At 45.6% G+C, this 144,179-nt stretch overlaps 1 protein-coding gene across 2 annotated transcripts; it reads left to right on the forward strand.

Annotated features, from left to right (window-relative positions):
* Window positions 1-8,978: 8,978 nt before the first annotated feature.
* LOC147733036 (interferon alpha-inducible protein 27-like protein 1) lies at window positions 8,979-75,242 on the forward strand. Of its 2 annotated transcripts, none has more exons than XM_086957596.1 (8): window positions 8,979-9,156; window positions 18,766-18,855; window positions 21,939-22,004; window positions 23,914-24,075; window positions 46,537-46,662; window positions 63,407-67,651; window positions 73,635-74,536; window positions 75,030-75,242. In XM_086957596.1, exons 2-5 carry the CDS (start codon window positions 18,792-18,794, stop codon window positions 46,650-46,652), a joined length of 408 nt encoding a protein of 135 aa, XP_086813722.1. In that variant the 5' UTR covers window positions 8,979-9,156; window positions 18,766-18,791; the 3' UTR covers window positions 46,653-46,662; window positions 63,407-67,651; window positions 73,635-74,536; window positions 75,030-75,242. The 2 variants fall into 2 exon arrangements, with proteins under 2 accessions (XP_086813722.1, XP_086813721.1); XM_086957595.1 differs by having other exon boundaries at window positions 8,988-9,247.
* The last annotated feature ends 68,937 nt before the right edge of the window (window positions 75,243-144,179 follow it).

Consider the following 144,179-nt stretch of genomic DNA (forward strand, 5'->3'; position numbering starts at 1 on the left):
GTTCACAACCCTGCAAAACTCGGCAGAGGGGTTGTTATGACCAGATTCTCAGACCAGATAGAACCAGCTCACCAGAGCACCACCAACCTGGCCAAAACGTAACCACCTCCCTCCTCAGGACCCATCTATCCAGGCACCTAGGTACCAACCTGAGGATGGGGAACTCGCAATATACAAGCTCATATCAATAGAAACACCACTAAATCTATAGGGATTACTAGGAATACTCACTAATTACTAAGGACGTCCATGCCCTACACCACACTCATACCTCATAGTCTCGCGACCACATGGGTCCAGACTAATCTACCCTGGGGCAGTTCTGATTATTTACCATTACACACTGATCACCATCAGTGCTCACTCGACACGCAATCCGGCGTGCCTATACACTAGGCTGCAGCCCTAGTGCTCTCTTCCTCACAATCCGGTCCGCAATCTGGCGGACCTACACACTGGTATCCTCCCCAGTGTTCTCTCACTCACAGCCCGGTCCACAATCCGGCGGACCTACACATCAGGCTTCCACCTGATGCTCTCTTTAACGCCGCTTACCAACGACGATCACTTTCCTATGAATACCTTCAGCTCTCTCTCTCTCTCTATGTTGGAAAGTTTCTCTCACTATTCACTAGAGGTTCATTACTACAATAACATTATGGAATGGCCGAATTACTTAGTGTGTAACTGTTTCCCTAGCTTAAGGGCTCCTCTCTCTCCCTAATTATTCAGTGGCTACTTACCTGATCAGGGGCAGCATCTGTTCTGGCTGTAACACCTGACTAGAAGGAAAGGTTACCTGTGCTTTAAGAACAAGAGACACACACTGTATGCAAGAGTTATTCCCTGATTTAAACGCTCACTATCATAAGAACAACACATGCACACTGGTTCACTAAGAACTGGGGTATCTTTATTACAATAACAATAGAATGGGAATAGACACATACACAGATCTGCGGGTCTCTGTAACTAACAGGAACTGTAACACACCGCTGAAAGAAAAGGGATTAGACATACAGTATAAGGACAAGGTTATCTGCGGGGTCTCTGTAACTAACAGAAACTGTAACACACCGCTGAAAGAAAAAGGATTAGACATACAATAGCCTAGGGAATAAAGACAAGATTAAGGTGTAAGTGTAAAGCAGACTAATTCAGACTACCTCACCTATTAGAAGGAATGTTTCTCTCTCTCTCTGGTGGGATCAGGGCTCTCTCTCTCTCTCCCTCCGTCACCACAGCTTCACTCCTCTGGCTCAACTGCTCCAGCTGGCAGCTTCAACTCCTCCATCTGCTTTAATGCATTCTGATAAACTGGCAGCCCCAGCTGATAGTTCCAACTTTGTTCATATGACTGCTCTCTCCAGCTTCAGCAATCATCTGCCTTCTTTCTCCATTCCAGAAAACCAATTGAACTGAACTATACTCTTCAGCTCCAGCAAACATCCTACTCTTCACTCTTCAAGAGCCAAACTGACCACTCCTCCTCTCCTGCAATTTGCTAATATGGAATCCTCTCCTCTAGTGGAAAGCTCCAGCCAGTAGCCTCCTCCCACCAGGTCCATGCACCGGGCTCCTTGCTCTAGACGCTCCCACAGTGATCAGCTGCTTGTTTCGTCTAGAGACCTGAGCCCAGGGACACTTCTTGATTAGATTCAGCTCTGGCCGGTTCTCTCCGGTTCGCTTAGGACGAACAACAGCTCAAAACTAAAATATTACCTTTACCCTACAAGCATCTCAGCTCTGCAGGGATAGAAAGCAAAATGGAGTCTCTCTAGTTCTGGGCCTTGTAGGCCTGAGAAGGATGAAATAACCCTTAGCTCTGTCAGAGTACCTACACAAACCATACCAATATGTAATATAAAGTCAGGACCACAGGATCCACCCTCTACTATAGGCAGGATAATGAAAGGACACATAATTATGTCAAAGCCAATAGGCAATAGATGGATTAGAGTCAAGAATAAGGGATCTATCATCATATAAAGCAGCTATCCTCTTCTAGGTCTGGAAAAAAGGGCTTAAAAGGGCCAACACAAGGTAAGAATACAGAGTATGGATGTGAGCATGATTAAAGTCTTCATCACTCCGAAATAGAGCCAAAAACCATGTCAGAACAGGGGTGCAGAGCAGAAGCTCCCAACAAGTTATTCCAGAGCTCCCTTTTTTAAAGACTTCTTCCTCGCACAACAAGCCACACAATAGTTAGCTGGGGCCCTCCTAATTTCCACCCGATCGCGAGGCTGCCTGTGCAGAGCGACCATTAATTCCTCTATGGGCCTTGATACAAGCCTTTTCAAACCATCTACTAGGTGGTGCTGGCTGGACTGCTCGAGGGGCGGTAAGGGCGGACTTAATAAAGCCCGCTATATTAGCAAAAGCAATCAGAATGTTAGAATCAGAGGCCCCATCATCAAAACAGGTGCGAAAATCGTGATAGCAGGTGGAGAGTAAGGAAAGACAGAAATCCGCTTGTACCACCTTGGCCCACTTCAGCCTTCATCCCTGCACAACAGAAAGGACCGTTTCTAAAAAAGAGCATCGCCCAGGCCTCAGTCGCAAACCATCTGAACAAGGTCAACAGGGGGTTAGGATCGCTCAAAGGATGAAAAACTACCACACAGGACACTGGAGGTCATAATCCATACTCCACCGTGTCCGTCTGCCTTTTAATGTGCCAACAGATACCCAGTTTTATTAAAATATTTTTTACCCTCGGGTGCTGGGATTTTTGTATGGCTTTTTAAATCTTCACCTTCACACTCACCACACTGCACACTCAGTAATTATACCAGCTCCGCAGTAATCTGGCGTCGAAGCACACCCGGGGTACGTTAGGTGCCACTGTGGTGGGCCCGATGATGAAGCATGCCACCAACTAGGTTGGTGGGTGAGGGCTTTCTAAAAAACCTACTGGTTTTCCTTGACATACGTACTCCATTGAGTCTTATCTGTAAAAAACCTAGCTAGTCTTTCTTGATTTTTGATATATAAAAGCGGGGATTCAGACTAGCTTACCTAGTCCTCCCTCTCTCCTTTGATTCAGTGAAAAACTACCTTGACATCAATTAAAGAAGCAAAAGACAAGAAGAAAGAAAAATATAATCAATAAAAGAAGAGACTGTCCTAACTCCCTTTAAAGTGGGGCTCTGCGATGCATTGCAGGGAACCCGCCAATTTAAAAGATTCTTTAGACAGTGGTCCACAAACAGTGAGTTAAACCTATCACCCAGGGAAGTGTGTTTCAGATGTGCATTGGTCCCCAGTCACCGGGCCATCGTCTTGCGACAAGTCTCCATTCAAAAATCATTCTCCACAAGGGTGTCAATTAAAATCCCTTAACAAAAGGAGTATTGTAAAACCCGAAGAACTGGTGATGAAATTGGTAAGGAGCTGACTGAGCTCTCTTACACCACCCTGCTCCCCGCGAGGTGAATGATAGACATTGACTACAAGAACACTCAGTTGGTGGGAAAAGTCAGAAGCGAGTTTAAAATGGAGTAAATGGATAAGTTAGCTTTCTCCATTTTCCATTTGAGGCTAACTCTAATAAAGGTTACAAGCCCTCCTTTCTCTCTACCATATGGGGAGGGCAAGAGAGGAGAAATAAACAATACAAAATCATCTAGAACGAGGGAGTCTTCCATGTGCTACGTCTCTTGTAGATATATGATGTCCTTCTGGTGTAAAAGGTTGGTGCACTCCTTATCCCCCAACTTCCCTCTAATGCCAGCAATGTTCCAACTCAGAACCTTAAGTATGTTTGACTCGGTGGAGGTAAATTTAAATAAAACAGGGGGGAAATGTGGCAAAGGCTCGGACAGTATGACACCCAGTCAGTCCAGGGAGTCCAGCTCGGTCAAGAGCTCATAGCGGTTGCTCAAGATAAGATTGCGGACCTAGATGGCAGGGGAGTACACGGAGCCCAAGGTCACCATCACATCAGACTACGCAACACTGTCCTGCAGTGCCGCCGTTCCAAAGTGAGGGAAGGAGGTTTGTAAAAATAGCCCAGGGGCAGCAAGAGAATGTTTCCGTCCTGCTCTTTCCCCGTCGGAATTGATCTAAGATGACATCTGCCTGCCAGTTGCTAGAAAAATTAATTACCACACAGGCACCTGCAAAAGATTTAGGGGGGTCCCAGCCAACCCAATCTCTGCACCATGATAATATCTCTTACACAAAGATGGTCAAGTTTGATCTTCAAAGAGAGCCAGTGTGAAACTTTGTTTTTTAACTGTGGATTACTCTCTGTGCTCATTTCCTTTAAGGGTGGACAGTGGCCATAACGACAACGTAATGAGCTGCAGCTGGGGGAAGTTGGATAGAAACCTTACTAGGGGTATAAACCTTGAGTGGAGCAAAAGAGTTCGACTCGCCCTTCCCCTGCCGCGAATCGCAAATCTTGGTGTCAGGAATGAGAGCTGGGCGGGGGAGAGAGGAGAGTGGGGATAAGAGGGAGGGAATGTTAGCAGTCACAATACAGGGCTGTCCAACACTGACCAGGCAGGGAGGATCCAGCTTAGCAAGGCTGGCAACGCAAGCGAGGCCAGTCGTGCCCACCCTCTCCCCCGGAATACTGCATGGGGTGGTCCGTGTTAGTCAGGGATGAGCGGATCTCTGACATAGAGTTCTCCATCTGACTAGAGAGATTTTCCACCTTTCCCATACTGGTAATCAAATCATCAAATGCCCTCGTGAATAACCCTTTCAGCTGGTCAAGAAGGGGTGTGGATGGGAGTCCAGGAGGATCTGGCTGTGCTCCCGCATTTGCTACAGAGATATTCTTCTTAGCTGCTCCCACTCGCCTCTTATGCTTATTTCTCGGACTAACTACAGTGCTGAGCTATAATGCATCCCATTCCAGATCCCTAGCCAAGTCGCCCCCCTCCGCATTGAGGAATCAGTAATGGGGGAATCTGCCTGGTCACACTCCTGAACACATGCTTGTGGGAGAATGTGGGACCACATAGGGGAAGTAGGGTCCAACTGAATACTATTGATAACTGTAGGGGGGAACATGGCAATACCTACATAGGGACAGTCTTCTTTTTCCCAGCTCGATTTCTTTAGACACCATGCTCACTCCGCGAGTCAGGAACCTCTCCATATTCAGCCTGCGGGGTATCCTGGGGAGTCCTTGGAGTGGGTCCAGTTGTCTTCTTTTTCCCCATGTCTGCAAAGAGCGGGTGGTTTTGACAAAACTAGCTTCCCCCCTGCAACAAAAGATAAGCCCTGAAGAGATGAGACAAATCTAAACAACAAAGAACATATAAGGCGTGATAGAAAAAAAGAAATATGCGCACCCCCTTTGAGCCAATGAGTCAATGTAAGCAAGAAATAGAGAACAAATAGCCTTATGACTATGAGGCGGGTAAATAGCACCCAACAATTTGAACAAAATGGCGCTCCAAGAACCAGCACATCCCTGCAGAAACCGGTGGACAAAGACAAAGTCACAAGTCCAAAGGTGTCTGAAAAAATAGAAGACAAACCTCAAGCCGGGCTCACTACAATGGAGAGTCTTGCTCGTCTCATGAAGGAATCCAGATCACATGGTAGGACTCACAACTATCACAGGGACAACCATCCACCAAGGCGACAATGTGGACAAACGATCAACATCAGGACCAAGGGTGGTGGCTCTGCCGCTTGCTGGCTCTGACCCGTGCAGGACGAGCCCGCCCTTGGCCTGAGCTTCGGGGTTTGTCACCAAGCTATATGCACGTCGCACTGGCCACAGGTGAGCGAGCTGAGAGCCTGCCTCCTGGCCCCGTTACTGGTGGGACTTATAGTCCTGGAGATACCTCCAAATGTCTCCCGTGCTACGGGCTTGTCACTGCGGTATATGCACGTCTCACTGGCCAAAGGTTTGGTAGGTGGGAGCCCGCAATATCCTGGCCCCATTGCTCTTTGGACTAATAGTCCTGCAGATGGCTCCAAATATCTCCCCCACTGTAGTATTTTGTGAATGTATGGATGGATGAACAAGTAGCCGCAATACTTTTGTTGGTTATCTGAACATTGTCCAAAAAGCAATTGTAGTTCCTTTCTTTGTTATGGAGCGTGCTCTGAAACTTGACTCCAGTTACACATCTGCTTTTTGTATCATATCTGATTTGTTTGGACTATCCATCATGTATTGCTGCCTTTTGTTACCGGCGCCCCATTGTTTTGTATTTGTTAAGGATACAAAGGATTTGCTTCCTTTCCTGACCTTTGTCCTTTCTAAGTAGTACGTCACTGCCCTATGTCTATCCATGGTGTGCAGAACCTTTTCTGCTTGCGTTTTTTAGTTGCTGGAAGAACCATGGCACCTCAATTGCCTGATTGATGTGAATATCTGACATGAACTTTGTTAAGAAGGCTGGTTTGCCTCACCACCCTGCATTGTTTATCAATAGGTAAGGCAGGTTACAGCTTCCAGTTAACTCACCCTGTGTAGAGATATGATGGCAATTAAAAAGATGGTCCTCATGGTTAAAAAGACTTCTGTTTTGTTGAGTGGTTTAAAGGATTCCTTCATTAGTTATGTTAGATTCCATGTGGGAGATGGTACCCATTCGGATGGCACTATTCTCTTTCCTCCCACTAAGAATATTTTAATCACTGCTGCAGAGAAGAAGCTTCTCCCTAAATGCTCCCTTTTATAAGCCATAACTGCTGCCAAGTGGACGTTTAATGAAGTGTAGGTTAAGCTATTCTCTAGTGGAAGCGTTAGGTATCTGATCACTGTGGTGTTGTGTGTTCTGCTGCAGATCAGTTCCTTCTCTCTGCACCACAGGGCATATATCTTCCATTTTGCCATGTATCTTCTAGCTGGTCTCAGAATGTCTATTGATCTCTTGGGAAGATCTAGATATCCAAACTCTATGTCCACAGGAGCCACACTGCTAGACTCAGGATGCTCGGCGTCGTATGGTGAACCCTGCCTCTCTGCACGGAGACCAGGCTGTGAGTCACAGGCAGACTTTTTACTATCTCATGCGCCCTTTCTCCACAGGAACCAAGATCACCACAAGAGAGAAGTATCACTTCAAGCCATTACTCTACCACATACATGCTTAGCTAGGCTTTGACCAGCAATATCCTAATCTGGAATCAGCATAGCATACATAGCCTTGTGAACAGAATAAATACCACTATTCCACTCTTAATTAGTACTCACAACTAGGATTTCAAGTAATTCAGGGAATCATAAATGTCAATAACCTTGGTGCCACCTTTAAACTTCCACAAACACTACACCTAACTTCAGTTCTCCAAAAACATCCAATATCTTCACATAAAATACACAGCACAGAGTCAAGACAATCAAATCATCATCAATATTTAATAATCATCAGCTGACCATAATATGTCACATAGGGCGCTTGACACAATACCCAAAACCAAATACCATAATTCAGTACAGGCGCTATCACCAAAACACACAAACACCTGGGAGGTCATTAGGATGGCGGGCGGACTTAGCCCGCCCCCATCCTCACGGGGATTGGGACCGCCCACCATAAGGGCGGGGGTCCCGTGGTGGGTATTATGGTGCGCCCGCCACAGTGGCGGGCGCATCCCTCATTTTTAACATTGTGGCAGGCGGTGCTCTCTGCACCGCCCGCCACAGTGCTAAAAATGCATGTATGCATTTGCATACACGAAGCGGCAGGCACCGCGCGGTGCCTGCTGCTTCGTGTATGCAAATGCTGGGGGGGTACCACAGGTACCCCCTGTGTGCACCCTCCCCACCTCTCCTTCACTCTGGGGACCCGCAGGGGCCCTCCAGAGTGAAGACCTGCCGCCACGGAAAGGCATCTAACCAAGCCCATTGTAATATAGCTGGCGGTGTCTAATAGACACCGCCACCATATTAATCCTTTTCTGCCCTGTCCGCAAGGCGACCGTGGCGGAAAAGCGGCGGACGGTCTTTCCGTCAGCCGTGGTCCCCCCCGCCATACTAATATGGCAGGGGGAATTTAGGTGCGGATGGCGGGCGGATTGCCGCCGCCAGGCCGGCGGTGGCTACTGCCAGCCTGGCGGGGCAATCCGCCCGCCATCCTAATGGGCCCCCTTGTCTCAAGATAGGTGCTAGACACACCACAAAACTATCAACTCACCTCACAAGACATAGCACCCTTTATAATACTCACCAAAACCAACTTTCTGAGCTGCACCGTCAGTTACCGTTAAACCCTGCTTCACTAAGTAGGATTTTGCAACTTGGAGGTCTAATTATCTACTTATTACTTTAGGAAAGTGACAAAAATCTGCCTCTTCCACAAAAGCATATCTTTTTCATAATGTTCTACAAAAAGAGAACACACAATTGTCATAGCACCACGTTTCAGAAAAGCAGCAGTAAAATGTGAACTAATCTGCTACTGGTTTTCTAAATAAATCCGACTTGTACATTATTTTCATTGACTAACGTGCCCATAATTTGTCCACAAAAAAAATTGTACATTTTTTCAATGCAAAAACGCAGGAGAAACAATGAACTGCTTTTGAACTAAAATAACATAGACTGTTAACCGAGGCTCTGTTTCAAGATCAAAACATCCTGACCCAGGGATGCTAGTGAAACGTTATTTTATTACATAAGCCCATGGTTTGCAGCTGAATTTAAAATTCAGCTTTGTTTTTCTGAAAGCAAAATAAAACATGAACGAGCACAGCTTGGTCACAGAAAAATAAACATGCACTCTTTTATTATGTGGCCTAGAGCTAACAGAAGCGAACCAATACTACAACACCACTCATCTATGTCAGTGAGGGGTAGCCGGGCCTGGCAGCTGATTTACCATTGTTGCGTCTAGCACTAGCCTTGCTCCTCCTCGCCTCAGGTGGAGGTCCAAGGAACAGAGGTAAACAAGGCTCCACCAAATGAAACGAAACAGACGGTGCGCAGCGCAGCGGAGAAACGAAACTTATTGCTGGGCGCGGTAGATTAATGAGGGAATCCTGAGTGTGCTTCTGCCGCCGGTGGGTGGGGCGGTGGCGAGGAGGAACCACACATAAAAAGACATCCACCCTCTCGCTCTCGCAACATCCACTGCTTTGCCCGCTGTGACCGGATCTACTTCAGCACTCTGCCTACGACCCCTCTCCTGACTGTCCTGCCTCGAGTCAGACACGTCACGCAGCGGGTTCATTTCTGAGGTGGGTGCAGGGGCAGTGTGTGCAGGCTGGGAGTGGGCGCTTGTCCGCCGGGCGCCTACCTCTCTCAGCGGATATTTCCACTGAAGGCCAGGTGAGGCATTTGTTTGTTTGGTGTGTGAATATGAGTGAAAGGAGGGTAGCACCGTACAGATGATGATGGTTTGCGAGGTAAGCAGTCTTTTTTCACAGGTACCTGTGATAACAAGAAAAAAGATTGCATAACTATTTTGGTGACATTTCTCCTACAGGTAACTGTATTATAAATTGTAATGCACATGCCACAAATTAAAAAACGCAAGTTAAATTATTCTGTGTATAAAAATTACTCCGAGGTCCTGGAGATCAGGACAGACCCTCAGATATGGAAGGAGGCAGTTGTTATCCCTCTAAAGAAGAAGCTGGATGGAGACCGCCTCGGACTTGAAAAATCAGCATCCAATTTCTCTGTTGCCTTCACCTCTGAAAATTTTGAATAAACAAATAAACCAAGAACTTGCCAAATATCTCCACGAGCATGAGCTCCTGGGCCCTTCGCAGAACGGGGGTCAGGAAGAATTATAGCACTGAATAGGCACTTATTGCTATGACAGATTCAATCCCTAGGCACGTTGGTCAAGGAGGAACAGTCATCCTTGTTTTACTTGACCTGTCAGCAGCCTTTGACACCATGGGGCATATGTATTAGAAAATGTTGGAACGCACAGCTGCGCCAAATCTGTTAGTGTCGCTGTTAGATTTGGCTTTTTCAGGCGTTTTGCTTTTTGTCCTCCTGTTTTTGACCTTGTTTTTGTCGGTATTAGGACTCTGGGCACTCTACCACTGCTATTCAGTGCTAAAGTGCACATGCTCTCCATGCAAATTGTGTCCATGTTTGGCTTATTTGATTCACTACTAAGTCCATAGTACAGTGACCTGTGTGTGCCCAGGGTCTCTACATTAAATGCTGCTAGTGGGCCTGCAGCACTGATTGTGCCACCCACACAGGCAGCCTTTTAAAGGTGTCTCAGACCTGCCACTGCAGTGTCTACGCACAGTTTTTACTGCCATATTGACCTGGCAAGCGCACCTACTTCAAAGCCCCAAACCTTCCCTTTTTTACCTGTATGACACCCCTCGGGTAGGCCCAAGGTACCTCCATGGGCAGGGGGCAGGCTATGTGAAAGGTAGGACATGTACTGGTGTGATAAACATGTCCTGATAGAAAAAGACTGTGTATTTTGTTGTTCACTACAGGAAGGCTATCTGTCTCATAGGCTTACATGGGAGTTGCTTTGTAAGATCTTACAAGCATAACTTTCCATTGGGACAAGATAGAGAAATGGAGTTTAGGCTTCCTGAACTCAGGATTTAAAAATACATATTTTAGTAAATATGATTTTGATATTGTGTGTTTAGAAAGTGGATATTTTCTTGTCTAACCGTCTATGTGCCTCTGCCTGTTGTGCATTCACTGTCTGGGTTTTAGATTGACAGGGGCTAGTTTGTTCATTCACACTTGACAGACACCAGGGAGGGGAAGCGGGGTTTGAGGTGTGTCCTGCCTTTCCTGGCTGACTCAGAGCTAGGCTGAATAGACCTGGCTGCATTTAGAGTAGTGGGAGAAGTTGTTGCTTGCACCTGAATGGACTGTGTCTGTCCTCCACAATGCTTTCTCCAATCCCTGGAGTGGGTCTGGCCTGAGCTTGGCAGAATTGGATTATGTATGCCAGTGAAACTTTGTTTGTGACAACTTCAAAGGGAAATGTGGTATAAATATTGGGGGCCTGATCCCAGAACTTTAGATTACTGCTGGACTAAGGAACCTGCCAGGAAGAAGTAATGAAAGAGCTGTGAGGAGAGAGTACCATTTTGATGTGTGCTCTGCTGGGCTGGCCCACAGTTGCTGCCCCTGTCTTGGGCAGGGAATGGACTGGACTGTTCTTTCTGCATTCTAAGTATCTCTTGATGCAGAGCTCCTATTGGAAGTCTCAGGGAAATCAAAGAATTCTACATCTTCTGGGTACCTGCTTCTGGAACTGGATGTTTCAGCTGCAACAGAGGAAAAAGGTAACCTGATGCCATCAACAACGCTATTGCCGGCTCTGTGACCTGAAGGCAGCGCAGAGGGCACCACTACATTTCGCACCACAACCCTGGTCTCCCCGACGACACTGTTTGATGCCCGCACTGAGCCGCTGCTTGCACCGTGACCTGTGGGCACTGCTTGTGGAGAACACAGAGCTTCGACCTGCTTCGCATCGCAGCCCTGGTCTCACCAATGTTGCCGCTTCAAGCTGACATCGAAGCTGCTGCCTGCATCTTGGTTTGGGGGAACTGCCTGTAGGTTACTCGACGCACTGCCCCATCCCACACCACAGCCTTGGCCCACCAATGCCAGAGCCAGCGCCATCAACTCCAGATCGTCAAATCGATGCAGCTGCCTGCACCACAACCTGTGCGCCCTAGTACACTGCATTGCCCCGTCTCACAGCGCAGACTTGGGCCTACCGTCGATAACGCTTCAGCAACGACGCCGTCGCTACTTGAACCATGACCTGTCAGGAGCGCAATGTGCACTGCCCGATTTGCACCCGACTATCTCTGAACCGCTGCCTGCACCGCAACCTGAGGGCAACGCACATCGCACCACTCCGCTTCACACCGCAGCCCTGACACCAGTGCTTTTGACTTCAAACTCACGGAGTTCGACCTGCAACGCGTATGACTTCAAGGGCCTAATGACTCCTGCACCGACATCCAGTAACCCACTCTGCTCCTCCCGAGCTCATTGCATGGTCCGACGCCTTGCATCTCCAAAGGTACTGTTTTACGGATTTCCCGGACATTAATGCTGGCCTTCGACTCCGTGGTTGGCCAGAACTGTTGTGTTTGTTGTTCACGACACTGTGGTTGCCCCGGAAGGAGCAATCACCTTCAAGGAACTGTAGGTAACATCTATATTTGCTTTATTGGTATTGTGAATTGCTGTATGGTGTATTTTTATCACTTTAGTTTTGTTTTACTCAGATAAATATTGGATATTTTTCTAAAACTAGTGTGGTGTCATTTAGTATTTTTTTCACTGTATGTTATATGCAAATGCTTTACACATTGCCTCTGAGATAAGCCTGACTGCTAGTGCCAAACTACTAAAGGGGTGAGCAGGGGTTATTTTAGACATGTAAACCCTTATGCTGACTAGAGTGGTGGATTCTGTCTGGCTTAAGTGCATACCCTAGCCAACCAGAAAACCTATTTCTAACAGTTGCTCTCCAACATTCTCAAAATGCAAATATGAGCTGTATTTACTACAATACGACACCCCTTTTTTCGCTGGCGCTAAAGTTAGCTGCCTAGTGCCAATGCAGGTGGCCCCTCCTGCACATAAAAAATAATTAATAGTTTTTTGCTCTTTCTGTGTGCGCTGAAGAATGAAGCACACATAGAAAAATCAAAATCGAGGAGAAATAAAAGCATTTCTCCTCGAGCGCCATTCTAATGCCTGCTCTTGCATGGCGTTAGTTTTTGGCACAGCCACAGATTTACACTTCCTTGTAAATCTGCTGCAGCGTTGAAAAGCAAAGGGTGTTCCGGTGGAACGCCCACTGTACCACCCATTGCACTCCCCTTTCACGCAGATACCTGCTTGAAAGGGTAGCATAAATGCAAAGTGGTGTTAAGCTTCAAAAAGTGACATAACAACACTTGGTAAAGATGGAGCAGGGCATTGTGCCACAGGAGTGTCATTAAAAGTGACGTTCCTGTGGTGCAATGCCCTTTTAAATATGCCCCCATATCTCAATACTAGTTGGTGCAAAGGTTACAACAGGTCAGGCTGAAGGATGTGGCTGCTGAGTTGCTCTTTTCTGTGCAAATACTGTAAGTTGTGGCGATTTTAGAGCAGCCCCTTTTCAGCTTTCATGTGGTTTTCCTAGAGGGTGGTTGCTAAGCCCTACCCTGTTTAACCTGTACGTTGATACTGAATTTTGAATTCCAAATGTCATCCAATGCGGATAACACACAGATAATTATTTCCATCCGGGATGACTGGGAAGAGGTAGGGGACAGGTTTAGGGTATTTATACAGGAAAACAGTAGATGGATGAGGGACAACTGGTTAAAACTGAATGGGAAAAAATTAGATTACGGTGTTTGGAGCAGAGAGCTTCATCTAGACATATTGTTGGGGGCCCGATAACTGTGCTACTCATCACATTCCGGTGACGATGGCCAAAAGCCTCGGGGTTGGGTCCAATAACAAATTGACCTTTGATTTCCAGGTGAATAAAACGGTGAGCTCTCGGTTTTGAATGATTATGATCTAAAAGAAGATCCTACCTTTGCTTCCGATGCATCAGTGGTCATCGCACTCATCACCTCATGTTTAGGCTACTGCAATGCCCTGCACTTGAACATTAATCAATTTTCTTTTAATATGCTCCAAGTCATCCAGAATGCAGAAGCTCGCCTGGTCCTTGGAGTACCCAAACATGCCTAAGTCAGAGAAGGATTGAGATGTCTGCATTGGCTGGCAATAAAGAAACAAGTGGCGTTTTAAGCGTTGTGCTTAACCCTTCATCCTATGGGTTCAAATTATTTGAAGACCACCCTAAATTTGTATGTTCCCAGGAGATCGTTGATATCTGTGAAACAGTATAAGGTAGCGGTTCCACACCGCAAAAAAGTTAGATGGGTTGAATGTGCCTTTACTGTAGCGGCTGTGGAATTGCTGCTCAGCCCATTCCTTCTACTGACACTCATCCAACCACAAACACTCTCAACTGTCTAGGGACCTCACACACTGGCTGAGTAGCAGGGACCAGGACCACTGGGAAGGGTGTATTAAGATGCTGCGCATTATTCAAAATGTAGTCCATGGTCATGCTTCACCAGCCCTCTCTTGTTACATCAAGCTGCGGACACACATAGATTCAGCCGCAGCCGGCATGGCTAGCGGGTGGGTGCTCGTGCGGGAATGCGGTTTCAGGGGTTGGAGGGGGGTAATTAAAAAAATTTAAAACGTACCTTACCTGGTCACGCGCTGCATCAGCTCCTGGCCCCGCGTTTTCCCAACAGGAAGCAACCACAGGCAGCCTCCCTCCCCTAAGTCATTCACAACTCTGCAATGGCAGCGTTGTAATTGGTGGGGACTGCGCCCAGCCGGGCACCTATGGGAAGGACATTTTCTCAATGTAGGCTGCATGCAGCCTACATACAGAAAAGACAGAGTGCTGGGCTGACCAAACAGTCAGGGCCCACAGCATTGGGCAAGCCACTCTTCCCCGACTCACCCGCCCCCAACCAGACATACTCTTCTGCTTTCTCACAGTGCGAGAAAGGAGTGGGGCGACGCTCCTCCGCCCTAATGGAGGAGCTGCCCCTGCGTAGATTACTTTAACCAGGGTGGCCGCTCTGCGACGTCAGTATAAGGACACAATGGCCCGTGCGAGGTCAGACTGGGACTGGGATAGATGGCAGGATCTTTCAGCAGCCCTATTAACAAAGGACTTAAGAAGATTCTGGTCCTTAGTTTCTACTGGCTCAGGGGAACCCAAAGCTGTAGTTGAGCCCAATATAGCAGCACACATATGGGAAGAACACTTCAGTAAACTCTATGCAGATACCTTAGAGAATACTGATGCTGTTGTTGCAACACTCCTTTCCCTTCCTGGAGACACCTTGGAGTTTACGCTAGGGGAAGTGGTCACCGCAATAGATGGTCTAGCGTTGTTCAAGGCCCCCGGCCTTGATAAATTACCAGGTGACCTTTTTAGGTCCCACCCTGAGATCTGGGCGCCTTATCTTCACATTCTTTTCAATTCACTGACAGGTGGAATGGCGATCCCCTGTACTTGGCTGGGGGCAGAGATAGTCCCTATCTTCAAGAAGGGCTGCCCTCTGCTCCCATCCAACTACAGGCCGATCAGCCTGATAGATGTCCCCCAAAAGATTTATTCCCGTCTCTTATTGGACCAACTCTTGGACTGGATGGAGGAAAATGACATCTTAAGTCCCCTCCAGGCTGGCTTCAGGAAAAATACATCCACCATGGATCAAATCTTCCGCCTCGTCCTCCTTTTCTGGAAATCGGTGACCATCGAGGGCGGGAGATTGTTCATGGTGTTCGTAGACCTGAAGTCAGCATTTGATTTGGTACCACGGAAAAAACTCTGGGAGGTTCTGAAGGAGATGGGAGTGCCCACCAATTTACTCCAGGCCATAATAAGACTCCATCAGGGCAACTTTGCCCAGGTACGATGTGGGCGGGGTGGAGCTTTGTCAAAAAGGTTTCCTGTTTCCCGGGGGGTCAGGCAGGGATGCGTCCTTGCCCCTACTCTTTTTTGTCTTTACGTGAACAGTGTCATTTCACACTTAGTTAACGTTAGGGACAATGACGCCCTGGTTTTGGCAGGCAGGAGGGTGCCGGCAATTATGTTTGCTGATGACATCCTCCTGCTTTCCAAATCACCCATGGGAATTCAGAGAATCCTTGATGGTTTCGGTCTTTTCTGCAGCCAGTATGGACTTGAGATCAACGCTGGGAAGACCAAGTATATGATCTTTAACCCCTCCTCCACAACCAGACCTAATCGATCCCTAAATTCCACGGTTCTAGAGAGGGTTAAAATATTTCAGTACCTGGGCGTAACCCTCCAAGAGAACCTTTCCTGGGGACCACAGATCTCAAGTTCACGAATAAGGCTTTCTCAACTTTCTGGGGCTATTTTAAAGGTTACAAACACCTCATCATACAAGCCTATAGCTCCTGCAGTTGAGATATATAAAACACAAGCATATTCTGCCGCACTTTACGGCAGTGAACTATGGGGACACCTAGCTGCAACTGAGTTGGTACGTGTAGAAAATAACTTCATGAGGCGTCTCCTAGCCCTCCCAACTGCAACTCCTCTGTTTCCCTTACGTCTAGATTTGGGTTTACCGTCCATTAGGGAGGACCTTGAATCCAAACCTATAAGATTTTGGCACAGACTTTGGTCAACAAAGGAGCTTAGTCACTATAGGCAAGATCTTGTGCATGTTATGAACTTAAACCACAATGACAAAATCCCTTGGCTTGCCTTTGTTAAAAAAGAATTGTTCCGGCTTGGTTTCAAAGAGCTATGGGTGGCCCCAGAAATAGGCTGTAACAAGGTCCCTCGGAAAAGACTTGTGGAAGCATACAAGGAGCAAAATCTTGTCTCTCACACGACTGCTCCCAGCATCGGCACCCTAACCCACTGTTTTATCGAATCCAAAAATTCTTATAAGTTTGAAACTTTTATGGACTTCATCTACCCGATCATGGCAAGGAAGCTTTTCATACAGTGGCGGTTTGGCACCCTACCTATCAAATCCTTCACCAGCAAATGGACCATTGGAGGGGATAAATTATGCCCCGGCTGTAACTCGTGTGATGAGGAGGATATCCATGTTCTGTTTTTTTGCCCCACCTACAAGTCACCAAGGAAATACTGGCTGGTGCCCCTATGTAGGAACATGGCAATAAGGAACTGTGTAACATCTTACAGAATACTTAAATCTGATTCCTCCCCCCACATCATTTTTGCAGTCTCAAAATATGTCTTCGCCATGTGGCGCATTAGGTCCAAGTTGATTAAGGCTAAATCATCATAGGATAAATGCCTTTGCCACTGTCTTACTGTAACCTTTGGTTTTTGTCGATAATGCATTCCATTACATTGCCCATTTTATTTTTAATGACATGTATTGTTGCTGCTTCTCTTTCTATGCACTTTACAAACTTGATTTTAAAAGTTAAGAAATGTTGTCATTTGTTCATGAATGTATACCAATGTTGATTTTAATATGTTGTATGTTTTCTTATGCATCTTTTATGGCCTTAATGGCCGAAATAAAGATTTTTGGATTGGATTGGATTGGATTACTTTAACCCCTCCCCAGCTGTGCTGCCTCGCCACATTCAGGCAGCACAGCAGAATTTAAAGAGGGGAGATCCGAGTCTGAAGAGACCCTTAGCCAAGGCCCACAATCGTCAACATGTGTTCTGGCCTCAACATAGCATGGAGAATAGGAAATGGATAATTTGCTTAAACATTGATTATTAGTAAGTTAGTCTCAGGGTTGAGGTTTGTACGATTCTAAAAAGCACATTAAGTATAAAGAGGGGCCCTGGAATATTATCTTTTTGGTTTGGAATGCAGAGAATGCAAATATTTCTCATTACAGATCAATATGCATCTCTACCACCTTCTCCCTTGCCATAAAGAAACACCTCAAAACTCAACCACTTCTTGTCTTATCCTTTGCTTTCTGGTGTTTGTAGTTTTACCATTTTAAAGGCAGGATCACAAGTCCCAGAATGCAAAGAAAGCCAGAGTGAATCAGCTACTGATGTGCAGCATGGGCAGCTTGAGAGATCTGTCTTCTCTTCATTGGGCTGGTCAATGCTTTCTGAAATACAACACAGTGTACAACTTCTCAAGCTCTTGTTTGTCTTTCTTAGATTTCATCTGTTTTATAGGTCTGGCGAATGCACCCTTGCAGTCCTCTTTGTATGATTATGGATGTTGTCCTTTAAGTTCTTCTGCATTAATGGGCAGTGCTAACATTTAGCCGTATATAGCTTGGATTTGAAAATCTCGTCATCTGTGTATGTAAAACCCCAGATCCCAAGAGGAGGGTCAGGTCAAATGTTCTAACCCGCCGAGTCACTATAAAACGCTAGAATCAGAGTGAGATTATACTGTGGGATATTTCTTTAACTTTTTGGGGAATCTAAAACTGCATAACATCTTTTAGCACCCAGATCTCTTAACACACAGCACTCACAAAGCTGACAGGTGTTGGGTTTTGAAACATCTGCATGAAACATATGATTCTACCACCTTGAGGAAGTACTGTAAAGAAGGCTAGTGTTCGCAGCTTGGTGATCTGATGGGAGGATACGTTTTGCCTGAAAGCCACTCCGTACTTTTTCCCAAGAGTAAAAGGCTAAAGTTGGCTGTTCCTTAAAGATGGGGCTAAAGGAGGCAGCTTTCTGTTGCAGAAGGAAGCAAATAACGAGTTACCTTTTCATTGTACATGGGATAAATTGGGTGATAGTCTGTACTTTTGCTGTAGGAGAGAGATGGGAATGAGCAGTTCTATGGCACTATATCAAAGTTGATGTTGTTGACTAAAAGGTATTACATCCACTACATCACCTACAACTCAGTAGTCATGGTAAGTGTGTATTTATTCTCCTTAACTCTGCATCTATTTACACTACACTTGCCTTGCAATATGGTAGTTAGTAAATATCATGGTTTTGTCACGTGACATATCGTATGTGATACAGCATGAGAGTACCGAATGAACAGTTCTCCTTTGAGTGTCTGACTTCCCCCTCAAGGGCCCTAGTTACACTTGCTGCTCCTCCATCACTCACCTAGGGAGGAGCTGCCCCCGGGGTGCGAGAGAGTGAAGAACCACAGGCTTTGTGCTTCCAGGGTGCCGAAGCCCTCCGAAGTCTATTGTTCCTTCAAGAAAAACACTGCTTGTTCCTTTGTAGGGCTACTTTATAGTACATTGTGGTCAGACGGCAGATTGTAAAGCTTTGTTAGGTTCATCTGGAGATAGATCCTGAGGGCTCTTCCTTTTTCTGCACAGGTTGTGGAGCGCAGTCAACACTCGCCATGTGGAACCAGTGGAAGGCCATTGTGACACTGCTTCTTGTCTCTTCCAGCTCCCTTGTGGTCGGTAGGTCCACACACACACACTTACATAATTGGTCCAATTGTTAGTGGGCGAGATCATTTTTACTGCAATTACCAGAGAACATCCCCTTTTCCCTACGCATATTTGCTGGTGTATTACATGTATCTCATTTGTCATTCAGGTCTAAAGTAGAGTGGATATTTTATAAATGGTTTGATAGATATTTTGAAAATTATTTGACAGAGAGAAATAACAAAACAATGTCAGAAAGCTACACATTAACTGGCAAATACTTTGCCCTAAAATGTTCTTCAATAGATTGCTATTTGGAGGAAAAATCTTGTTGTTGTGTCTATGCCACTTCAAAAGACCCTTGATATCTCTGGGATCCTCTTTCCCCTGTGTGCTGATGGTACGCAGGTGTGCCTGTAGGTCTCATCCCTTGACGAGATTATGCCTGGTGCAGGACCTTGCCAAGAATTCAAACATGGATGCCAACTCAAAATCTTAAACTTAACCCTGAGAAAACAGAATTCCTTCTTATTTCTCCAAAGAAATCCTACCTATGTGCACACGAATGGATAGAATCTCTATAGTCTCTGGAGTGCCAACCCACCATTGTGTAGAATACCAAGGACCTAATTCATGAACAGTGACGCATTGCTGCAAGAAAACAGTAATGCATCACTTTTCATTGCGCCCCCCTTGCGACACCAAGGTTGCATCATATTTACAGTATAACACATCATGTCGCACGGAGTTACAGTTAATCTGTCGGCACAAAAATGACGCTTGCTGGAGTGTGTCACAAAAGTAACGCCACTCCAGCTATGGGTCATTACACGTCGGCACGACCCTTGTTAAATGTGCTTGCGTCAGCCTTACGCATGCCATGAGGCAGGCGTAAGATATTGATGCATTTATGTCCTAGAAGTGGTGCAGTGAAATCTAATAGATTTCACTACGTCACTTCTACGACCCTTTCTTGCGTTGGAACGCCCCCCTACACGCATTATACCTGGCGCAGGGATAATGTGGCGCAGGGGTTTACAAAGTGACTCATCTACCTAGTTGCACCACTTTGTAACTATGGCGCAGCATGCACCAGAGGCGTAAAAGTGACGCAAGGCCTTATAAATAAGGCCCCAAGTGTCTTGGCTTCATCCTCAACAATAAGCTCAATCTACAGTCAAATCACAGCCATGGCCAAGAGCACAGGGTTCCACCTAAGGCTGTTCTGAGGGATCAGGCAGTTCCGTAACATAACTTAAAATATGCTGTTCAGACATTGGTTCTCTACAGACAAGACAGTGGGAAATCCCTCCTTTCATGAGCTCCAAAGCACACACTACTCCACTCTGAAAAGTTCTACATTCTGCAGCCTGATTTTTTCTGGTCACAAGAAATTTAACCACATCACACCTATCCTAATGTCCTTCCAATGGCTTCCTATTGAGAGGAGAGCTCAAATTCAAACTGCATGCACCACACATAAGGATCTGAATTTCTCTTCGCGATCTACTTAGCTGGAAATGTTTTGATTTCAGGCGCAAAACGCAGTGGAAGAAATGCACAATACCTCCCCTTCGACCTTTCCACTTCGACCTTCCTACTTTAAAACACAAATAATACATGAAGCAGTCATTCTTGGGAACCACCACACGAAGGTAGAACGCCCTTCCTCTGGCCCTCTGTATGACCACATTCTGTCCTACCTTTAAAAAGGAACGTAAGACTCTTCTCTTTGAAAGGCACTTGGGATAAATCTGTGAACTCCCACACTCTTGAATACCTGTTCTTTCAATTTTCCTGTGCTGTGTCTCAAATATATTCTAGCGAAGATTGTTGATAACTGTACTCTTGAATTAGTGCTATGATGCCACTGGGCCATATCCACACTATATAAAATTACAAACATTAACAAATAAACATGCAAGTTTAGCTGCGGCATGCGGTCTAGCTCTGGAATGTAAATTTGCATGTGTTCAGCAATGTGGGCCACTCAGAACAGCAGGAGAACATGTGCAGTGCCGTGTAGTTTTGAGGTACTAGGCCCTGTGCTGTAGAGTCAGCCTAGACCCCCAGCTGAGATGAGACAATAGACACTACTTCCGGTCTGAGGAGACTGTACAGGAAGTGGGAGGAGCAGAAGGGCATTCTACTGAACAGTGGCGTAGAAGCAGCATGGTGTGAGATTACTATAACCAGGAATAGAGGAGCAAATTACCAAAGAGAATTCTGCTCATGATTAAAAATAGTAGACTAGCGCTATACCTGTGTCCGTGGCATTTGTTTGCATGCCTTTTGAACTCAGCAAAAAACTATCCATGGTGTGTGGTCGATAAGAGGAGATTATGCATTCCAATCTAGATACAAACTCAGCATAAGCAAACTAGAGATATTATTATCATTATTAATATTCAGCATTTGTTAAGCGCATAGCTACCCGATGGCATCCTAGCGCTAGTAGCATCAGGCAATGCACAGGTCAATAGTTATCAGGCCGGTGTTCAATAGCATCCGGAAGAAGAGGTGATAAGTCGCTCAGCCCCCTCAGGAGACAAGACCGAAGACCTGATCCCCCATAGTGGCTTTAGGTAGCAGAATCCAAGTGTCTGTCATCTGGGACTCAACTTGACTTTGCCATAACACCATTAAAAAGTGTTATGTTGAAGTTAATGGGGAAGATTCAAAGTCAATAATCCTTAAGGCCCTGAACACAACAGATCTCATATTATTGTTTTGGGAACAAATGTCCATTTGCTTCCAAAAGGAGATTTAAGTGGGGGACCGCTAACTGTAGCTAATGGAGAGGTGAAAACTGGCATAAACCGCAAAGGCACATTGTTCACATGTGCTGTTTTACCCACATTGGTATGTGAAGTAACATACGCTGTTACCATGTTATTTTCCATTACAAGTTGGGCAACGTGAAATTAGGCACAAAAAGTCTGCACTCACCTATTTGCAAACCTGGACTATTCTGAAAGGAGCAGGTGCGTGCAATTTTCTCCCGCTTTTAGTGGGATTTTAGCAGGTCAACTGTGATCAGGTCCTGAGTCGACTGTGATGATAAAAGTGTAGTTTTCATTCATTATCAACTCTTTTCTGTGTTTCGTTTTTAGCGTCGGAGGAGAAAGAGGAAAGCAGTTGTTTTTACTCTACGCTTACGTACATCGCTGTGGGTGCAGGTAGGGTATTACGCCTTTCCTCTTTCTGCAAGTATCCTTTCATGGCGTTCTTGTCCATCAAGGCGTGATAGAGGCACCAAAGAGCAATAGGTTGGTGTTTTTGCAGAATTTTAAGATTATTATTATGGTTATACAAATTTTGAGAGGCACAGGTGCTCCTTTTACTCTGGCCATGTCTATGGGTGCAAGGCCAAGAAGGAGTTAGGTTACCGCAAAGTAAGACCAGTGGGGGTGGGGGTAATTGCCTAAAGAGGATTCATTTGTAAGGAAGACTCACCTACTGAAGGATTAGATGGTAAAGCCTTCTGCAGTGGTTGAAATGACACAAGGCAGAGGAGCAGCAAAAGACTAGGTAGCTCCAAAGTCCACAAGGCGCCATGGGCCTCATTTACAAACATTTGACACATTGCAGCGCTGCAGGCCTTCCTGCAGCACTGCTGTGCATCAAAAGATAAGGGAAGGAATGCGCTGCATCAACAAGATACTGCGCTTTCCTATCCTTCCCACGACCACAGGCGCACAAACAGCAGCTGTGCGCCAATTCAGATAGACTTGTGTCATTTTGCAAGAGCACGTGCATTCCTGGGATGATTGTTTTTGTGTAGGAAGGGACACCTTCCTGCACAAAAACAATAATTGATGGCATTTTCTTCTTTGATTCGTGCTGCCGAGTGCCGCACACATAGAAAGAGGATAAAACAAAGAGAAATAAAAGTATTTCTCCCCGTTGTTCCACTTCTATGCCTCCCCTGGGGAGGTGTAGGATTCTGACGCCTTCCCAGGTTTTCGATTTTTTGTAAATCTGGGGATGCTTCAGATTCCATAAGTGTTGCACTGGAACACCCACAGCAACACCCATGGAACGTCCCTTTCACTCAGTGTTCTGTGTGAAAGGGGCACATATTTACACGGCCATGAAAAGCCACGTAAAGTGGCTTTGAGTGGACTGGTAAATATGCTGCGGCACATTGTGCCACTGGAGCATCAAAAAAGTGACGCTGCAACGGCACAAAAAGTGCCACTAGGGCCTCATAAATGAGGCCACATATTTTTACTTTGCAAATAGTGATTCGAGCACCAGGGATCACAGATGACAAGGAAAAACATTCAAATGGTGGCACTTTGAGACAAATATGACAGTGTGGGGCAACTTCTGTATAATCTGCTGAAGATTTATACTGAAAACAAAGCTAATGAAGACTGCACTGTTCCCATGAGGCACAGGGTCAGATTGATTTGCATATAGCCATGTCTGAACTGGGGTGGCAGAGTGGGCTAAAGAACGGTGATGGATTAAACCCAGATCTCTTGACTGGGTGTGAGTGTCTGATTGATTCAGAAGCTCCGTCCATCACCAACCCCTTTTGTACCACACATGCCCTAAGGGCATGTGTGTGCACAACATGAAACTTTGAAAATGCACAAAAGTGCATTTTTCGAAGTTTTCGCAAATTACCATGAGGTTCAACCTCATGGTAATTTGCTCCACCTAATTGCGAAATCGCTATTTCTAAAACTTTCATGCATTGCATTTAAGGAATCGCAAAATGCGATTCGTTAAATGCAATTATAATTTGAGAATTCGCAAATATTTGCGAATTATCAAATTGCGAGGGCCTTCACCCTAGATGCATCCCAAAAGCTGATTTTGCGATCGCAAATGGCTGTTTTTTGCGATTCGCACCGTTTGCGATCGCAAAAAGCTTTGATGCATGTGCCTGTAAGTTTGCTGGTATAATTAGTAGAATGAATGTGCAGAGGCGCTGTAGGTCAGTGGTCAGCTAGAGTAACAGCTAGTTATGTGTTTATACTGGAATAATGGGGAATTTAGGCGTTTTGGCACAGTTCATTGTAAAGGGGAGTGACGTTGATTGCTCGTATAACATTGGCCCATGTCTCTTTTGCACAGGGATTGCTGCTGTTGCTGCCCCTGCTGCATTGGCTGCAGCTGGTTTCACAGGAGCTGGTATTACAGCTGGGTCCTTAGCAGCTACAATGATGAAGGTGACAGCCGTGGCCAATAGTGGTACAGTGCCGGCTGGATCGGTAGTTGCCTTCCTGCAGAGTGTGGGTAAGAGAAGGACGTGTGAACTGGTGGAATCTCCAAGTTTATAAGGCACCCTCAGTCAGATTTGATGAGTTTTAAGGCAACTAGATTCAAGATGAAATTACTCACTCCATTGAGCAATTTGCCATGGAAGCAGGTTTAGCACAGCATTTATGTTTTTAGGTCTCGGCTAGATAGCCTATGTGCTGTCTCAAAGAGACATGTTGTTTTCAATCTGTGGGCTTCAGCTGCCCTTAGGCCTACCGTTTGTTTGCTCTATCGTCACCAGCCTCGGATTGGTAACGCGGGCACTCGGGCAATGCCCAAGGGGCCGGTGTCTGAGTTCCTGCTGTGGGCTGGTTTATTGAGCACTCTGGGGCCGATTTGGGCAGTGTCTCTATTTTCGGAATACAGCCAGCGGCCCAGTGGGTGGCTGAGTGGCCTTTCTGCAGGCAGATGGGCGCTCATTACCACCCCCCCTGCCACCAACACCGCCGGTCCCCCACCCCCGGTTTAGCAACAGGCAGAGGTGTCACTCCCTTTGTCTCGCTGGCTGGCCCCTTAATTTAGTATGCACATACTGAGCGGGGCAGGGGACCTGAGCAGAAGTAGCCTCAATTGTTTTCAGGTGTGTTTCACTAGTGTAAACTAATGCGTGCATTTTTTAGGCCCACCCCCCCCCTACTTCTTTTCAATGCATTTACGCTGAAGCAGTGATTTGAGGAAAGGCATTATGCAAATGGGGGTTGATTTTTTTTTGTGTGCCCGAGCAGATTTTCAATCCCAATCCGACCCTGATCGTCACTCTCATATCCTTTGTCCCCATTTGTCCATGGCATGCAAACGTCATGCCATTTCTTGTGTTTAGCCCTTCCCCAAAGCATGGACCAAGTACTTGTGTCCATCCACTCCTCCAGTTTTAGGAGCTACTTTTTTCTTTGTGTTTGAGCACGCTACACGAGTGCTCGTGTTTTCACTCGCTCTGTCCTCCGTCTCTTGATGCCTCTTTCCCCCTCCCACCCAGCCATCTCAAACCCAGCCATATCACCCTAATAGCCAAACACTGCTTTATCTGTGCCGGAGGTACATGCTGGAAAACTCAGAATTTATTGAATGCATCGTCAGGTGTTATCATTATATAAATTCATTTACATTATATTCATTTATAGTGCTCTTTTCCAACTATTACATGTACAATTGCAGTTCTGTGTTTCACATAATCAGAAGATATTTTCTTTGTGCTTATTCTAGAGGCAGTTGAGTCCAAAGTGCCATCTTGTGGCCAAATACCAGAAAGTGTGATACCTCAGCATAAAGAATATCGTTGCTGCCTCCTCCTCAAAGGCTTCAGTTTATATGATTTTAAAAATTGCTTTATTCCTTTTCCCTGGCTCAAAGTAGTGGTAACTAGAAAAGCTAGCAGTTCAGCACACTCTCTAAGTAACTTAAATAAATATACGTTTTTCAACAGCACGCTTCTCCTTAGGCACAGACAGACTATATTGTTTGGCACGCTTTAGCGAAAGATCGCCTCACAAATGTTTATTCACGTTTGCCTCAAGTCATTAGTATCTGTAGCTTTTAAGATCATATCCCTCTGACAAAATGAGAGGGAAGCCTTTTTTCAAAGATATTATTAAGGGCTACTTCTTGATGACCCACACGGTTGCATAATTTGATATTTATTTGCCACGTTTCATAATACTCATAATGCAAAAAATATTAAAATACCCTAATATGCATGGCTTAAAAACATTAACATTGACAAAGCCCTTAGCTCTCGCATCCCGTGGTAGCTAGTGACATTTGAAAGTGGTGAGGCGAATCATCAGCATGAGGTCTAGAGACTCACGGTTAACTCACAAATGCCAATAGGCTTGATTCCGGAGGGATACTCACGAATTTTCAACCCATAAAACGGCTTTATGTTAGGAACCAAGACAATATCAGCTGCTGGGCAGTGGCATAACGAGCGTTGAGGGGGGGGCCCCCTGCAAAGTACATTGAGGCCCCCCTCTGAACTCACTCAGGAGCTCTCAGGCCAGGGGACTGTGGTGAGGGGCCCCCTGGAGCTCGGGGTACAAGATCGGATGGTGCCTCAGCAGAGATCTTTCCTAAAGCACCATGCGGGGTTACTTAAGAGACAAGTGAAGCTACCAGGAAGGGATAGGGAACAAGGGCGGGAAAATCTTAATATAGTGATAAATAATTCAGACCTAGTGGAGTCTTGGAAAAATTGGAGCAATATTGAAAGTCCGGCAGGCCCCTCACAAAGTTATAGGGAAGAATCTGTAATCTATGACCACCTAAGTGATGTAGAATAGGTTAAGGGGCAGCCACGGAGCACATGCATGGTCTCTTGGAACATAAATGGGATGGGTACCCAAGTAAAACGGGAAGCTTTGAATGATCTCGCAAAAAAGTGTGAAATTATTTGTATACAAGAGACCTGGCTCTGTGGTGAACCCCCGGTTGTGGAAGGGTTTAAACAAATTTATCGCCCATCAGAAAAATCTACTTCGGGCCGCCCAGCCGGTGGCTTGTTGACTTTGATCTCAACTTGTTTACTACGTACGGCCCATCAGATACCTGTGACATCTAAGTGGCTCTTGGCTTGTAGAATTCAAACATCAAGTATTGATAAAAAATATGAAAACATGTTGATTCTAAATGTATATATACAGTGGAGTTCACGAAAGGAATATGGAGTCGAATTGTTAAATTTTAAGAATGATATGGATACACTATGTGATAAGTATGGAAATGACTTGTTATTGTTATTGGGAGATTTTAATCACAAACTAAACCCAAAATTGTCAGATCTGTTGTATACAGAAATCCTAGAGGCATGTGAAGTAAAAAAAGCCGTATTTCTGGAAAATAAAATACCACCTAACGCGGCCAACTTGGGCAATTTTTTGGCAACAAAAAGTTTATTTTGTCTAAATGGAAGGACAACTCAGGATTGCCCGGCGAAGAAAACGTTTAAATATGGATCTCAAAATTGCCCGATAGATTAAATTTTTATGTTGGCTTGGAATTTTGAGTTGGTAAAACTTTTCAGGATTGACCCTGCGGATTGCAGCAATCACAAAATGTTAAAACTAGAGCTTGTAAGTGCCCAACATACAGTATGCGATAGAGTTATGCCCCAAGAGATGGATTATCCTAAGCAGATAACCACTAGGTTAACAGAAAAATATATCGAGAGGCTAACTAGTCTACAACATAAGGTGCAACTAGGTCTCTTGTGCGGCCAAAATTTATGTTGGTACATTGAGAAAATAACTCAAGTAGTGAAAAGCATAAGTGTAGAATTAAGGCATGGCGAAAGCACCAATAAGAACAATGGAAGGGCACAAGCAAAGCAAGGATCTTGGTTTAACCAGGACTGCTTACTAAAGAAAAGAGAAGTTAGGAGAGAAGAACGTAGCCTACGGAATAAATCTGAGAAATCGAGGGCGGATAACCTAGTAAAAATAAAAAGAGATTATATCGCCCTAATCCACAATGCTAAAAGATCCCATAAAGAAATGTGTTGGAGCAAGTTATTAGAAGCAATCGAAACCAAGAATACACGGCAGTTCAGGAAGCTAATTCAGTCAGCAACGGGAACTTTGGTTGCTCCTATGTCTTGCGTAGTGGAAGAAGAGGCGTGGGCAGAGTACATAGAGCAATTATACGCCCCTGGGAGGGGGACTGGAAATGAGGTACCAGGGGATTGGAAAGGCCTAGTAGAGGACCTAAAACAAGAATGCTCAATAATTAATGTCCATAAGATAATAAGGACACTAAATTTAAGTAGAGCTGCCGGCCCAGACAATTTCCCAGCCCTGATACTAAACCTAAACCAGACCTGGTGGACGGAATTCTTTGCGAAAATGTTTACCTTAATTTTAGATCAAGGGATTATGCCTCCAAACTGGAAGGGAGCAATAATAAGACCACTACATAAGAAGGGGGATGTATATGCTGTGAAGAATTATAGACTAATAAACCTATTGGATATAGGTGAAAACATTTTTTCTAAAATAATCCTTGGAAAGCTAAAAGTTTGGGTGGAACATAGGTCTATCGTCCCCATTGAACAAGGTGGCTTCAAAGAAGGCCACTCGACGATAGATCATTGTTTTGCACTGTGGGCATTGGCTAGGAAATCGATGGAACAAAATGGCAAATTATTTTGCTGTTTCGTCGATTTCCGGGCGGCGTTCGACACGGTGGACCGAAATAGCCTCTGGGAAGTATTAGAAAACTATGGAATGCCACAGGGTATATTAAACATCTTAAAAGATTTACATAGTGGCAATTGGGCCCAGGTCATTAAAGACAAAAAGGGCTCATTAACACATAAAATCCCAGTAAGGAACGGTTTGAGACAAGGGTACGTTTTGGCACCCTTGCTTTTTAAAAATGTTCTTGGCAGATCTCCCCGCCGCCCTGGAAGTTGAAAGAAGTGCGAGTCCACGTATGAATTGCAATAAAGTGTCATGCCTTTTATATGCCGATGACCTTGTGATCTTGGATCAAACCGAAATGGGCCTCCAAAGGAAATTAAATGTTTTTAAAGAATATTGTGATAAAAAGTTTTTAACTGTAAATATGGAAAAAACTAAGATCCTATGCTTTGGAAAGAGGGTAAATAATTTTAATTGGTTTTTAGGACAGGAAAAACTAGACGTAGTAGGTGAATACAAATATTTAGGCCTCTGGTTTAATAGCTCACTAAAGTGGAATACCCAAGTGGAGGCACAAACGGCTAAGGCTTATTCCTCGGTCTGTGGTCTGAAAAAATTCAATAAAGATTACGGTGACATGTCACACAGACCGCTTTTAAAGGCATTTGAAGTGATGATCCCCCCACAAGTGCTTTATGGTGCAGAGGTGCTTTACCTGAGTGGTAAAAGAGGGTGGGACCGGGAAGAAGGTAACATTTTGAACATGTTGTTGGCCTTACCAAATAGCTCCATGATCCAAGCTATCAGAATGGAGGTGGGATTGACATCATGGGATGTAAAGACTCAAACGTCCTTAATAAGATTTTGGAACCGACAGGAGTCTGGTGGTGAAGAGAAGGTATCGATTTGGTGTAGAGAGGAAATTCAAGAGAGCAGCTTACGCTGGGCGCGAGATGTGAAGAAAACTCTCCAGACGGTAGCTGCGCGCTTTAAATTGAGCCTCTCTCCACCATTGTGGAATATAGTCTGCACTAAAAAAATGCTAAGAGACAAAGGGCTTGAATTTTCAAGATCACAAGACATGGATTATCTGAGGTAAAAAAATCAGTGAATTGGGTAAGGAATGAATGGGAAAAGGATGTCCGGTTCCCATATTTGGATTTACTGCCCAATAGATGGCTAAGACACGAAATCTTAAAGGCTCGGGTGGGCCTAAACCCATGGAAGATTGAAAGAAAAATAAGAATGGCCCTGATCCACCCGGATGGAACCTGTAAATGTGGCCTAGGAGTAAGAAATGATATTTTACATATATTGTTTGATTGTACATGGATTTTAGCAATTCGGAAAACCTTTTTACGTCCATTTTTTTTAAAATATCAGGTGACCTCCCGTGCAGATGCCATTGACCTCCTTACAGAAATGTCTTTCTTGGATATTACAATTGCATTGGGGAAATTTCTGAAAGCAACAAGAGAATATATAACGGAGGTAGCAAAGGAGGGCGGGGGAGATTATAAAGTACAGTGTTTCCCAATTTTATGCTATGGTTTTACAAGTGTTGTAAATGTGTAAAATGAATTGTAGTTTTAAAGATCTTTTATCACTATGTGTAATCCATTGTCTATGTATGGTTTATAGACTATTGTCTAAATAAACTTTGTTATCAACTTCAACTTCAACTTCCGCACTGCAGCGGCCTTTGTTACGCCACTGCTGCTGGGTTACAGTAGGCCAGACAATTGTCTTTGACAATTGCCCTGATATTAACACCTACATACATATGCGCACTCTCTGGATGTTGTCAGTAGTCCAGGGTGCTCTTGTCTATGAAACTCTAGGTGTGCAGAAGTTTTGCACTTTCTAGACATGCCTCTCTGCCTACAATAAAAAAGAGGCCCCAGCAGGTGCTGTGAGTGCATAGGAGTGCCCCCAGGTGCCTGCCTTTGTTTTATGTGTAAGCAGTTGGTGTGTACGAGATTGGCATGGCATGTTGCTATGCATGCCGGGAAACGAAGTCCCCGGCCTGTGCATGCTCCAAATAAGGCCTTATTATCAGCATTGGTGGATTGTGTGTCTTTGTTTCTCTCAGAAGTAGAAAACCCTGGCAGACGGGCAGTCTTCCTGGACAGAGTCTGATGCAGCCGGGGTGTGACACCAGTAGGTCCGCCACTGAGCATCACAAAAACAAAGCAACTTGCATAAATACAGAGAAATGTCAGCAGGGGAGTCCTAAAATCATGACAATATAAAACAATTCAAACCCAAGAGAAATGTTGAGGCAACTGGGAAAGCAAATTTTAAGTAAAAAAACTCGAGTGTGTTTAAGTCGGAGATTTCAAGATTCCAGGTATTAGACTTTCCGTATCTTTTCTAGTCCTGCTTATTTATTTTCATTTTTGGATATGCAGTGTTGAGTGTGAAAATGAAGATTAAAGGTCTCAGAATGCAAAGAACAAAGCCAGAAGTGGAACTTGAGAACCCTTCTGATCAGCAGTGGACCCTCCATTAGGGTGGAGGAGCGCCCCCCCAGTCATCACTCTCAAATAAAACAGGTTTTATGGGTTTATTTTAACCCCTTGAAACTGCCCTAGGACTATGACGAGTCTTGGGGTGGGTCCAGGGGATGACACTTCTAGTGGGGGAGTAGTAATGCACTCTCTTCACTGCGCAAGAGGGTTTGGCCGGCAGTCTCAGACTGGCCAAACCTTCATGCGCAGTGAAGCTCTCTCCAGTCCCAGCTGCGTTGCTGCGATGGAGAAAGCAGCCACAGGCTCCCAATCTGCCTGGGAGCGCAATTTGACAGTGCTCAGGTCAATCCTAACACTGCTTTCATGAAGTGTCAGGACTGAACGCAGTGCAATCTGGGAGCCTGTTCCCAGAAGCGCAAAGAACCCGATGTGGCAGGAGATGGCAGCATTGTTGGCGGTGTTGAGGTAAGTTTATAAATGTTTATTTTCTTATCCCCGAAACCCCCTCCATTCCCCACCTCCCTCACTTCTCCTGCGCGCCCTGCCACTTTGGCAGGGTACGGGCCACTACTGCTTCTGGTCCTAGCTTTCCCACTTTACCACCTTGTGTCGTTGTGCATAAGACACTTTTGTGTGTCCCCTTTCCCACAGTTTGAGAGTGTTACCACGCCCCTTGCTCTAACTAGGGGTGGAGAGAGCCGGACTAGTAGTGCACAGGTACTGATGATATCCAGTGACGATGGCATGGAATCACTATACACAGGTGCAGATAATACTACAACTAGGTCCAATCATGGGATGGGGGCACCCCCGAGGAGTGAGGCGTTTTCAGGTGCAGGGAGTTTTCCATTGGTCGGTTATAACAACTGTGGAGCGAGCGAGATCTACTTTTTTTATGCAGATCTGATGGAGCGCTGTAACCACATCATCTTTGACATAATCCAAGCTTCATAACCCTTGCTCTATCTGAAGTTCTTTTTAAATATTACATGTGATAAATAGGTGCCCATTGAGCTGCAGCTTCGAGGGTGTGTATAACTGTGGATGCAGCTGGTGCTTGCATCTTCAAGGCTCCCATGGCGGGGGTTCAAAACGTCCAGGACACAAACCGGCAGCACAGGCCTTCATAGCGCTGGGTAATGAGAGCTTTAGCATTCCCTGTTTAAAATGATTCAGTTGAACTGGTTATCACTGGAATGACAGCTTTTGCACTGGAAATTATTTATCTGCCCTCTACCATTGACTACGCTTTGAGAACCCTTAAGAAAAGACAAAAAAATCAGCCTTGCCAAGTACCACATATCAGGTGTTAGACTAACGCATTTCAGTGTGGTGATCCGAATCACTGCACTGAAAAGTCAAAGTCACGCATTTACGGTCCTCCAATTTGACAGATAAGCCAAAAAAGGAACCAGAATGTAGTCCTTCTTTTATGCCTATGTCTGGGGTCTTTCCCTCTCCCCTGAGAGCTTCCTGCACTCAGCCATTCACTGTAGGCCAATCGATGCACTTGTTAATTCGTGCACTGTGGGGGTCCAATGGCTGCGTGTGTTGCTGAGCAGAAGTCCCTGGTAGCCACACCCTACAGTCTGGGTGGGTCTGTGTCACCCGCACACGGGAAGGAATGTGCAGTATCAGAGGGAGGGAGCAATGCAGCATTCAAGGATGGGAGCCCCCGAAGACAGCGGGTATTACCGAGTAGGACAGCTACAGCCTGGGCCTCCACCCATGGTGAGTGCTGGTCTCACACTTACGCTGCCCTTGCTCGCTGAGCTGGGCAGTCGATGTCCAGGAACTCACGCTCCTGGTGCCATTGTTTTTGATGTGGATGGGGAGGCAGCACTCGCTGCAGGCACAGTATGCGCCATGTGCATGTTATCTCATATAAAAACACAAAATTCTATAATAAATTAAAACATTAAACTATTAAAAAATATTTAAACTTTCATTATACAATACAGTCAGTGCAACAGTAGTAAAAGAGTTGGATAGCGGAGGGGTTAAAATAACTATTCCCACTCCAGTGAGTGCAACAGTAGGGTAACTGTTTGATAGCAGAGTAATTAAATTTAGTTTTAAATCTCTAGTGAGTGCAACAATAGGGAAAGTGTTGGATAGCAGAGGGGCAACAATTACTATTCCCACTCCAAAGAGTGCAACAGTAGGGAAAGTGTTGAATAGCAGAGGGGTCAAATTACTACTCCAGTGAGTGCAACAGTAGGGAAAGTGTTGGATTGTGGAGGGCTCATATTTACTATTCCCACTCCAGTGAGTGAGTGCAACAGTAGGTAATGTGTTGGATAGAGGAGAGGCAAACATTACTATTCACACTCAAAAAATACATTAACGATATAAAACAAAAATAATAATAAAAAACCAAATATATTAAATATATAAAAAGAAAACATATTATAATATTAATTACATATAACAAATACCTACAAATATTATATAAAATAAAATAAAAAAATACATTGAAAATCTTTTAAACTAGAAAATATTTACAAACCAAAATATTAATTAATACATAAATGTATTTATTTTATTTACTACCCTCTAAAACCACACCAATAACAACACACTTCAATATTTTAAAATAAATGTACTTCCATAATTAACATTATTAATAATCAATTAAAAAATAGTATTAATAAAAAACTAATAAATATTAACTACACACACTCTAATAGTATTAATAAAAAACTAATAAATATTAACTACACACACTCTAACACTATGTCAACAACACACCTAAATTAAACTATAAAATAATAAAACACAATACTTTTTTTGTAAATTAAAAACTATTACTATAAGGAATTCATTATAAAGTAGTTACAATTTAATTAATACCCACCCTTTACCCCTTTAAAAGTTAAAACAATTACCCAAAATTAAACACCAATTACTTCCCACCCTTTACCCTTATAAACATAAACAACGAACACACACCTACAATTAATTACACAATTGCCATAATAACGTTTTAATTAATATCAATGAACAAATAATTATTAATTAAAAAAATAAACTATGTAAACCCTTTCCCCTATAAACCCCAAAACACACACCTAAAATTAAATACACAATTACCATAATTAATTACCAAGTAATTAATTATAATTAATTATCAACAAACTATTAATTCATCAATTAAAAATAAATTATTTCCCACCCTTTACACATCTAAACACCAAATCACACACCTAAACTTAATCACACAATTGCCATAACTTTGTTATTACTTTAAATAATATCAATATTTATTAATAAAAAAATTATAAACTACTTAAAACCCTTTACCCATATAAACCCCAAAACGCACACCTAAAATTAATTACTCAATTACCATAATTATTTACCAATTAATTAATTACAATTAATAAACAACAAACTATTAATTAATCAATTAAAAAAAATACTTTCCACCCTTTACACATGTGAACACCAAAACACACACCTAAAATTAAATACACAATTGCATAATACATTTTTAATTAATTTAAATAATATCAATTAACAGATAATTATTAATAAAAAATAAATGAACTACTTAACACCACTTACCCCAATAAACCCCCAAACACACACCTAAAATAATTACAAAATTACCACAATAATTAATTATAATTAATTAACAAACTATTAATTCATCAATTAAAAATAAATTACTTCCCACCCTTTACACCTATAAACACTAAAACACACACCTGAAATTAATTACACAAATGCCATAATTAATTATCAATGAAATTATTATTATTAATTAACAACCAATTAATATTTATTTAATAATAAATTACTTTACACATTTAACTCTATAACATCTCAATTAAATAAATATTAAAAAATAAAAAATAATCAATCCATTGAATATAATAAAATTGCTTACCTCCCTATTCCCCTATTCCCCTATATCTACTACTAAAAATACAAACTATTCTTATAGTAAAAACATCAATCATATACATTTAAAATATACTAAAATGCATAACATTAATTACAAATTCGATATTTTTACCAACTATAGTTTTACAAACAGTATTAAAAACTTTGACATTTTTAAAATCGATAGTACTTACCTTAAGTCGTTATTCTTAACCATGATATTCTTGCTGTTGATATTTCTGAAAGACAATATTTCCGACTCTATATTTGTGCAACTCGATATTTTAAACTCGATATTCTGTCTGCACACCATCTAAAGTACCCTTGTACCAGTTCACTTCTGAGTTGCCTGCAGTCAGTGGGTACCAGGGAACCACATACAGTGTATACTCATTAGGAACCTGGGAGCCTTCCTGATTGCATCTCACTCTGCTAAGTGTTGTCGAACACAGGCGAAGAGCACAAGGCAGCTGGGAGCTTCTGTCAGCTTGACATCTCACCTAGCAACAGGGACAGTCTAGGAAAAAACCTGAGAACCTATTGTGAAAAAAATACCACCAGTGGATCATCTTATAGACTTAGCACTTCCCCCATGCATTTGGGAATAAACCAAGCCCCTAAGCTGCTGACCAGAAGAGTACTAAGACAGTATCCATCCTTCTGTTGTAGATACAGACCAGGAAACTCTTAGTACCTTCTCTCTCTCCATCCTTTCCTTCCTCTATCCCGTTATCTCCTTCCTGTACAGTTTCACTTCGCACCCTCCTCTTCTCATTATATATCAATCCTCCTCCCTTCACTCTCACTTTCTATCCATTTCCCTCTTCTTTTATCACCTTATCTAATCCTTCCTACCTTCGATTTTCTTTCTCTCGTCTCTTCTGCCTTTCTTCTTTCCTCCCAGTCACTTTGATCGCTTTGCATCAGCACCTCCCATTTCCCCCTTCCTTTCCCATATTTCATGACTTCCTATTGTCTGTCTTCCTCTCGCCACCCATTCCATCTCTTTTCTACTTTCTTTTCTGTCTCAGTTCTTTTGTCTTTCTCAAAGCCTCTTCATCCTCCTTTTCTTCCTCCATATCACAAATCCTCCTTTTGCCTCTATTCCTACTTACTCGTCATACCCTCACTTTGTTACTCGCCCTCTTTTCCCCTTCCATTTCTGCTTCTTTCCCTCTCTTTCCTCTGATCTCACCTATGCCTCTTTTTTTTCTATCTTTTTTTATGTTTGCAGTTAATTTCTCAAAACGGTCGCCGGGGTAATACAGGTATCTGACAGTCATAAGCTGTTGGCTATGTTGTATGGGAGATTACTGCACTGGCCTCAGCCTTTGATGATAATACAAAATGGTGCTTGACAGCCTGTGTGTGATGCAGTAAGGTGAGACTGTGGACACCTAGGCAGCTAAGTCAAGGTCCCATATGGGTAGAGAGACCATTTCTGGCGCTTTTTAGAATTTTAAGATCTTATTAGAGTTTCTTGTTGCTCAAATGGGTGTAATTTCTAATATTTATAAGTTTCCTTCATCTTCATTGCTTGATTTTTCTTGCGGGAAAATGTCACTCACAGTTGTTGAAATGCCGCTAATAACTACACTGAATTTATGAAAATGTCACACAAGGTAATTGGAAACCTTGGCAGCTATGAAAAATCATTTATAAAACTATGGAGTGACTTCATATTAATCCACATATCTTTGCTTTTATGAACCACAACACAAAATGTGTTTGGTGGCCTGTAGCTCTCCTTTTAACAGTGCAACTATACTCTCAGGTACAGAATGCAAATGGGTGTTGGGGCACTAGGCAGTGTCTCACAAGTCAGAAAATAGATTTCAGTTATAGTTTAAAGCTTTCCAAAGTCTAATATAAGAATATTTCACGGGCAGGATAAACTACGTGTTCTAGGGGCATGGGTTTTCTTTTAGATCCTCTATTAAACAAGTAATGGATGGTATAGCTATTTTTTTTACAGTACTTTGCCTCCCATGTGGGGCCGACAGCACTTTCTGGTTGGCACCATGCATTGGTCACCGCTTTCGTTAGGACAAAATTGTTTCATTAGGGTAATCTTTGCTGCCTAAGCATTTTGGGGTTGCAACTTTTTTTTTGTCAAAAGTAAAGTTATTAATCTTTAAATGGACGACTAGTGAGTGTGGGCATGGTTTTATAGTACAAACTCGACACAAAGATATCAGAGCACTTTACATGAGCCCCAGTTGCATTGCAGATGGACACATTATTTTTTTTCAAAACATCTTTTAAACATCTTTAGGCATGGAGAGATTAAGTGATTTCCACAGAATCAGAGTGTTGAGCGTCCTGCCAACCCAATTCCACAGCTTCAAAGTCAGCCACTCCAGCCGTTACACCACATCCTCTCCCATTTTATGTGAAAAGGTAGTACCTACTCTTCTCAGCCAGAGTTCAGTACTTTAAAACGTGTATCAGAGCTTCGGATTAGCAATAACCCTGCCATTGCATATACCAACACTTGTATGTATGTCAATCCCAACCCTTTCCCCATCTAAGATATTTCCGATTTCCTTTGATGAACTTTTGGACTTGCGTAGGATAGTTTGTCTTCTGAAGGTAGAGATGTAAAGTTCACACAGTAGGACCTGGATTGTAACTGGCCTCAATTAATTTATTTCTTTTTAACATAACTTTATCAAGATATTGATAACTTCAGCATCTTCATCTGTCGCCTTGAAAAACCCTCCTAAGTGCCGGACTGGGGAACAAATTCTTGACTGCTTCCAGAAACCACAGAGTGAGGTGACTCAGAACTTAGGGAAGAGCCACAAACCTAACCAATCCTGGAGCTGCTCTCATGCCATTTTCAGCCTGAGAGTAGCTCCATGATTGGTCAGACCAGACTAAGGGGTCTATTATAATGTACGGTGGATCGCCAGCGCCCGCATGGCAGTGACGATCCACCCGCCTCCCATCCCCCCCCCCACACATATTATGATGGCGGAGGTACCGCAGCGGAGAGGAAGACCATCCACCGCTTTTCCGCCCAGTCAACGAGTCGACCAGACGGAAAAGGGTTAAAAATGGTAGCAGTGTCTGCGAGACACCGCTATCCATATTGCTATGCAGGCGGGAAGCAGCCTTTCCGTGGCAGCATTGACGCCACGGAAAGGCATGCAGTGTGTGCAGTTGTGGCCCGTTGTGGGCCCCCAGGATGTTGGGGGTGGGGGGTGCTCATAAGGCGGTGGCTGCCACGTTGTGCATGCAAATGCACAATGTGCATGCAAATGCACAATGATGTGGATGCCACCGTGGCGTCGTTGGCTTCCTAATTGCCGGTGCGGGACCGCCGCACCACTCGCGGTCGGTCCCAGCATCGCTAGGGTTACGTCCGCCCGCCATCCTAATTGGCCCCTAAGGCAGTGCTCCTTTAAAGGACTAAGAGCCTCTGTCTGCAGTCCTCCCGGCTATTATACAGTTTACACATTTCTCCCTCTGAAGTGCGCATATATAAAACTTTTTAAATAAATAAATGACGGGCCGGCTGTCGCAAGACAGCCGGCTAATCCAGCATGCAAACTTTGCAGTTAAGGCACTTGTATGGTGATAAAAATCATTACAATTTTTTGGATATTTAAGTTTTTTGCTGCACTCGCAGCAGGCGGGGCGAAGCTCCTCTGCCCATAAGAAGGAACTGCCGCTGCTTGCATCACCGAGACCAAGGCACAAGTCGGAGGTACATGCGGGTGGACGCTGGACACCCACTATTTTTCTCAGGATGGCTGATGCAGTTGGCGATGCAGCGAGTGTAAGGTAAATAATTGTATTTATTTACTTACTTTCCTTACTCCTGCATGTCTTATGACCCACTCCACTACCCATCCTGCCCCTCTCCCGCCTACCTCACCGCCACGCAGCATTCCCTGTGCGAGCCACCACAGAAATAATTGAGATAAAATATTGGGACTTCTGCCACAAGACTGAGGGAAAACTCCTAAGATCCCTCTCGACTCTTAATAACGCCTGTCCACTGGCCGCCTGCAGGCTGGATTTTGGACTCAGGAGTGCCTGGGTGCAGGGTCTATGCGCCTTAATAAGGTGGATAGCCAGCTTGGCTAGAGCGAGAGAAGGAACCCTGCGAGCTTTGCTCAAAAAAGAACTTTTGGGCAATTTCAAGGAGTTCTCCAAACTCGTTGGCAATTTCAGAAGGGCTGTGAAAATCTTGGGGCTGGAGGAAAGCGCACTCTTCTCCTATACTCCCACGCAGTTAAAGCAGGTCCTTAAGGAGGCTTCGTGGGAGTACTGTTTCTTAACCGACAAAAAAACAGTTGGCGACAAAAGGAACGTGGAGACGCTAATCTCCTCTTATAGGTTGAAACAGCCCCAACCGTACGCCCTGTGGAATTTACCACATGGCATACGTAGGTTCTGGTTCTTATTACGGTATGACTTAATCCCTCTTAATGTGCTGCTGTCCAAATGGTATGGCACCTCGCCGTTGTGCAATTTATGTAAATTGAATAACCAGGACTGTATGCATGTACTTTTGATTTGTCCTATGCTACGTAGCTTGCGCAACCGATGGCTTAAAGTAATCTGTCTACGCCTCAGTATCGTCACTTTTCAAGATTTTCTTCATGCACTTTATTGCCCACCTAATGAAATGTTTTGTGCCTATGTTTTTAACTTTTTTAAAGGATTTTTAGCTATTTATTAATCTTCTGGAAGGTGGTCCCGGCCTGGCCTTGTGGGACTGATGGTTTGCAGTGCACCTATCACAGTTCGAATAGCATGTTTTTATAACTCTTGTATTTTTGATGATTGTATTGTTTTGTATGTTCATGTTTATGTGGCCCTCTTTTGAGAGCCAAAACATAATAAATAAAATTTGAAAATTTGGCGAGCCACCACTGATTCTAACACAGTAGCTTTGACATGATGCCTAATGCCGGGAAGAATGATGTAATTCAGAATAATGCTATATATGAATATATGAAATAAAAGATCATGTGTGCTTACGTAGGGCTGGCTCCTTTAGGTTGAGATTACAATGAATAGGTGTGCCACAGGTCAGTGTTATTGTAAACAAGTATGTCAAGAAGGCTGTCTCCAGTGCACCATGTTGGCAGTGTAAAATATCTAGGATATGCAAAGGTCTTATTAGCGAGTATAATCTAGAGTAGATTCTGATTACTGGTCATAGTTTGTGGTGTCTCTCACTGTTCTTACACCTCCCCACTTGGGTTGTTTTTCTAATCTAAATGTAACTGCTTCTCATGTAAAGCGCTCTGATACCTCTGGGTCTAGTTAGCGCTATATAACACTAAAAAAAGAAATCATACTAGTAATATTTCCTTCTGAAGGCCAATATTTTCTTGAAAGTGCTATTTGAGACTTGAATTGCATGTACCTTTTTCTTGTGAGTTAACTTTGTCACCATTTCCTTCCCATCATTGGATACTATGTGGCTTACACTTATTTTGCTGTTGAGCTGATATCGCTTACCTTGAAATTCATGGTCCATTCTTTATGTAGTCATTCTGATAGTGCTGATTCCAGGATGACCTGTCAGGTTGCGCTGTTGAATTTGAGGGTGATTTAGATATAGTTATGCCAACAATGAGACCATGAGAGATGTCTGCTTGTAAATGTGGAGGTGACATTTTGGGAAGCAGTGTGTAATTTGTAAAAACATAAACGCAGAGCCCAAAGCTTTTTCCCAGGGTCCTATTGCTGAATGCCAAGGTTGCCATAACTTTTTCTTTCACTACCCTACAATTGCACATTCTAGCAGGTTCTTTTTTATCGCCTTTACTGCCGTCATCATTGTTTTCTTATCTCTTTCTCCTTTCTTCCTTTTCTGTCTTTCTATCTTGCTTTGACTCATGGTCTGTTGGGGAAAAATGAGCCCCAATCTTCTAAAATTAGTACAGGTTGGTAAAGCTGGGTTAGAATACTTTGCATGGTAGAGCGGTCTCACCTCTGGTAAACAGAGGTAGCTAAAGCAAGCACATCTACATGGAAATGTGTATGGAATACTATGCCTGGTTGAGTAGACTGGTGGTGGAGTTAGTTTGTTCAATCCTTGGGTAAGGAAGCGTTACGCTGACAAAAGGCAACATTGTTTTATGTGTCGCTTACAAAAGTGTGAGTTTTTTGCCTAAATCAGAAGGGTTTGCAAGTCTACTCAGACTGCAGTCAAACATACTCATGATAGACCTGCTTAACATATATGTGTGGTGTGAGCTTAAGATCTAATGTCACTTCTTGTATTGCCACTTCCTGTGAAGTCATGGTTTGTGATGCCACTTCCTGTGATGTCAATTCCTGTGACGCCATGTGCGATGTCATAAACCATTATGTCACATTCATACTGCCTAGCTAGATTATTCCCATCACTACTTTTATAAGACTTGTGCCCTGACTGAAACATATTGGCTTCGTCAATGCTTGTTTAATGATAATCGCTGGCTGAACCACCATGTACTTAGATCAAAATGAAAAAAGAATCATCCATTCTCAAAAATTTGTGATAAACTTAGTAAAAGTGGAGTGGTCCGAAATTCCTAAAAGAAGCTGAATTTCTGAGTTCTATGACAGACTTCTGGTGGCGATTGGCTGGTGGATTGGAACGTGCAGACATTGGCTGGTAATCCTGGAGCAGGCGAGAAAGGGCATTCTTAAGACCTGAGACAGTTCCAAGCCTTCCTCTGAAATCCTTGTTTGTTGTCCTGCAGTGGTAGAACATGTAGCTTCTTCTCTGAGAGGCTGTTGCCCAGGGGTTTTATCTTTGTGTGTTTTTCATTGTCCAAAAAGGAGTCATTTTCTGGAATGGAATCCTTTTTTAAGTGCAGTGTTAATGTCAGCTTCTCAATAGTTTCTTTAGGCCCTTTAAATAATGTCTCTAAAGAACGGTTGTTATTAGTGGAACCACCCCTCCGTTCAACCTATTGTTACTGCCCCAGCAAATTTTTGGTGCCTCTTCTTGACCTTTAATGATGGGAAATTTGCAAAATCTGACTTCACTAGTTGGAGACACACATCACTTGAAAAAAATCCTATGTGCTGCTCAGATCACCCTAATGCCCTTGAGTGACCGATAAGAGAGAGCAATGCTGCTACAAACTGCAAGCAGAGAGGAGGTTAGTTTAAGAAGCTGTGGTTTTGTTTTGCGACCACGTGCTCCTGCACCACCCAGCAACCCTTTGTTGCCTTTCGGGCATCCCCTTTCCTATTCCCAACACTTTTGGCTATTTCAGCACCATGGAAACTCCAACACAATGCATGGTGCTCATCTTTCGTGGGATAACATTGACCAGTCTCTTGAATGGAAACTACTACCATGCAGTATCATATGTGCTGCATTTTAATCCTAATATGTTTAGTATTATTACTTTTCAATTTAAAATCTGCCCCTGAGAGGCAAAGTAGCCTTGGAAGCCCAGCATTCTCCGGGCACAGCACCTTCGCAGGGAGAAGGTGCAGCAGCATCTTTTGATTGGGCTAATAGATGCCTAAACTTTCAAGGATAGGGGAAAATACATCACACAGTTACTAGCGTTGTAGCACCAGACTGCAAAGGCAGACCTGAGAGATGTTTAAAGGGCTACTTAAGTGGGTGGTGTAGTGTCTTGTGAATTAGCGTTGACTGGACCTTTTTGGTTCCTGATGGACTCCGTAGAACTATGACTTAAGTGTTCGGGTGTAGTGAATAGAGTTCATGTTTAGAATGTTGGGTTCACAGTTACACGCAGAGGAATAAAGACGTGCAATACCAAGCTCCTTCTGTGGTGTATTCATTTACGTGTACCCAGGCTGGGGAGGATGCTACAACTAGTGAGGAGTAGGGAATACTGTAAACCCTGCAACCCAAAGAACAAGAGCCTTCTCCTAGAGAGATTGCTGAGGTCCAGCAAACTGCTTGTGTGTGCCACTCGTACCTCAGTCAGAGAGAAGAGCGACGATCGGTGTATGTGGCATAAAAGCGCTACTCCAGTCAGAGTGAAGCTAGTGAAGGAGACGAAGGCTTCTCAAAGAACTTTATTTATCCTTGGCCAGAAATCTGCTGTGAAGGTCGTGAAAGAGGTACTGTGCTACTATGCAACACTGAGATATAAATCATACAAAATATTAACACTAAAGGTAGCAAGAACCAAGTACAGAGAAGCACCTAAAGCATCAAGTCAAGTGCGAGAAAGCACTAGCAACAAAAATAGCCAAATACAGAAAAGCACTAAAGGCAGTAAAAACCTGGGGCCTTATTTGCAAAGAATTAATAGAGCGCTATGGTGCAAGACATTTGGCAGCGCAGCGCTGCGTTAATTCTAAAGCACTGTAATGCGTCATATCTACAACGATATGACGGATCCCTTTGCTCTCCCCTGCGCTGACACACAACTAGCTGCCATGAGCACGACGCAGGGACCCTTGCTCCTTGGTGCAAGGGCGCCTGTGTCACGGGGATGATTGTTTATGTGCAGGAAGATGTCCCTTCCTGCACATGAACAATCTGAAATGGCATTTTGAAACTATACGTGAGCTGCATTAGCACACATAGAAGTTACAAAACTGCTTTTTTTTTCAATTAATGTATATGTGCAGGAAGGGACACCTTCCTGCACATAAATAATCACAAGCGGTGATTCCCTCATTCTATGTTTGATGCAGAATGCAGCATGCATAGAAAGAGGAAAAAAACGAGGCGAAATTATTACCTTGCTCCTCGTTTCACCTCCCTACACCTCCCCTGGGGAGGGACAGCATTCTGACGCATTTCTAGGTTTGCAATTTCTTGTAAATCTGGAAATGCAGCAGGAGCCATGTGTTGTGTGTGGGAACCTATTGCACGTCCCTTTCAGGCAAAGTGTTGCGTGTAAAGGGGCTATGTTTACAAGGACACGAAAAGCCATGCAGGGTGGCTTTATGTGTCCTTGTAAATTTGGGGCAGCAGGTTGCACGGCCGCTGCGTCACAAAAATTGACGCACCAGTGCCGCAAGGGGCTTGTTATTAAGCCCCATGGTTACGCGATTATTGTGGTACTTATCAAAGGTTGGGTAAAGAGAGTCATCATACCACTGCGGCAGGTGAAGTGACCCGAATAGAATACTCTGGGTTTGTGAATACGGAGCTGTAGCTCCCTAAACTGACACCACAGAAGGTGCAGGGTGAGTTCCGCAAACTGGAAAGTCCTTCAAGAGTTGAAAAACTCAGATTGCCACGCGAAAAAAAAGCTTTACCCATTCTTTTGGCTCATAACGACCCTGAAGCAATCACATCGCAAGGATTTACAGAAGTTATGAATGGTGAAGTTATGATGAACAGCATATACTCTCATCATCATTAAGAGCCACAACTGGTTATGATGGTGCTGCATTCCTAAAACCACCTCTTCCTTTGAATACAGCGAAGTAGAAAATATTGGTGCAAGATGGACTGCCAGGATTCAAATGTTTGAAGATTTCATTCATGCACTGGAAGAAGTTGATAACAAGAAGATAATCAAATTCCTGAACAATCTTGCAGGTAAAGGAGTAAAGGAAATATGACAAAAATGCCACAAGTAGAAGAAGTCTCTTGCCCTCAAACCAAAGAGGCACTCAATTTCAAGTTCAATCTATTGCTAAATGTTGACTACGAAAGATATATTTTCAGTCAAGAAAAACAAAAGTTGATGAAACGATGGACACATTTGTAGAAAGACTTGAAATGCTTATCAAACATTGCTGATTCAATGAGTTTAAGGATGCACAAGCTATTGGGTTAAGATGGTTGCTTTTCTGATTCCTTCAGATGGCGAATACTGAGAGAAATGTTGAGCCTAGAGCGAGTTGTAATGACTACCAGAGCTGAGGAACGTGCCAAAAAACAAGCATGGCATGTTGATACTAAAAAACGTTATTGCACATCAATCCTGGAAACAGCACAATCGACCTCTCACACGTGACAACGAATATCAAATGTTCAAAAATGTGAAAGATGAACTGCCCACTACTCAAGAAGGTATTGTCTTATGAGGTTTGAGAATTGGCATACCGCTTTATGAGCACACTTAAAAAGACCAGCCAGCGAGCTACATTGGAGAAGCTTGATCTGAAGCCCACTCTCCATGTTGCTCTCCCAGCTTACTAGTCGACTCCACATTCCACATCGGTGAATGTCCTGCCACCCTGATGTGTGGAAGAGCCATGACAACCAAGTTACCACAATGAACCAACAGAAGATCTACAACAGATGGCACACTTCATCAAACAGATTTGTACCATAAGCAAAGAGGAAAGTATATGTCAACAAGCATCAATGTGCCATGAACACTACTTTCAATTATTTTTTTTTTGAGTTTTATACAGCTCAAACTAGACCCGAAGATATCATGTATTAGAGCGCTGTACATGACCACCAGTATCGTTACAGATGGACACATTCATTTTTTTTGTTAGGCACGGGGAGATTAAATGATTTGATCAGAATCACAGGATGTTGGGCGTTGTTGCCGAGACTCGAACCTGGTTCCCCAGCTTCTAAGTCGACCACTTTAGCTGTAAGGGAGGTTATCGAGTACTGATGCGACAACAGAGAAAACACAAATCTGATGCTCCCTTTGACACTGAACACTTCAAAGTTGTGACTAGAAAAGGATACATGGTGGCTGCTCACTGTTCTGGAAAGTCCATTCCGAGAGATTCTTCACACTTCAGGCATTAGCCTCATCATTCACCAGAACCTAATGTTAGAGATGAGAATGGTTCGATTGAGACTGTAGACAGCCCCCTGGCTGCATATGTCCTTACATCACCAGTGCCGGTCTTGGATGCTTCTCTTCTCTCCTCCCAGCCTCAGAACCCACGATCTGGGCGTTTGGTCACAGCTCCATGACAACTTATAGAAGAGTTGTAATGGGTATATTTATGCCTGTCAAATTTAAATTTTTTATTTAACAATTCGGGAGATGTAGGAGCATATTTTCAAGCCCCTATCGCCATAGGAACATAACTTTTTATGACTTTCCTGTGGCGATAAAGCTTTCGCCTTATTTACAAGGCAGCATTAAGCCACTTGAGTTTAAAAACTGATGAATGCCCTGAACCTCTTGTTGTTATGGCAGAAACATGTTGATCTATAGATAGGGTATACATCCATAACCCTACATTCACTCGTACTTTTAACCACTGCCATTTAGGATGGAAGAATAAAGTTGGAACCCCTAAATAGGTAGTTTTTAAACACACACTTTACATTTACTTTTGCACTCTGCCCCTCCTTACCATAACGAGTTGGTAGAACCAACAAGTGCTTTGCACTCCAGCTCCTTCCCTCTTTGGTGAAGTCGTAGCCCACATGGGGTACCTTGCGGTCCCTGTGTGTTGGAAAATCCCAATGATGAAGCATGTCACCCTCGGGTGAGTGAGGGTTTTCGTCCACAACTAGGTTGTGCTCCCATTTTCTTCACTCTTTTTTCTGCTTCTATGAATACAATTTGATACTACCCTGTATTTAGTGTGAGACTTATATATTTGGAAGAGATATGGGATAGATAAAGTCTATATTGTAGCGTTATTCTTCCTGTAGCCCTCTTGTGTGAGATATATTTATAAACACTGAACATATTGAACTCATTGACCAGTTTGAGAAACCATAAGGTATTGTTTCTTTTCCTTCAGTATTTTGTACTTTACAAACATTGGTAAAGCTAATAACATTGACACTCACATTATAAAGGAGAAACCTATTGGCTTTGTCAATGCTTGCTCTAGAAGGACACCTGGTTTGGATGAATTCTAGAACAAATTTGTATGTACTGTGACAAACAGCTGTTTTTACAACAGTGCAGTTCACCCCCCACCATTTGTGGTAGTGCCTGTTACTTCTGTTCCCTATGACGTCACCTCTTCTGCCAACATGAGTCAGTTGACTTCTTTCCATCCAGTTCCCCTTTGTGCTTCTTACTTTGATGGGAGAATCTATTCCTTTTCAGGAGCAACATCTGGAGTGTCCTACGTCAGTGGTGCTGTTGGCGGGGTAGTTGGATATGTGTACGGAAAGTTCACGTGCGAGTCAGTCAAGAAGGAGGAAAACTGTTGTCAATCTTAATCTTCGCAAGGTAATTGGGCTGTGCGGCTATTGTAAAGACTTAACTAGGCAGGTTGCAGGTAATTTCTTCCTTTATTGAGAGCAAACAGGTAACTTCTCCTGTAACTTCCACCAACTGCCTCCCACTCACCCCGCACATTACAACTTGTGGCATCCTGTTACCTAGGAGCCGGTAACCAGGATACCACCTCTTCCTTCTTTACACAACATTTACGACACTTTACTTAATACTAAGCGCAATAGGATTATTGCACTACGAGATCCAACAATAACAGGTAAAACATCCAACTTGTAGATTTGCATTTAACCATGGCTAAATAGAAATACAATGCTCTATGTGTACCCAAAAGGTTTCAATAAAAGAAACAACTTAAAATAGATAAAAGGTCTTCCAAAGTGGTGTTCTATACATAACAATCACAATACACTTGTTTAACCCCTTCCATGCTCATGACGAACCCCAGCCGTCATGCACTACGGTGCTCGTGTGCTGATGACGGCTGGGGTTCGTCACGGCCCGCCCCTGTTCGTGCTGTTTACAGCACGCCAGGGGAAACGCGGCCGCATCGAAGGGGTTAAATCTCTGAGATCAATGCATAGGTGCAGATGGCCATCCTATTGCCATACGACAACCAAGGGAGCCAACCCTTCTGCACACTCTACCAGTTCTATTATGCCTTTACTCTCTAATGCATCCAACTCCGCCATTACTACTTCAAGCACACCAAAGGGAATGTTCCTAGCCTTGTGACACACGGGTACCACCCCTTCCTTTAATACTATTTTGTGGACAAACCAACACATCTTCCCTACCTTGCCCCAAAAAACATTGGGAAACTGCTCCTTAACCGCTTTCATCATAGATTCCTCATGTTCACCAAGTAACATTACCTGGTCTCTCCTATAGGGATCTAGAGTAATTCCTAAGGCTACTTGACCAATCCACCCTAACACAGATGGTCCTTTCTCTGCCTCATATAAATTCCCTCAAGCGGATTTGTCTTTGAACCAAATTTTTCTTTCACAAACTCAACCATGGAAATCTCCCTGGTAAATGTGACTGGGTGTACATCTGTTGGTCTCAAACAATTGTCTAGCACCCTCACAAACTTATCCTCCCACACAGAATGTTGTATTATTGTGTAAGGAGAACCAGGATCCTGATCAATCTGTATCTCTACTCCCCCAATGATTATGTCACATACAGGTTTCCTCTTTGATTTGGGGCACACATCCATAACTACCTCATCATGTCAAACCGCATCATCAATGCACAAAACCCCTTCATCATTCAGCGATTCAATATCACCCTCCTCTTCATCCTCATTATCTACCACGCACTTCACATATTTCTTGTCCCCTCTGTTCAACTTCCTCCTGCAAACCTTGGCAAAATGGCCCATGATCCCACAGAAGGCGCATTTAGATGTAGTTGCAGGGCAACACCTATCTCTGGCTACATGGCCCTTATTCTCACACCTAAAACATGCAGGATGCTTGATCTCCATCTCTGATTTGTTTTTATTCATCCCTTTCCATGCAGGGTCTTTGTAATTGCATTTCTCACTTTTCTCCCGTTCTTCCTTAGAACAAGACTCTTTACTCACTACTTCTCCCTCCCCTCAATATTGTTCTTTAAAATCACTTTAGCGCGTCTTTTGAACATGTCTGCCTCCTTTATAATTGCTACAATTTAATTCAGTAGAGACTCCCCACACACCCACAATTTGTCTTATATCCCTACATTATTAGAATGCATTACGAGTTGATCCCTTACAAGATCATCATACAGAGACCCAAATTTGCAAGTTATAGACAGTGGGCCCGATTCACAGAACTAACTTAAGGCAAATTCCTAAACTTACTACTTTTGGTATTCACAGAAGTTAGGATTTTGTCTTAAGAGAGACTTAAAACAGACTTAAGACAGAATCCTAACTTAAGTCTGTCTTAAGTCTGTCTTAAGACAAAAACCTAACTTCTGTGAATACCAAAAGTAGTAAGTTTAGGATTTTGTCTTTAATTAGTTCGGTGAATCGGGCCCAGTTTCTTTTACACGGCCACATAATCTTTCACCAATCCAGCTTTCAATTGCTTCCTTTGTCAGTGGCAATGCAAACTGTTGGATTATAATTAATATCTAAATCCTTTAATGCTTCCAAAAACATGTACATTCTACGTGGGCCTAGTCGTTTTCTCCATCTTATAATAAACATGCAACCCTTCTGGCTCCAGACTGTGTAGAAGAATCTTTTTCTTCCTGGAAGGTGTGAACTCCTCCTCATTTTCCGCCTCGAGTGCAGATACATAATTCAAAAAGCGATCCTTCCAGTCGGGCCATTTTAAAAAGGGATCACCTGGACGAGGAAGAAATGGCAGGCGAGGTGTGAGCCCAAAGCTTTGTGAACTCGTTGGGAAAGGAAAGAAAAACAAAGTTCGAGGCATGTGGGCTGCTGAATTCATATCTGTGCATAGATCGCCGCCTAGTGTTGGGTCCGGATGATTGCACATTGTTGTCCTGGAAGAGTCTTTGAAGTATCAAGAGATATGTGGCTCCTCCCCTGGACTACAGTGCGTATGGGCATCGACTCCATCCTCAGATTGTTTTTTTCCACCATTGGGTTGGGATGCATATTGGTTCACTCAAGTCGGAATCGATATAAAGTTTTCTTAAGGCCAAAAGGCATTTAGTTTTTTCGTCGGTATAGTCTTGCGTTCGGTGCCCAGTTCTTTCCAGCTCAGTTCCGAGCCGGATTCCAGGAGAGCCGTATGCTTTTCGACTCTGAAGGCCCGGTCTACGCCAGAGGCCTTATCGACGAACCATCATGGAACGGAGCCCATTCAAGAGATGTCCCGTGTGCAACTCCAAGTATCCCCACATCGACGTCCACCCGGTGTGCAACAAGTGTCTGTCGCCAGATCATGATGAAGCTAGCTGCATGGCTTGTTCCCGTTTTCGATCCAAGAAGACACTTCTGCATCGACGCGCTGCGCGCTGCGCGCAAGGAAGCCCAGCAGACTGCACCGGAGCCTGTGGACATCTTCGATGCCGGGGATGACGAAGGAGCAGACCGGGAGGTTCGAGAGAACCTGTCGAATCCCGCGTCGGATGTCGACTCCAACTACGACGCGGATGTTGAAATGCTCGAAGCGGAAGAAGTCGTCGACGAGGTAGGGGACGACGACGGGGCCTTTGGGGCCATGGAAGATAGCTCGAGTGAGGAGCTAAGCACACAAACTGACATTGGGGCTGAAACGCTTCATAAGGCTCAGGTCGAGGAATCGCCACTAGGCCTTACCCAAGATCTTCCAATAAGTTCTACGGCTTCGGACATATTTAAGGAGCCGCAAACTGCGAAATCGAAACCGAAAGTAAAAGCTCCGGTCTCGACGCAAGCAAAGCACTGGTGACTACATCGAAACCGAAGGTGTGTATTGCTTTGGTCGGCTCGAAGTCCTCGGACCTGTCGGCACCGACGAAGCAGAAGAGCATTATTGACCCGAAGTAACCGCTCAAGGGCGTCGAGACGAAGTCTGGCACGCAGAAGGCTACGGTCAGGGCAGTCGACCCGAACAAAAAAACGGCGCCGAAGACAGACGACACCGACAAAGGACTCGGTGATCCGAAGGTTCTCGAGCCTCCGCGTCGAGAAGACAAGGCCAAGAGCGGAACGACCCACGAGTCCACGCCAGGTGGTGCCTCAAAGGATTCCGTCCAGTCGACGCAGCCGTCCGCCTCATTCTCAAAGCAGGTGGCATACTCCCTGAAGCGCATCAAGCCAAGGCCTTGAGTGTCGGTCCTAAAGATCCTCCACCTTCGAAGCCTGCCGATAAACCTCAGAAGACATCGACACCGATCCACTTCACGCTGCCGCCGAAAGTGGTGCCGAAGGCTTTCGCCCCTAAAATGGCCATTGACGTGCCCAAGAAGGTGTCCTCGGTGCCGAAGTCAACAACTGTGGTCCCGGCCATAAAGCATCGACAATCCTCGTTGGAAGAGCAACAGGAACAGTTTATCGATGCCGAGACTGGCAGACTTTCTCTTTATAAGCGGAAAATCACCCCGGAACAGCCGATGGAGTCCTATAAAATTCCACTGAAGAAGAAGAAAGATTCTACTTCAACACCTGTGCTTGTGGAACCTGTATCTCCACGTGGCCATGATGTCTCACCCACTTATTCAGATGTGGACACTGGGGAAGGTGATAATGATGAATACAGCTATCCTGTGGACACTGATCCAGATGATACAAATGAACCCTGGGCAGATGCTGCTGACCCAGGTGATCCTCACTCTACCCCAGACACTCAAGTGTATGCTGTGAAAACGTTGCCTACTGAGGATTCGGTAGCGTTTAATGCCCTCATTGAAAGGGCTGCTAAGAATCATGACGTCCAGCTCCATGCTGACCCCATTGAAGTAGACTTTCTTTTTGACACCTTTTCCACCTCAGAAAGGACTGTCAAGACTCTGCCTATGTTGAAGGGTGTCTTGAAGCATGCTGGGGAGATCTTTAAGGAGCCTACAAGAGCCAGGGTGATAAACCCCAGAATTGAAAAGAAGTACAAACCGGCGCCTGGAGACCCTACTTACATTAAGGGACAGTTGCCATTGGACTCTCTGGTTGTTTCTAATGCCCGTAAGAGGGCTAATTCACAAACAACGGGTGATGCTCCTCCCCCAGATAAGGAATCTAAGGTGTTTGAGGCATCAGGGAAAAGGGTGGCAGCTCAAGTGGCCAATATCTGGCGCATTTCAAACACTCAGGCACTTCTAGCCAGGTATGACAGGGCCCATTACGACACACTTGAGACCCTGTTACAGCACCTGCCAGATGAATACAAAGAGGCAGCTGAGATGCTCATCCAAGAAGGGAAGCTCATATCAAATGCTTCTATCAAATGTGCACTGGACGCAGCAGACACCGCGGCCAGAGCTGTTAACACTAGTGTCATGCTGAGGCCACATGCCTGGCTCAGAATCTCCGGGTTCAAGCCAGAGATACAGACCACCATTCTAAATCAGACAGTAAACCCTGACCATCTATTTGGACCAGAGGTGGACACCACCTTGGAAAAAATCAAGAAAGATACTGAGACTGCATAGTCCATGGGGGCTCTGCAGTCGCAGCAGTTCAGGGGTGGTTCTTTTCGTCGCTCAAGCAATAGAGGTGTTTCCAGAGGCCAGCTTTCCCAAAACACACAGTACTATAAGGGCGGCACGCAGACCACATACACCAAACAAAGTAGAGGTGGATATCGTGTAAACAGCGCCAAAGGCAGAGGTCGTGGAAACAACAACTCCAGATCCTCCGCCACTAACAAACAGTGACACCTTGTCACTGCCCCTCAACCACACAACACCTGTCGGGGGGAGACTTCAACAGTTCCTGCCAGTCTGGAAGTCCATCACCACAGACAGGTGGGTCACACAGCTTATCCAGTACGGTTATTGTCTGGAGTTAACATCCGCTCCACCCAACATACCCCCAAGACACTGTCCTATGTCCGCCGAGCATTTGCACTTATTGCAGCAGGAGGTACTCGTCATGCTGCAAAAGGGGGCAATCAAGCTCGTGCCTGTGGAAGAAAGAGGCACAGGACTTTACTCACTGTACTTCTTGATACCAAAAAAGGACGGGTCCCTCAGACCCATACTGGACCTCAGACTCCTCAATCAGTACATTCTGTCGGAGCACTTTCACATGCTAACACTGCAGCAAGTCCTACCGTTGCTCAGTCAAGGGGATTTTCTCGTAACTTTAGATCTAAAGGATGCGTATTTTCATATTCCGCTGCACCCGTCACACAAAAAATACCCCCGGTTCACCATCCAAAACAAACATTACCAGTTCAAGGTTCTACCTTTCGGAGTCACCACGGCGCCCAGGGTGTTTACAAAGTGCCTGGCGACGGTGGCGGCACACCTAAGGAGACAGAATATTCACGTCTACCCTTATCTGGACGACTGGATAATCCAGGCAAAGTCAGCCCAGCAGTGTGCCGCCCACATGTCCCACACCATTCACCTTCTTCACGATCTGGGATTCTCACTGAATTACCCAAAGTCCCACTTGCAACCCGCCCACATACGGCGGTATCTGGGTGCGACAATAAACACTCTGGCAGCCACAGCACAGCCAAATTCAGTGAGGGTCAGCAGCATTCAATCACTGATACAAAAATTCAGACCTCAACACTCGCTTCCAGCACGAGTGTTCATGCAGTTGATAGGCATGATGGCCTCCTGCATCTCCATAGTCCCGCACGCGAGACTACATATGCGTCCGCTTCAGGAGTGCTTAGCACATCAGTGGACTCGGGCTCACGGACAGTTGAAAGACCTAGTGTTGGTAACCGGTCGTGCATACAACTCTCTGCATTGGTGGAATCCACAAAACCTTTGCAAGGGACGACCGTTCCAGGAGCCTGTGCCACAGATCATTCTGACGACGGACGCTTCTCTCCAGGGTTGGGGAGCTCATGTACTCCACTACACAGTGCAGGGACTATGGACACCACAGCAAAGGAAGATGCACATCAATGTTCTAGAACTGATGGCTATCTTCATGGCAATGAAAGCATTCAAGGTACATCTGTGCAACAAGGTCTTGTTGATCCGGACGGACAACATGACGGTAATGTACTACATCCAGAAGCAGGGAGGTACACTGTGGGAGGGCAGGTCGGATATACTGACGCGGAGGCTGAATATATTGGCGAACAGCACTTTTATTATCAGGAAACAAGGATTTAGGTTTCACAACGGGTTCCGCGCGTCCTCCCGCAGCACCAAGTTCTCCAGGATTGAAAGGATTAGCCGGGGTACTCAATGTTCCGTCCTCTTCTTCCAGTTGATGTAATTCTTGGGACGATGGAAACTCCGTGGTGTTGTTTTACCCGGAGGTACCGAGAGGGAAAAAGAGAAAGGGGCCGTCAGTTGGACTGTTGGTTTGAAACCCTTGCTCCTACACCGGAAGGTAGTGCACGGAAAAGGAAACGGTGAAGGGTTGTACATGAAGATAATGGTTGTGAGGGAAAAAGAGTAGGTGGTGGATTGTACAAGGCGAGGATAAGAATATAGCGGAGGAATAGTCGAAGACCAAGCAAAAACCAACCCAAGATAAACCACCAAGTGCTACTTTCTAGTACTGACTTTGTCCCTATGAACGTATAGGCTTTTCCCCTTAGTCCATTCCACCCGCCACCCACAGGTTTGCTCTCCACCACCCGCCACCCACACTATCAGACAATTCCCCAATGAGCTTTGGATCAATGTCACTCACCGGCCCCGCCGTAACTCTCCTGAGTCACGGCGCGCTCTCCAGCCTCCTCCGGGGGACACCACCACTGCTCCGTCCAGCGGTCTTCGGTTTCCCCGCCTCTTCCCCACGCTCAGCAACGCTGTCTTGACTCTCGGCGTGCAGCTCCGGCTCCCGGCTCCGAGATTCGGCGTCCTCCGCTTGTTCAGTCAATGGTCCCGTCTCCTCGACGTTCTGCGACCCTGCTTCCTGTGTGGTGTCCGTTTTTATTCGTCCATTCTCCGTAGCACCTCCTCTAGATGTTGCCTCACGCTGTGGAAAGAGAGGAGAGACATGGGTCTTCGTCCGCAGTTCTGGTGAGACGTGACGCCACCTTGTTCGTGCAGGGAAGTCTGGGCTCCGTAGTCCAACCCTATCAGGTGTTCCGACCGGATCTTTCTTACATCCCCTTTCCCTTGGTGTCCTGTTACTATGGTTTCTGTCCTGTGGATATCGGGATAGGAAGTCTACATTCCCTTGTTCTGACCCCTTCCGATGTGGAGTGCGAAACCTATAGGGTTGTAATGCCAGGAACCACCTTAACACCCGATCGTTGTTTCCCTTGTTTCGGGATAACCATTCCAAAGGGGCATGGTCAGTGAATAAAGTAAATTCTCTTCCTTCCAGATAATATCTCAGTGATTCTATGGCCCACTTCACAGCCAAGGCCTCTTTTTCGATGACTGCATAATTCTGTTCTCTCGGAAATAATTTCCTACTGATGTACAGGATTGGCTGTTCTTGTCCCTGTCGGGATACTTGAGAGAGTACCGCCCCCAACCCCTGATCCGAGGCATCCGTTTGTAGTACAAACGGTAATGAATAGTCAGGACTGGCTAGCACTGTTTCGGACGTAAGCGAACCCTTCAGTGTATGAAAGGCTCTTAGAATGTCGGGACTGGGATTCTTAAAACGTTCTTCTGTGTTGGATGCTTTTTGCAGTAGATTGTTGAGAGGGGACGCTATTTGTGAAAAATTTGGGATGAATCTCCTGTAGTACCCCAAGAGGCCCAGAAAGGCCCGGAGATCTTTTTTTGTCTTAGGAAGGGGTATTTGAGATATGGCTGTCAATTTGGAATCTTGTGGTCTAATCATTCCCTCGCCTAATAGGTATCCCAGATATTTTACTGTTTGAGCAGCTAAGTGACTTTTCGAGGGATTGATTTTTAAGCCATGTCCTCCTAATGTTTCAACGACTTGTTTTAAGTGATGTAAGTGTTGGTCCCATGTATCACTAAAGATGACAATGTCATCGATGTATGCTCCGGCATACCTCTCATGAGGATGTAAGATACAATTCATTGCTCTCTGGAAGGTGGCTGGTGCCCCATGTAAACCAAAAGGCATAACCTTAAAATGGTACAACCCATCAGGGGTAGAAAAAGCTGTTTTCTCTTTGTCTTGTGTACGTAAAGGGATTTGCCAATACCCTTTACACAGGTCCAGCGTACTGATGTATTTGGCTCTCCCTATTTTCTCCACCATTTCATCCACTCTTGGTAGGGGATATGTATCGAATTCGGATAATTTATTCACTTCTCTGAAATCGATACAAAATCTAACCGAACCATCCGGTTTTGGAACCAGGACAATCGGTGAGTTCCACTCGCTAGAAGAGGGTTCAATAATGTCCATTTCCAGCATCTTTTGGACTTCCTCTCGTATGGTTTGACGTCGTGCCTCGGGTATCCGATACGGCCGAAGTCGCACCCTTTTCCCTACAGGTGTCCTAATGGCATGTTGTACCAAGGTGGTCCTCCCAGGGGGTTAGTGAAAACACTCCTCCAAGGGGAGCGAGGTTTTGGGTTAACTGCTCTTTCAAAGTGTTTGGAAGACTGGCATCTATGCACTGGGTAAATAAAGGGGCCTCGGTCTCTGTCTGCACACTTAGAACAGGTAGAGGTCCTTCCCACTTCTTTAACAAATTGATATGATAGATTTGTGAAGTACCCCTGGTTGCATCTAACTCTATTCGATAGGTCACAGGGGTGACTTTCTCAGTGACCTTATAAGGACCTTGCCATTGGCCAAGCAATTTATGATCCGAGGAGGCCATCATCAATAGGACGTGGTCTCCCACCTCGAACTTTCTTTCCTTTGCTTTCTTATCATACTGTGTTTTCTGAGCAGCCTGTGCTTCTTCCAGATTATTACGGACAATAGTCCGGATCTGACCAAGATGCGTTTTCAGAGTGGAGACATAATCAACTAAAGGTTTGGTATTGTCAGGTTCGTTTTCCCATTTTTCTTGAGCCATGTCTAAAAATGTACGGGGTTGATGGCCATATAACAACTCAAAAGGAGAATATCCAGTGCTCTTTTGTATTTTACATCGTATGGCAAACAGGGCCAACGGTAACATATCCTCCCATTTCCTTGTCTCTAGTTCCAACAGTTTTTTAAGGGTGGTCTTAAGGGTAGCATTGTATCTTTCGACCAACCCGTCCGTCTGAGGGTGGTAAACGGACGTTCTGATTTGATGAATGCCTAATTGGGTACATACTTGCTTCATGACTTTGGATATAAACGGGGTTCCCTGATCAGTCAGGATTTCTTTTGGAAACCCTACTCTGGAAAACACTGTTATCATTGCTTTGGCGATATTGATGGCATCAGGCCGCCGTAGGGCTATGGCCTCCGGAAAACGGGTAGCGTAATCCACCAATACAAGCACATACCTACAGCCACTCCTCGACGGCAACAAGGGGCCTATTATATCCATTCCTACCCTATTAAAGGGTTCTTCTATCACTGGTAGTGGACGTAAGGGTGCACGAGGGGGTATGTACCTGCTATGTCTCTGACAGATGGGGCATTCCCTGCAATACTTTTTAACTCGTTGGTAAATGCCAGGCCAATAAAACTTCTCTAAGATCTGTTTTTCTGTTTTCTCAGGTCCAAAATGACCTCTTAGCAGATGGCTATGGGCCAAGAACATAACCTTTTCACGAAAGGGTGTAGGTATTATCAGCTGTGGTGTTTGAGTAGGACTTCCTTTCCTATAAAGCAACCCATTTTTCTTAAAGAAATAGGGACCTACATGAAGTGGATCTTCCTGTTCTAGAGCATTCTTCCAGGCCTCCAGTAGTACCGGATCCTCTCTCTGTGTAGCACGAAAACTTCTGTCGGTTTCCCAGGGATTCTCTTCTGGTATAACTGGCAATACAGTTGGTGGCTTCCCTTTTTCTATTCTCCTCTGTTTCCTACTCTTCCGTGGTTTTGATAAGGGCCACTCATGTTCATCTGCTTTAGAAAAAGGAGCTTCGGCCCACCAGTCCTCTCCTTTTTGGTTATCATACGCTAACATCTGTGGCAAATGAGGATAATCATTTCCCAGGATGACTTTCTCAGGTAAATTCGGTATAAGACCTACTTTTAGGGAGGTCCCCGAATCGTTGGTATGTTTTATTGTAACCTGCGAAGTTGGGTATTGTTTAACATCTCCGTGCACACAACGTATGGCCACCATCTCTTCACTTGGTACCATCCTTGGTTGAAAATCTTGTGGTCGAACTACACTTTGACGACACCCCGTGTCTGCTAACGCCAAAGTGGACTGTCCATTGACCTTTACAGCACAGTGATATGGGGGTAAGGGTTCTCGTGATGTAGAACAATAGTAGTTCCGGGCCATCCCTATCTCCATAGGTTCCTCTTTCTGTGGACAAAACTTAGCAATATGTCCCATCCCTCCGCAATGGAAACACTGAGGTCCAGGATTTGGCTGTCTGAATACTGGGGTGGGTATCACAGGTCCCGGTAAGAGAGCCACGGGTTCAGGTTTTTTAGGGATAGAAACGCAGGGTGGCCTATGATGTCCTGGTCCGGGAGTTCTCCATTGTATATCTTCTCTACCCTTTTGGAGCTCCTGGGCCCTGTTATAGGCACTTGCGATTTCCACCGCCGTTTCTAGAGTCACCCGTGGTTGTTGTCTAACCCACTTCTGTATGGGTGGGTGAAGTGAGGCCAGGTATTGCTCTAAATAGATTTTCAACATGATATCGTCCTTGCCCGATGTAGCAGGCTTCAACCAACGGTCGGTCATGTCTTTCACCCTAAAGTACAAAGCTCGGGGTGTTTCTTGTGGACCCTCTTTTATCTGGCGTAATTTTATTCTGTAGGATTCGTCATCCACTCCCAACCTTTCCATTATACAGCGTTTTATATCTGCATACGGCACCGTTCCCTGTACGGTGGCTGCTTGGTATGCTACCTGTAAATCCCCTGATAGAAGAGGACCTAAATACTGACCCCACTTATCGGCGGGCCATGCGGCAGCAGTGGCTATACGCTCAAAGTTTGTAAAAAAGAAATCAGGATCGTCTCCACTAACATATTTCTGCATGACCATTGATGGAAGTGTAGTAGGTCCTTTTTGATTGCCTAATATTTCAGCTAATTTGTCCATGGCAGCTCCATGTGTTTGACTCTGTCCTGTAAGGGCCTTTTGGGTTTTCTCCCGATCTTCTTCTACGACATGGAGAAACTTTTCCATTACTTTGCCCAAATGTTCTTGATGTTCAGCCATTTTTGTAAGTGCCGCCTCCATGTCTCCGTCAGATCTCACTTCTGACACCACTTGTGGGAGGGCAGGTCGGATATACAGACGCGGAGGCTGAATATATTGGCGAACAGCACTTTTATTATCAGGAAACAAGGATTTAGGTTTCACAACGGGTTCCACGCTTCCTCCCGCAGCACCAAGTTCTCCAGGATTGAAAGGATTAGCCGTGGTACTCGATGTTCCGTCCTCTTCTTCCAGTTGATGTAATTCCTGGGACGATGGAAACTCCGTGGTGTTGTTTTACCCGGAGGTACCGAGAGGGAAAAAAAAAAGGGGCCGTCAGTTGGACTGTTGGTTTGAAACCCTTGCTCCTACACCGGAAGGTAGTGCACGGAAAAGGAAACAGTGAAGGGTTGTACATGAAGATAATGGTCGTGAGGGAAAAAGAGTAGGTGGTGGATTGTACAAGGCGAGGATAAGAATATAGCGGAGGAATAGTCGAAGACCAAGCAAAAACCGACCCAAGATAAACCACCAAGTGCTACTTTCTAGTACTGACTTTGTCCCTATGAACGTATAGGCTTTTCCCCTTAGTCCATTCCACCCGCCACCCACAGGTTTGCTCTCCACCACCCGCCACCCACACTATCAGACAATTCCCCAATGAGCTTTGGATCAATGTCACTCACCGGCCCCGCCGTAACTCTCCTGAGTCACGGCACGCTCTCCAGCCTCCTGCGGGGGACACCACCACTCCTCCGTCCAGCGGTCTTCGGTTTCCCCGCCTCTTCTCCATGCTCAGCAACGCTGTCTTGACTCTCGGCGTGCAGCTCCGGCTCCCGGCTCCGAGATTCGGCGTCCTCCGCATGTTCCGTCAATGGTCCCGCCTCCTCGACGTTCTGCGACCCTGCTTCCTGTGTGGCGTCCGTTTTTATTCGTCCATTCTCCGTAGCACCTCCTCTAGATGTTGCCTCACGCTGTGGAAAGAGAGGAGAGACATGGGTCTTCGTCCGCAGTTCTGGTGAGACGTGACGCCGCCTTGTTCGTGCAGGGAAGTCTGGGCTCCGTAGTCCAACCCTATCAGGTGTTCCGACCGGATCTTTCTCACATCCACACTCTCCACAGTTGTCTCATCTGGCTCAGAGCATGTGGAAGTGGGCCATTCAATGGAATATCTTCCTCATGGCGGAACACCTCCCGGGCAAGGACAATCAGATGGCGGACCTGCTCAGCAGGTACAGCCACCAAATGCACGAGTGGGAGATACATCCATCAGTACTCCACCCGTACTTCCTAAGGTGGGGTCATCCAGAGATAGACCTGTTCGCCACAAAGGAAAACGCCAAATGCCGAAGCTTTGCCGCCAGGTTTCCACACCCACAGTCGCAGGGCAATGCGATATGAATGAACTGGTCAGGCAAATTTGCGTACGCTTTTCCCCCAGCACCTCTAAATCCGCTGGTGGCACGCAAGCTGAAGTAGCACTCTATGACTCTCATCCTGGTTGCTCCGACGTGGGCACGCCAACCATGGTGCACCACGTTTCTGGAACTGTCCGTGGTACCGCATCAAAGGCTGCACCTCACACCTAGGCTTTTGACGCAGAGCCATGAAGACATTCAGCATCCAGATCCGCAACAGCTCAACCTGGCGATCTGGCTCCTGAGGTCTTAGAGTTTGGCTACCTCAACTTACCTCCTGACTGTATGGACATAATCAGGGAGGCAAGGAAGCCCATCACCAGAGCATGCTATGCGGCGAAATGGAAGCGGTTTGTCATTTATTGTGCAGACCACAACATTAACCCGCTGGATGCATCTATTCAGAACATCGTTTGTTATCTCTTACATCTGTACAAATGTAATCTGGCCTATGCTTCCATTCATATACATCTATCCGCAATGGCCGCTTATCTCCAAAACAGACAGCACCTCTCCCTTTTCAGAGTGCCTGCCATTAAAGCCTTTCTGGAAGGACTCAAACGAGTCATTCCTCCGCGGACCCCACCAGCTCCCGAATGGAACCTAAATGTGGTCCTCACCAGGCTGATGGGTCCCCCTTTCGAGCCACTGCATTCATGCGATATTCAGTTCTTGACATGGAAAGTGGCTTTCCTGATAGAGATTGCGTCGCTACGACGAGTTAGTGAACTCCAGGCACTAACTGTCCAAGAGCCATTTATTCAGATTCATTCCAACAGGGTGGTGCTTCACACTAACCCTAAGTTCCTTCCTAAGGTAGTTTATCAGTTCAATATCAACCAGACTATAGAACTACCTGTGTTCTTCCAAAATCCAGAGTCAGTTGCGAAGAGGATGCTCCACACGCTTGACGTCAAGAGGGCGTTAATGTACTACATTGATAGGACCAAAGATTTTCGGAAGACAAAACAACTATTTGTTGCCTTTTCGCCACAACACAAGGGCAACCCCATTTCCAAGGCTGGTATAGCCAGGTGGATCGTTAAGTGTATTCAGACTGCTCACAGAAAGCCAAGCGCACTCTAACCATTCCACCGCGGGCCCACTCCACCCGGAAGTTGGGGGCCTCCATGGCTTTCCTTGGAAATATTCCTTTGGAAGACATATGTAGAGCAGCCACATGGTCTACCACACACACATTTACAAAACACTACTGTGTTGATGTGCACTCCAAACAGCAGGCAGCTGTAGGGCAGGCTGTTCTAAAAACACTTTTCCAAACTGCTGCAGCTGGCACAGGCGGTCGCCGTTAATGGAGGGACTGCTATGTATTCTATGCATAGATATGAATTCAGCAGCCCACATGCCTCGAACCGAATAGTCTACTTACCAGTATGCATCTGTTCTTGGCATGTAGGGCTGCTGACATTCATATCGCCCGCCCTCCTCCCCTGCGCCTGTAGCGGCTGCAGCATTCACACATACTTCTAGCATGGTCATCATTCACAGAGTTTCACTCCATCTTTGCCACAATGGCTAAAAACAATCTGAGGATGGAGAGGATGCCCATGCGCACTGTAGTCCAGGGGAGGAGCCACCTATCTCATGATACTTCGAAGACTCTTCCAGGACAACCATGTGCAATCATCCAGACCCAACACTAGGCAGCGATCTATGCACAGATATGAATGTCAGCACCCCTACATGCCAAGAACAGATGCATACTGGTAAGTAGCATATTCGTTACGTTTCGCCCAAAATGATGACCAAATGTGATTTTCTCGATAACCTTAAGTATGAGCAGTGTGTGTACCTCCAAATGGTCTGCTTAAGAGAGGCGGGATAACTGGTGACCGGTGATTTGATGCTGGTGTTCAGTGGGGCATTTGGAAGCGAAGTGTTTGCTGGAATGAACGCTGACAAGGTGGTTGGGTTCTTAGCTTTGTCGCAGGAGTATTAATGGGGAGGCAATGCCTCCAAAGTGTCATGGTAAGGATCGGACAGGACAGTGACTACAAGTTAGCCAAAAAGCTGGGCTTAAACACCCAAGCTCCATCCTGAGTCACTGGCTAGTGTTCCCCTTGGGGGTCTTAACCCTTCACCCCTCAATAGATGCTACCTGGGTTGGGGTGATAAGGCCGAATTAATGGACGACCATGTTGAGTCACCACATTAAGGCCACAAACCCAGCAGATAGGTCTAGACACCAGTCAGTCTCCAACTTCATGCTGGCTGTATACGGGTGTGAAGACGACATTAATTCTGGGCCTTATCTTAGCAAAGGAGCCATGGCTATCGATTTCAGCTCTGTACAAAACTACACAATGCATACATTCCTTAGTACGTGCCTTAATGAGGTGGTGAAAGCGGGGACGTTGTCTTCAAAGGCATGGTATCATCCAGCAAGCGATGTTGCTGTTACTCTGATAGGATAATGGCACAAGGGAAGCCTCTAGGACTAGGACTAGGACAGCTTGTGTCACTGAATGTAGGTAGATCTCAAGGAACAGTGAACTAGGACCTAATCCTACTCTCCGTGACCGCGCAGGTGAATAAGCTGCAGGGCCTCGTTTGCCTGCGAATCACCAAATAAGGGCTTATGCGCGTCTTAAGAAGATTAGTTCTAGAAGGTCTAGGTGGCCTCCATCTCTGAAAACAATTTTTTGATTTACCCTCTTCGAAGTGGCACTCATGGCCTCTATATTTACCCACAATAAAGCAGATTGCACACAATATGTTGGTATGTGTTCATTTGTAAATGACTGAAGCCGACTCCACACAGCCCAAAATATCCAGGTGGAAACAGAGGCCTACATAGATTAGAGCTCATGGGACACTGCATGCACCACACCTCACCCTTTCATCCATGGCTCATATTATGATTTAGGTTTACTGGTCCTCATGTCCCTCAGATTGACAGAGAACAACACTCTATCCTGGGGACCTCATAGATCCAAGGAGGGACATGTGACTGTAGAGGTCCACCACACACCACATAATGTTACATTACGTTTTTAGAAGTTGCACTATATAAATCTTCATTTTACACATTCGAAGAGTTAATTGACAGTAGAATGTTTATATTTGATCTGTTTCTGTTTTTGTGTGTGGGAAGGAAGGGCTATTCGACCCTACAACATGCATATACTCAGTCCTATTCACTTATAACATATATCCAAATTGTTTTATTTAAACTAAAAGACTATTTTTGGTAGCATTGCCAAATATTTGAGTTGTGTTATCCAAGAGAGAGGGTAGGCACAGATAGTTATTGGCAAGAGCTGAATCAGAGCCTGTGGCATAAATGCACAAGGACGTATTGCATCTTGCAGGTGGGTTTTGAACCTGGTAATGTTAACATTGTTGTAATGTACAACGCCTTGAGACCCTCACAGGTGAGTAGTGCGCTTTATAAACCCCTAATTGATTGATTGATATCATTATACATGAGGATTATACATTAGCTCATTTTGCTCTTAAAATACTAAGTACTGGATGCTTGTCCTCATTGACTCCGATCTTTTCTAGGTTGGTTGAGCAATCACAAGACAAACCCGGGAGGCCTAATGCGAAACTCTCACTGAACAGACGTCACAGCAGGAAGCAGCTGGACAATCAGTCATTGAAGCAAGGAACTCAGTTACTTCACAGTCTTGGAATTTCTTAACACAGGGTCTACTTTGGAAGCATAATTATGTAAAAATATTTGCAATGTCTTCATCATAAGAATAATATTGTTAAGGAAATTCTGCTTGTACTTTCTCATCTGAATTTTTACCTTCCCCTAGAGATTGGAGGACTTTTCATTACCAATGGCTTCAAATGAGATCTTTAGTCTTTAAGCTTAAGTTTGCCTTTAATTAATGTAATCATTTTTAAGGAATTTTGCATTAAGTCATTACGAACAGCAATAAACTCCATGTTTTCTGTTGCGAAGGAAACACAACTATCAAACCAAATGTCAGAGAACCATTTATTGACACAAAACATGAAATGTCAGGTCAGCTTCAAATGGAGACCACCATTATTGCAAATACTTTTTTGTATATTACATCTTACAAGAGGCCTCAATTACAAGCTCCCTGCTATTTTATACATATGCAAAGTTTACCACACCCAATAGATGACAGGTGCAATAAAGTCTTAATCTCCCACATAAATGTTGGCAGGTCAAACCTGCTGGAATTTAACGGGAGGCAAAGGCCTGATAAATATCACAACATGTGGATTTGGTGCTATAAGTACCAAAATCTGCATGTTATGCCCCATTTGAGGGCACATTATGGGATAGGTGCTATTTATCGCACCCGCTAAATTCCGAACCCTCGCGGTGTCAGATTTTATGGGGTGCCAGAAATACAGCATACTCTTGCGAGGCACTTATTATCGAGGCTCAGTCTAATGCGAACTCCTTCCTTCATATTCCTTCTCACATTATCATCAGTTGTGACAATCCCCTCCTGCTATATAACACATACAATCAATGCATGAACGATATTTCTCTCATCAATATCCTTTGAATTCCGATGGATACTCTTAGTCTTAACAAGAGATTCTGCACCTTTAAAACATCCACAAAATGGATCCGGAAAATTCTTCAGCAGTACTCGAGTGCGCTAGTAGATGGCGCTATGTGGCTCCTTGGTGACGCTGTGCTGCCCCGGAGGTGACGCGATCAATGCCATATGTAAGCATGTGTCACCCTTTAGCACTAACATCAATTCTTTCCATTTATGCGGATTCAGAGACCTGCTCCCAACTTCTTCAGTTTTCACAACCCCAAAATGTTTCACTGCATGCTAGCGAACATTGTCCTCACCAAAAGCGACAGGGTTCAAATCATGTTGAGACTGAAGAAAGCATATGTTGGTCATGACCTGTATGAGCAGGTTCTATGGTTCTTTGGCTCCAGGCACGACTGTAAGCCATCTGACAAGTTTGCCCTCAAGCATCGTAATGCGGTTTAGGGCCGAGAGGCAAAACTCTATGTTGCCGAGCATAGTAAGAGGTCACAGTCGAAGCATAAGTGCTGCTCATGTTCCAAGTCGTGGTTTTGAGTCCGCTCATGCAAAAACTCTACTTCTAGGTCACAGCCTTCCAGTTATTCCACATCTAAATCTTGACACAAGCACAAGAATGCCAAGGGGGACACAACACCATCATCCACACTCAAATTCTAGTAAGAAGGCACAAGAGCGCCATTATAAAGGATGCTGTCTTTTGATGTCCCCCGAGTGTGATCTGATCCCACAGTTGGTCCTGGCGTGCCCTGAATTGTCCAGGCTGTCATAAACCTCACAGCAAACAGTTGTGTTTGAAATGGCCAGGCTGAGGATCTTTGCTGTGATTTGAGATCCATCTGGAGTGCCTCCGGGCCCCAGGGAACCAGAGAGGTCTTCAGTTAGACACAGTTAAAAATCTGCTCCAAGTTCATCCAGACACTACAGACTGCAATAGCAAAGCTATTGGCACAAATATTGTGTGCAATACACACACCTGGCAATCAAGTGGATTTTCGGGAGTCACATAACTGTCCTTAATGGATATGCCCTTTAAAGGCTCCAGGCTGTTTGGAGAAAGGCTGGTTTGGCGCTAGAATGATTCAAGAATAGGCGTGCCACAACGCAATGCTTGGGGCTCTTGATGCCAGCCAAGCATTTTCTCCACCAATACAGCAAATTCAGAGGTTGTTCTAGGGGACCTTCTTAAAGACCACACCAGCTCTCTAAACATGTATTAAAGCACCCAGCCGAATCCTTTCGAGACCATGGGCGTGGCTCCAACAAAAATCATACCATGCAGCAAGGACATCAGTCTTTCGGTTCTTGCTCCCTTGCTGTCTACCAAGCTCATGTAGTTTGCCCTCTCAGGCACATAGTTGGAGGCAGAATACAACATTTCCTCCCTGGCATCACATTAGACTGACGGGTCCTAAAGATTGTTCATAGGTGCTTTGCCCTGACCCTTACCTCCTCCACACCCCACCGACTTTCGGAGGAGCACTCAATAATTCTAATGCAGTACGTCAGAGAGAGGGTGACAATACTACTCACAGTACTTCACATTCCTAAGAACTTCCTAAGAACTTTAGTCTGTTTTGGACGTCTACCCGCTAAACAACTTTCTGAGTAAGAACATGTTCAAAATGCTCACTCTGACTGAGATCCTGTCAGTTCCACACCAAGAAGACTAGACGACTTCCTTGCATTTCATTATACCCATCCTGAAATCCCACAGGCATTATCTTGAGGGGTTCAGGGTGGGCCAGGTACACTTTCAATTTATCCTGTTTTCCTTCGGCTGTACCCTGGCCCCACTGGTGTTCACAAAGGTGATGGTGGTAGTTGCAGCCCATCTCCAGAGGTCGGGAGTCACCTCTGGAGACAGTCACACTTCTAAAATTGTTGGGTTTCACCATCAAGGAGTTGAAAGGCCACCTAAGCCCCACACAAAGCCCTCCATTTACTTGGGCACTCCTGAATGCTGTGACATTCAGAGCCTTCCTCCAGCGCAGGGAGCCCAGGACATTCAGGATATGATCCTGACATTTCTGGATTGGTTCTAGATGTCAGAGAGGATGGGTCTGTGGCTTCTTGGTCTCCTGCCCTTGTGCATCCTTCTCATTCTGAATGCCAGATGGCACATATGGGCTCAGCAGTGGAGCAGCAGATCCCATTTGACCAAGTGTCAGAGATGCCCCTCAGACTCCATCTAGATATCGCAGGAGACAGTATAGAGTCTTCAGCGGTGGCAGAAAAACATCAACCGTATCTGCAGCAGGCCTCTCTCTCTTCCCCATCCAGAATACATGGTGATGACAGATCACTGCTGGGTTGATGGGAGGTGAAATTTGGGAGAGGGTGAGATCAGAAGCCCAGGACTCTGGCAGGAAGCTGGAGCCATATAAATTTTCTGGAGCATCAGGATATTCATCTGGCCCAGAAAGCCTTTCTACTGTCCGTCAAAGGGAGACTGGCACAGGTGATAATGGACAGCAGAGCCGCCATGTAGTAGTGTAACAAGCAGAGCAAAGTAGGGTCCTGGATGCTGCGACAGGAGGCCCTAGTCATTCCTATAACCTGCAAGACCATGCAGCGGGCTCAGTGAAAGGTTGTTTGTCTGCTCGTTTGGCCTCCTGTGTTGGTCTGACCAACCGTATTTAAGTCGCCAATTATGCTATATTTTATCAAATGTTTGACTCTCAAACAATGAATTATGCCCCAATGGCATCTGAACTTGTTCTTGATGTTTCTCACATGCACACCCTTCAAGCATATGCACATCTGTTCTTTAAGGATATTAGGTTTTTTATTATTTTAGGTCCTGCTGCAGGAGTGCCACTTCTGCACCCACCTCCACAATTTTAGTTTTCAAAGCCTGCCATGAGGATTGAACGGCCTGCGATATAACGTCAGTCCTCCAATTAAGGGCAATCCGTTCTAGCTCAGGGTATATATTTCCGAGCTCAAGTCACCTTGTTTCCAGCAGATAATGATTCAGCAATCCGAATCAGGTTTCTGCATGCAGGAATCATAAAGCAGGGTATTAACCTTGAAATCAGTAGTCTCCCAATTGAATAGGAAGGGTTGGCATGTATATCCAAGTGCGTCTGTGAGAGCCTTCTGCACTTAGTTGATAAGTATTATATGTTGTGGGTGCTATAGGAGCTTTATGAGAATCGTTTGAGAGAATCTGAGTGTCCAATGCATCTGATCCATTATGGAAAAGTGTTGACAGAGGCATTAGACACTGCCCTTTTACTTAAGAGACAGAGTGAGAGCCAGAGAGAGAGTGATTGTAGTAGTAGTAGTAGTAAGCTTTATTTCGATATAAAAACATATCATAAAAGCAGTTCATTGCATTAGAAAAAACACGATTATACAATTACACAATATAAAAAAGCCTACAAATCAACAGTGGCATTTAGAGAAAATGAATTATTAGCCCAAAAATTTTTTTTAAGAACAAGTACAGGTAAAAACACATTACTGTAACAGCTGTTTCTTTGCAGTTCTTATCCGCCAAGCCCAGCCCAGAAATTTAGCCATACAACAGGCAAAGAAGGAGCGGGCATGTGAGCGCAATATGCGTAGGGCTTCCAAATGCGATCTAGTGCCCAAAGTCCTACATAAAGGCTTCAACCATCTCAACCTGGGCACTGTATAAGCAGGGCACTCAACAACAGATGAGCAACGGACTCAACCCTTGAGTCGCAGAAGGGACAATAAGGTATAGTTTGGAATGTTGGTTTCCAGGTGGAAGTTAGCAACCCTAAGGGGAGTACTCCCACCCTAAATTTAAAATACAATGATCTGTCGCCCGAGTTATGGATTGAGTCCAGATAGGGTTCTCTAAAAGGAAGCTCCTTAACTAGCAGGAACTGAGCAACAGATTTACAATTTTTTGGGTTGCACAATCTCTTGTTATCCACCCATATCCAGTAAGCCTTCTTTAGCATTTGTTTTGAGGGCGCTGTTCTGTTGACCCAGGCGTCTCCTAAACCCAGCTCATAGAGAAGCAGCTTAACCTCCCTGAGCCAGGATACCTTATGCCAGCCTGGTAGGGATAGTAGTTCACTTAGGGCGTCTGCATAGCTACACAGCTCGGGGACGTTCCAAATCCTGGCCCATAATAAGAGGGGGCGTAACCTGGCTTGCTCGCAGATTGGGCGTGTGCCTGCATCTAGCAAGAGGGGGATTTTAGGGGTGCTGTGGGGTAACTTCATAAGATCTTTATGGAAGTTGTTTTCGAGGTGGGATAAGGTGTCAGCTCTCTGTACTCCCCACAGTTCCGCACCATACAATGCTGCGCTCACCACCCTTGCTCTATAAATGTCTAAAAGTGCCCCAATAGGTTTTAAAGATGAGGCACGTTGTTCTTTGAGCAGTGCCCCTGCAACCCTCTTGTGGGTCAGAAACACCTTCTGGTGGTGTGCCTTCCAACTCATGGTGTCACAGAGGCGAATGCCCAGGTAGTCAAATTCTTTGACTCTTTCGAGTGGAACAGAGTCTAAAGCAGGGGGAACAACAGATTTCCTGAGGGGGTTAAGGACAAGGAATTTGGTCTTGCTTATGTTTATGGACAGGCCCATGTTGTTGCAGAAGTCGGGACTTTCCTGCCAGCCAGGGATGGTGCATCCGACGGATGTTGAAGCAGATGCTCCACCACTCCGTTAACATAGAGAGAAAACAGAGTGGGGGCAAGCACACACCCCTGGCGGACGCCCCTATCTACAGGGATACAAGATGTTTTTTCTCCCTGGGTACCCCATCTAATCTGAGCGAAGTTGCTGTCATGAAACTTTATGAGCAAAGCCAACAAATAAGGGGGAATACCCAGCCCATTGAGGACATTCCACAATTGGGCTCGTGGAACTAGGTCGAAGGCAGTTCGCAAATCTATAAAGATTAGATACAAACTGCCCCCACCCAGCATAACCACTTTCCAATATATCATTAGAAGGCGAAATGTCTGCTCAATGGTGCCTGTCCCTGTTCTAAAACCTGCCTGGAAATCTGACAAAACCTGATTTTCTTCGGCCCACTGCATGAGTCTACCTAGTACCACCTTACCCGCAACCTTTTGTGTTGAGTCAAGCAGGCTGATAGGGCGATAGTTGGCTGGGTCGTCCCGGCAGCCTTTCTTAAAGATGGGGACGACCTCGGCGCCCCTCCATGAGTCGGGGAGAGAACCTCCCAGCAGGGCCTCATTCAAAAGTGAGGCAATTAATCTGCTCCATATTGGTGGATATTTCTTCAAGAGATCCCCAGGAATACCATCAGGGCCTGCAGCCTTATTAGTTACAATACAGCTGATTGCCCTTTCAACTTCCTCCGTGCTGAAGGGGCAGACATTAAATGAAGTACTAGCTGGGAAACTAGCCAGAAGACCCATGCTTGGTTGAGGTGCCCCCCGTGGAGCAGAGTATAGCTTAGCAAAGTGGGCAAACCAGACATCACCAGGGATATTACAAGTAAGCTGAAGATCAAGAGGCTTGTCCCTGGCTCTCAACAGGTCCCAAAACCCCTTGGAATCTTTCCTAGTGCTTGCCTCCACTAATTCCCACCAGAAACTATATTCATGAGCCTCCTTAGCCTCAGCTACAGTTTTTTTTATAAAGTTTCCTCGCAAGTCTGATATTGTCTGGATCCTTGCTTTTCACTGCGGAGATAAGTTCCCCCTTAGCAACCCGACATTTGGAGGAATACCACTTATCTCAAGCCCTAGAGGCACCTTTCACTACAACCCTTGCTCTGGATTGGGGTAAAGTAAACAGATCGCTTAGTGCCACAATAGTTTCTGTAAATATCGGTAGAACAGCTTGGCTGGTGACACCTAAGGCATTGAGGCGCGACTCCACTGCTGACATAATAGTCCCTGCTTGAGCCATCCTTTCCTCATCCGCTGCTGCTTTAGCCCACTTTAGGCGCCTGCCACAGTTTGAGGGTACAAGTTCATGGGAGGTTTTCCACTTGTGGGCCAACGTGGCTCGGTTCCCAGCCTGCCAAGGCGGAGTGAGGGTTAATGAGAGAGGATTGTGATCGCTATCACAAGACGCTATGACCTCCATGTCATGGTGGAACGACCACAGATTATAGTTCAGCATGATGTAATCTATTCTGGAGGTATGACCCATCCTGTTGTAGGTATGCGCGCCCATAGAATCCGATTTGGATCGACCATTAGTCGGTCTAAGGTCGTGTTCCATGCAGAGTGCATTGATGTCTACCGCACTCTGCGTCCATTTAGGGATCGGATCTAGGGTCAGGGTGGGGATACCTCTCCTTGTATCCTCATCCCAAGTGTCCAGAATGTCCTCCCTAGCCAATGGTTCAAAGCAGCAGTTGAAGTCGCCTGCAAGGAGAACATAAGAATCGATACTGCAGGCGGCTAGATCACTGATTAATCCTGTGGAGGGTAAAGATGATAGCCCACCCCTGGCCCCCCTTAGGTAAAGGTTAAAAATTTCTAACTTCCTTCCCCCCGGGCATGATATGGTTATCCTCTGAAGGTCAGGAGATTGAGTGGGCTTTTGGCTTGCACTCACACCTAGTGCGATTTTGACCCATATAAGAAGGCCTCCGGACGGGCGACCTTTGCGTCCATGCTGTTGGAAAGCAGGGACAAAGAAGGTTGTGAATCCCACTCTGTGCCTGGGTTCTAAGGACCAGGTTTCCTGCAAGAGGCAAATATCATAAGGGTCCAAGAAGGCGTTCCATTCAGGGATTTCAAAGTTACGGGCAAGCCCTGCCACATTCCAGCTTATAATCTTTAACAAAGGATCAGCTGGGGTCATCCGCCTTGAAGGGTTGACAGGTATAGCCAGAGTGGACACAGGGCCTGCCACCCCCGCAGCTGCTCTATTTAACCTTTGCGGTGGCTCGGTCTGATGATGGTTGTGAGCCATTGCTACACTGGTCAGCTTCGTGTCTATTGGGACAATCTGGGTGGGAAACAAGGAAATCATACGCGGTGAATCCACTCGTTCCACAACGACCTGGGGGCATAAAGTGCATGAAGTGTTCGATCCCCCCTCTATGGGCAAGGCATGTAGCATTCTGTCAGGACCTAGGGGGCTAGCAGCAGTAGGTTCAGACAACGCAGAAAAGGATTCTGAGTACCCTAGGACCTGTAGTGAAGGTGTTTTTTCCGCTGCTTGGAAGGCAAATTGCCTTGGACGTCAATCAACCTCCTCAAGACCACCAAACCTATTTGAGGTTGGGAAGCCATTCCAGTTTAAGGGGAAATCTTGGTGGGTAATTGGTTGGCTCCTCCACGTATGGTGATGTACTAGTGACCAATCATCTTCCCGAGTATGTTTAGGGCGTGGTGGATAAAAAAAGGACAATGGCCTAGGTATAACAGGAGAGCCTTCATCGATGGGCCAAGAGCAAATGTGGTGTGCCGTATGTGGGTCCTCAAAAGTCACCACTATGCAGTCCCCGGGACTAGTTTTCCTTGTGGGACCCACCCAGGGGATTCTACGTACCATCAGAACTCTGCTTCTATGGCCATTGGGAATTGGTCTATTCACATTGAGCCAATGCATTATCTTATTCTTCAGAGACCAGTGGTTCTCGTATTGACCATTTCCGATCTGGGGGACGCCCGTCAACACGACCACGTAATCGTTGGCCTCTGGAGGAAGATCAATATAGCCCCCTCTAAAATTGTTCTTAACAGGAGGAGGGCCCTGGGTTAGTTGTTGAGCCGCTTCTCTGGGAGGGGGTCTAGATGGGACAGCTGCATTGGGATTAACTGGTGGTTGAGGAATGGGGCGATTGGGAGCCTTAGGTTTAGAGGCGGTGGTAATATGATCCACACCCACGGTCCGCGGCTTGGGGGCCGGCCGTACAGGAGCTGGTACTGGAGGGGGATGTTGCGGGGCTTGGAGTATTTGGATTTGGGATGGTGGGGCAACTACAGGAAGACTTTGGTTTTCTAGACTTCTCAGGCCGAGAGTGGCCAGGGCAATAATGCTCTTTTCCATCTCAAGCAAGTTATTCTCAATGCGTGAGAGTCTAAGATCGAGGGGGGAAAGAAGTTTCTTAAGAGTTTCCCAAACGAAACCTATGAATTCCCCGTCATTCCTTTCTAGACCCTCTACGTGTAAGCCCGTGTCCTCTAGCATGGTGGGAGAAGAAGCAGTGTCTGCCCCTTCTTTGGCTCCCCCGCATTGTGGTTGTTCCCTAGGAGCACACCCTCCTATGGCATTAGATACAGGAACGTTAATCAATTTCAACTGTTGTGCTACCGCAATTTTAGCCTTCTTACGAGAGTAAGCAGGCCGAGAATTGCGTTTCCTTTTGGGTTGTTTGTCTTTAGTTAAGGTACATCTAGGTGAAAGCATTACAGGGGTGGTGGAATTGAAACTAACATCCTGTTTAGGAGAAACATTAAGTGGGTTCACTTCGCCTTTATGGGTTGGTGGTTCTAGGGCAGGGGAAAGAGGGGGAAGAAGCGGGGTGTGGTGAACATCGACCTGTGTGACTACACTATGAGGAATGGCTGGACGATCCGGGGTAACCGCTGTGGCTATGTGGCCCAGGGAGGATTTTTTGGAAAGTTCGATTACCTGAGACAATCTTCTTGCAGCTGCCAATTCCAGGGAGACACGAGTCTGAAGCTTAGAAATTTCTTGGTCTATGGCTATGTTAGTGCGGGTGATAAAATCATCCATGGGACCATTGATTGGCGGGCCACCCTTGGCGGCCTTACTCCGTGTTAACCTGGTGCTCATGCCTTAATTTCACAACCAGGGCAACCCCCTAGCTTAACAGTGGAGATAGGGCGGTAGAGTAGTTTGCCAATGTGAACTCAAACAAAGAAAGAAATATTGGGAAAAAGGACGAAAGAGGAGGGCCCAGTCCAGTCCTCACCGTCCTCGAACGGCCTCAAACGGCCCGCTCTTAGCCCGGTCTTCGCCCCGAGCTGCGTCCCGCGCTGTGGGAGTCTGGTGGTGTAATAAAGGGGGCGTAGTGGGCGGGGGGCGGGCCAGCAGGGAGAGCGGACCAGATGGTGACTCCGTGGTCTCGCAGGGACTCCTGGTTGCTGGAGTCCCCGCACGCTCGCAGCCCCGCCGAGCCTCGCGCCCTAGCCGCCGCCTTGCTGCTCGTTACCCCCGGTGAAAGATGCTCCACGCACTCCTGTGCGAAGCGGCACCCGCGGAGCGTGTGCGGCGAGAAGTAGGTCTGTGCCTGCGCCTCTGCCCTGAAGAACCAACAGCGTCTGGTCAGCTTTGCCTCTGGCCGGTTAGTGCAGCGAGTGATTGTATGAATTGAATAGATGTGCAAAAGATCTTCCTACATTACACACAAGTGTCCCAAAGTGTGATAAATTGTCATTCTGCACAGCAGGAGGGACAGTCGGCCTACAATCCAAAGACCTTATCAAATTGCAAAAGGGGAGGAGGCTCCTGGGCTCCACCCTATGACCAGACGGTTCATAAAACAGCACGGCAGTGCCTGACTCGCTGAGTGGTTAGTTTCTTGCTAATGTGCATTGATAGCAACTGAAGGCGACTGAATTTTACTGAAGACGAGCTAGCGTCATTTTTATGTCAGATTCTCCTGTAAAAGGCTGGAAGGATGTGGATGATGAACGTCAGTCTGATGCCAGAATCTCTAAAGGGTCACTAGCGTTGTTGCAGAATCAGATGCATGTTACAAACTATAAATGTCCTCTAGACCACGGACAAAGTCAGTCACGTGTTGGGGAACCCCTGAGAGGGATGGGCTGTGTTGAGCCAGGCCAGAATCAGCCCTAACTTGCATAGCAGCTGTAAAATTCATATAGAGGATCTTTAATATACCCGTTTAGCCCGCCGTAGAGGGCTATTCCGGCTTTTAAAGGCCCTCTCCAGCTTTAATGGCCTGAGCCGAAGGCAAGGGCCCTTAACAAGGGAGAGGGACTTTAATAGCTGGTAAAGCCCAGCTAGGAAGGGCTATACGGCTATTAGAACATTCTGCCACTAGAGGGCAGAATGTTCTAACAAAAAAAAACAAAGCCTTCAGGGAGTGCGAGGGGATTGGAATCCCCTCAGGCTCCCTGAAGCCTTTGTTCTCAGCCAGAGCTGTGAACAAAGAAACATTGGAATGTTGGAGCTCCAGGCTTATACCAGCTATTATAAGCCTAGAGCACTCCATTGTTTTCAATGGAGCTTACAACATTGCAATGTTCTAATATAGCCTTACAGCCCACCGTAGCGGGCTACACCGGCTATTAAAGGCCCACTGAATCGTTAAAGGCCCGAGCCGAAGGCGAGGGACTTTAACCCCTTCCGTGCTCCCGTCGGCCATTGGCCAACGGGAGCACTCCCTCCCCAGGGCTGCGAACGGCCAGTGGCCGTCGCAGCCCCGCCCACTTAATAGAACGCCCGCACTGCGGCGGAATAGCCGCCGCAGTTAAGGCGTTAGCGAGACAGCAGGATTTTAATAGCCGGTATAGGCCTGCTACGAAGGCTATACGGCTATTAGAACATTCAGCCACTAGAGGGCAGAATGTTCTAACAAATTAAACAAAGGGTTCTCGAAGCTCGAGGGGATATAAATCCCCTCGAGCTTCGAGAAGCCTTTGAAGAACATTAGAATGTTGCTCTGCGGGCCTTTACCGACCCGTAGAAGCAGGGAGCACTCCATTGTCTGCAATGGAGCTCCCAAATTCCAATGTTCTAATGGTATTGTCTGTGGCAACTGGTTAGTCATTATTATGCTCAATATGCAAATCATGTGTAGTTCTGCCTAATTGTTAATATTTCAGACCTTTACTGAATTCGTCACTGTTCCTAGTTTTTTTTTCATGATTTCAAAATGTGCCAAATGTGGTGACTGATTAAAAAATGTATCTGCTATGGATATTATAGGCACTGGTATCGAATTTGTTTATTTTTACTAAGCCTGCTTGATATGGTCATTATTTCAAATTAAGTTAGTTATGTTACTTCTAAAGATGTTTGATAATGCATATATTCCTTGCCCTCCCTTCCCTGTAATATTTCTTTCACGTCCTAGTATGAGAATGATTTTCTAAGAAAGTCATGGGACTGCTTAAACGATACCCTGTCAAAAAATCAGAGTTGGAGATGCAAGCGTCTTAAATTTCATTCCTCTGCCATAGGAGGTAACGCCGTGTGAAGAATGTGGTGCGAGGGTGAATTGGCTTTGCAATAGTTTACAAAATGCTCACACATAAAAGTGGACACGGCCACAGTCATTAGTTGTAGCACACCACCACATCGATCCAACGTATCATTCGAGATTGTTTGTGGTGGGATGTCTTTCAGGAATTCTTTATTTTTTATTTCTTTAAAGTTTCTTTTTATGGAGTCTAAACACAAAAAACAACAATGCAGATTCACGCGATAGCAATGTTCACTTTCATTTTTGACATTAGTATGGTGCAGTCAACTGCTTTTCATCAAGAAGTCTCCCCACGTACTATAGTGTTTGCACAAGTTCTTCTGTGGTAGGCAGTGTCAGCATTCTGGGCGGTGTGCATATCTGTCCTCTATAAGAGATCCATTTTCCCCATTTTTGCATCCAGTTTTTCACCCCCTGGACACACTGACTGTTTTCTCATGGAACATGCACCAATCCATATCTTTACCCCATTCTTTTTCTGGTGGCACTTCTTGCGCCCCCCATTTCCTTGCTATATTTCTTTTAGCAACCCACATCTGCCCACATCTTCTCCTTACTCCCCAGGTCCGTTGGTTCCCACACATTCAGCAAACACCATTTAGGCTCTAGTTTCAGGCATACTCCCGATACCTTCTCCATACAGCGGACCACATCTCTCCAATACCCGCCTATCAGCGGACAATCCCATATTATGTGCATGAATGTGCCCTCCTGACCACATTGCCTTCTACATTTAGGGTCCTCTCGTTGTCCCATCTTGACCAAAGTGGGCCCTGTAAAGTATATTCGATGCAAAACTTTCAATTGTCCAAGGTTGAGTTTTGACAATATTGCTACCTCCTTATTTGATGCTAATGCCTCCAGCCATTTGTCCTCCTCCAATTCTAACAAATCTCTCTCCCACTTGTCATGGAGCTGCAAGAGGGGGTTAGTTGAATTGTTGCTCAGCTTAGAATAAGTCATAGAGATTCCCTTATGCGGCATGTAGCCGTCCAGGAGTCTATCCTCCAGAGGCGAAGCCTCCGGAGGGGTTGCAGCCCCCGGAATTACATGGTTTAACACATTTTGGACTTGTAGATATCTGTACCTCTCCGTCTCTGCTAGTTCACCGTCGTGCTTCAGTGTCTCAAATGGCACTGCTTCTCCCTTTTTCCATAGGTCTCCCACCAGCGATATCCCTATGATGCCCCATTTATCAAACCCTTTTGATCTCCAAAGGGATCCCAGGTTTTCCGAGCCCCTTAATGGGGTGGCTTGGGTTATAGTCTGTGCCCATCCCATGCTCTTCTGTGCCAAATGCCACACCTGTACTGTGTGGAATGTGGGGCCTGTCTGTCCTAGCTTCTTGGTATCGGAATACACTGCTCTTGTGCAGTTGCTCCATGGTAGAAGCCACCTATTCATTGCATATCCTGGATCATCTAGTGTTCGATAAATACAGTGGTTGATGGCCACCAGTTGCGCCGCCCAGTAATATTTTTAATGTTTGGCAATCCAATTCCCCGTCGTACCAACCCGGCACCAGCTTTGGGAATGATATCCGTGGTGGTCTCTTTTGCTGCAAAAAAAGACGCCGGGACTATGTCCGGTGAGTTATGGAGGATGTATAAGAAACATGGTAATTACATCATTTTGAAGAGTGCCGCTCATCCCAGTAAGGAAAGCGGCAGCGCCTGTCAATGTTCCACATCATGCCTTAGCCGCTGTAACAGTGGCAGCAAATTGAAAGTATATTTGAACCTTGGGTCTTTAGTCATATATATCCCTAAATATTTGAACCCATCTTTAGCAATTATCACCTGGCAGTCTCTGGGAAGGGCTGGAGGGTCGCCATTCAGTACAAATATCACTGACTTTGTCCAATTAATTGAGTATCCTGAATAAGTGCCAAAGTTATTGAATATGTTATGGACTCTGTGTGGGGATCTCGATGGTAAGGCCAGGTATACAAGGATATCGTCAGCATATAGATATGTGCGATTCTCCCAGCCTTCAGCCCATCTCAACCCCCAAGTTACAGGGTCCTTGTGAATCCAGCAAACTAGTGGTTCCAGTGTTAAAGCGAACAATAGTGGGCATAGAGGACACCCCTGTCGCGTCCCTCAATGGAGCTGAAAAGCAGTCGATTTTTTGTAGTTGACTACTACTTGGGCCCGAAGTTGCACCCAATTAATACATTTGATGCCAAATCCAAGCCGATCCAAAACTGCAAATAGGTACGACCACTCTATAGTATCAAACACCATGGTGACGTCCAGGGACACCACCATCACCTCTTCTCTCGGAGTTTGGACCCTACCCAGGACCCCATGCAAAAGCCATAGGTTCATTGAGATGTTTCTTGCCTGCATAAATCTAGACTGATCCAAGTAGACCAGTCCGGAAATCACCCGGACCAACCTGGTGGCCAACAGTTTGACCAGTATCTGACCTCGGCATTCAGCAATGATATGGGCCTATATGACAAGCATTTATGCTTAGGTTTCCCCTCTTTATGAATCACAACTAGTGTGGCAGTTCTCTGATCTTGTGGGAGACATCCCTTTTCCAAACTCTCCTCACACATGGCGTTTAGGTATTTGGCCAGTCTATCTGGTCGTAGTTTATAAAGCTCAATGGGTAGACCGTTTAGTTCAATCACTTTCCCTGGTTGAAGACTTCGAATGGCTTGAGCTATTTCGTTCTGTGCTAGGTCATCATCAAGTGCTGATTTATCCTCATCCAATAGCATTGGCAGTCGCATTTCCGACAATAGCTCCTTCGTATCGCTTTCCTGCCTATTAACTTTGGAGGTATAGAGCTTTTCATAGTGTCGTTCAAATTCATTAGCTATATCTTGTGTGTCCCTAATACTGTCCCCGTTATCAGTGACCAGTTCCATGACCAGGCGATTCGCCATCTCTCTTTTGTCAAGCCATGCCAACAAGTTCCCGGCTTTAACCCCAGCTCATATATACACCTCATTTGATGCCTCCCTAATGTTCTTGCCATATTGCTCACTACATTTCTATACTCTGTTTGTTTTAGCTTAAGGATATGTGTACTATCAGGCTCAGCTTGAGTAGTAAGTTGTTTTTTCAATTTTAGTATTTCCTGCTCTAGTCGCTGTAATTCAGCGTTTTTTCCTACTTTGCTCCAGCTATCTGAGACACTGCATGCCCCCTTATCACCATCTTGAAGGCCTCCCCAGAGAGGATGTGCCGAGTCTACTGAACCTTCATTTTCCGTGAAATATTGATCTATTTCCTGGGTGCACTCCTGTTTAATTTCGGGGTTGCGAAAGTACCATGGATTTATAGGCGCTATTTCCTTTTCCTATTTCAACCTGTGCCTAAACGGGGGAATGATCAGAAATGCTTCTCGCCAGGTGTCTGACCTGCTAAATATACCTGACCTGGTCTGCCGGAGTAAGGATATAGTCAAGGCGTGAAAACCTATTATGGTCCCCAGAGTAGAAAGTGAAGTTAATTTCCTTCTGATGATGGACTCTCCAAATATCCACAAGTCCCATTGCATCCAGGAAATGTGGAAACGCTGCCTTTGATGTTGCTATAACTTGGATGTATAATCATCTAGACTACCAGATATTACAGAATTGAAGTCCCCCCTCACCAGTTTCCCGCTGGGGAATGTTAACATCACCCTCCCTAAGTCCCTCAGTGCCGCTTTTTGTAGGCCTGGTGGTAGGTACACCAATGCTAGAGTAAGAGCTTCGCCCTCCCAGCTCCCAGATATCACTGTATATCACCCCAAGCAATCCGTATACACCTGATAAACTGTCATGGGAAAGGTCCTCTTTTTCAATATTCCCACACCCCTCGAACGCGTGGTGCCCCCAGAGTGTGCCACTAAATTGTGCCCCCATCTAGTCAGAGCTTTACACAAATTACCCACCAAGTGGGTTCTTGGAGCAACACTATTTCCAGGGATTGTCATTTGATAAACTGAAGTACTACCCCTCTCTTCAGCTTACCTCGTAGCCCATTTACATTTCATGACAATAATTGAAATCTCCTTTCATTCATAGATTCATGAGGGTGTTCATCACTTTCTACCAGCTCGACCCTAGCTATTTGCACATCACCACTCCGAGGGGTCCACATTATGAAAAATAGGATAGAGGCCTCTCTCTGTCCAAGCAACCCCTCTTGCCTGACTATACCTGACCTCAACTCTTCAATGCCTGTTTCATTTTCGTGTGAATCTGCCACAAACAAACATAATGCTAACAGATAAAACCCCAAACTTCCCACCCTGCTCTCTTGTCCTCTGGGCATCATCAAAACTGCCCACTTCCCCAACCATGCAGAGTGCCTGTCGCCCTACACAAACTAACTAAAGTAAAGTTGCGGAAGGGGCCCGGACCGGACCCCCCCCCCTCATCTGCCCCCATTCATACCAATTTTCACCAGTTTACAAAAGTAGCGAAACCAATGCCAATTAGTCACTTATCGTTCTTAGTTCATCTTAGATCCATGGCCATTCTGGCCACTTCCGAGTCTCTGCAAAATGCTCCTTCTCCCTCAACCTCCGTCATTATGGCTTCCCGCCGTCCTTCTTGATAGGAGGGTTTGGCCGCTCCACCGTGATCTTTCCCTTTTTTATAGTTGTGATCTCTCGCAATTCTCCACCCCTCCAGCCAATCCGCCGCTGATTCTGGTGTGTTGAAGAATCATGGTTTCCCATCTGCCTCAATCCTAAGCTTCGCTGGAAATAACATGGAATATTTAATCCCTTTCTCTCACAACTGTCTCTTGATCTCCAGAAAGGTTCTCCATTTCTTCAGTACTGTTATAGTGAAGTACGGATAAAAGAAGATTTCAATCTTCTCGTATCTGATCGGTGGTGCAGTACGGGCCGTTTGCTGTATGTTATTGGGGTCCCTGTAGTTAAATAGTTTGGCCAACATGGGTCTGGGGGGGGCGCCCGGTTTCGGCCTGCCCCCAGGGACTCTATGTGCTCTCTCTACACTAAAGAAGGTTGACAGCGCTTTCGGCTTGAGATAGTCGCACATAAGTGTCTTTACAAATAGATCAGCTGCCTGTCCTTCCGCCTTCTCTGGGATCCCAACTATTCTTACGTTGTTCCTTCGGGACCGCCCTTCATACTCGTCGAGGAGCTTCTCCATTTTTTTACTTGAGGCTTGTAGATCCTTTATTTCACATTGCATCTTTTTGGTGTCACTACTGAGTTTCGCCGCGACCACCTCCACCTTCCTCACTTTTTCACTGATATTATGCATATCCGCCCTGATCAACATCACTTCTGTCGTTATCGTGGCCATTCTCGATTCCAGTGATGTACATATTCCAACCATGGCCACCATAATATCTTTCAAAGACGGTTCTTCACTTTCCGGTCTCCGTGCCAGGTCATCATTCTCTTTGCTGGTAACATCTGAGTCAACCCTCTTCTGCGAGGTAAATTTGTCCAATTTGGTCTGGAGGGTACCTTTTACCCCTTTCCCCCCGACATTGTACTCACTGGGCTGTGGGTCACTTTATGCTGAGTTGGGTCTTGTATGCTCCTTGGTCAACGTATTCTTCAATGCTCCTCTATAACTCTCAGTAGTTGCTCAGGAGCCCCCTTTAGACCAGTGCCTTATACCACGTATGGCCTTTACCATCCAGTACAGAGATTGGTTTATTGATTGTGTGGTATCACATTACTTTTCCGAGGTAATATACTCTTTTATCTTGTTCCGTTTTAGACAGAACTGTAGTCACCAGCCAGCTGCTACTTGCCCCTTGACAATGCTCTGCACTGCTCCCTACTTGGTTAGCCATTTTTGGCTTAATTGGGTAAGCTCCAGCACCGCTGCTTGCCAATCCGCAATGGGCTACTATCACCGCTTCGGGCGGTTTATCCACTTCTGCCACCTCGTTGTCCTATACCTCACCGCTCCACACAATTAACCACAGCTGTTCTAGCTCCGCCGCTTCACCCCTGGTCATCGCGCTCAGCAACCTCTCACTGTTCTTCCTTCGCGTGCCTCCATTCTAGCCCCTGAAGTCTTCCTTTCGTTTATTCACATGGGGCAAATATGGCTCCCTGCCTTGCAGACCAGAGAGGCTACAGATATGCTGCTGCCCGCTTTTGTTATCACACCTTGGAGGGGTGCTGGGCACGAGGGGCCTTTATTGCATCGTGCTCTGCACCCTTGTCTTGCCGCTGTATCCTGCTGCCGTCCTGACCCAGCGGCTTCCGGGCCAACAGTACCTGCACACTTTGCTGTAGCGTTGGTACCTTCGCAATAATCCATAAGCCAGTTAAGTGTCCCCAATCTCTACATTACTCCTCTCAATTGCCCGGGCGCGAAGTCCGCCGCACTCTCAGCAAGGCTCACCGATCGTCTTCCGCCTCATCGACGATGTCGGCCGGCCGCACCCAGCAATTGAGGCCGCTGCTTTGCTCGGCGTTAAGACCTCCTCTGATATCGCACTCTTCCCATATCAGTTGTGCACGCCACTGAGCTGTTGGCTCTGCTACTTGTTAGCGCGATGGTAACCGCCTCATTCTTTTCTGGTCTGCAGATTTTTACACTGATTTATTCTTGGCAGAAGCCCAGTGGATCTCGGAGCCTCACAGAAGTGCGGCTATCGCTCTCGGCGTCGAAGCCACGCCCCCTTTCAGGAATTCTTGGATTTGTGTACTGGATAAGACTTCTCGCCTGGCATATAGCTCAGAGTAATATGCGGCCAAGGCCTGGGCAATTGCTTGGGGGTCAATGTGTTGCTTTCCCGTTGCATCTCGTAGCACCGGGGTCAGCTCCCATGCGATTTGGCACAAGCGGTGCTGAATACTGCTCAATTTGTCCCTCCATTGATGTATCCTACACTGGGTCACCTGCCACACCTTCCGGGCCTCGTTCATAAGTAGTTGGTGTAGTTGTTGTTGGGAGAAAACCAGGTTAAGTCTAGCCTGGGCTCCACCCCCATCTCTAATTTCCACCTCGAGGGTCCTCTATCGGGTTTCCAATTCCACTGCCTGCGTATCTTAGGGGTGTCGCTCTCCAGCGCAGAAACTTATATCTATTCCCCCTCAGTGTGGGGTTTCGGGCTTCCCATAGGATTACCCCAGAAGGGGCCATGCCTACATTGGATGCCAGATAGTCTGTAATTCCTTGGTGTAATATGGTCCTGTAAGACAAGTTACATAGCTACCAGGGCGACATGCGCCAGCAGAAAGCAGATCTCTGAGGCCCCACCGGCAGCTGGAGGGTTACTGGGAAGTGATCTGACAGCCCATGTGGCAGGAAAGATACCGCCGTGGCCCTATGTATTTGAGAGACTGTAAGAAATAGGTAGTCTAACCAAGAAAATGACCTGTGGACCACGGAGAAGAAAGTATATCCTGATACAGACGGGTGATAGGCCCTCCATGCGTCAGTTCACCCCAGAGAAGACAGTTTTGAAACCTCCGTACCCCGGCATGGCCCTTCCATATGCCATCTGTCCTCAAGCACCATGATATTGTTCCAGTCTCCCCTGGTCACTGAAGTCTGTCTGGCAGTTCCCCCCAAAGATGTAGGACCTTGTCAACAAAGGCTTGACCCAAGGAAGGGGGGCATAGATACTGCCTAGCATCAATGTTTCCCCATATAATGATCCTGTCACCAACATGAAGCACCCACCCAGGTCTCTCCAGGTCCTGGTGTTCCTATATGGAACGCTGCATCAGGAACACCAGGACCTGGACAGCCGTGCTATCAGGATCGGGATTGCCTATCAGGACAGCAGTGCCCCGGGAACCCCAGTTGAACCCAGAATGGAAGATCTGAGCAAACCCAAAGTGGGCCAGGCATGGGGCCTTCATTCCCATTAAATGGGTTTCTTGGAGTAGCAATATGTAAATTTCTAGTCATTCAGCCTGTTTTAGGACCGCCCATTTGATTTTGTCGAGGATGCCCGCACATTCCATGTCATGATGCAGATCCCTCCCAGTTGGTCTCCAGAGATTGTGTCAGTCATCTACAGTCCGGGGGGTATCTTTTGTGTATGGTGTGTTCAAAAGTAGTAGTAGCCCTGTGTCTGTGCCGTAACAGTATAAAACATACAACAACAAATATCTGACTTCCCCACCCTCTTCCCTCGCCCCAATACCTCTGTGAACTTGAATCATCTGTCACAACAGAGGTATCCCTGGAGCCCCAGCGGGAGCTCAGAGGGATCTCACACCAATGGTTCCCTAACCTCCCAAAACTTTCAACCATAAGTTTTTAGAGCTTGGTTTATTTATTTATTTATTTATTTAATTATTTATTTATTTATTAATTAACAGTTTTCTATAGCGCGAACATGACCCTTGGGTATCAGAGCGCTTGACATCACATGGCATGGAACAAAACAACAATGTATAGAAGTAATAAGATCTAAAAAACGTAATTAGTATTACTTTAAACCTAGTCTATATGTAGCTAATCTAAAGAAAACAGTAAATGGCCAGTACCGATTAAAACATGAGTAAACAATGCTCTGAGGTAGTTTTCTTTAAGGCTCTATCAATTCCAATCCCATGATAATTATCTAGTAATCACTTCAGTGATAAGTCTTAGGTGGCGCTTTGTCGTACCTATGGGAGGAACTTACTCATAAGAAGGATCTTAGTTTCCTTCTTAAATGTTTCAGAGTTTGTAATTTTTCTGATGTTTGCGGGAAGGGAGTTCCAAATTCTGGGAGCCACGCCTGAGAACGTCCTCTCATATGTTTTTTTCTTCTTGAAGATGGGTGGTCTCAGGAGCAGATAATTGGCACTCCTGGCTGGTCTGCTTCCTCCTGAAATTTCTATTTTGTGGGCGAGATATCTAGGTGTGTTGTGATGAATCGCTTTATGGGTGATACATGCCATTTTCAGCTGTACTCTAGCTTCGTAAGGTAACCAGTTTAAGGCTTTCATGTGAGGGGAGATATGGTCAAATTTCCTCGACCCTGTAATAAGCCTTGCCGCTGCATTGAGGCAAGCTTTTAGAGGTGCTGTGGAAATGTTTGGTAGTCCTGCAAGTGTTGTACACCCATATTCAATTCTCAACATAACCAGTGATTGCACAGCTAGTTTTAAGTCGGTCTCCGTTAAAAAAGATTTCATTTTTCTCAAATAGTTCAAATGGAAACGGGCGTTTTTTGCCATTATTTTAATGTGGGTTTTCATATCAAGGTTCTCATCCAGTGTGATTCCAAGTGATTTCGCCGAGTCAACTAGAGTAGGGATGCAATTTAACGCTGTGATCATTTTGGCCCATTCCTTCACTACGGATTGATTCTTTTGTGGTGTGATAAGTAAGAATTCTGTTTTATTTGCGTTTAGCTTGAGATGATTGTTAGTTAGCCATTTTAGCGATATTTTGAGGGCCTCATTCATTGTAGTTATTGCTATCTTGATGTAAAGTTGCGTGTCGTCCGCATACATGTGGTAAGATATTTTTGATTTCTGCAGAATTTCTGTAAGAGGTTCGATGTATAAGTTAAACCATGATGGAGATAAAGTGGATCCTTGAGGTACTCCGAGTGTGTTTGGGCATGAGGGAGAAAGAGATTGGTTTACTAGGAATGTCTGAGTTCTGTTCTGTAAAAATGATTCAAACCATTTCAGTACAGTGCCAGACATTCCCATCCTGTCGTGAAGTCTGTTCAGTAATTTTTCGTGGTTAACTGTGTCAAATGCTGATGACAGGTCTAGGAGGATGAGTAGACAAGATTGATTGTGATCTAGTGCTTGAAGTGCATCATCGACAATGTGTAGGATTGCTGTTTCGTGCTGTGATCTGCTCTGAATCCCGATTGACAGACATCTAACAATGAGAAGTTGTCGATATGTCTACTCAGCTGATTCTGTACACATTTCTCTATCAATTTGGCAAGAAAAGGGATGTTGGTCACTGGGCGATAGTTATTTGGATCAGTTGGGTCCACTGTGGGTTTTTTGATGATCAGGACTACTTGTCCTGTCTACAGGCTTTCTGGGAGGACCCCCTGGGTGAGTGAGGCTTTTATAATTTCTGTCCAAATTGGAATCATAGTACGGCTGATTTCTTTTAGGCATTTCGATGGTAGTGGGTCGTTTTAATGGTTGTTGGGTTTCGTGATCGCTAGCGTTTTAGCAATCTCATTCTGGTCCAATAATTTGAAAGTGTCCCAGTGTGCTTTGTTTTTAGTTGCCTTGTCCGCATAATTCGGAGCAGATTGTGATGGTGGTATATTGTCGTTAATGTTATCTGCAGCGATCCTAAGTTCTTCCTCTAGCTTATTAGCTTTGTTAGTGAAAAAGGTAGAGAATTCTTCGCAACTTAGTTGCGTTTTTGTGACCTCTTGGACAGATTTTGCCATCTTGTTTGATTGTTGTTTTATGATTTCAAACAATTGTGTCCTGGCTCCCACGCTATTCTCCCTCTACATAAACGGCATTGTGGATTTTCTGAAGCAAACTCCGACGGATGCTCCATTACTGGATGGGAAGCGAGTTCCAGTACTTATGTTTGCGGACGATACCTTGCTGGTCTCGCGGACCCCTAGCGGCCTACAAAAGACACTAAACGCTTTTGGAGAATTCTGCCGGATCCGAGGCTTAGAAATAAATACATCAAAAACAAAATTCATGAACCTGAATCCCTCTAAGAAATACAAGGGGAAAATGGTCCATAATGGGGCTTTCTTAGAAGAAGTTGACGCCTTTACCTATCTAGGCATCTCTATGAATGCTAGCATGAATTGGAGATCTCATATGGACTTTGTAATGTTAAAATATAATCAGTTGGCAGGGGCAATAACAAAGAAGCATAAAACTTCATTTTCAAAACCAATACAGCCAACATTGGAGATCTACGGCATGAAAGTGCTGGGTGCATGTCTTTATGGGTCAGAACTTTGGGGCTTCACCAATTTGAATGCTTTATCAGCGGCAGAAAATAAATTCCTGCGAGGCTTAATCGGAGTCCCACAGAGTACCCCCACCACTCCTCTCCTTTATGATCTAGGGAGGAAAAGGATTGAGGACATGATTAGACTTCGCCCCCTCCTATATTGGAGGCGTATAAAAACCACCCCGGAACTGAGCCACTATGCTGCTGCCTTATTGGATGTTGACAATTCTGATACCTTTCACAAAGTAGTTTGGTTAAAAGAGGTGAGGAAACTACTTCAAAAATTGCACCTTGAACACTTGTGGTCCGAAACTGACCCAGATGACTTTCCTTCCAAGAATGCATTAAAAAAGCTATATTGGGAAATGATAAATAATGCCGTATTGGTCTCCAGCCAATCCCCTGCCTTGACATCCCAGTTTTTAGAGATAAAAACACACCCTATGTTTGAATTGTACTGGGATCTGATCTCCAAGCCTCTAGATAGGAAATTGTTTTTTCAGTTCAGAGTCGGCACCCTACCCCTAAATGCTTTTACTGTTAAATGGTCCCCTGATAACGTTAGCACATGCTTTTATTGTAAATCCCATGCAGAAGATATTTTGCACTTTTTATTCGTATGTCCATTATACGCTGCCCCAAGGAGCAGATGGCTGAAACCGGCATGCAAAAACCTGGGCACAAGGAGATGTCTCGAGGCTTACAGGGTCCTGAAATCAAATTGTGCCCCTCAACTTGTAATTGCAGTGGCCAAGTTCCTGGGATGGGCTTGGATAATACGCACGCGCACTTTAAAACCCCCATGAACTACATGAACTTCCTTTGGACTGTGATGATACCTTTAATGTGTAAATTTTAAAGATTCTTATTCGCCAACAATGCAATACTGCATGTTATTTAATATGTTTTTTTACTATTAGATTAGTATTTATTATGCTTAGATAGGGATGAAAGCTTTTATGACAATGTTGTCGAATAAAGTATTTAAACTTGAACTTGATTTCAAACAATTTCCGTGGTCTGTTTTTGGCGTTATCCAATTCTGTTCTGATAAATTCCTTTTTTGAGGTGATGATCTTCTTGTTATATTCATTTCTGATTTTTCTGAGTGATTTCAATTTAGGGGAAGATGGGTGTTGTCTCCATTTTCTTTCTTCGCGTCTCAAATTACGCCTTTCTTCATTCAATATTCCATTAAACCATGGGTTCTTAATCTTTTCCGTGACTCTTTTAAATTTGAGTGGTATGGTGGTATTGACTATTTCCGTTACTGAGGTAGTGTAATGGTTTGTTAGATCGTTCACATTTTTCATGTTGTCGGGTGGGTTTAAGTCTCTCTTGCAGCTTTCAATTAGAAGATCCATATTTGAGTCTCTGGTATCTCGGATCCATCTTTTCATTTTGTTAGTTTGACTGGTTTTTATCTTCTCCTGCGATGGTATTAGGAAGGTTATGGCGTGGTGATCTGACCAGTCGCAAGGTTCAATGGAGAGGATTGAGATGTCATTATTCTTCGAGATAATCCAGTCCAATGTTGCTCCTTTCGAGTGTGTTGGTTGAAGACATGCTTGGGATAGTTTTAGTTCAATTAAAAAGTCTTTAAAGGCGTTTACCTGTTTGTCGTTGTTGTCGTTCCAGCGTAGATTGAAATCACCTAAAAATATATTATTATTGTCGGTGTTGGAGTTAGCAGTGATAATCTCCATCAGTTGGTCAATATAGTTCAAATTGTTTCCTGGTGGGTGATATAGGGCATGTAAGTTGCAAATCTGTTTGTTTGCCGATCTTATATTGAGCCCTAGGTATTCGCATGATTCGAGGGGGTCGGATTGAAAATGGCCAACTTCTAAGTTCGATCTATGGATACAGGCAATACCACCCCCTGTCTTTTTCTGTCTGTCCAGTCTCAATATGTTATAGTGCTGTGGCACCAGAAGGTCCAAGACTGGGGAGGAGGATTCAGATAACAAGGTTTCGGTAAGGATTGTTATGTCTATTTCTTGATTGATGATGATGTCAGCTTTGTCAGAAGCATGCTTCGCTGCAGATCGACAGTTGAGCAGTAGACATTTTAAAGATTTCTCCATTCTGGTTGTGATCATGTTTAACGGATCAGTGGTTAGTTGGATTTGTTGTAAGTTGTTGAGATTTAGTTTCCTCTCATTCCTCATGGATGTTCTGTTGGCGTCTATCTGTACTCTTTTGATTTCCTGTGCCTTCCTGAGGTCTGATGACTCATATTCCCGGAGTAGTGATAGTATGTCTTCTTCAGTTAAATAATTTTGATTCCTATCCGGTCTGTATTGTCTGTTTGACAATGGCATCGATCTCTTGTTGTTTATATCTATGGGTGTGTTTACTAGCTCTCTGATGAGTTCTACTTCATTGTGAGTATTTTCTGTGATATCACATAGTTTTTCTATCCCTTTCAGGGTATTGTGTATTTCCTGTGATAAGTTGCTGATTTGTGTTTGGATCTCGAAGATTTTTCTCATGACCTTAGGTGCCGTAGTGTGAATACTCCTCCGTATGTTTCGATCTTCACATTTTTTGTTCCCAAATTTCTGTTTTGAGCAGTGTATCATTGACTTCTTGATACTTTCCTTTGGTCGATTTTTTTCTCTGTCATTTATTGCGGAGTTAGCTGTTCTATCAAGGTTTGGTGAGCCACGGCTATTGTTGTTATTATTTGTATTTCGCGTTCTTTCTGATTCAATCCCGACTAACGTATTCTCTGTTCCGCATATGGCTCCTGGTTGAGTGACTTGTTCCCATGGGTTTCTAGATGGAGTGCTGTTTTGTTCAGGTTCCTGTCGGTCTCTGGTTGGGGTAGTACTTATAGGGTTGGTGTCGGATGAGACTAGGTTGTCTGTTGGCGTATTCTGGAGTTGTAAAGGCCTAGTAACTCTTAGTTGCGTAACTTGTTCAGGTTCCTGTCGGTCTCTGGACGGGGTAATACTTATAGGGTTAGTGTCGGATGAGACTAGGTTGTCTGTTGACGGATTCTGGAGTTGTAAGGGCCTGGTGTCTCTTAATTGTGTAATTTGATCCGGTTCCTGATAGTCTCTAGTTGTTGTGCTACTTATAGTGGGGTTGCTGTGTGGGACAGGGTTGTCTTCTATATGAATCTGGTGAAGTAGTGGGTTTGTGTTCTCCACATTTCTTTTTAGGGATGAGAAGATGTTGTCGAATTTTTCCAGGTATGACTCATTAGGGGCCTCTCTGCCCAAAGGCCCCATGAGAGCAGGCCGGCCATCTTGACTTCGAATGTAATGTATAAGCTGGTTAGCATCTGTCCGTGGCTGTTCGATCACTCATTCAGGAGTCCTCCCCCTGCGTCTGAGCTCGATGCCGCCACTTCAATGTGGATTTCTTCAGACAGGTTCGTTTATATCCCTGAAAGGAGTCAAATTCTAGTGGTGGTGGTGTGTGCGGACTAAGGTGGACAGTTTCATCAGTCCATGCGACTATCGCCTTGATGTGTCAAAAAACACTTGTGACTTGTAGAGGACCCGCATCCGGGCTGGGTAAAGAAGCATATATTGGAGGCTAATTTCCCGGAACTGGCGTTTGGCTGCTGCAAACGACTGGTGCTGTTGCTGGACTATTTTTGTATAGTCAAGAAATATCATGATGTCCTAAGCGAGCTTGGCTTTGTTGCCCCGCGTGAATTTATGGATGGTGTACTAAACGTGATAATGTAGTAACTTGGTGATCACAGGATGGGGTCTCACTCCAGGAGGGGCCTTCTTCATGAGGGCCCTGTAGGCACGCTCTACAACAAAGCAGGGAGAGAGCAACTCCTCTGGCAGAAAAAAGCGTAACCACTGCGTTAGGAGCGTCTCCATGGAGGCACCCTCACAGCCCTCCCGGGAATCCCATGAAGCGGTTGTTTCGCCGAGCGTGGCCCTCGGCATCCTAAACTCACGCAGTCAATTTCTGAGACACCACCGTTAGTTTGTTGACTCGCTGTTGAAGAGTCGTGACCATGTCCTTCACCGTACACACCCTGGCTTCCATCTCAATTATACGGTCTACTGCCTTCCTGAGGTCCTGTCGCAGAAACGATACCTCTGCCACAACTGCACCAATCTTGTTTCCTAGCATATCGCATGACTGCGTGATGGCGGGAAGTAAGGTGGCATTGTTCGGAGGGAGCCAAGCACCCTCTGGTCCCCCTGGCGCCCCTTGTGGTGGTGTATTGGTCTAAGGTGCTTTGCTTAGTTGGGGGGGTCGGTAGATTTGTCTTTCGTCATGGCGATGTGTGGGAACACTTTCTAGAGCCGGCCTGAAATATGGTGCTGTATATCCTCACAATAGGTTCCGTAGCCACCAGGAGAATGCAGTCAAACCACTCCATTGGCCCTACTGTGGGGTGAGACGAGACGTGCCGGGCATCATGTAAAAGGACTGCCCTGGGTCGCATACCGCACCAGGCCTAGCACAGCCACTTCCGCCACCCAGGGCCAACCCCAAAATGGATCCTCTAGCTGGATCACGCGCGCCGGACCACCAGCAAGCAGCGTCCCGGCCTTGTCAGGCTTTCCCACCTTCAGTGCTTCTCCCACCGCACCCAACACCAAGCACAGCAGGTATCCATACGTATCCCGGTCCCCAGTGGCATCGTGCAGGGTTGGATAACGCAAAAGGTGTCCTGGGAGGTCAGGGGGACCAGTCACACAGTGGCGTGGCAGCCTTCGGCAGGCTCGTCCTCCCAGGTCTGACAAGTAATTGGGGCCCCGGGGATCCATCGCTGTCGGACAGTGGTGCCCATGTCGTGGCACCGGTGTGTCACAGGTGCTGTCCGTTATGCATTGGCTCCCGGCAAATACAGGCCTCTCAGCTCCAAAGTTATTGGCAGTATAGGCCCAGGAAGCCCAGGAGGAAGTCCCAGACAGGGTAAGAGGGAGGGCTCCAGCCCCTGGCAGTGCAGTGGTGTTTAGCAGGCCTACCTTCTCAATGTGTGGTGGGTCAGGTATTTGAGACCGAGGTCTGTTATCCCCTGATGAGGTGGCCGGGCATCAAGGGCAGCACATGCATCAAGAAGGCCCAGGAGTAGCCCCAGGCAGCGGCACAGGGATCCGAGTGGCTCTGAGGGCCCCAGGTGTGTCAGAGGGGAGGGGAGCGCCTCCCGCTTCAGCGTGGCGGCTCCCCGCAGGCCTACCTTCTATGTTCTTTGACTGTCCAAGCTAAAGCCCCCTGATTGCAGGATACGGTACATTGTTCAGGGCGCCTGCAGACTTCGCCTGCTCCGCAGTCGCCCCACGGGCTCCAGGGAAGCAGCTCAGCAACCAGATGTTGGGCTCTCTGGCTCGGCGTGCAACCAGACCACCGGGCAGCCCTAGCTCACCTCCAGGTCATGGGCCCGCCTCACACCACTCCAGCCACACCCCGGCCCCGGAGGCCACTCTAGCAGGTACGAACACCGCAGGCCTCAGCCCGCCCCCCACCACAACTGTACTCACCGGGCAGCTCAGAAGGACCGCCCCAGGCAAGCGTAGCAAGCCCCAGCCGCGCTAGCGGCCCCTGGCATACACGAGACAGCCGGTCTCCTCATCTACGGGGCGTGGCAGACACAGAGGGTCTGGACTAAGCCTGGGCGTAGTTCGCGTAGCCGCACTCCGCGAGCTACGCGAAGATGCACTTGCACTCCGCGAACTACGCATAGCTCCGCGAGCATGCGTAGTAGCTTGCTTGATCCGTTCGCGAGCCATTTTTCGTCTTCGGGAGCACTGTGGAACTCTGGAACCTGCTCGACACCACATCTCCAGACGTCGCCTTCCTCACGGAAACATGGATGAACGCCTCCTCAGCGCCCGTCACCGCCGTCGCCATCCCGGACAGATACAAGATCACCCGGTGAGACCGCGTCAACGAGACAGGAGGAGGCATCGCCATCGTCCACAAGAACACCATCCGCATCACGACCAACTCAGACGACACCCTCACAGCCGCTTAACATCTTCTTTTCCAGATACACACCGACCCCAAGACCACACTCAGAGGCACCCTCATCTACAGACCCCCAGGACATCGCACACAATTCAGCGAAGACATCGCAGACTTCATCAGCCCGCACGCCCTCGCCTCCGCTGACTACATCCTCCTAGGGGACCTCAACTTCCACCTGGAGAACAACAACGACAACACCACCACCACCCTGCTGGACAACCTCGCCAACCTCGGACTCATGCAACTGGTGAACACCCCCACCCACTACGCCGGACACACGCTTGACCCAGTCTTCTCCTCCAGCAAGTACATCTCCTTTAGCCACTCCACCGGACTACACTGGACAGACCACAGCTGCGTCCACTTCAGCTTCAGAAAGACCACGACTCACCACCACCCGCAACAGGTTCCCCGCAGGAACTGGAACAAGATCACCACCGACCAGCTCACCACTTCACTGAGCCAGAACCCTCCGCCAGCTCAACGGACCCCAACCAAGCAGCCAACAACCTCACACAGTGGATCACCAATTGCGCTCACCCAACCAGCCTCGACCACTCGCAGTCCGGCTTTCGCGCCAACCACAGCACCGAGACCGCCTTCATCGCAGCCACTGACGACATCCGAGCCCTGCTCGACAACTGGGAAACAGCGGCCCTCATCCTCCTGGACCTCTCCGCAGCATTCGATACGGTCTGCCACCGCACCCTAGTGCAGCGCCTCAGCAACATCGGAATCCAAGAGAAGGCACTGGAGTGGATCATCTCGTTCCTCACCGGAAGAACCCAGAGAGTCCGCCTCCCCCCGTACAGATCCAAGGCCACCGAAGTCATATGCGGCGTACCACAAGGATCATCACTCAGCCCCTCTGAGGTTCCGTGACAATTGTAAGTGGTGTATTCGACTCGCACGAATATGGTCGAGTCTGGTATCTATGAACCGCAAATGACGAGTTTAGTAAGTGTGCGCAGTTTCGCTGTGCTAACTTAAACCGTTCGTTTGTTATGTGGGTTTTTCATCTGTACACACGGGTTCCATCTTAGATACGGCATCCATATTGTCTCTTGCCCTCAAGTAGCCAGCGAACGGACGTTGTCCGCTTCGCGACCCTGGGACTTCCAAGATATTTGCGGAAGACACATGTTCTTTGTAAGTGTCTTTATGACGAGGGGGATGCTACTGTAAAGCAGATGGTGCCGCTCGAGGCTCATCTTGCCGCACGGACTTATTGTCTCAGCCGTGCATCTCATTAGGCACGTCCCTTTGATGCCTGTATCTCGTGTTTCTCGATACCTCCCCTTTTACACCCTTTCCGATCTCCCCACTGTCTCCGTCTTCCTCTGCACCTGTCCTTGTTCCTATTTCGATCTGTTTTACTGCCGATTGGAATTCGCTAATGTTGGGAAGATGGGTTTTTACAGTTGGGAACCACCAAATGTTTCCGCACTTATGTTCCGGACCTCATGTGTATCAAAGTGACCAAAGCGACCCCTCTGGGGGATAATGGTGGGAACTGGGTTGTAAACTTTTGTGTTCAATGTAACTCTATGAGCAAAAACTGTATAAAAGGAGCGATCCACAGAACCAATTTGAAGCAGTCTCCCCGAACTACACTCGATGTACTTCCTGTGATTTCTGTGTTCCCTGCAGCAAATAAACCTTGAATCTTTGACGCCGAAGGAAGTGTCCCGTGTCTCTGTCATTCGTACGCCGGAGCAGGTTACCCACGAAGGTTTCAGGTGTTGTGCCCTGGCACCGCTGGGTCTTAAAGAACCCAGTCCTTCAGTTGGCGCCCAACGTGGGGCTGCATCAGTGGTACCGGTCCAAGCCCGACGATCGTGAGGAACTTCGTGTGAAATCTCCGAGGGAAGGTGCACTCCGCTTCATCGATCCTGTTGTCGAAATAAGTGGCCCGAAGACTTTTCCCGCGAAGATTCCCGCCTCCTGACGGCTGCGACGGACTGCTGCCCTGACTGTAGACCTGTTTTGGCGCCTGGCGTAGACCTTGGTATAGCGAGACGATTGACGGGCCTTCCTGGTGACGCCATCGATCTTTGAGTTAAGTATTTGTGGGTCGCTCCCAGAGTTCTTGGTTGTTGACACTTTAGCGAGTGTTTTTGTTGTTAACGCTGTGTGAGTGTTTTTGTCGGTGACACTTTGCTAGCGTACTTTGTTGTGTTGTTTGACGACTGCAGCCGCCAAAAACCGAGGGTTTTGTTCTTTGCTGGGACTTGGTAAATCCCGTAACCCTTGAAGTTTGTGAAACTCGACTAGTGTGCAAGATGCCTGGTCGCAGTACTTTGTTTAGTTGTTTCAGACCTTGTGGTACGGATTCCCGACTGGAGGACTCGTGTCCGATACCTCCGGTTGGAACTCCCACGTATGAGCTCTATAGTAAGCATGGGCTAGGCCCAATTACCTTTAATGATTACTGGATTAAATACACAAAGAAGGACGGCGACCTCCGTTGGCCACCTCATGGTAGCTTCGAGGCCCCGATCTTAGATAATCTAGAGATTAAATTGTTTGAGAAAAAGTCAAGGCCGGCCATGTTTGATGCCTTTCGGTTGTGGCGTAAGGAAGCCAGACAGAAAGACATCAGACAGACTAAACGTAATCAGCGAGATAATGTTGCTACCATAGTGAAGAAAGCAGAGCAATTCCAGCATGATAAGGAGGTTAAGGATAAGGAAGTGTTTGACAGATTACAGCGTATGACCGTAGATAAATGTTATCCCGCTTTGCCTACGGAGCCGGAAAAGAAGGAAGAGCCAGTTGAGGATCCTTTAATGTCTTATCTTATGAAGTCGCCACCTCCGTACGTACAGGGTACCGCGGCTCCTGTGGTTCCTGCCGTACCTATTCTTCCGCCTATTCTTCCTCCGCCTGTTCCTCCACCTGCACCTGCCCTTCCGACTGTTCCTGCTCCTTTGCCTGTTTCTATTCCTACTGCTCCTCCGCTTCCACATACTCCTGCTCCCGCTACTGCTCCTGCTACTGCTCCTGTTTTGCTAACTCCTGCTGTTGCTACTGTTTCTACTCCTTCTTTTGTTAGTCCTGTGTCTTATTCCTCTCCCTCTATTCGTAGTCGCAATTCTCCTCTTGCGGCTAGCTTCTTTCATTCGCTTGGACCTGTTCATGGGTCCGCTGGTTCCGATGGTCCTCAGAGACGTAGTCAGCTTCCTGGAAACAGAGAACGCGTTGCGCTATATAATATGGCGATGGGTTGGATGGTAAATCCTCTTAGAAGTCCACCCCGTGTCGTACTCGATACATTTTGTCAATTCAATATACCAACCCAGAGATATGTGTTCAACGAAATGTGTAAGTTCCTTTATGATCAGATAGCGGCCGATGCGCCTGACGAGGTGCTCACCGCTCTGTCTGATCTTCAGCTTCAGTTCGCAAATGGGCTGATAGTGGATACCAACGTTCGACGCGCTGTTGAGCGATTGCTATCCTTTCGTCCCGCTCCAATCCCTCATGCATTGTTCGTTGAGGATATTGAAAAACAACCAGACGAGGCTGGCCAATATCCTATGCGTGAAGTTCCGCCGGTTTGGATACCAGCTGATCCTAATGCTAACCCTGCGACAGTGGCACATTTCCAGAGAGTGTGGATACATCTCCCGTGGAAACGATCGGAAGTGTTACAGGTGAAGCAATCTTTGCCTGATCCACGCAAAAATCCTACAGGGTATTACAAAGAATTATCGCAGCTCGTAGATGCTACGGTAATGAATCTTGCCGATATCGATATGTTGTTCGGCAATGTCGTACCGCAACCGGTATGGGCTAAGATTCGCCATGAAAATCATCCGAATGAATTAGGTGGTGATTGGGCTGCCATTGTAGCGGCAGATGCCGGACAAGTAGCTGCTACTAAACCCGATCAGTTGATTACTGCTCTTCCTCAACGAATTATAACATTAATGAAAACTCTTATGCCAGCTATGAGGGTAAACTGGGACAAATTGTCAGCTTGTAAGCAGAAGAAAGATGAGAGTGTTTCCGACTTCTTTACGAGGTTCGAGGAAGCATTCATTGATCATAGTGGACAGGATATGGGTACTGAGGGTGGTCAAAGATTGTTTGTGGATAAATTTGTTTCGAATTTATTGCCCGATCCGAGCAATAAGTTAAAGAATTCGGAAAGTGCATGGGCCGTTTCTACTTCAGCTCAGATATTGGCTACGGCATAATATTATGAGAACAGAGAGAAAGAAGAGAGCGACCGTGCAGATAAAAAAACGAAAGAGCTTAAAACTAAAGTGTTGCTTCAGCAAGCGTATCCTCCACGTTCGAATCAGAATAATTCACAACAGAATAGATCGCAGCCGCAATCGAACAGATCACAAACTCGTAATGACTCCTCCTCCCAAAGATCCTCGTTAGGGTACAATCAATGTGCTTATTGTAGACAAGAGGGTCACATTAAATTCAATTGCCCTGTTTTGAATGAACGTAACAATGGTAACTCGTCTAGAGGAGGTCGGGGTGGTTCGCAGCAGGCACCACGTGGTAGAGGTCGTGGAGCTCAAAACGATCGCTCAGATAACTCATTAAATTCCGATAATTGTTTTGATCAACGTGGATCATCGCAAGGACGATCTGCACAGTACAATGTAGACGATTATTACGTCGATCAGGGAACTGACGACAGTAATTACTAGGACAGCCAAAGACAAGGAGAGGGAGTGGTATCAGTTCCGGTTGATCAGAGAGGGCCTTACGTCGCAGTTGCTACATCGGGCGTCGTTGAGCCTTTTCTGTTGGACACTGGTGCAGCGAAAAGTTCCATTAAGCATTCGAAACTCCCTGGCGCACCTTTGTCTGGCTTAACAAATGTTTCCGTTGGATTCTCTGGCGCCCCCGTTAGCAATCCAGTTTCGCGCCCTTTGCCTCTTCAAATTGGGCCACGTGAGCTAGAAGCTCCGTTGATTCTAACCACGGGTTGTGGCGAAAATCTTTTGGGCCTGGATTTGCTTAAACGTTTGTATGCGACTTTGTATTGTTCTCCTGCGGGTGTAAAGCTTACGTTAGGAGAGAGGGTTGTCTCTCCCATGTGCTTGTCCCTTGATAAGCTCCCACCGGAATTGAGTTCTCTTCCTGCGTCTTTGTGGGCAACGGGTCCAAACGATGTGGGCCTACTTGATATCTCCCCTTATGTTGTTCAGTTGAAATCTAATGTGCGATTGCCACGTATTCCCCAGTATCGTATCTCTCTTGATGGTGAACGAGCACTGTTAGCGATCATTTATGATTTGATCGAGAAAGACGTTCTTGAAGAGACTCGGGGAAACGTGTGCAACAGCCCTGTACTACCCATTCTAAAACGTACTGATCCTTCAAAACCGCCTGTTTATCGCTTTGTTATCGATTTACGGGAGGTGAATAAAATTGTGGTTCCTCAATTCCCCGTTGTGCCTGACATCACGGCGCTATTGACTCTGATTCCAGCTTCTGCATCGTGGTTTTCGGTGATTGACTTGAAAAATGCGTATTTCAGCATCCCGATTGCCGAGGAGAGCAGAGACCTTTTCGGTTTCTCTCTTGGTGGACGCAGCTTCCGGTTCAAGCGCGCTCCTCAGGGCTACTGTGAAAGTCCATCTATTTACAGCCAAGCCTTGAAGGGTCAACTGGATGCGTTTAGGTTGCCGGCTGGTGCGGCCTTGATCCAATATGTCGACGACCTATTGGTAGCTGCTGATACTCAGGACATTTGCAAAATTGCTACGGTGTCGTTGCTGCAACATCTCTGTGAGTTAAATCACAAGGTGTCACCTACTAAACTCCAATATTGTTGTCAAGAAGTAACCTATCTAGGTCACTTATTGTCAAAGGAGGGGAGGAGGTTGACCCCAGAGAGAATTGCAGCAATTGCACGCATGGCTGTGCCAACAACCCAAAGAGATGTGCGTGCCTTTCTAGGTATCACGTCGTACTGCAGGCAATGGATTCCTAATTTTTCATTGCTAGCGAAACCATTAGTGGCTCTTACGTGCAAGGATGTTTCAACTCCTTTACCATGGACGGAAGAATGTCAGAAAAGTTTTTCTGAACTGCGTGATTCATTGTGTTCGGCTCCTGTGTTAGGTACTCCTGACTATAGCAAGCCGTTTACATTATATGTTCACGAGAGAGAAGGTTGTGCGTTGAGTGTCTTAACGCAACCTTTTGGTGGTAAGCAACACCCATGTGCATATTTTTCCTCGACCTTGGACCCAGTAGCTAGAGCATTGCCGAGTTGTTTGAGAGCAACTGCGGCAGCTGCGGTCTCCATCCGACAATCAGCAGGATTGGTCATGGATAATATGCTTACAGTGATGGTTCCGCATGCAGTCGATACTCTTTTGAATCGTACGAAAACTCAGCACTTGACGAGTGCGAGGTTGTCTGGGTACGAGTTGACGCTGTTGGCAAGCCACATTCAAATAAAACGTTGTAATGTTCTGAACCCGGCAACTTTGTTACCAATTAGCACAGAGTCAAATGAAGTAGCAGAACATGATTGCTACTTGAGGACTGAAGAGGAAACAAAAGGTCGAGTGGACCTTAAAAACACCCCATTGGAAGATCCGGATGGTACATTGTATGTGGATGGGTCATGCTTTAAGTTGCCGAGTGGCGATGTGACTACTGCTTATGCTGTTGTAACGTTGAATACTGTTGTTGAGACTGCAAGATTAAATCAGAATTCTGCCCAGGCTGCAGAGCTGATTGCTCTTACTAGAGCGTGTGTGTTAGCAAAAGGGAAACGTGTGAATGTGTTTACCGACAGCCAATATGCATTTGGCGTCGCCCATAGCTTTGGACGATTGTGGAGAGAGAGAGGTTTCTTGACATCGCATGGTACGAAGATTCAGCATGGCCAGCTTGTGAATGATCTTTTGGATGCACTGACGTTGCCTAAGCAAGTTGCGATTGTTAAATGTAGTGCGCATCGTAAGGTGACGGATGATGTTGGTCGTGGTAATGCGTTTGCGGACGAGACTGCTAAGGAGACTGCCCGGAACCTTAGCACTCGAATGTATGTGACGAGTTCGGTGAGGTGGCCTACAGAATCAAGCATGTGTGAAGACACTATCGAGAGTGTGAAAGCAATTCAGAACGAAGCCACCGATACTGAAAAGACGAAGTGGAAAGAAAGTACGGGAAAGTTGGATGCGAATGGTTGTTGGATCGATTTGTCGGATGAGAAAAGATGGTTGTTGCCTGATGCGTATGTGCTGGCCGTTGTGACTATGGCGCATGGGTTAGCACATATTAGCGTGAAAGGTATTTGTAAGTTGCTTTCTCCTGTGTGGAAGAATGATGGCATTACGAAATGTGCTGAACGTCTGGTGAAGAATTGTATGGTGTGTATGATGTACAATCCTGGCAAAGGAACCCCAACTCCTCCTGGCAGTTTTGCTCCCCCTTCATGCCCCTTTGAGGTGATTCAATTGGACTTCATCCATATGGAGCGATGCAATAACCTGAAATACGTTTTAGTTGTGGTTTGCGCATTCTCCCGATGGATCGAGGCCTATCCTCTCAAAGACAATACTGCTTTGTCTACTGCGAAAATCCTACTGAAGGAATATTTTCCTCGGTATGGAATGCCTAGAGTCGTGTGGTCAGATAACGGAAGTGAGTTTGTGGGTAGTGTGATGAAGAGTGTGTGTAAGGGCCTTGGAATTAATCAGAAATTCCACAGCGCCAATCATCCCCAGTCAGCTGGTTTGGTTGAAGGGTATAACGGCACCCTTAAACTGAAGCTAGCGAAGATTCAGGCTACGACTGGTCTTTCGTGGCCTGACGCTTTACCTTTAGCATTACTGTCAACTAGGGCGACTGTACACTCCCGAGTAGGGCTTAGTCCCTATGAAATAGTGTTCGGCCGTCCTGCGAATGTATGGGGGGTCCCTAGGCCAGGTATTTTTCGTGATCTTGAGTACCCAATGTTGATTGATTATCTACATGACTTGACTGCTAAACTGAGGTTAATTCACCAACAGGTTTACGACGCATTGCCGACGCAGACGGAGGGTCCAGGCCACCAGCTCCAGCCCGGAGATTGGGTGGTGACGAGAAATTTTTCACGCAAGAATAACTTGGACCCGAGGTTTACCGGACCCTACCAGGTCCTCCTTGCCACGAGAACTGCAGTTCGTCTTGAGGGGCGGAAGAATTGGGTGCATGCCACGCACACCAAGAAAGTCCCCATTCCGTTGCCAGCAGACTCGTGGGTGAGGAGAGGCATTGCATCAACTGAAACCGAAGTATTGCCGGCGTTCGTGCCTTTTAGCGACGCACAGCCTATTGGAGAATCCTCAGTGCAGCAGAGAGACACTGTCGAACAATTGCCAGCAAAAGACTCAAGATCAAAACACTCAGCTGATCAACGGGACGCTGTCTCCTCAACGGATCCTTTGTTTGACGAGCAGACACGTCCTGGGAAAACCCGATACTTTTTACGATCTAGCACTAAAGACTAATAAAAGATCCTGCTTTGCTGTATTGACAACTGCATTATCCCGTTTTCCGTGATCAGTTTGAACATTCGTACCACTGTAATTATTTTGTACATATATTGAGTTTCATTCCTTATACTTTTGTTTTTATAGCTGAGAGACTTTGTTTTTGCATATATACATATTGTGCATTGAAGGCCGTAGGGCCGCGCGCGTACTTCCTTCTGGATAGTAGGTCTTGACGCTAGGTTAAAGGCCGTCGGTTCCTGGGAACTCCTAGGGATTGACTATTGCTACACAGAACGAAGTGCGTCAAGAAACGTTGCGGACGGTCGTAGGGAATGGCATTCTCGAAGCTGAATGATTTGGAAGGAGCTCAGGCTCATAGATTCAAGTTGCAGCAACTCAGTCGTACCAAATGTTTCATATTCCAACTATCTGTATTGTTTTTGACTGCTTCTGCATTATTGGCGGGTGGGGTGTATTACACGATGTCTTACTTCTTACTTTCTGCTACACCTACTCCTACTCCTAACCCTAAACTTACCTCCACTGTTTCTCCTCATTCCTTTCATATGTTACCGGAACACGAACAGGCTAGACGTGTAGAATTCCGCAACAATTCCTTTATTCAGCTCCTTCATCAGCATCAGTTAGTGGTTAACACTACTAATTGTTGGGTGTGTGGGTTGATGCCACATACTACGGATAAGGGAATTCCATATCTGGTGTTACCGTATAGTTCCCAAGGGTCAGCTCGAGCATTTCAAACAATGTTTCGAAGCGCACTGGGTTTCCACCCCATTCGAGAACCACGTTCCCCCTACTCTGGTCCTACCTCGTATCAAAAACCTTTGTCGATAGCAATAGAGGATTTGGATAGTGATATCTATGATCCCTCGCTTATTCCCGAAGAAGAGGTACAGGCTTATAGGGTCCTAAGTAGAGGTGAATATAGTACGTTCACTAGCGAAAAGCAGCTTAAAAGCTCGCCTCCGATATGGGTCGTACCCCACACTGGTAATTTTTGTCTCATGGGTCGTGGCCGAAGATCGCAAGCCCGACTTGGAGCGAGTGCTTGCACTGAAAATTACATTCTGCCGATGGTCTCGTCCCCTGTGTTTCTGGCTGCCAAGGGTACATACTTTATCTGTTATGATCGTGCATACGCATGGTTGCCCGCTGACTTCATGGGCTCATGTTTCATTGCAAATCTGTTGCCTCCGACGTTCACTGTAGATGCCGATTATCATAAGACTAGAGTTGTGCGAGGCGTAATTAGCGAAGAGGATACTGCCGGTCAAGAGGCAGGAGACTTTTTCAAGGGTTTCCTCCCGTTTTGGGGACCTATGGTCAATAGTAGGAACCTGAGACAGTTGACTCGAGTGGTAGAATCGACAGCTAATATTACTGCCAGTGCCCTTGGTAATATCACCACTGAACTTCAGGCGGAGAGACTTATGACGTTACAAAACCGTATGGTTTTAGATGTCATCTTAGCAGATCGAGGTGGGGTATGTAAGGTGATCCATTCGAGCTGCTGCATTTTTATTCCAGATAATGCTCCTACTGTCTATCAAGCCATCTCGAGGTTGCATAAGATCTCCGAATCCATACACGTGGATGTAGGGGATTGGACGCTACTTGGGTGGTTTTGGGGCCTGATGTCGACTTGGGGTTGGAAGATTCTGATGATCATCGGAGTCGTTGTAGTGTTCCTGTTCACGTGTTGCCTTTGTGTGCAGTGTGGTCCTGCCTTATGTGGCCTCTGTGCTACAACGTGTATGAGACAACCACCTGTTACCAAGGGGACTCGGTTGGACAGAGCTATGCTACAGCAACATCTCGATGGTCTGATGAATATCGAATATGATTCCGACTAGTGCTTGCCTACATGAGGGCAAAAGGAGCGTCTGAGGTTCCGTGACAATTGTAAGTGGTGTATTCGACTCGCACGAATATGGTCGAGTCTGGTATCTATGAACCGCAAATGACGAGTTTAGTAAGTGTGCGCAGTTTCGCTGTGCTAACTTAAACCGTTCGTTTGTTATGTGGGTTTTTCATCTGTACCCACGGGTTCCATCTTAGATACGGCATCCATATTGTCTCTTGCCCTCAAGTAGCCAGCGAACGGACGTTGTCCGCTTCGCGACCCTGGGACTTCCAAGATATTTGCGGAAGACACATGTTCTTTGTAAGTGTCTTTATGACGAGGGGGATGCTACTGTAAAGCAGATGGTGCCGCTCGAGGCTCATCTTGCCGCACGGACTTATTGTCTCAGCCGTGCATCTCATTAGGCACGTCCCTTTGATGCCTGTATCTCGTGTTTCTCGATACCTCCCCTTTTACACCCTTTCCGATCTCCCCACTGTCTCCGTCTTCCTCTGCACCTGTCCTTGTTCCTATTTCGATCTGTTTTACTGCCGATTGGAATTCGCTAATGTTGGGAAGATGGGTTTTTACAGTTGGGAACCACCAAATGTTTCCGCACTTATGTTCCGGACCTCATGTGTATCAAAGTGACCAAAGCGACCCCTCTGGGGGATAATGGTGGGAACTGGGTTGTAAACTTTTGTGTTCAATGTAACTCTATGAGCAAAAACTGTATAAAAGGAGCGATCCACAGAACCAATTTGAAGCAGTCTCCCCGAACTACACTCGATGTACTTCCTGTGATTTCTGTGTTCCCTGCAGCAAATAAACCTTGAATCTTTGACGCCGAAGGAAGTGTCCCGTGTCTCTGTCATTCGTACGCCGGAGCAGGTTACCCACGAAGGTTTCAGGTGTTGTGCCCTGGCACCGCTGGGTCTTAAAGAACCCAGTCCTTCACCACCCTCTTCAACGTCTACATGAGCCCTCTCGCAGCCATCGTACGCCAACACAACCTCAACATCATCTCCTACGCCGACGACACCCAGCTGATCCTCTCCCTCACCAACGACCCAGGAACCGCCAGAACCAACCTACACGAAGGGATGAAAGACGTAGTCGAGTGGATGAGGAACAGCCGCCTGAAACTGAACTCAGACAAGACGGAAGTCCTCATCCTTGGATCATCACCCTCCGCCTGGGACGACTCCTGGTGGCCCCCTGCCCTGGGCAGCGCACCCAAACCAACGGACCACGCACGCAACCTGGGCTTCATCCTGGACTCCTCCCTCTCGATGACCAGACAAGTCAACGCCGTCTCATCATCATGCTTCAACATCCTACGCATGTTCCGAAAGATCTTCCGATGGCTCGCCACCGAAACCAGGAAGACGGTCACACAGGCACTCGTCACCAGCTGACTGGACTACGGAAACACCCTCTATACCGGAACCACAGCCAAACTCCAGAAAAGACTCTGACACATCCAGAACGCCTCCGCACGACTCATCTTGGACATCCCCCGACACAGCCACATCTCCGGACACCTGAGAGACCTTCACTGGCTCCCCGTCAGCAAGAGAATCACGTTCCAACTCCTCACCCAAGCACACAAGGCCCTCCACGACCTGGGCCCCAGGTACCTCAACAACCCCCTGACCTTCTACACTCCCACCCGCCAGCTACGATCGACCAGCCACGCCCTCGCCGCCGTGCCATGCATCCGAAGATCCACCATGGCAGGAAGATCCTTCTCCTACCTGGCAGCCAAGACTTGGAACTCCCTCCCCATCTACCTCCGCCTGACCCAGGACCACCTCTGCTTCAGGAAGCAACTCAAGACATGGCTGTTCGAGCAGTAGCGGACCCCCCTCCCCCAAGCGTCTTGAGACCCTCTGGGTGAGTAGCGCGCTATACAAATATCCTGATTGATTGATTGATTGATTGCCTGCATGCTCGGGATGTGTAGCGCGCGAAGTTACCCATGAGGTTTGTCCCGCCCGCTCGCGTCCCCTTATTTCCGGTCACTACTAACGTGTTCGCGAGGTTTTCTGTGCCAGATTGCAGTTTCTGCGTGTTCGGCAACTCGATCTTACCGACAAGCATCCTCGCGCACGCGAACATGCTATTGAGCGCGCGAGAACTAAGCTACGCAGCAGTTTGCGGAGTATTCGACAACTTCGCTTTCTCCGCGGAGCGCGGAGTTGCCGAAACTCCGCAAACTCCGCGAACGGAGCGTAGTTCTTCGCCCAGGGTTAGTCTGGACTTTGGGATAGGCGCGGAGTAGCACAGTCAAACACTCTTCGATTCTCACCTCAAGTTTTATCTTGTGTTGCCTTGTTTCTCATAATTGCCATGTCTGTCATCCCACATGATTTAATTCAGGATTTTTTAACCAATGCATTTGATGTGTTTCCATCCATCCACACAAACTGATATGACACATTGCTCCTCACTGACGTTGTGTCACTACTGCCATTGACAGATTTGTAAGTGCATGTCAATGTGGCAGGTGATTGTCTCCACGTTGCACTGAATTGTTTCCACTATGTGGAGAGGACACAAGGGTGCAGATTATTTGGAAAGTTGCAGTGCAGCAAGTCACCTGTCTGCACTGTGCCACTGAGAAAGGGCAGTAGTTCACAGTATTTAGGCAATGCAGCACATTCTTGACCTTTTCCCTTATATTGGCACACAGTGTGCTGCCTAGCACACACACATCCACACTTGCACCACGGTACTAAGGTAACTGCATTGCATGTGGGATTGTCTTTTTAGGTCTCGTGACCTACAATGCGCGCAAGCGCATTGAGGGAACGAGAATTCAAGTGGCGAAAATCATCGTCAAACCAAGGGCTTTCAGCCCCGCGGTTTTCATGCAGTTCACGTGAATCACGTGATTAAACATGCACGCGCATCGGCAGCATTTCTCCTGCAGGCTCGCAAAAGGCTCTCCTCCCTCCCCACATCAAAGTCATCAATCACCCTCCCACAGGCTTCCCCAGCGCTGCCCCGCCCCCTGCTTCACGGCCAGGCCATCTGTTCCCTGCCAGACCTCTCACACCTCCGTCACAGCATGCCTGTGTACTTCAAAGGCTTATCACTTCACACGGCCGCAGGCGGTGCAACCAGAGCACTTCAGTTGGTGCGCAGCCCCCCTCCCATCACTGCCTTGTTACTCTCGGCAGCCGTGACTCCCTAAACAATTTTTATATTTAAATAGCAGCAGCAGCATTTCTCCTGCGCCAGGCCACATCAAAGGCTCTGGGCCACTTTCACCCACACAGCACCACTTTTAGACACGCAACGCCACTCACACCCACGCAAGCCCACTATCACCCACGCAACGCCACTCACCCAAGCAACGCCACTCACTCACACATGCAACGCAACTCATCCACGCAACCCCACTCATCCACGCAACCCCACTCATCCATGCAACCCCACTCATCCACGCAACGCCACTCATCCACGCAACGCCACTCATCCACGCAATGCCACTCACCCACGCAACGCCACTCACCCTTGCAACGCCACTCACACATTCAACGCCACTCACCCACGCAACGCCACTCACTCATGCAAAGCCACTCACACCCACGCAATGCCACTTTCACCCACACAGCACCACTTTCAGACACGCAACGCCACTATCACCCACGCAATGCCACACTCACCCAAGCAACGCCACTCACCCAAGCAACACCACTCACCCAAGCAACACCACTCACCCACGCAACACCACTCATCCATGCAATGCCACTCATCCACGCAACGCCACTCATCCATGCAACGCCACTCATCCACGCAACGCCACTCATCCACGCAACGCCACTCACCCACACAACACCACTCACCCACGCAACGCCACTCACCCATGCAACGCCACTCACACATGCAACGCCACTCACACATGCAACGCCACTCACACATGCAACGCCACTCACACATGCAACGCCACTCACACATGCAACGCCACTCACACCCACGCAGTGCCACTTTCACCCACACAGCACCACTTTCAGACACGCAACGCCACTATCACCCACGCAATGCCACACTCACCCAAGCAATGCCACTCACCCAAGCAACACCACTCACCCAAGCAACACCACTCACACACGCAACGCAACTCATCCACGCAACCCCACTCATCCACGCAACCCCACTCATCCACGCAACCCCACTCATCCACGCAACGCCACTCATCCACGCAACGCCACTCATCCACTCAACGCCACTCACCCACGCAACGCCACTCACCCACGCAACGCCACTCACACATTCAACGCCACTCACCCACGCAACACCACTCACTCATGCAAAGCCACTCACACCCACGCAGTGCCACTTTCACCCACACAGCACCACTTTCAGACACGCAACGCCACTATCACCCACGCAATGCCACACTCACCCAAGCAACGCCACTCACCCAAGCAACACCACTCACCCAAGCAACACCACTCACCCACGCAACGCCACTCATCCATGCAACGCCACTCATCCACGCAACGCCACTCATCCACGCAACGCCACTCATCCACGCAACGCCACTCATCCACGCAACGCCACTCATCCACGCAACGCCACTCACCCACGCAACGCCACTCACACATGCAACGCCACTCACACATGCAACGCCACTCACACCCATGCAGTGCCACTTTTACCCACGCAGCGCCACTTTTACCTACGCAGCACCACTTTTACCCACGCAGCGCCACTTTTACCCACGCAGCGCCACTTTTACCCACGCAGCGCCACTCACCCACGCAACAACACTCACACATGTAACGCCACTCACCCACGCAACGCCACTCACTCAAAGCCACTCACACCCACGCAGTGCCACTTTCACCCACACTGTGCAGTGCACAATAGGTCTCGCAGTAGGAAAGTTGGAGCTATTGGTTTTGTAAATGATAAAGCCCTTTATGTTTTTAAAATGAAAACAAAAATAAAAGGCATTGTTATTTGCAATTGTAATAGCTCCAACATTCCTACTGCGAGACCTATTGGCAACGCCAGTGCTTGTTTGAAGGAGGGGTACCTTCCTGCACATGATGTACCCTCAGAGACATGATCACTATGTATGTTTGCTACAGACTGCAGCACACTTGGGAATTGGGAGTGACATGAATTGTTACATATCAAAGGTTACCTGGTGTGGGATACATGGCATGCCTCATGAACCATGGAAGTTGCATGAGGGCACCGCACAACTCCCATGGAACCCTTCCCTTGGACACAGTGATGCTACACTGCATTTTGGCTAGTGTTACATACCTCTATACCTTTATACCATTCAAAGGCTCAGAAAGTGGCTTTGCGTGTATTAGCGTGTATGACTTATGGGTTTGATTTACACGTGTACCATGATACATGGTGCATGTATGACGCACACCCCTCGGATATATCTTCATCAACAGACACAGAGATGGGTATATGTCATAAATTTGTTACCGTTAGTAGGTCTGTATTGCATTTCAGTTTTGCTTACAACAAGTAGTCCATTCCCTTATTGACCATTCTGGAAGTGGTCATTGATGTTGGAGTGCCTGAAGATGTAGACTTCATGCTCACTACGTGGGTATTTTGCCAGCACATTTGTAAACATCCCTGATGGTCCATGATGGCCTGGATGTGGATAGAGCAGGTGTGCTTCCGGTTCCTGTGCAGATGTGATGTTGCTGTAGGGGGAACCAGTTGTACATGTGGGCAATCCATGGCACCCACCAAGTGTGGAAATCCGCCAATGCCACAGAAACCTTGTTTGATATCCAGCTGCTGTGGTTGTGTCTTGGGGAAGAGGAGGTAGTGGGGTGTGAGGCGGATGATGGGATACAGGATAGAGGGTAGGAAGGCAGAAAAAGATGGATGAGATATTCCTGACACTCTGGCTGTTGTGATCTGGAATGAACCAGATGCCAGCATGTGGAGGACAGCCATTAGCTCGACCTGCAGTGGGATGTTGGTGGGCCTGGCAGTTGATGGCTAGAGCCTTGGCACTATCTGGTTCAGCAATGATATCATGGACTCCCTCCTGAGAATGTAGTATGTGATGTCCTTATCCTCCCTGAGGTCAATGAGGGTAGTATGCTGGCAAAAAAAAATCGCTCCCTTCTCCTGTGCTGCCTACGTGGTGGGAGTGGTGGTCTCCTCACAACTCTCTTCTGCAAAAATAGCACCCCCATGGCATAGTTGAGCTTGCAACACTGGTTTGTGTGGCTTGTATTAATGTACCATAGCCATTGTGTCATTTCGTATGCCTGCGTTGCGGATGAACAGAAATGTTGACACATTTCAGGCTCTGCACACCGCTTGCCGATAATGTGTCACACATTGTCAAAACCATAAATATCACTGTGTCAGTTTTACACTGGATTTTATGAAGGAATGCCTACCATGAATATATATGATTCTCTGCGTGACGCACAAAGTCTGGCGCTGGTAAATGCTGACGCAGGCCTACAAAAACTGACGCATTTGGCAACATGCTTCAATTTGTAAATATGGAGTACTGCCTGCACGGCTGTCGCATCAACATTAGTGACTCAATGGCGGTGCAGGCCTCTCATAAATAATCCCCTCAGAGGACAAGTATTTTCTAGTTCTCTGTATTTGGGAATTATTTAAACAATACTGTTGGGAAGGAAAAGTCTGCTGCATGGTAACGGATGAGCACACCTGCCCTGAATGCCACAACTGTACTGATGTCTGGATCCCTAACGCTGTTTTTTGGTATAAAAGGCAAACACAGATCATGAATGAGCACCATGACATAAGCCTATCTCATGGCCTGTGGTATTGTTGGAATGGGAGTGGTGCCCATACACCACCCTCAAAGTGGTTGAAGGTTACTGCCTTTACAAGGAGTTAAGCAGAAAGAGTGCTTTTGTGGCAGCGGTCCGTGTAGTGATCAGTAGGAGTGAACAGGTCCGTTTTATCTGCATCATAGGAATGAGGCCTACAGGCTCAGTTATTTAAAGTTCCCCTGTTGTGCGCTTAACTCACTCTTGGGCCATATCGGTTTGGTGTGGAGTGCTGTGCAGTGCATGAGTGATGTACCTCAGCTGGGTGTATGTGTGCCTGGGATGGGTATAATACAAAGATAATGCAGGACTGTGCAGTGCATGTATGTCATACGGTTGTATGATGGAACAACTACCACTTGAACAACTACAGTCTAAACAACTACTCCTTAACCACTACTTAGTCTAATAAACTACAACTACTATGCCTTTACCAAAATTGCCTTTACCCTATTAATACATCTATTTCACAGGTAAGTATAAACCCATATTTAAATACCCTTGCCACCCAAAAACCCATACCCACCCTAAACCCTAAAATTACCCTTACCATCCAAAAACCCATACCCACCAAAAACCCTAAAATTACCCTTGCCACTCAAAAACCCACACCCACACTAAACCCTAAAAAAAACTTGCCACCCAAAAATCCACAATCACCCGAAACCCTTAAAAATACACTTGCAACTATATATATATATATATATATATATATATATATATATATATATACATATATATATATATATATATATATATATGTATATATATATATATTTTACATGTAATACTTACCTTTAAAACTTACCTGTCATGGGACTCGAAACGCGTAATGCCTGTTTGGCTTTTTTACTGAAATGAACATCTTGTTGGAAAGAAGTTGGTGTGGCCTGTTTGTTTGCAGTCGGAAGACACACAGGGGCATTGGTTGCCACCTCAGACTGGCCGAGGTAGGGGTTCGCACAGCCTTTAAAGTGGGCTTGTGAGGGAACGCGATAAACATATGGCAGAAAAACAAATAGACATCAGCAGACCGGGCATTCACCCACCGGAGGGTTGGAAATGTGCAAACCACAAGTCCCACAATGCAGTGAAAGCAACACCACCGAGAAGGTCCAATGGGGACCAACAGTATAAAACCAGCAACCTTTTTAAGCATACAAGGGAGCACCCAGTATAAGTCCAAAAATAAGCTTAAAAACTTTGCTGTAGGAATGGCAAAAGACTTTGTCCATTTCTATCTCGACGTGGATAGCACTGTGCTAATCCTATGCTTAAAAACTTTGATTGAAAAGCAGACATTTGAGGCGGGCAAATCTAGAGTGTCGCTGGTTTGAGAGTGCTCTAACAGAAGCTGCTTTCCACCTAAATTAAGAACTACCCAGAGTTCTCTTCTACTTTTTTGCATAATTTATGCGTCACTCTATGCCTGAAAGGGTTTTGTTTGGACTTATACTGGGTGCTCCCTTGTGTCTGGACAAAGCTATACCTCTCTGAAGAGCTCTAATTAGAGCAAAACACTGTGTCAGGGGTTGCTTTTATTCATTTCAGGTTGGCTTGGTTGGTATTTTACCAAATCAATGCTGTAATACTGTGCCTGGAGTGATAAATGGCTTTTGTCATTGTACAGCTCGGCAAGGACAGCACTGAGCTAGTCCTATGATTAAAAACTTTGCTGTAGGAATGGCAAAAGACTTTGTCCATTTCTATCTCGCCGTGGATAGCACTGTGCTAATCCTATGCTTAAAAACTTTGATAGAAAAGCAGGAGCTGCTTTCCACCTAAACTGAGAACTACCCAGAGTTCTCTTCTTCTATATATATATATATATCGATTCGCTCCAACTTCCCTCCCAGTCACGGAAAGGATGGCCGCACTCACAGGGTATAGTTTAAATTATTTATTGCACAGAACGCGTTTCGGCGTGAACGCCTTCCTCTCGCTGTAATCATTGTGAAAAACAAAATGCGCCATTTTATTCACAGGGCGCCTCGGTGTTACTCGCCACCCACCATAAAAATAGGACTACGCCTCAAAGTTATTGATCACAATAGCGGCGCCATGATGGAACTTGCAATAGTCTTACTATTTACGGGGTTAAGCATTCAACATGATTTAAATTCATTGTGTCAAACAAAATCTTAACATTATTAAGCCATAAATCGGCATTCACTGAGTTATTTCCAAAATTAAATGCGATCAAATAATTCATACAGTACTCCTCATACCAATTTTCAAAAAATCATACAATGTAAATGAGTAACATATTACTACAGTTTATCTATATCAACAGATCATCAGATTGTCAGATTATCGGATGACACATTATTTAGCCGTGTATCGGCTTATATTGCGCCTGAATGCATTCCTTTTAGTACTGTTTAATCTTCGCGTATGCAATCAAATGTACTTCGATCAAAGAATCAATTTATCTTCTTCTTTCTCTCTATTTTCAGAGCTATTTACACTGAACTCTTCTTTACAGTTACACCACAAGGTGTGATGTATAGATTCCACTACCCTAAATGTATGGAAAGTTCCTCTTCAGTATTTAACCTTAAAGGTCTACGGGTCTGTAGGTCGATAAAGTAACAAGATTCAAGATTCCTCAATTTTAGTTCTCGATTGCCACCTCTTTCATCAATTGGAATGTGGTCAATACAAAAAAACTTCAGTTGGCTTCTATCACTGTTATGGTGTTGGCTGAAATGTCTTGCCACTGGATATGAACTAGCTAGATTCTCGATAGCCCTTGCATGTTCCAAGATTCTGCGTTTAGTTTGGTGAATTCTACTACCTATATACCATTTCATGCATGGGCATACCAAACAATAGACGCAATATGGAGTGTTGCATGTAAGGAATTTGTTAATTTTCCTTACTTCATTGATGTTTGGTATTTTAAAAGTCCGAAATAGGAACTGTTCCTACATGCTTTACATTTTGAGCATGGATAGAATCCAGTGATAGTGCTGATTCTTTGAACAAAAGGGATAGAAGTGCAATGACTTTTAGTCAAGGAGTCTTTCAGGGATCTGCTACGTCTGCTACGTATTTTGGTAGGGTCTTCCCTATCACTGAGTCAGTTTTTAGGATATGCCAGTTGCGGCATAAATTTTTTCGTAATTCCCCTACTTCTCCTGAAAAAGTGGTTATGAATCTACAAATTTCATCATCGTGTTCTATCTTTTTCTCCTTATCTTTTAGTAGACATCTCCTAGGAATCTTCTCTACCTTCTTCAATGCTTTCTCTAAAAGCTCTAGATTGTAGCCTCTTATTCTGAATCTTTCAATTGATTCTGATGCAGCTTTTATAAAATCTTCCTCAATTGAGCTATTTCTCTTAATGCGTAGTAGCTCGCCATAAGGTATGCTGTTTCTTAAATCTGAGATTTAAGGAGTTTCTGTTTAGCTCACTGATGTAAAGTTCTGCTTGCTGTTGGGTCCCTTTCCATAAAATGAACAGATCATCGATGTATCTGTGCCATGATACAAAGCTGTTAACCCATTGGCCATATATGTCCTCCCAGGCCACTTGCTTCTCCCACCAGCCCACGAATAAATTCGCGTAGCTGGGGGCAAAGCAGGCGCCCATTGCGGTCCCTCGTATTTGGCGATAGTGCTGCTTATCAAAAAAGAAGATGTTATTTGTCAGGCAAAAATGGGCAAATTCTGAAAGCATTTTGTTATGTTCTAAATATTGCAATGCTTGCTCTTCAAGAAAGTGCCTTAAAGCTTGTAGGCCTTTGTCATGTTCTATCACTGTATATAGGCTTGTTATGTCCAGTACAATCATTAACATGTCCTGTTCCCATGAAATGTCCATTATTTTTCTGATGACATGGGTAGTGTCTCTAGTATATGACAGCAAGGTCTTCACAAAATCAGATAAAAAGTGACGTCGAACTGAGACATTGCTTTAGTCAGACAACCGATGGAAGAAACAATCGGGCACCCTGGTGGCCTTCTTGAGTCCTTATGGATTTTAGGCAAGTGGTAAAAGGTTGCTGTCACCGGATATGGGCATTTGAGGAAATTATGTTCATCATTATTGATCATATTTCTATCCGCCCATTTCTGGATCAGGTCTTGATATGATTGAATACTCTTGACATGTTCCTCCTTTGAGATCTTCTGATAACATTCTATATCCATAAGTTGTCACATTGCTTCTTTGGTGTAATATTCCAAACAATGTTGCCCCCTTTGTCAGATGGTTTACACATTATTTCTGTGTTATTCTGCAGATTCTGCAATGCCTGTTGTTGGCTCTTTGTCAAATTGTATTTCATAATTGGTATTGGTGTCTGTCTCCTCATTAGTAGATCGGATTTAACTGCTTCTTCAAAGACGTCTATTGAATCAAAAAGAGAAGTTGACATATAGGTTGACTTAGGTTTGAATTTTGTTTTTAGCGATTTCTGAGTTATGCCTAAACTTCTTGCTTCTGATATGTTCACAGATGCAGATTGTGTGCTTATTGGTTCTTGACTTTCAAGTATTTGTAGTGTTTGAAGGTCTTCTCTAGTTAGTTGAGCAGTTTCCCGTGATTCATTCGCTGCCTGATGGATCGCGGGTACTTGACTTGGGGCTTGATGATGTTGCCGCAGTTGAAAGAATTTTCTCAGTTTTAATTTGCTTGTGAAGAGGTAGAGGTCTATACGGGTTTGTGTATATTCCATCCGTTTTGTGGGGCAAAAGGTAAGTCCTTTCTTCAGGATCAGCTCTTCATCCTTACTTAATTTTTTCGGTGTCAAGTTTATAATGGTTAGATACTGTGCAGCATTTATTTTCTCAGGCCCCTCTTCCTGTGAATTTGGCCCGCTATTCCTTGCGTTTGATCTGAAGCGGCCGCCTCTTCGCGTCTTGCGGCGGCTTGGCGTCTTTGTTCCGGGGGTTTGCCTCTTCCCCCTCGTTGTCGAGAGTTCCTCATCAGTTGGAACTCCTCGAAAAAACGCCCTTTAGCTGCGAGGCCATATGCTGCTGCCCCCGGTAATTCCTCTCCAGATTGCTCGGTGTTGGTACTCACTGCTGATTCAGAGGTATCTTTCGCGCTTGCTGGTGCCGCTGCGCTCCTCAGTGCTCTGCGGGGAGCTTTAAACTTACGAGCAAAGACCAATATTCGTCCTTGTTCGTAGTCTCTTGCATCTCTATTGAACTTGGTATGTTTCCTTAACTTTATTTTTTCAAGATAAGCAATAAGACGGTTTTTCATCTTCTCTCGAAGATCATCCTTTGCCGTTGTGTCATGATCTAGATCAATAGCTGCTTCCAGCTCAGCTATTTTCTTTAGGCATTTTTCGCGATCGCTCCAGGCGAAATTAATCAGTATTTTTAGCATGCCCGCTGAGGCCTCAGTTGTGAACTCCGCCCACTCTTCCAATAGTGCGGGGTCAGGGTTTTCGTACGAGGGAATTGTATAGATCCGCAATCCGCGTGGTATGCATTTTACCTCCAGGTAATGTTGTAGTGAGGTAGCTTCCCACCACTTGCGGATTTCTCTTTTTATCAATCGTTCAAGCTTATTAAACTGTGAGCGTAGCGAGCTGGGAGCGCCATTATTACTTTCAGTGCCTTTCTCTGTTCTTTGTGTCGCGGTACATTTGAATACATCCGCTGCTTCAGATGTGCGGGCGGCTTCTGAGAACATTGAGGCATCTCTGGCGTTTATACTGATACGTTGATTGTTATATCATGTTTATGTTTAAACCCCTTCACTCCAGCTACGCTGTAGGCAAGCTTATCACTTTGTGTGGTATATACGGATTTAAAGCGGCGGGAGGGCGTTTTCAAAGACTAACCCTCCCTTTCGTCTTCCGTGTTCTCTGTGTAGGTTCTTGCCAGTGTAGCGGTGCTCTCACGACAATACCAGCTCCCTTCCACCTTCGATCATTGTACGAGCACTCCGGAGTGGGTGCGGACCAAAACCGCGGCAGTGGAATCCACGTATCAAATTCGCTCCAACTTCCCTCCCAGTCACGGAAAGGATGGCCGCACTCACAGGGTAAAGTTTAAATTATTTATTGCACAGAACGCGTTTTGGCATGAACGCCTTCCTCTCGCTGTAATCATTGTGAAAAACAAAATGCGCCATTTTATTCACATGTCGCCTCGGCATTACTCGCCACCCACAATAAAAATAGGACTACGCCTCAAAGTTATTGCTCACAATAGCGGCGCCATGATGGAACTTGCTATAGTCTTACTATTTACGGGGTTAAGCATTCAACATGATTTAAATTCATTGTGTCAAACAAAATCCTAACTTTATTAAGCCATAAATCGGCATTCACTGAGTTATTTCCAAAATTAAATGCGATCAAATAATTCATACAGTACTCCTCATACCAATTTTCAAAAAATCATACAATGTAAATGAGTAACATATTACTACAGTTTATCTATATCAACAGATCATCAGATTGTCAGATTATCGGATGACACATTTCACTGAAAACAACATAGGTTTCAGGAGTGTTATAGTTAGCTGGACATTTCACACGTACAAAACCATTGAAATTCCTCCGTTATAGTTAGTTGTACTAACTGTAACTCTCGCACCCGCAATCCACTGCTGATGATGTCACATATTACATCATTCATGACATGATCAGTGACATCACTGATGATATCACTGATGACATTTCAAACGTGTACGCACCTAACGCAGGTCCCATGTGACCAAAAAAAGGAGAGATGATTGGTTTATAACACTTACTATTCTAAGTATTGAAGAACCCCACCCATTTCAATCACTCTTCTTAGACCTTCCTTCGGAGAAGTGTTCATCAAAGAGTGGAAGGTGCACTCGTTGAAATCAAATGCGAGCTCAATAAGTCCAAAAACAATCTTTTTCTTTATTCTGGTAATCTTTACCATGAACGATACACAGCCAACGCGTTTCGTTTCCCGTAGGAACTTCGTCAGGGCTGCAATGATCACATAAAAATACAAACATCTTACAAACTACATATATTAAAAGTCCATAAATAGGAATACAAACTGTACATGGACAAACAATTTTAGAGACGAATGGCCCAACTAAACAAACATAGAAGTTAAAAACATTCTATTTACACATGAACAACAGAATATTAAAACACACTTGATTCTAACATGCATATCTTTAGGCAAATACCTGGCAGTCAGAAAAACATAGACATGTCATTTATATAAGTAGAGAAAAATACAATAAAAAGGAAGAAAAAGACCAGCAGGAAGAAAACAGAAAATGAGTAAGAGAAAAATATTGTTATAAGATGCAAATCACATCCTAGACCCTGATTATAATTGAAACACTCTAAATACGAGTGAAGCACAGAAGAGGGGGATCCATACTAATAAGGGACTTGTGTCCCAAGAATGATTAAGGCATTAGCCCACACGACAAGGGTACCCTGAATTTTCCAAGAATGACACAAAGAGAACGTATGCAAAAACAACAAGTGATGGACAGAATACAGAACAATGTCATACATTCACCCTAGTACAGAGATCTGGGCCTACATCCATCGTTTTTTTGCACTCCACACCACCCCAGTTCAGACATGGCCATATGCAAATCAGCCTTGACCCTGTGCCTCATGGGAACAGTCCAGCCCGAACTGCCAAGCCATGTCTTCCCTGGACCTGAATCAAGCATCCTAGGACCGGTTTCTGGCTATCAGCCGTCTTCAGCCAGGATAGCTTGGCTCCAGTGGTGTGGAGAGCACGGGACTCACGTCTGAGCATACCCGTCCCACTCGGGGTGACAAATGCAAAAACAACAATTGATGGACAGAATGCTGAACAATGTCATACATTCACCCCAGTACACAGATCTGGGCCTAAATCCATCATTTTTTTGCACTCCACACCACCCCAGTTCAGACATGGCCATATGCAAATCAGCCTTGACCCTGTGCCTCATGGGAACAGTCCAGCCCGAACTGCCAAGCCATGTCTTCCCTGGACCGGAATCAAGCATCCTAGGACCAGTTTCTGGCTATTAGCCGTCTTCAGCCAGGATAGCTTGGCTCCAGTGGTGTGGAGAGCACGGGACTCACGTCTGAGCATACCCGTCCCACTCGGGGTGACAAATGCAAAAACAACAATTGATGGACAGAATGCTGAACAATGTCATACATTCACCCCAGTACACAGATCTGGGCCTAAATCCCTCGTTTTTTTGCACTCCACACCACCCCAGTTCAGACATGGCCATATGCAAATCAGCCTTGACCCTGTGCCTCATGGGAACAGTCAAGCCTGAACTGCCAAGCCATGTCTTCCCTGGACCGGAATCAAGCATCCTAGGACCAGTTTCTGTCTATCAGCCGTCTTCAGCCAGGATAGCTTGACTTCAGTGGTGTGGAGAGCATGGGACTCACGTCTGAGCATACCCGTCTCACTCGGGGTGACAAATGCAAAAACAACAATTGATGGACAGAATGCAGAACAATGTCATACATTCAACCCAGTACAGAGATCTGGGCCTAAATCCATCGTTGTTTTGCACTCCACACCACCCCAGTTCAGACATGGCCAGATGCAAATCAGCCTTGACCCTGTGCCTCATGGGAACAGTCAAACCCGAACTGCCAAGCCATGTCTTCGCTGGACCGGAATCAAGCATCCTAGGACCGGTTTCTGGCTATCAGCCATCTTCAGCCAGGATAGCTTGACTCCAGTGGTGTGAAGAGCACAGGACTCACATCTGAGCATACCCGTCTCACTCGGGGTGACAAATGCAAAAACAACAATTGATGGACAGAATGCAGAACAATGTCATACATTCACCCCAGTACAGAGATATGGGCCTAAATCCATCGTTTTTTTGCACTCTACACCACCCCAGTTCAGACATGGCCATATGCAAATCAGCCTTGACCCTGTGCCTCATGGGAACAGTCCAGCCCGAACTGCCAAGCCATGTCTTCCCTGGACCGGAATCAAGCTTCCTAGGACTGGTTTCTGGCTATCAGCCGTCTTCAGCCAGGATAGCTTGACTCCAGTGGTGTGGAGAGCACCGGACTCACGTCTGAGCATACCCGTCCCACTCGGGGTGACAAATGCAAAAACAACAATTGATGGACAGAATGCAGAACAATGTCATACATTCACCCCAGTACAGAGATCTGGGCCTAAATCCATTGTTTTTTGCACTCCACACCACCCCAGTTCAGACATGACCATATGCAAATCAGCCTTGACCCTGTGCCTCATGGGAACAGTCCAGCCCGAACAGCCAAGCCATGTCTTCCCTGGACCGGAATCAAGCATCCTAGGACCGGTTTCTGGCTATCAGCCGTCTTCAGCCAGGATAGCTTGACTCCAGTGGTGTGGAGAGCACGGGACTCACGTCTGAGCATACCCATCCCACTAAGGGTGACAAATGCAAAAACAACAATTGATGGACAGAATGCAGAACAATGTCATACATTCACCCCAGTACAGAGATCTGGGCCTAAATCCATCGTTTTTTTGCACTCCACACCACCCCAGTTCAGACATGTCCATATGCAAATCAGCCTTGACCCTATGCCTCATGGGAACAGTCCAGCCCGAACTTCCAAGCCATGTCTTCCCTGGAACGGAATCAAGCATCCTAGGACCGGTTTCTGGCTGTCAGCCGTCTTCAGCCAGGATAGCTTGACTCCAGTGGTGTGGAGAGCACGGGAGCATACCCATCTGAGCATACCCGTCCCACTCGGGGTGACAAATGCAAAAATAACAAGAGAACATAGGCATAACATAATATGAATAAACGGAATCAGCGTTTGAAACTTGATCAGAAGTCAATTCAGACGAAAAAATATAGAAAGGCACCATACGCTGTTTTGAAATATTAAATGATCTAGAAAAGAAAATGTATGTATGTAAACTACAAATAATAAGGCAAACAGTGCTCCTATGCATGATCCTAAGGGATTTTCTAATCTCTGTGGATACTCAGCCACACAAAAAGGGAGAAAAAGAAAAGAAAATTATTGTTTAATAGCCTATTAAATTCTCACCTATTGTGTTGATACAAAGTGATGACCACAAGGTAGTGATAGTATCCACACAAAACCACGTTAACTCCACGAACCAAATCAAAAGCAAAAAATCTTCCTATGCAAAAATAAGATAAAAGGATATTTTTACCAGAAAGGCAAAAGTAAATACCAATCTACGTGTCAGGTTGGCCATTAGCGTTAGTGATGACCCAGACGTAGAAGGTCCCAGCCACAAGAATCTTACCTAGTTCATAAGAAACTCGCAGTATCACAAGAAAATAACTGATATGATGCAGATTATTTGCGACTTAAATAGATGGTACAGGGTGTACTACTATATCTGGAAAACAGAAAAAGAAAAGGAAAAAAATAACCACACTCAATGGTTGAAGTCCAGAGACATAATTCACTCCTTTATTGCGGGGATGATTTAATATAGATTTATAACATAGGACATATCGCAAAGCATTAAACTCTTACACGAGGGTACCCACAATGTAAAATATACTCAGTGATCTATAGTCAATAGAGTGCATACAATCTCTTTCAAGATAGAACAAGTAGTATAAGACATGTATGATAGTTGGAACATAAACCCTCTATATGTAGTCGTATAATTGGTTATCCGTACAAAAAAAGCTGCAAATAACGATCCGAACACCTGCAATAAAAATGAGCCAAATGGTAAAAGGTGGCCTAATGTGACCCTTTGGATTACACTCACATGGAAGATAAATACAAAAACTTATTCTTTAAAAGGTGGGCCTGGATCAACCATCGCATGAATATCAAAGCACACGTCCAGGAGGAGAAAAAGGGTGATGAACTCACCTTATAGAAATATGTAGACAAAAGGAAGAAGCACTTGTAAACTCCCAGTGGTAATACACACAAAGGCGGCCCAGCGGACGGTGGCTAGCGGATATTAACCTATAAAGCACAATTTGCAAACAATAATAATAATAAGAAAGGAAAGAGAAAACATATATATAAAAAGCAGACCGGGCTATGTTGGTTGTATTATTATGACAAGGAGTCAAGTGTCCCACTGTCAGAAACCATCACGACTAGTAGATAACAAACGCTTCCCAAGATGCCACTTGAAAGGGCCAATAGTGTCTGCCCAAACAGGTTACAGGGCAACACTTATGATTACGGTCTATCCCCCACATGCATCAATGTAGGATTTTGCATTTCTGAAATAGCGAAAATTAAGGAATCGCTATTTAGGAAATGCAAAATGCTATGCATCATTTTTTTCGGTATTTCTTTGTGATTCGGTAAAAATCGCATTTTTTACCGAATCCCAAAGAAATACCGAATTCTTAAGTTAATTTTCGCAATTTCCATTGATTCCTATGGGCCAAAAGGCCCATAGGAGTCAATGCAAATTGCGAGTGGCACTTAGAAAATTTCATGGGTGCAGGGGGGGGTCCAAAGGACCCCCCCTGCACCCCTGAAATGTATTTTTCGCATCATGTTGCACACACACATGTCCTAAGGACATGTGTGTCCGTAACATGAATGTTGAAAAAAAAACATTTAAAGCATTTTAAACACTTTTTCCAAATTTACCGAGTGGTTCAACCACTCGGTAAATTTGGAACCCTAAGTGCGAATTTTCACTTGTCAAAGTGATGATGCATTGCTTTTAAGAAGTCGCACATCTGCGACCTCTTAAAAGCACCCGCAATTTTAGAACTCGCAACAATGTTGCGAATTCTAAAATTGCTTCATGCATCCCAAAAAGCACTTTTGCATTCGCAAACGGCCGATTTTAAGGAATCGCACCGTTTGCGAATGAAAAAGTGCTTGATGCATGTGGGGGTATGACCTGTGTCAGCCCTCCACCGCTATATGTAAATGAGATAAAGTATGTCCCCCACAATTACGACTTGGCGTCGCAGGCAATATCAAAACCAGACAACAAAGCAAGTTGCCCCACCAACGCATTGACAAAGTCTGCGACCAATGTTAATCCACTGCACAGACCCGCTGTGTATAAAAAAAAGAGGCACAGCACACATTCCCCACATATACGGCAAAGCATTATAACCCTATCGTTAGTGACACGGCCGTTTGTGACACGATATGGCCGGGACCCCATTACATGCGGCCCTTCGGAGAAGACCTGTCCTGAGAAGAACCTCACTTTTGATTCATTGGAGACCTGAGTTTCTTTTTTGGAGACAAAAATGGCTACACCACTGGAAGAATCATCTGATTCTGATCATTTTTAATTGAAAAATTTCTACCAGATACTCCCCCTCCCAAAAAATAGACATCCATCGTGTGGAAATGTTTTACTTTTCCGGAGGGGCAAAGGAAATGTAATGCAAGCAAGGTGACATGCAAGATTTGCAAGGCAGTGCTGTCCAGAGGAGATCCTAACAAGAAATATTCCTGTGGCACGGCTAGAATGTGCAAGCACCTTCAATCCCTGCATCCTGTCAACTATGCTCACGAAGAATGTAGAAGACTGTGCCAAAATGTAGCTCCACCACCAGCAATACCAAGTATCTCTGGGGCATCACCTTCAACATCGTCACCAGACATACGTCCCCAATTTGGAAAAGTTAGAATGCACTGCGTGAAGTGCAATTGTTTAATTTGTTATGGGGAGCAATCGGTAGACCTAGTTTGCAGAGCAACTGATAACCATCAATGCTAGTTTCTTGTTTTTTTTCCTCAAAGTTCATGGTTTCGTTCATCCTGTTGACTATTTTTTCTTTAAAAAAAAAAGAAAAATACGTTCAAAAAATCAAAAAAATAAATATAAAACTGCAAAAAAAGTTATTTTCAGAACTAACTACTCTGGTTAAAAAAGAGCTACATTTGTATGCTAGTGTGTGAAAGTTTAGATAAATATATACATAGTGCATAATTGACTGCAAGAAAGCATTTGTGGTGTATGGTGAATGTATAACTGCAGAACTATAAGGAAGTGCTGTAGCATGACACTGTAAGCTCTTTAGCTACAGTGTGCTGAAGTACTTCTAAAGCACACAGATGCAACATATGTACATATCTGCCCCATCCCCTGTTTACCTCTCCCCGCTAAGATCCTAGAGAAGGCCATTAATGTGGAACTGACTGCCTATCTTGAAGAGAATGTCATTCTTGATTCCACCCAGCATGGGTTCAGAGCACGACATTCTACTGAATCCGCTCTGATCTTGGCTACCGAGGAAATCAGAAAGGTGCTGGATGAGGGTGGTAGGACGGCTCTAATACTGTTAGACCTCATGGCATCTTTTGACACTGTAAATCATACAGTGTTAATCAATAGGCTGCAGGGCCGGACTGGCCGTTGCGGGCACCGGGCAATCCCCCAGTGCGCCGCAAGGATGGGGTCGGTTTTGGGCCCCGGGGGGCCGTTTTTGTTACAGGGCTGCTAATGCAGCTTAGCTGCAAAATCGGCCCTGCAACAAAATCGGCCGAAAACCGGCCCCGGCAAAGAGCACAGACCTCCCCCCAGGGGGGCGGCCGAGCACTTTGCCGGGGCCGGTTTTAGTTCCCAGTCCGGCCCTGATAGGCTGCAGTCCATGGGAGTCACCGGTAAGGCCTTGTCTCTTCTCTCTTCTTTTCTCGAGTCCGGAGAACAAATAATATACTGGGAAGGTCTTAGATTGGAACAGTTCATTCTCCCAGGTGGAGTCCCCCAGGGCTTGGCACTTTCACCCACCCTGTTCAACATCTATGTAACACCATAGGCAAGACTAATTAAAAGTCACGGCCTAGCGCTTGTGTGTTACGCTGAGTGTCAGTCACTCAAAACGACAATATGTCAGCTGAATGGTTTTGTGATTGTCTTTCCTCTGTGATGTTTTTGATGAATGCCAGCTTTTTAAAATTAAACACCAATAAAAACGAGATTCTGGAATTTGGTAAAAAACCTTCATTCTGGAACCACTATTGGTGGCCCCCTGAAGCAGGTATCTGCCCGTCACCAGTGGCCAAGGCCAGAAACCTCGGTTTATTCATTGATAAAGATCTGACCTGTGCTCCCCAAATTAACCAAGTGGTCTCTACTTGTTTTTTCACACTCGAGATACTGCGCATAATTCTTCCATTCATCCTGTTCTCCCTAAAGAAAACAATGATTGACGCCCTTATCCTATCAAGGATACATTACTGTAATGCTCTTTATTTGGGCCCTGGAGTGAAGCAGCTGAATAAGCTTCAGTCACTCCAAAATGCTGCAGCTAGAGTTTTGTATGGTCTACCCAAGCACCATTCCACCTCGGTCAGTATTAAACAACTACATTGGCTACCAGTGAGACTACGGGTGGATTTTAAAGACCTATGCCTAGTGCACAAAGCTCTCTATGGAGGCTGAGCGGAAGAGGTGCAACCACTATTCCCCCGTTACATTCCTTCGCGTTGCCTAAGATCCTTGGATACTGGGCTGGTTCTTCGTCCCGTGACGAAAAGGGTAAGGTGGGTGGTGAAACGTTTTGCATTCCTGGCAGTCAAACTATGGAATTCTCTCCCCGTGTCTCTCAGATTACAGCTTTCTCGCACCATCTTTAGGAAAGCTATTAAAACCAGGCTTTTTACACAATGCTTACTGACTGTGCGTTCTTAGGTCTCTCTATCCAGCGCCAAGGCGCCTCGGTATGAGTGCGCTTTACAAGTACCCTCAGTCAGTCAGTCAGTCATAAATATGTTGTAAGTCTGTGCTTCCCTCTGCACTGCTTCTTAAACTGCAGCCATGTGGTTACACAGGCACCCTTGCGCCATGGTGCAAGAATATCTGTGTCATGTGCAGTTTATTATTGTACGAAAAGGCACACCTTCTTGTACAGAAACAATCAGTGAACGCATTTTTCTCTTTTAATGTATGCTGTGCATTGTAGCATATATTGAAAGAGAAAAAAATAGAAGAAATAAAAAGAATTCTCCTTGTTGTGCCTTCCTACATCAATTGGAGGATGGTGCAGTATTCACACACATGTACAGATTTATCATTTCTAATAAATCTGGTGATGTGTCTTGTGCTGTGAGTGTTCTATGCAAATACGCACAGCAACACCTATAGAACGCCCTTTAAACGTAAACTGGTGTGAATGATGAAATCGTATTTACATGGAAAAGAAAAGGTGCACAGAGTGCCTTTTCCTCTCCTTGTAAATATGAAAGATTTTTTTGTGCTATCACTATGTTTCAAAAAGTGACATATTGTTGGCACAGGATGCTTTCTACACATATCTGCTGAGTTACTTGGCTCCTAGTGACACTCAGTATTTATGTTAACTTTATCCTGTAACTTAAAACGCCAACAGAGCATCTTTCCACACATATCTACTCCGTCCATCTCCACTTTCTTCACCTGTGTGCAAACACAGATATTGTGCATTTTAATACTTAGTTAAACTTACCTTCACAGTAATAGAAATAAAAAACGCTAGACATTTTTCTCAGTTGTTTTATACAATATAAATTTGTGAAAATTTGATATTTTAGAATTAGAATCTGTAAAAGAGAAGACAAAATACAGTTATAGTACATAATATATTTTTTACAATACAAAATAATTTTTACATTTTACAAATTCTTTTCTTTGCCTTTTTTGCTGTTCTCAGAATATATTGAATTTCAATAGAAACAGTGATTTCAATCGTACTCATCACATAAGAGCAGGCAAAAAAAAAAACAATCAATAAGATTGTTTAAAAAAAACAAGAATCCAACCTCAATAAAATACCATAAAATACAAAGCACACATATATAAAATGCTTACTTCTAAGAAAATTTTATAACTTACATTTATAAACACTGTAAATGTTGTTGCTTAAAACTATACGCTGAGAGAATGTGCAAGAAAAAGCCCATAATTCAAAAAAATACCTTTCCTCAAAGCCAAATGATATTATTGAAATCCTGTTTGTTTAAATTTACCAATAGTAATCGTATTAATACATATTAATAAATTCTTCAGAGGCTGAATTATGTTCCTAAAACTTTGACTTTAAAAATATTAGGATGGAATTTGGTAATTCGCTAGGCAAACGTTGTTTAAAAACCAACTCAGCATCATTACAAAGTGTCCAACCTTTTTTACATTTTAGATCGGCAGTGTAATGTCCAGATGTTGTGGAAGGACCATCATGGAAAATTATTGCCACTGCTACAAAGCTCCTTCCTGATATTGATAGTTGACTTGCTACATTTTGTTTTTATTAAAGTGTCCAATTTTCTTCCATCAGCTGTACAATGTTGCATCATTAAAATTATATATTGTCCATATCTTTGTATAAATAATGTTGATAACATTTCTTATTTGCATTGGCTACACGCCATGTTCTGATTTGCTGCTTTAACTAGTTTGTTGAAAGACACTGATTTACAGTCTGGTAATGTCAAATATATAAATCTTTCAGTGTCTATGTTAGTGCTACATGTAGACATACAATTTTCACAATGATTTTCCCATTTGTAACAAATGCCAAAAAGATTTTCAATGTGTATGCCTTCATTTTCCAATATAGTAAGCATTTACATTAGAAATTCCTGAGCATCTTGTTGGATATTCTGCGTAAATTGTGTAGACCCAGAACATACATCCAAAAGATTACGAATATCAGAAACACTTTGTATTTTACTTTTATCAGTTCTCAATTTTTCATAAACGCTATGCGACAATGAACAAAATGTTTTTCCTGATTCTCCATAATTTGCTGTTGCAAACCTCCAAGAAAAAAAACAACATTAACCACTACATTAGCATAGCAGTTGACACCTGAATTATTTTCATACTGATGACCAACAATCTCTTCAACAGTGTCCTTTTTCTTTTTGCTCGCAATCACAACATTATCTTGTTTTTTTCCCTTCTCTATATCTTCACTACAGATGTTCTCATACCTTCTTTTTCGACCTATCACACGCTTTTCAAATACAGGATATTAACCTAAATTGGGAGCATATACTCTTCTTAACCTATTGAATTCTTTTACACAGTTTGCATCTGCAGTAACCTTTGTATCATCAAAATCAATCAAAAACAAACCAGATAAAGTTCTGACTCGAGACAAAGCAACATATGCCATACCCTCTTTAAGCACAGTACTTCCAATGTTCACCAAAGCACTATCTACAATTACACCTTGAGATTTATGAATAGTCACTGCATATGCCAGAGAAACTGGAAACTGTTTTCTATGCACATATAAATCTTTAGAAGCAAAAAACGAACTGAACAATGACCAATTTGTTTCATTTCTTCAATCTGATAAAATTTAATTTTTAAAACTCTATTCCATCTTTAATGGGATAATTAACAAAATCCACAACTTTGCCCATCGCTCCATTAACTAAACCTTTTTCTACATCCAAATTACGCCTTATAATTACCCGACAGTTTCTACATGCATATGAATTATTTTCTAAACCAGCAGTTTTAGATATTGATTTTTCTAAAGAATCCAATTTTTTTCAATGTTTCTGTCAAAATAATAGTGATTCCTTCATGCTCTATTTTATGAATGGCTTCCATTTTTATTATTTCTTCATTTTCCAGCTTCAAATTTGTTCATTAACCTTTTCGACGCTGATGACGGAACCGCTCCGTCATCAGCCGCGGTAGCGATGTGCTGATGACGGAGCGGTTCAGTCATGGCCCGCTCGCCGCGTCTGCGCGGCGCGGATTCCGCGCCTGCGCTGGGCATTCCATTGAGCGTGCGGGGCCATGACGGAACCGCTCCGTCATGAGCACAGCTCAACCGAGGCTGGTGACGGAGCGGTTCCGTCACCAGCAGGGGCGCGCGGCCGCCCCGCCGCCTTAGCGCTGCGGCGGAATAGCAGCCGCAGCGAAGGTGCTAGATATAAAACTCTCACGCAGTGTTGGCATTAAGCAGATGATTTGTTTTGTGCAATTTTCATATATATTTTCTCAGGAACTATATTTTCATTTGGAAACAAATTGAAAAGTAATCGACTCTGCAAAGCTAGTTTGCCATGTTCTGTCAGTAATTCTGATATCTTGAAGAATAGTTCCATAATCAACATCATTTGCCTGTCGCATATTTGTAATTCAAAATATGACCAAATGTTAACGTTTCCAACACTACCCAAAGACTTTCTGGTGTCTTCATGCGCAAGTGTTTAAAAAACTGGTTGTCCTTTTACGGGAGTAAGTTGCAGTAGATCTCCAAAAACTTTGATATGTATTCCTCCAAATCATACATCGTACCCTGTTTTAAGAATTTGCTGCATTCTTAAATGCACAAAAGCAAGCATTAAGTTTGAGACCATGCTTACCTCATCAATAATCAGAAGTTTCATTTTCTTCAACACTCTTGAAATTTCACAACAAGCTTCTCCAGATAGGTTGTGATATTCCAATGTATTTTCATGCTCCACAGGTAGCATCAGTAAACGATGTAATGTAATTCCTTTAATGTTGTGTGCTGCCAACCCAGTTGGAACAGTTACAACACAAAACAGATGTGACTCAGTTGTTTCTGTAGATAACTGGTGATTACTTTAATTAAGAAACTTTTTTCTGTTCCAGCTTGTCCACTCACATACATTTGGATAGGTTGAAATGATGGGCATGTGCATTCTTTCTTTTCATGAAGAAATCCATGGTCAATCTGTTGCTTCACTTGCTGATATATTTCTTTCTGTTCAGCATGTAGTTGTTCTTCCAAGTTTGCTAAATCCATTACATCTTCTTGAGCTTGATGCATTGCTGTTTTCACCTCGTTCATGGCAATTGCTGCTTCATTTTCAACAATTGGTTGTCCTGTTGGATCTTGACTCAGCGTAGCAGAACTTTGACTGTCTTGAGAACTATCTCTAGCAATCTCAGCTGCAATAGTATCTTCTTGATCAATGCCATTGTTCAACATTTTCACATAATTTGCAAAAACAGTGAATTTTATGGTATCTTTACAAGCACTGAAGGAATCTTAATAGCTCTGAAATTCTCCAGGTAATTTTAATTCTGAACGCCGTCTTTAGCGCTAAATTCTACTGCCTGAAAGACGGCTTCTGGACACGGCTCCACGGACACGTTGCGGTTGCTATGGGATTCGTGGTTACTCAGTGAGAATCCCCTATCTACTCGAGAGCTTTGCTTTTCTCTAGTCAGAAATAACAGTTCTCGCCGCCTCATTGACTACATGTGACAGATTATCTCATCAACAAAATATTTCTTTGCCCTGAAGAAGCCCATGTTTGGGTGAAACGCGTTGGCTGGTTTCGTCATCTGCGTACTTTGCATAGCTGAAAATAAAAGACGAAAAACAACATCTGAATATGTTGTGTCATTGAATGCTTGCACTTTTTTCTGTTCTCTATATGTTGCCTCTCATCCAAACAAGTTTGTCACCCAAATGATTCTTCTAGATTTGGAGTATAGACTTGCAGATGATAACCAATCTGAGAATTCATATACTCCGATTTCTCGATGGGATAACATCTTCAAACTGAAACTGTATAATTTCTTACTTAGACTCTTCTCGTGAGAAATCTCTTCCCACATTTCTTTCAATTCCGTCTTTTCTGATTTTGTAATGTAGGATGTTACATATCGAGCAACAGCAATGGAATTGTCCGCAACGTACTGAATATCCATGTTAGCATTCAACATGGACAGAATAACCGGATTGTAATCATTTATGTATTTTGACTCTTCGCTTCTTCACAAATTGTAAGTATTTTTTGGAGACTTTCTTGTGATGGTATGTTGCATAGCTGACATAAAACTGTTCACTCTTCCTTTAGATATTACAGGAGGTGGAAAACCAAAACAACATATGGTATAGAACTTTTCCTTAGACTTGTACTTTCGTCGACAGTATTTTCCGCAAAATTGGCTTAGGAATTGTAAGATTTGTTGTCTTTAGTTTTTTTCTTCTATACTTTTGGGTACAGCACATGTGGCATATTCTTCAATAAAAGACAAAACAGTATCATCTGAATCTGTTCCGAATTTTGGGGCATCCATGATCCATAATAGCATATGTTAATGAGGAGCACCTCTTGCTTGATACTCCTTTCCCCAAAAGAAATGTGAATGTGTAAATGTAATGTAAATGTAAATGTGGCGTATTTGATAGCGCGAACAGTGACCCAGAGGCATCCCGGCGCTTGTACTCCTACCACAAGGGAACCCCTCCTGGCTTTTCCTTGTGGGGTGTCCACTCCTGGGCATCCCATGGTGAAACCAGGCATCCCTTGTGCATCGGGGGCCTTTGTGGAGACTAAGCAAGCTATTGCCCAGAGTTGCAGCGTGGGACCCAAGCTTAGAATCGGCACTGAGGCGAGAATATCCGGTCAGAGGAAATTAAGCCCGAAACCCGCCGAGGCGGGAATCGAACCCTGGTCCCTGGCCAGCGTTCTGCATCAAGGTCTGCCGCTCTAAGCATTGAGCCACACTCCTCCACGAGGAGGATCCACAACTTCTCCAAGAGGAGGATTTTCTATTGCAGATAAAAGACATCATAGCTTCAAATCTATGATTAAAATACCTGCATACATTAACAGGATCCAAAGAGCACAATTCTCCAGGTGTCTTGTATTCAATATTTTTTAGACTGGAATTTGCCTCTCGAAGAAATTTAAATAAATCATCCCAAGCGTCCTCAGCACAGCTTAGGGTAAAGAACCATGTAGGAGTTCCTAAATTCCGTAGCATACATTTCAGTTCTCCATTTATTTATTTTATTTATTTATTTATGGGATTTTTTAATGCGCAACTAATACCCAAGGGTGTCTAGGCGCAGTAAGATACTCTAGGATACAATAATCAGTACACAAACTTATTGGTTGAAGAGCCAAGTCTTCAAGGCCCTACGGAAGCAGATGAGAGTAGGGGCAGTTTTGACATGTGAAGGGAGTGAATTCCACCATCTGTGAGTTGCTACCAGGAATCGTCTGTCGCCCCAGGTGGCGGTTCTTGTTCTGGGAACAGATAATAGACAACAAGCTGCTGATCTTAGGTTCCTTATAGGGGTATAAACCTGAAAGGCCTCTCTTAGAAACTTCGGGCCAGTATGATGAATGGCCTTATAGGCAATGCATAAGGCTTTAAATTTGATCCTGCTCTCCACTCTTAGCCAATGAAGATGGCGTATAGCTGCCGAGATGGACTGGCGCCTAGGAATATTGAGAAGGATTCTGGCTGCCATATTTTGAACAGATTGGAGCTTGTTCAGAATATATTTATGAGTGTTGAAAAAGAGGGCGTTTCCGTAATCCAGCTTGGAAAACACCAAGGTGGTAATTAGGGTTTTTCCAGCTGATGCTGGTAAGTACGGTAGCAGTTTTTTTATCTTTTTCAACGTAAAGAAGGCAGCTGAAACAACCTTATTTACATGATGTTTGAAAGATAGATGTTTATCAAAGATCACTCCAAGATTCCTGACCTTTGCAACTGGGACTGGAGGAGGACCCATCAGAGAAGGCCACCAAGTCGGTGACCATTCTGGAGAGATGTTACCAAAGGTCATAACCTCCGTCTTCTCCGCGTTCAATTTTAAACAATTACTGTGCATCCATGCTTGTACCTCCAGTATCCCCTCCTGAAACTTAGCTGCCACCATTGGGCCATTCTTATGCACCGCCAGCACAAGTTGGGTGTCATCAGCGTAGGTGGTTAAACGCATCCCATGAGATTTTATGACCCTTGCCAAGTCTGCGACATAAATGTTAAAGAGCGCAGGACTTAACGAGGATCCTTGGGGAACCCCGCATGGCAATTCAGAAGTTGGTGAATAATGATTGCCCAATTTAACTGCCTGTTTGCGGTTAGCTAAAAAAGAAGCTATGAGATCTTTGGCCAGATGGTTAATCCCCAGGGCAGCGACACGGTCGACCAAGATGGCATGGTCGACCGTGTCGAAGGCCGCCGAGAGATCCAGCAGAATAAGCACTGCTGCTCCTCCCGAATACAAGATGTCTCTAATTTCATCGGAGGCCTTTATCAGTGCTGTCTCCGTTCCGTGTCCCCTCTGGAAGCCGAACTGCGTATCATCCAAGAGTTCGTGTTGGTCAATGAACTCTGAGAGCTGCCGATTCATGATGGCCTCTACGATTTTAGCGGGAAAGGGAAGGCATGCAATGGGTCTGTAGATGGCCGTAATAGTGGGGTCTAAGGAAGACTTTTTGAGTAAAGGCTTAACGATAGCCTTCTTCCAGATCTCTGGGTAGACACCTGTTTTGAAAATGGCGTTACAAATAATGGTGAGCGGGTGAGAAATGGTATTGTGAAGTTGATTCATTATATCAGGAGGGCATGGATCAAGGGGAGAACCCGATTTGATCTTGGCAGCTAGTATGCTGACCTGATCTTCTGTCACTAGCTTGAAACCAGAAAAAGAAGGATGGATCACAGCCAAGCGGGAGGATGGATCAGTCCTGACTGCCGCCGGTTGCTGTGGGAAAATGGAATAGATGTCCATTACCTTAGTGGTGAAGAAAGTGGCCAACGAGTTACAGAGTTCCTGAGATTGCTCAATTACAGGTCCAGTGGGTGGGATCGAATGAGAATTCACCACCTGGAATAGCATCCTCGCTGAATTCTGGGCCTGTTCAATTTGACCAGTAAAAAATATATTTTTTTGAGTGGTGATGGCTTTCTTATAGATCGCTAAAGCATCTTTATAAGTTTGCTTAGCGGAGGGACTGTAGTGCTTTCTCCAGCGTCTTTCTAAGCTTCTACAGTACTGACGCTGGAGACGCAATTCCTCTGTAAACCACTGGGCCGATGGAGTAGCTCTATTTGGGCGATAAGATTTCTCGGGTGCCACCTGATTGGCTGCCTTTAGTAACCAGCCCTGAGAGTTAGTGGACAAGATTTCGGGACGACGGTACCAATATTCATTAGTGCCACGCTGACATGCCACCAGATTAATCAGCTGAGATTCTAAGTGATCATCCCTCAGGTGTACTTTATCCATAAAATCCTTTGCAAAGGACGCATGTCCGGCTACACCATCAATTGGGACAGATCACTGCGTACGTCCTGCGAGGGCCCCCGCCACAGCTACTGGGAGGGTGCGAGCTGCAAATAGTCACAGCGGGATTCAAGTACCTGGGGATATTCGTAACACATAACCGTGCACAGTTCACAGAAATAAACTTAACTCAACCCCTGGTGCAATTTAAAAAAGACGTTAAACATTGGCACACGTTACCTCTAACACTCTTGGGACGAGCGGCACTTTTCAAAATGGTGACACTCACAAGATTTTTGTACGTACCACAGAATACTCCATTCCCTATCCCCGTCGTATCTTAGAGCAATTAATACGGAGGTAACAACGCTGCTCTGGGACGGGAAAACACCTTGCATAGCGCTTCAAAAACTCACTAAGGGTTGTTATGATGGCGGGATTTCCCTACCGGATGTTAAAGCATACTATTGGGCTTCCCAACTAGTCACGATAAATCACTGGCTGCATGTTCCCCAGGAAGACCCGGCGTTCAGACTTGACAGGCATCTCTTAGAACCGGCAGGGGCTATGAGCTCCCTATACAATAGAAAGAAGAAACACACTAGTACAGGTCCGACACTGCACACAATACGTATATGTTTTGAGGCTCAGAGAGCACTTGGGTGGGAAGGAGTGGTCACGAAGGCTATGCTGCTGTGGGATACAAAGAAACTCGGGATGCTGGGCAACACAAAGGGGTTCTGTAATTGGGACTCAACGGTTGGAGACCTATGGCAGAAGGGCGGGTGGTCACCGTCGCACATTTGCAGGTCACATACGGTCTAGCGGAGAGGGAGAGGCTCAGATATTTACAGATTAAACATGCGCTCCAGTCCATATTGCCGCCAGGCATGAATCCGGAGGACTCCTCTCCGCTGGAGGATAGACTCCTGACTGATCACCTCCAGAAGAAGGCAATCTCACTGACATATAAGAAAATAGTCAACAATAGAACGGACCCCACAGGGACCCTTAAGGCTAAATGGGAGCGCGAGGTAGGAGATATTGATGAGGGGGAATGGAGGGAGGCGCTCGCTTCCCCTAAGGAAGCGGCTATTCCATCAAGGCTTAGACTAGTGCAGCTTAAAATCCTACACCACACATACTATACTAGGGCACTTCTACACAAGATAGGAAGGACGGACACGCCGCACTGTCTTAGGGAGTGTGAGGAAACGGGATCGTTCTACCATACTATCTGGAGCTGCCCCATGATTGTGGGATACTGGATGGCAGTAATGAGGATTCTCTTACAGGTTACGCAAATTACTGTGCTGCCAAGTCCACGATGCTGCCTGCTTAACATATGGGACCCAACAACGGACTTGAACAGGACGACCTAAGATTGGGTGACATTAGGAATGACTGTAGCCAAAAAGAAATATTGTGCAAGGCTGGAGTTCCAGAATTAACCCCACTCTCGCTCAGTGGTGTAGGGATATGGACCTGGCAATGGTTGCAGAAAGATCAGTGTATATATATAGAGGTTGCCCAAGAAAATGGGAGAAGGTCTCAGGGAGGTGGAACACATACAGAGGAGATATATGTGAACCCCCGCAGCCTGAGAACTCCGATTAAGATGAAAGTATATGAACAAATTGTGATATGTGGCTCCCTGAAACATGTCCATGTAGGGTGGGGAGGGTTGGGAGAAGGGAGAATAGTGGTGAGGGTTCATAAAAACTGTTGCAGAAAATATGTGATTCATGTAATAACGTTTTTATGAGTGATGAACGAAATGATGTCATTGGAATGCTCTACAATCTGTTTCAATAAAAACTGTTTAAAAAAAATCCTTTGCAGAAACATTTTGTAGATTTACTCCTGTTTTCAAAATGTGATTGACTGCATATGAAAGTCCAGACAAGTCTCTTTCAAACAAAAGATGAAATATATAAGGGATACATTGTCGAAACCTTGAATCTTCTACATATAATCTTGTTGTCCGATATTCAGATGCAGGTATCTGCACAGGTCCTTCATCATATCTTCCTCTTTTTCCTGTTGGAAACAACTGCAGTAAACAACGAGCTTCCAAGCTCTCTTCCCATACACTCATTTTTTTTCATTTGGAACTACTTAATAGTGTTCCGCATCACTTTCTTTAGAATGAAGTGGATGTACACTGTAATGTTCATAGATTTCTTCACTTCTTGACATGTCCACTTTTTCAATTTGCCCACTTGATGTTTGAGTATCTTCTGCTAAAACTATTTCTTCTTCTCCCATATAAACATTTTCATGTACTCATTATTTTTTATCAAATACAATGTTGCCTTTTGCACTTTTCTAACATCCACTAACTCCTGCCAGATTTTCTTACTCTTAGTAGGCACACAATTAACTAAAATAACTAATGGTTCGTTTTGTACACTCTCTACACCAATAGTTTCAATATTTTTCTTTAAATCTAATGGTAAATATACAACTCTTCCTTTTAATCCTCTTTGTAAATCGGAAGGAGGCAATTTACCTGTTTTAGGCTCCATACGAAAAATAGCCTGAAACGGGTGCACACATTGAATGAGAATAGGTATTTAAATCTATCAGTTCTGTGGGAATAGCAACCAACTCTAGAATATTATGGACAGCTCTAGCAGGCCTTTTATTCTCGTCTAATTTGTTATAACAATATTTACAAATACGCTGATCAGAACCTAAATCAAAACAATTTTCGACCAATAAATACGTTGCAAATTCCTTCCACTTATCATTATTTTCTCTTTCACTTTTTAAATACAGATCAACAGTCCAAGTCTGATTTTTATAGTGAGGTCGCCGACAACAAATACAAGAAAAGTTTGCCCTTTCGCCTGAAATCACCTTAAACTTTGTAATTTCATCACCATCATTTTTTGTAGTAGTATGTTCCACATTCTCTTCAACATTTTCTCCTATTCATGTATCAGTTTCTGCACTCTCTTGCTCAGGACCAAAGTAACAAAACTCAATTTCATCACAAACCTTTTTCACATTTGATACTGATCCACGCAAAAGAGCATTATTCAACTCATTTAACATTAGTGCTGGACTTTTTGCATAATATAATTTTCTAACTAACTTCCGCATTTGAGTATTATATACTGCTAACATCCTGAAATGGTGAAAAACACTTTGGCATACTTTTCTAGAAAGACAAGCCAGAGAATGACCTTGCAAACCAGTATTTTTTCTAACTCAGCTAGGGTCTATCCCTTGCAACATCTTAATCTTTTGTTTAACTTTTTTTTTACTATATTCTCGTAAGAAATTACAAAAAAGAAATAGATTCTTGTCGTACACTACAGATACTACTACAATTCCAAGTGTACACTGGAGAATTAGGAAGTCTGCCAAGAACTTCATCAGCTATCACTTCTTCTGCATTTCTTTGAACAATTTTTTCTTTGTCAATTGGACAACCATTTCTAACCTCATAAGCTCGGCCACTGGTGTCAACTGCATGCAACAAATCATTGGTCTGAAAATAACTCTCTTCATTAAAAAAAGGCTTTGAACTTGAACTGTGTTTCCATTCCCCCCGAAAAAATCACAAAAATTAGTTCTGTTAATTATTCTTTTTCTCTTACTTTTGGCCTTCATTACATGCATTGGTTTATTTAGTGATCGAACTCTGTTTAAAACTAACATAAATAGTTTCCTTTTTACTTCAAAAGCCTTTTCAACAATGGATTCAATATGCTTCTTTTTATAAAATAGTGTTCTCTTTTTATATTTCTTCATATATTTCAGCAAATTATGTACTACTCTGTTATAAAATATTCTTTTTCGTATCTCTTTATACTGATTTTCTCTTCTTTTACCACGTGTCGAATTTTTTTAATTCTACATTTGCTTTTTTTCCTTTCCTATTATACTGTTTTTTTTGTGGTTGAAGAATTGTCAGTGATTTTAACATTCTGAATATTATTTTTTGATGTTTAATAAATGTCTTAGTAGTCTTACCAGAATTTTTTCTCTTTTTAGCCACATTATGTTGCTCATCCAATACTTGTTGTTGACTTTTCTTCAAGTAACTGTCTTTTAGCTCTCTTTTCCTTTTACGAAATTTTTCAGGCATTATAACTTTATTTTAATAACGATAAAGAATATCTGTAAAACATAAACATAAATGAATGTATTCTTCAACAAAGAACGGACACAGCCAGCTCCAGTTTGCAGCCAGAAGGTCAGAAGCACCACAGCACAAACAGGGTCCAACACTCGATTTCAGGTAAGTTTTTTTATTGTTCTTTCAACACCATCGTGCAGACAAGGAGGACGGTCAACGCGTTTCGGCGATTGCCTTCGATAAATAAATGTATATTAACAACTTTATATATTATACTTTTCTATTACTATACAAACACAATCTATATAGATACTGACAGAGGAATTGTACACCTTAAACACTCTATGTCCTAACACCTGGTTCACTGTTTGAGTACATGCATACTAACGGAATATTTGGAGTAGTACAAGAAAAGACACTGGGTGAATTTATAACTGGTTGAGCTTTACTTTACTGAATAAATTAAAACATAGGGGGTCATTAGGATTGCGGTGAATCCGCATCCTCCGGGCCGGCGGAAGCCACCGCCGGCCCGGAGGATGCGGATTCACCGTTGCGGTGATTCAAAAGACCCCCCGCCAGATTAGGATGGCTGGGAAGTCATCGGCGGACGGGAAGACCGTCCGCCACTTTTCCGCCGCAGTCGCCTTCTGACCACGGCGGAAAAGCTCTAATATGGTGGCGGTGTCTATCAGACACCGCCAGCCATATTAGGATTTGCATTGGGACATGCCTTTCCGCGGCGGCAATGCCGCCACGAAAAAGCATACGGTCTTTACTTTGGGGGCCGTTGCAGGCCCCCATAGTGAAGGGGGGATGGGTGGTGCACATGGGGGGTACCTATGGTACCCCCCTGCATTTACATGCACAAAGCGGCAGGCACCGCGCGGTGCCTGCCGCTTTGTGCATGTAAATGTACAACATGCTTTTTTTTTTTTTTTTTAAACTTTATTGATAGGAAGGAATAATGGTTAATCAATTGCATACATCATCTCAGTAATCGTTACAGTTCGTAGAAAGTATCATTCCAGTAAGTAATGAGCAACAGTTTCGCAACAAGGACTGAGTTGTTGGCGGCCCCAGGGGCCTTACATATCCCTCAATTGCAGATTCACATTGCGTAGTTTGCGGTTCCTTATTAACCCTTCCCTCAAATATCAGCGATGGCTACATCTCTTTTTAATGAGAACATTATCAACAAACGTCCCAACTTACCCCCCCAACCATGTCATCGTAACCCTTTTGTGTCACCCTTAGCATGTAGTAGCCTGTGCCGCCTCTTGCATTGCATTGTACGGCCAGGTCAGTGCCGCCAGTGTAACACTGTTCCGTGCATGAGGCCGTTGCCCCACAACCGTTCACTCACTCCTCCTCCCCCTCCGAGTCTAGGTCTTCTCCCTCAGGTAAGGGCTCACAGATTTCTCCTCTGTAGATGTTCCACGCCGCCCAGACCTTGTTCCACTTCCGGGGCGCTGCCCTAAGTACGTAAACCGCTCTCTCTGTCACCATTAGGATGTCCATGTTTTTAGCCCATCTACTGGCGGTAGGTACGTCTGGCGCCCCCCCATTTCTGTGCTATATCCCGCTTAGCCACTGTCAGTGCCAGTGATGCCCAGATCAGCTCATACCTGCCCAGATCATTGGGGTCCCAGATGTTTAAGAGGCATTTACGTGGTTCAGGCAAAATGGAAAGTTTAAGGGCCTGGGAGATGGATCGGAGCACCTGCCTCCAGAATTCGCGTATTTGTTGGCATTCCCATAGTGTGTGAATCAGTGTCCCTTCCTCCCCGCAGCCCCTCAAACAGAAGGGGTGCTGCGCTCTCTGTATTTTATGTAACAGTGTCCTGGTGTAGTAGATGCGGTGGAGGATTTTGAGTTGCACCAATCTGAGCTTACTAGAGATTCCCACCTCCGTCGGGGAGGCCAACGCCTCATTCCATTCAAATTCGTCTGTCTCGCCTAGTTCCCCTTCCCATTTTTCTTTAAGCTTTAGCGTTGGGTCTTTGAGATTGTTTATCAGTTTTTTATATGTAAGGGAGGTGGCGCTTTGGAGCATGAATTCTGTTAGCAGTCTATCTTCCAATGGAGAGGAGTCCGGTAGTGTGGTGCCAGCAGGGACTGCCTGTAGCAACGCATGCCTAATCTGGACATACCGAAACGTTTCTGTGGGTCCGAGGTTGTATTGCTGCTGCAGGTGTGGGAACGGAATTACTGAGTCGTTGTCCCAGAGGTCCCCTACTGTAGAGATGCCTATGGAGTCCCACCGTTCAAACCCCTTACAGCCTCTCAGATTCCCAAATGCCTTCGTGTCCCACAAAGGCGTCATTTTAGTGATCCGGCCTGCCCACCCCAGACGGGCCTGTGCCATGTGCCACAGCGCCGCCGTGTGTTTGGTCGGACCAATGAGGGTTTTCAGTTGTGACTTGTTGTAGAGCACGGACAGCATACAGTCCGTCCCGAGTTGTGACCAATCCGCCCGATAAGCCGGGTCGTCTTTTGGGGCGTGGATCCAGTAGTTTATAATTTTGAGTTGGGCCGCCCAGTAATATAGCTGAATGTTGGGGAGCGCTATGCCCCCCTCGTACCAGCTTTTTACCAGCTTGTCGTACGCTATGCGTGCCGGGCCTGTATTCCAGAGGAGGACAGTAACCAGCGCAACAATCTGTTGGAAATAACGCGGTGGCACTAGGTGTGGAGTGTTTTCCAGGACGTAGAGGAGTCTCGGGAGGGCCATCATCTTGTACAATGCCGCCCTGCCCAGTAAGGTCAGAGGGAGGGCCGCCCAGTGTTTAACATCTGCTCGCAGGCGATCTATGGGCGGTTTTAGGTTATTAACAAAAAATTCAGCCTCCCCGCTCGTGATGATAATACCTAAGTATTTGAAAGAAGCCGACGTCGCCAGCAGTGGACAGTTCCCCTGCAGTCTTGGCTCCGGGCCTCTCAACGTGTATATGGTGGATTTCGACCAGTTGAGGGTGTAGCCCGATGCGCGCCCATGCGTGTCACATAGGTCTAGTAGGGCTGGGATGCCGGTTTCCGGTGCGGTCATGTAGATAAGCATGTCGTCTGCATATAGTGAGACTTTGTCCTCCCACCCCTCCTCCCATTTGATGCCCGCGAACAGGGTTGTTGATCTGATCTGGATGGCCAGGGGTTCAAGTACCAAAGCGAAAAGCAGGGGGGACAGGGGGCAGCCCTGTCTAGTCCCCCTACCTAGAGGGAACCTCGGTGACGTGTGGCCATTGGCTACCACCTGTGCGACGGGTTTCGCATAAAGCAACCTTATCCATGTTATGTATTTCGGCCCAAATCCCATGCGCTCCAGCACCACGAAGAGATATTCCCACTCTACCAGATCGAACGCCATTTTGGCGTCGAGAGAGAGGATCACAGCCTGTTCCGTGAGGAGGTGCGTTCGAGCTAACACTCCGTGGACTCTTCTAAGATTCATCGCAGTGCTCCGGTGGGGCATAAAGCCCGACTGATCAGGGTGGATTAAGGTACTGAGGTGGGGCAGCAAGCGGGCGGCTAGAAGTTTAGCCAGTATCTTGGCCTCTATGTTCAGCAATGATATCGGACGGTATGAGGTGCACTCCGTCGGGGGTTTCCCGGGCTTGGGTATTGTTACAATCGTGGCCGTGCGTTGATCCAGCGGCAGCTCTAGCCTGTCTCTACTCTCTAAATACATGGCCAACAATGGGGCACTGAGGTCTGGAGCCATGGACTTGTACCATTCTACCGGTATCCCATTAGGGCCTAGTGCTTTACCGGACTGTAGCGCTTGGATCGCCAGCTGGATCTCCTCCTCCGTTGGGTCTAGTTCTAGGGTGTCTCTATCCGCTTGCGCGATGCTGGGGATGGTAATGTCTGCGAGTGTTGCCGTCGCCAATTGTCGTGTGACCCTCCGTTCCGGTGTGTATATTTCCTGAAAGTGTCGTGCTAGTTCGCAAACTATTTCTGCTGGGCGTACCAGTGTTCTCCCTTCCTCAGTGTCAAGCCTATGAATACCTCTTGCTCCATTCCCTCTCTTATCTAGCCATGCTAGCATACGACCCGCTTTGTCGCCCACATCGTAAATTCTATGTCTGGTGTTTGCGATATACCCCTTCTCTGTCGTTTTGAGGTGAGCTAGGTACTGTTGCTGCCGGACCATGAGGGTGTGTGTCGTGGACGGGGAGGGGTTCGTCATATGAGCGCTATTGGCCGTGTCGAGTGCAAGTTCCAGGTCAGTGAGTTCCTTTCGTGAGTCCCGTTTGTGTCCCGTAATTGCTGCAATGGCCGCCCCCCTGAGGACTGTTTTGTACGCCTCCCATAGGGTGGAAGGCGACTCCACCGTGCCGGTGTTTTCAGCAAAATACTGTGTCGTTACCAGTTTGAGCTTTTTCCGAATCTTGGGGATTTTTAAGAAATTGGGGTAGATTGGGTAGAGTCGAGCAGTCCGTTTCCCTCCGGTGGTGAGTGACAGGACAATCGGAGAGTGATCTGAGATCCCCCTGGGTAGTGTGTCCACCTTGTCTATCGTGTCTAGTCCCAATCCCAGTGCCATGAAGTAGTCTATGCGAGATAAGCTATTATGTACCGCCGAGTAGTAAGTGTATTGGGTGGCCTCAGCATGCAACAGTCGCCAGAGGTCTACCAGGCCCAGGGCTTCCGCGAAGTCCGACAGTGGTGCCGTGCCTCGTGGTCGGGTTCTGGAGGGAAAGGTGTCTTGAAGTGGATCCATAACTGCGTTAAAGTCCCCCCCTACAATCGTGTCTCTATCGGGGAGATCAAGAAGGAATTTGCCCAGTGCTGGTAGGGCCACAGAGTGTAGGGCTGGGGGAATATATACTGATACCACATTCAGTGCCCTGCCTTCCCACTGCCCATGGACCGCGGCAAAGCGACCCTGGTCATCCGCCACACGGCGGGTCACCATAAAGGGGGAAGACTTTCTCACTAGTATGCCTGTTCCCCTGGAGCTAGTAGTGAAGTCTGCGTGTACCGCCATTGTGTAGCCACGTCTGTCTAGGGCTTTGCAGGTGGACCCCGTGAGGTGGGTTTCTTGTAAGAGGACCATATCAGGATTCTGACGTTTTATGGCCTGGAGGACCAAGCCTCTCTTGATTTTGTCACCCTGGCCCCGGACATTCCATGTCAGTATGCGTAGTGGGGGAACCCCCCTGGTCGTGGAGGTGTTCTCGGCGGGCGTGTGATTAAGTGGCCTGGCCATTAGGCTGACGGGGGAGTTTTGCACACAACGTGTGCTGTGGCGTGACCCATGTGTTGACTTGTGTTGTGCTGCATAGGAGATACACAAATGCTCGGGTGATAGAACCATGTAGGTGTGGAACGATGACTACAAACAAAAGAAAACATTTCAACATGAAAACTTCAATCCCATCCCCCCTCCCTGCTACCCTGCTCCACGGACAAACTCCCGCCCGCTTCCCCAACTGTGCAGAGTGCTTTAGCCCTCCCCTAAACATCTTACTTGCTCGTGGGGTAGGTGAATCCCCTCCGGGCACTGCCTGTGCCCACCCTACTCAGCCGCGTCCGAGCCACGGCGCCGCGGCCCACATAGTCTCAAAAACAATATAGTTCAGTGTCACACCGGAGCCCCTTGTCCGGAGTCTAGCGGATCTCTCTCAAGGTTCGAGTCTAGTCCATTTCCGCCTCCCTGGCGTGGTAGTTGGGAGGACTGGCTGGGTGATGTCCTGTCAGTACTATGTCGCGGTCGGTCTCGCTGTGAGCGATGTCGCTGCCCTGCCGGTCTCCAGCCCTCCAGCCATTCTTGAGCCACCTCTGGCGTGTCAAAGAACCAGGTCTTCCCCTCGGCCACTATCCGTAGTTTTGCCGGGAACATCATGGAGTATGGCAGTTCTCTGTCGCGTAGTGCTTTCTTAACCTCCGTGAAGGATTTGCGTCGCCTGGCCACTTCTGCCGTGTAGTCTGGGAAAAACGCCAAGGTTGCGTTCTGAATCCGTACTGGCGGTGAATTCCTTGCCGCCTGCAAAATCGCGTCCCGATCTCTGAAATTAAAGAGCCGTGCAAGTACCGGTCTTGGAGCTGCTCCCGTCTTGGGCGGGCCCCCCGGGACTCTATGTGCTCTCTCCACTGAAAAGAAGTGGGACAGGCCTTTGGGTTGGAGTTTGTTCTTGATGAGGTCTTCTACATAGAGGTCCATGGCCCCTTTCCCTTCCGTCTCTGGAAGCCCAAGGATACGTACGTTGTTGCGTCGCGAACGCCCTTCCTGGTCGTCCAGCTTGTCGTGCAGGAGCTTGGTAACTTTCTGCATCCTCTCCATGGCCACCTGGAGCTCTGAGGTGTCTTCCACGAGTGACTTTGTGACCACTTCCACTTGCGACACCCTCTCCGCCATTTTGTGAAAGTCTGCTCGCAGAAGGGAGACTTCTGAGGAGATGGCGCCCACTGTAGTTTTCACCTCCGAGAGCGTTCTCATGATGTCTTCCAACGTTATTTTCGTCGTTTTATCTGCGTCCTGAGCATGCCCTGTGGAGGGTCGCCCCGTGGTTTGCTGTTGTCCTTGGTGTCCATAGGCGAATTTATCCAGCTTAGCTTGCGTGGACCCGCTCCTGAGGCCTTTACCCGCCATGGTGTCGGGGTTTGCGAGGTCCAGGGATAAGTTATATGCAGTCGCGACCTGCGTGGCGTCGGAAGTTTCCGCTGACAGGTATTAGCCAAAGAATAGTAGGCAGCGGGAGGCGGACAGAATGACCCCCCTGCCGTTTGTGGAAGTCTCACTGGCTGCTTGCGTGGGATTTGGTGAGCCCCTGGTATGATTCGTGTCGGTGTCCCCGATATTCCTTCACTGGGATGGAGTGGCCACTGCGACCCCACTTCTGTTCTGTCGCGCCGGTCTGCCTCTCTTTACCACTGCGGCTAGTGTAGGCGTCGGGCCCAGGCATCCGCCCCCCGCACACTGGACAGGCCGCCGCGTGGTGGGCCGCCGCCTCTGCTCCGGTGCTGCTGGTTGCGTCTGGTAGGATGTGGCTCTTGAGGGCCCCCCCCTGCACTCCCGCGTTACTGTCCGGTAATGCGTCGTCCCCCTGGGGTACCGACTTTTTCAGGGGTGGCACACGTGCCCACTGCTCCCCCGCTGTTACGCGGAGTCTGATAGTACCCTCCGTAGTGTTGTGCCGCCAGTTAGGCTTCCGTGGGGGGGGGTTGCAGGATGCCGACCTCGCTCCGTGTGGCCAAGGCTGGGGTGCACTAACCTCTGCGTTGCCCAGGTCCCGCTAGGTGGTTGCTGCAGTCCGTGTGCCACCGAAGGATGTCACCAAGATCGCCAGGCTCGATCAGATTTTTCGGCAGGTACCGGGGTATCGTCACTTCCTTCGGCCGGCCCCACTGCACTTCCGCCGGGGCCCTGATGGTACTCGAGGCCGGTGCTTCTCCGTCGGTTGTAGGCCCTCACTTGCCACACGACGTAACTCGGGCTCCGGTGCGCCGATTTCTCTGCAATTTGGACCGGGTACACCACTCTGGCCCCGGACTCGAACGCCGCCGCTTCAGGCGTGCGTGGTAGCGTATAATTGAGTCGGATTTACTGGAAGGCTGCAGTGCCCTCGGGAGCTCTCACTCTATGCGGCCGCCATGCTTGGCTGCTAGCCACGCCCCCCCTACAACATGCTTTTTTTTTAACCTTGCGGCGGGTGCTGCTTCAAGCAGCCCCCGCCGCAAGGTTAAAGATCCAGGATGTGACCGCCAGGGTGGCGGTCACATCCTAATTGCACCGGAGGG

This window comes from Lissotriton vulgaris, chromosome 2_1 (assembly GCF_964263255.1).
Source record: "Lissotriton vulgaris chromosome 2_1, aLisVul1.2, whole genome shotgun sequence".
NCBI lineage: Eukaryota > Metazoa > Chordata > Amphibia > Caudata > Salamandridae > Lissotriton > Lissotriton vulgaris.

Coding starts and splice junctions, on each gene's coding strand:
- LOC147733036 (XM_086957596.1), top strand. CDS start 18,792: ATGTGGAACCAGTGGAAGGCCATTGTGACACTGCTTCTTGTCTCTTCC. Junction 18,856..21,938: donor TTCCAGCTCCCTTGTGGTCG/GTAGGTCCACAC, acceptor TTTCGTTTTTAG/CGTCGGAGGAGAAAGAGGAA. Junction 24,076..46,536: donor TGCCTTCCTGCAGAGTGTGG/GTAAGAGAAGGA, acceptor ATTCCTTTTCAG/GAGCAACATCTGGAGTGTCC.